General features: G+C 47.5%; 1 protein-coding gene and 1 long non-coding RNA gene across 2 annotated transcripts; both read left to right on the top strand.

The window, feature by feature from the left end:
- Positions 1–75,458: 75,458 nt before the first annotated feature.
- On the top strand, positions 75,459–131,719 carry RBM20 (RNA binding motif protein 20). Its single transcript, XM_032595154.1, has 14 exons — positions 75,459–75,532; positions 77,757–78,834; positions 80,246–80,307; positions 82,541–82,635; positions 83,221–83,318; positions 95,806–95,949; positions 98,064–98,195; positions 104,023–104,102; positions 105,872–106,541; positions 112,526–112,627; positions 113,735–114,395; positions 115,961–116,095; positions 123,916–124,037; positions 128,753–131,719. Exons 1-14 carry the CDS (start codon positions 75,459–75,461, stop codon positions 128,861–128,863), a joined length of 3,564 nt encoding a protein of 1,187 aa, XP_032451045.1. The 3' UTR covers positions 128,864–131,719.
- Positions 131,720–135,457: 3,738 nt separating this feature from the next.
- On the top strand, positions 135,458–142,790 carry LOC116738372. The gene is made up of 3 exons (XR_004344228.1): positions 135,458–135,518; positions 139,644–139,755; positions 142,562–142,790. It is a non-coding gene; the product is annotated as an uncharacterized LOC116738372 (long non-coding RNA).
- Positions 142,791–143,291: the final 501 nt, after the last annotated feature.

The following is a 143,291-nucleotide window of genomic DNA, read 5'->3' as shown; positions in this document are numbered from 1 at the left end:
TAATGTTTATTTAGTTTTTTTGAGAGAGAAAGAGACAGGCATGAGTGGGGGAGGGGCAGAGAGAGGGAGACACAAAATCGGAAGCAGGCTCCAGGCTCTGAGCTGTCAGCACAGAGCCTGATGGGGGCTTGAACCCACGAACCACAGGATCACAACCTGAGCTGAAGGTGGACACTTAACCAACTGAGCCATCTGGGCGCCCCTATTTCTCTAATTATTAATGGGGCAGGCACTATGCTGGCTTAGTCCATGGAACATGCAACTCTTGATCTTGGGGTTGTGAGTTTGAGCCCCATGTCTGGCACAGAGATTACTTAAGTAAATAACTGTTGAAGGAAGAAATAAAATACCTGTTCAAATGATTTAATAGTAACTGTCATGAGGGGCTGGGATTTCAGAAGATTTTCATTTTTTCAAGTGCATAGCTCTGAATTCAAGTGTCTGTAACAAGCAGAAATTCTTTTTGTAATTCGAGGGTGGGGGGGAAGGAACAACAAAGATGAAAAGAGCGAGCCCCTTAACTTGTAGCTTTAAGAAGAGGCGTTGCTTGTTTTGCTCAGGCAGGCGGCCCGTGGAGTTGGGGCTCTGGGGTTCCCATTCCTGTAGGGCAGTCACAGAAATGTGAAGTACAGTTCAAGATAATAGCTTGGGAGCGAGCGTGGCCCAGAGTGGGTGGCACTATTTGTGACAGAAATGCTCAGTGGGTGTTTGTAAACTTGAGGATAAGCTGGGCTTGGCATCCAGTTTTACACGAGGCACCGATGGAATCTTATTTCATTTTCGTCCTCGGCTATCAATTGTTGTGTTTCTTTGTTTTTCTTGTCTTAAAGGCTCATCTCAACTCTTCCATAGCGGGTCAGAAACGCGGCCCTTTCGGCCAAAGCTGCAGCTCGCCTTTGAACTAGGACGGGGCCGTCCTTCTTGTGATGAGGGGTCAGGTTCAGTGTGAGATAAACAGCTTCAGCCTGTAAACCCTTGTTGACATCTCTCTCCCCTCCCGTCCACTGTGGCTCCACTGAAGCCCTCGGGCTGCTTGCGAGGCAGCCAGGATTTAAATGCTGGGGTCAAGAGTAAAAGAACCAACGGGTGACCCTGGCATTTTCTTGCTGGACGACTGCCTCCAAGGGCAGCCCTGCGGGTGTGCTGGGAGCACTGGAACAGACACCCGGCCAGCGGGGGACAAGCCCCGCTCCAGCCAGCTCTGCCCTGATGGCTGGGGCTCGTCTCTTACGTTTCTGTCTGTGCTGTTGATGGGCAGAAACACTTTGAGTAAGCGCCCTGACAAGTCTTAAACATAATTCTATTTTTGTTATTATTTTATTTTAAACATGTTTTAATTAATTAATTAATTTTCGAAAGAGAGGGAGAGAGCAGAAGCCAGGAAGAGGAGCGGAGCGAGAGAGGGAGGGAGAGAATCTCAAGCAGGCTCCATACTCAATGCATGCAGCCAGACTTGGGGCTCCATCCCATGACCCTGGGATTGTGACCTGCGCCGAAATTAAGAGTTGGATGCTCAACCAACTGAGCCACCCAGGTGCCCTGTTGTTATTATTTTATTGTTATTTTTATTTTTAATATGTATTTATTTTTGAGACAGAGACAGAGTGCAAGTGGGGGAGGGGCAGAGAGAGAGGGAGACACAGAATCCGAAGCAGGTTCTAGGCTCCACGCTGTCCGCACAGAGCCCGACGCAGGGCTCGAACTCACAAACTGCGAGATCATGACCTGAGCCGAAGTTAGACACCTAACCAGCTGAGCCACACAGGCGCCCCTATTGTTATTATTATTTTAAAGAAGTTTTTTTTTTTTAAGTTTATTTATTTATTTTGAGAGACAGAGAGAGAGAGAGAGAGAGAGAGAGAGAGATCATGAGCTGAGCCAAAACTAAGAGTGGGACATTTAACTGACTGAGCCAGCCAGGCACCCCTTATTATTATTATTTTAAAATTTTATTTATTTTTATTTTAAAGAGATGTGGAGGGGCAGGGAGAGGGGCTGAGGGAGAGAGAGAGAGAGAGAGAGAGAGAGAGAGAGAGAGAGAGAGAGAGAGCAAGTGGGGGAGGGACAGAGAGAGAGAATCCCAAGCAAGTTCTGTGCTGACAGCACAGAGCCTGATGTGGGGCTTGAACTCACGAACAGTGAGATCATGACCTGAGCTGAAGTTGGATACTTAACTGACTGACCCACCCAGGTGCCCCTATTTTTTGTTTTTAGAAGAGAGAGAGAGAGAGGGAAGGAGAGAGAGCACGTGAGCAGGAGAGGGGGGGAGAGAGAGAGAGAGAGAGAGAGAGAGAGAGGGAGGGAGAGAGAATCTCAAGCAGGCTCTGTGCTCAGTGTAGAGCCCAACACGGGGCTCCATCCCACGACCCTGGGACCATGACCTGAGCCAAAATCAAGAGCAGGACGCTCAACCAACTGAGCCACCCAGCCGCCCCTATTTATTTATTTCTAAAGTTCTATTTATTTAATCTCTACACCCAACATGGAGCTCAAACTCTCAACCCTGAGATCAAAAGTCACATGCTCCACTGACATAGCCAGCCAGGCGTCCCTCGGCCGGTTTCTTTTTTAATTCGTGTCCCTCAGAGGCCCAGGGGCTGCCGCAAAGAGGGCAGGATAGGGTGAGGGTCCCCACCCCACATCTTCTGGATCTGCTTCAGTCAGCATTATATTTTAGTCTTCCGCCTAGTGTTTCATACGAAGAGAGAGTTCACTGCTAAGAAGCAGGAAATGTGAAAACCACACAGTTTGATCAGTCTCTTGCCCTGCTGCTACATCCTCTGCATCGAAGGTCTCTTAGCTGTAACATTTGTGCTGATGAGTGAAAACAGTTACCAGTAGTTGGGCTACGACCATAGTGAACATTTTGCTTTGTATGTGAGGTAATTTTTAGCAGAGGAGGTCGGTGGTTGGCTGAGCAGGGTATGCCCAGATAATCTGGAAATGCGGCCAGGAGGACTCTAACTGGTGATGACAATGCACACACTTCTGTGGCATATACTGGGTGCTCAGGATATACCGGGTGCAGGCCCTTCCTGCATGTTCGCTCAGTTAATCTTCACAATAACCCCACGGATCAGCATCGCTTATCCCCATCGGACCTCCAGTTCTGAGTTTAGAGAGCATCTGAATTTGGGGTCTGCTGCATGGGGTCTCCTGAAAGAGCCGCTTTCCACCTTCAGTTCGCAGCTTCCCAGCCAAAGCCCGGACCCCACCCCAGGTCTGCCCAATGGGGGAGAGGCTGAGGAGGGAGAGAGAAGCTCACCTTTTCTTGAAGAGAGGCTGGTCCCTCTCTCACTCTCCTGTTTTGGGGGAGAAGGGGTGGGGCTTCCTTTCCCAAAGTCTCTTGGGAATACTGGGCACCCTGGTGACTAGTTTCCCAGTTGGACCTCTGCTTGGTTAGGACCTGCTCTGGGCTCCCCACACAGGAGGAGAACTGGAGGGAGGGCCATCCCCTGGAGGACAGGTCCCGCATGAGCCCCAGGCCCTAGAATGTGGGGGAGAGCTGGCGACATGTGGGCCACAGTCTTCTGGGACTACTCTCGCTTGGGGGACAAGGAGGCTCCCGCACAGAGAGGGCTTACATGAGATGCCATTCCCGGAAGGTGGCATCCAGAGCTCCCCAGGTTCCTCAAGAGGAGGGTCTTGGGACGGATGCTCTTCTCAGTCTCCCTGAGCCCAAAGACCACAGGTGACGATGTGTGTGTGGCGGCAGCAGCAGGAGTAGTTGCCACTCTGGTCGCCATTGTAGTAGATTATCATGAACAGAGATAAGTAGTCTTAAACTAAAGGCTACTGCAATAGTCTAAGCATGGCATGAAAAGACTCTTTAGGATTTTTCAGTCTCTATTGATTAAGCCTAATGAAAACTGTCCTAGAGACTCCAGTAATTACCCTTCTGTTTTGTCATAGGTGTATACTTTATCACCTGGACCGACTATACGTTTCTGTTTGGCTGAAACCGTATTTTTTTTTTTTTTCTGTTAATTCCCCAGCACATCTATTATGCTCTCTGTAGAGTAGCTTAAAATGATCATCAGTCATTTTAGGTCATCCTCACGTTGGCTTCTGGTTTTTGAGTGTCTCTTACTTCCTCCCTGGTGGGGAAGTTCCCCTCAGTTCCCCCAGGCTACCTCCTGGAATGTTCTTTTGCTCTGCCCGCTGTTTCAGTTCTTGCTCGTCTTATAAGGGGACTCAGTGTGAGGATCTCAAAAGAGAAGTAGTTGACCTAAAAGCCTGATGACCGGGGCGGGTGCAGAGAAGTAGATTTAAGAGGTTTTTTTTTTTTTTTTTTTAAGTGTATTTATTTTTGAGAGAGAGTGCAAGTGGGGGAGAGGTAAAGAGAGAGGGGGATAGAGGATCCGAAGCAGGCTCTGTGCTGACAGCAGAGAGCCTGACATGGGGCTCGAACTCACAAACTGCGAGATCATGACCTGAGCCGAAGTCAGACACTTAACCAACTGAGCCACCCAGGTGCACCAAGAAGTAGATTTTTATATACTCATGGAAATAGTCCTGGCTATGGAGTCTGGACACTCGGGTCCCAGGCCTGGGCTACAGTCCCTCTGAGGGTCATAAGGAGGAACCATGCAGTAAGTGCTAGCTAATGTTATAGCTGTTGTTGGGTATTAGTTATTAGTTATTTGTTAGCCTCAGTTTCCCTCCGTGTCAAGTGAGGGACATGGCTTGGATGATATTCTGAGTCCTCTCTACTCTCTTTAAATGTAGCAAGATTAAATTGGATTATAACCCTTACTGGGTTTAAATCACTAGGGAGAAAAGACCAGGCCTTAAACCTTCCTGTGTCCCTCATGAGACTTTGCACACTCAAGGGACAGGGTAGTTATTTAGTAATTTGGTACTGCAATCTGAGCATTTATGGCATTGATAAGGAACTTTTTATTAATTAAATATATGCAGTTCTTGCAAATTAAGGAATAAATGCACTAATGCTACTCAGCATTAGTATAGTGCTTTAAACTGTTTTTTTTTAATGTTTATTTTGAGAGAGAGAGAAAGTGGGGAGAAGCAGAGAGTGGGGGGGACGAGGATCTGAAGCAGGCTCCACACTGTCAGCACAGAGCGCAACGTGGGGCTCAAACTCAGGAACCGTGAGATCACGACCTGAGTCGAAATCAAGAGTCAGATGCTTAACCGACTGAGCCACCCAGGCACCCTAGTGTCGTGTTTTAAAAGAGCTTTCACCTCCATTACGTTAATGTCGGTCCCACAACCATTCCCTGAGGTAGGTAGAACAGATCTGACTCCAGTTTACAGGTGAAGAAACTGAGGCTTAGGGAGGTGGTCATTTTTCCAGTGTCTCTGCTACTGAGGGGCAAGTCTGGAAGCAGAATCTGGGGCTCCTTATTCCTGTGCCAGCGTATTTTCTAGTCCACTAAGGACTGCCTTGTGGGGCTGTTAGGGAACAGCATGAAATATGTCTTTGCGAAGACTGACGATGTTTACATATATTAATCCTTAGAAGATGCATGTGCTACAGGATCATAACCCAGAAATATTATTAGGATGAAGCCTACCCATCTCCTGGGGGCAGGTCAGAGCCTGGGGTCAGGGTCACAGATGTGGTCCTGCAGATGGGATGCAAAACGGGAGCTGGGACTTCTGGCTGATGCACTGGGTAGACACTTGAGCCTCGGCACACTTAAGGATTGAGGCAGAGTAGGAGAACCTCTTAAGGGAGATAGGGTGTTCCTTGGTTCAAGAGGCTCATGAGGTCTTGGCCATGCTGGGCAGCTCTAAGTGTAACCATATCTGCAGTCCTTGGAGGGCAGTTGAAAGGTTTTATAAAGGAGGAGCTCTTTGGCATATGTCCCCAGTACCACTGCTGCCACAGAGAAGCTTGGCCTAGCGCTGTCCCCTCTGAATGGTGCTTTGCAGTGGCTGTACACATGCTGGGCTAGCCATCTGGCCATCCAGGCTGGAGGGACAGGGTACTGAGGACCCCAAGAGCTGCCAACCTGTGGCATTGGAAGATCACATCCCTTGAGAGCAGCAACTTTTGCTACTGGGATTGTTCAGTGAACTACTAATGAGAGAGCATCTGCTGGCTGCTGTCACAGGAAGCTGCTGCCCCCAGAGAGCAGCTATTCGGAGCTGTGGGTTGCCAGTGGCCCATGGAAGCCACCAGTGGGAGCAGCAGAGAGAGTGCCAGGCTGGGGAAGCCCTTCCAGGAGTCCCAGCTCTGTGGAATTCTTGAGGAGGGGCGACATGGCCCCTCTTCCAACATACTTGTCAGTGAGGAGGGAGAAGAAATGTTTTCCATTATGTGACCTGGTTGGAGACCCACCAGCTCAGGGAGGGGGCTCCAGCTGGCTTGAAGCCTCACTTGGTCTTCAGGTTCCTGGGAGGAAAGGCTCTTAGAAAAAGGATTCCCCTTGTAGGGACCTTCTCAAATGAACTTGAAAAATGTCAGTAATCCAACAGATTTTTTTTTCAATATTTATGTTGTTAATATTTATGTTTCCTCTGCTCCATCACCCTTTCCTGATTAACTCCCAAATGGAAGTGAATGTTTCCTACTCTGAGACTCTCATCTGTCTACACCATGCTTAGGTCATCCATTTATTCACTCCTTCACCATACATTGGGTGAGTACCTTTGGCAGGCTAGGCCAGTATCAGCCTTCCTTTGTTGTATTTTACTTATTTGTACACATATCTTAACCTTCTGCTAGATGAAAAACTTTTTTTACAAGTCACGATAGACTTATGCTATAACCAAATCCCAGAGGCTTAGTACAATAAAATGTATTTCTCACTCATTCCTATGTGCAAACATTGTGGGGGCTGCTCTATACAGTCCCTCAAGATGTCAGAGGCTGCACCATCTCACAGCCTCACTACCTGGAACATGTGACCCTCTTGGTCACTGAGATAGGACAAGAGATGCTCACCCAGCAATCAAGAGCTTTAGCCTGGAGGTGGCATCACGGTTCTCACAGCCTGTTGGCAAGAGTGACCTCCATGGGCCCACCTGACCAAGAGGGCTGGGAAGTGCAGTCCTCCCATGTGCTAGAAGAAAAGAACCGGGCAAGGGCAAGCACTAGAAGCGTCTACACAAGCTCCTAATTATGTTCCTGGTTCTCTCATTGGCTTGAAACAAAGTTGTCTTGGGAAGTCTCACATTCATTTGTAAAAAGGGACGTAAGTTGTGAAGGGTGAAGTGCATATAGCTAATTGTCCAGCTTGGAAAAGACTAGTAATACGTGGTTTCGGCATCTTCCGTGTGAAGGTGCCTGTCTTCTCCCTTTCCTGGTAATGGAGAGGTGAGCAGTTAGGGATGGAGACAGCTCTCTGAGCAGGCCCAGACCCCTCAATCCAAGGCAGGGTTGGACCTCATTTCCTACCGTGGGACCAGAGCTAGGACCTGCTGCTGCCACCCCACGCCTGAACACCCGAGTGCCTGGCTTCTCTTTGTCTGTGGGCTTGGGTGAAGACAGTCTTAATTATGCCGCAGCCAACGTTAACTAAGAAATGCATTGTCTGCTTTGATACATTTCACCATCATTGAAAGAATGTGGTTTGGGATTGCGGTAATCTGGTTGATTGAAATAGTAGAAAATGTAGATTATGTCCTAATTTAGAACGAGAGCACAGGAGTGGGCAGGATTTCAGAAGGCAGTGGGTATTTGAGTAAATATTGGTTGAATACATAGGTGGAGTATGGGGTAAAGGGATTAAACAATAGAGAAAATTTGAATTTATAACCGTGCCTATTATCCTTCCTGCAATTGTATTTTTATCACCTGTTGACTGAGCTTTCTTCCTTATGTGTTTGGATTCTGCATAAAGAAAAAGTAATTGGCCGTATCAGTGTCACATTTATCTTGTCTGTGTATCCCGTGACAGTCACCTGTACCAGCGTGTCCATCTTTAACTGCAGTCCTCTGAGGACACAGCTGCGGGATGTATGTCTGCTGCTCTCTTTTTACACAGCCCCTTCCACAATGCAAAACAAGGTGCCCATAAGGGATGACGTTGGTGGAGGTTAGTCTGCGGGAAGAATCCCCATCCTCATTCTCTGCATCTTTGTCCTTTCCTGTCCTTTCCAAGTCCTGTTGGAACCTATTTCCTCTTGTCCTTCATATCTCAAATACCCGTCTGTCTTCTCTTGCCCTTCACCTCCCTCCATCCAGCAAATTCTGTCTGTCCAAATTTCATTTTGTTCTAAGGATGATAATCTGGAGGGAACTTGAAGGACTGTGATGGGCTTACTGGAGTTCTTGGATGACAGGCCCGCAGCACGCCCTTCTCAGGCACAGGGCTTACTGAGATTGGTGTCCCCTGGCTGCCAAGAGTGGCACTGAGGTGACGCGGAGGGAACAATGACTTTGCAGTTTCTCACACCTGATTTGAATTCCACCTCTGCCATTGACCAGCTGTTTGACACTGGGCGGCGACTTCAGACCTTGTTCATTTCTAGTCTGTTGTGGATTGTGTGGTCCATTTGCTTGCCCTGCCGGTCACGCTTTCCCACTCCCCTTCCTCCAGTTCGGGTTTGGTTCCTTCCTCGGGGGCACTCCTCTCCCAATCCATGTGGCCCTATTGGGACTGTCAGTCGTAGACTCGGGAAGGGGGTTTCACTCACTGGAGTGGGCAGGTGGCCCGCCAGACTCCACTGTGCTGGTCCCACTCACTGTGGGAGGGAGACATACCCCTGGCCGTGTAACCCAGGGACGAACAAATGGAGGGAAATGGTTCCTTTTGCAGTAGGGCTGCTCCACAGAGAAGATGTGTGTCTTGTCATCTTTATATGATGGTTTCTTCGTCAGTTTGGGTGTCTCCCATGTGCAATGAAAAGCTTGAATACGGGGGCACCTGGGTGGCTCAGTCGGTTGAGCATCCGACTCTTAATTTCAGCTCAGGTCATGATCTCGTGGCTTGTGAGATGCACTGACAGCACAGAGCCTGCTTGGGATTCCCTGCCTCTCCCTCTCTCTGCCTCTCCCCTTCTCACACTTGCTCTCAAAAATAAGCAAACGCTTAAAAAAAAAAAAGTTGGAATACAAGTATCATTATCATCCTTTAGTTTTTAAAACACTTTCACTTCATAAGCGATATATGAGTTGATGATTATAAACATTTTAACACGTTAGTGTTTCCTTAGGAGTTCTGAGTGCTAAGTGGAGGCCTCCATTCTTTCCCATTCTGCTCATTTGAATCCTCTTTTCGAAGTCCAATGGCTGAGGGCAGTTTGGGGTATATACTTCTAGCCCTTTCCCTATGCATTTACATCCATATATATGTAGACACATGCATATAATTTGTGCTTTATTTTTTAACAGATAGAGTAACATGTTACATGTATTCTATAACTTTTCACTGTTGGGTTTTTTTTGTTTGTTTTTTTTTGAGATCTTTGATGCTGGTACATATACTTCTACTCCATTCTTATTAAAGATGCCATAGCATTTGATCGCATGGAAAATGTGCTTAAGTAATCTGTCGGCGGACAGTTAATTGTTATTGTCATGAGTATTTTTTTCTCTGTTACAACCATGCTGCAGTGAATAAGCTTGAGTACGTTTTCTTGCGTACATATGGAAGTATATCTGTAGGTGGAGTCTTCTAGTAGAATGTCTGAGTCATAGGACATACACATGAAACATTTTGATAGATTCTGCCAAATCTTGTTCCAAAAAGACCTACTGGCTTACACTCCCACCTGCTAAGTAGAATGTTTGTTTCTCACACCCTCCCCAACACCGAATGTAAATGCTTTTCTTGAAAATGTGAGGTCCTCATTTGTGAGCCTTTCTGGGAGCTGGCGAGATAAGCGAGATAAGCAACCTTTCACAGGGGTCTTGAATTTCTCCCTTGTGTTAGTTGATATGCATAGTTTTTGCCTTTTTTAAAAATGTGGTTGTTTGTATTTTTATTGACTTGGGTAAATTCTTTGTGCATTGTAGATCTCAACTCATGTTATTTATGTTGTAAATATTTTCTCTTAGGTATTGCTTTTTGTTTTGTTTATGAATGGGTTGGATTTTGTTTCTGTTTTTGTCTGTTTCTGGGGTGTATGTGTGTGCCATTTCAGCTTTCGTCTTTGTTCGTCTTTGATTAGGCAGACATTTTACATTTTTATGAATTCAAAATTTTTTTAATTTTATCTATTTTGTATTTTTTAATGGAAAAAATTTTTTAATGTTTATTTTTGAGAGACAGAGGGACAGAGTGCAAGCCCGGGAGGGGCAGAGAGAGAGAGAGACACAGAATCCGAAGCAGTCTCCAGGTCTGAGCTGTCCGCATGGAGTCCAATGCGGGACTTGAACCCACAAACTGTGAGATCATGACCTGAGCCAAAATTAAGTGTCAGATGCATAACCGACTGAGTCACCCAGGTGCCCCAGATTTCAAATTTTTCATGCTTTTTCTTTATGGTTTCTGAGTGTTGCATCTTGCTTGGGAAGACCTTTCCCATCCCAGATTAGAGTTTTTGCATGTACATTTTTTAAAAAGCCCGATATTTCATCCAGCATAGTCATCTTTATATGACGGTTTCTTCATCAGTAAATGAAGATGATCTGTATCTCCTGAGGATTTAATGAGATCCTGTGTAGAAAGGGTTCTGGCTCCCTCTGGCATGTGCCTCTCCCACCTTGCCAGTGGTGGCATGGACAAGCCTTCAGGGCTGTTGCTTTGATGCTGAGGAATTCGGGCACAATGTTTGAGAACCCTGTGTTCACCTACCCCTGGGGGGTGCTCAGGATCTCACCGAAGCACTGCTTTCCTGGAAAAGCAGAATGCTCCTCAGATCCGTGATCTTGGTCTACAGTTGGGGGCACAGCCCTGGGTCTCCAAGGTGTTCTCAGACCTGAAGCCTTAGAGGCATCCTGGCCTCTCCTCTCCCTCTCTCTCCACCTCCACCCATCAGCAGAGCCTGTTGGCTTTACCGTAAAACATACGCGAAATCCACATACCACACTCACGCCCTCCTCTGCTGCCACCTGTGTTAGGTGGGCTCTCACCCAGACATTGCGGTGTCTTGGGCCCCTCCAGTCTGCTCTCCCCCAGCAGCCGAGTGATCTTTGAAAATGCAAGTCTACTTGTTTCCCTGCTGTGCTCAGAGCCTTCCAGACCCTCCCCACCTTACTGAGAATAGAATCCAGAGGTGTCACCTGTGTGGCCTCCCTGGCCCTGACCATCGTGTCCTCTTCCTTCCTGTCCTCTCTGTGACACTCTCCCCTCTGGCTATCTTGCTCCCCCTCAGCTGTCCCCAGGGCCCTTGCTCCTGCTTCCTGGGGGCCTGTCTTTCCAGAGGCCAGCAGCATCCACGGCCTTGCTTCCCTACCCTGCCTGCAGGCCAAGCGGCAGTCCCATCTCTCTCTGCCCCCTGTTCCTTTTTCGCTTGCTCTCTTGTCCTCATCATTGCCTGGCACATGATAACATTTGTCTGGTTTTCAGTCTTCCTGTACCGGAATGCAATTTCTGCCAGAAGAGAGACTTTGTTTTGTTTCCTGCTGACTGAATCTCTGGCATCTAGATCGATGGCCGGTGTAGCCAAGTCCCTCACCTCTTCATGGGAATGTCTCACCTGGACTGTTTTCTGCAGAGGGCCCAGTCTGCTGGGAGAACCCCGGCCACTCTCTCCTCGCCAGCTCAGGGTGGACAGCGTGGCCGCCATTTCCCCAGGTCTCCTGCAGTCTCTGCCAGGCAAGAGAGGTCGCTTTGCCCATGGCTGCCCTGCTGTGTTTGGGGCCCTCCAGGCGATGTCGACCCAGCAGTGAGTCCCTGGGCACAGACCCCGCCTTTCAGGTGGTCAGAGGGCAAATGAACGGGCACTTCAGCAGCTCCCCTAATTGGCGTCCTCTTCAAAAACAACCTGTGGCTTCCGACTCTGGTTTTGCTTGTGAAAGCGTCTCCCTGCTTCTCAGGAAACATCTTAATGTGGCCATGTATTTGGATCTCCTGCACCTTCTCACTTCGCCAGGCTGTAAAATGAAGGCCTAAAAATAGGTGTGATAAGCAGATTAAGGCAATTTATTGCAGAGCCGTCCTCCCACTTCGCTTACAGCTAGAGCGTGAACACGGCCCACAGAGCAGGTGGGGGGTGCATCCCTGAGACCGCAGATGTCAGAATGAGGCCAATGGGGGCCCTCTCCCCACTGGGCACCTGCCCAGCCCCCAGCTCTTACTGCTGCGTTTTCTCTACCATTGGTTAATTTTTGGTGGGGGGATGGGGGGTGGTGCGGAAGTGGCTGTACTTCGTAATTTGGAGCAGTGAAGTTAATTGTATTAGAAATTACTGTTTCTCTTGATGACAGAATTTCCTCTGTAGGACTTCCTGGCTTTTAGTTGCTGTCAGTGTTTAAATACGGTTATTAGGCCAGATGATTTGAAATGATTAATAGAAAGATGTATTTCAAGCATAATAGCAGGCATTTTATTTTTTATTTCTTTTTTTTAAAGTTTATTTATTTTGAGAGAGAGAGGGAGAATAAGTGCAGGTGAGCAGGAGCAGAGACAGAGGGAGAGAGGAAATCCCAAACAGGGCTCTGTGGTGTTAGCACAGAGCCCGATACAGGGCTTGAACTCAAGAACATGAGATTGTCACCTGAGCTGAAATCAAGACTCAGACGCTTTACTGACAGAGCAACCCAGGCACCCCAATAGCAGACTTTTAAAAAATTAAATATATTTTTTAATGTAAGCTCTGTGCCCGGTGTGGGGCTTGAACTCGTAACCCTGAGATTAAGAATCACACCTTCCACCAACTGAGTCAGTCAGCCAGGTGCCCTTAAAAGTTCAATTTTAACTACACAAGTATCATATGAATACATTCTCCTTTAAAATATTAAAACATTGGCGCCCCTGGGTGGCTCAGTCAGTTAAGTGTCTGACTCTGGATTTCAGCTCAGGTCACAATCTCACGGTTCCTGAGTTCCAGCCCCGAGTCGGGCTCTGCGCTGACGGCATGAAGCCTGCTTGGGATTCTCTCTCTCCCTCTCTCTCTGCCCCTCCCCCCCCCAAAATGAATAAGTAAACTTGAAAACAAATATTAAAACATTACCTATAAAACGAAAGGGTCTTTTCCCCACCACCTGAAATCTCAGATCCTGCCCCAGAATCAGTCACTGTTGTCCATTTGTATCCTGCCCTTTGCTTCCCGAGGAACCATGGAGCACAGAGCAGTGATGCTAATCCCACCTCGAGTACTGTTGACAGAGGAGCCCTCGGGGTGGGATGAGGGGGCTGCACACTGCAGGCTGGTACAATCCCCCCAGCAAGCTTTCAAGCTAGGAGGAGGGTACCCTGTGGTTGAGAGCAGCTCTGTTGAGATATTTAAGTCACACACCATAAAACTCACCCTTTTAATGCATGCCATTCAGCAATTTTGGGGTATATTCACGGAATGGAACACCCATCCACTGTCTCCTTCCACAACATTTTCATACCCCAGAGGGTAGCGACACATCCACCAGCAGTCCCTCCCCATTCCTGCAGGGGAGCTGTACAAGCCCTGAAGTGGCCTTACAGCTGATCTCCACTTTTTTGTGGAAGGGAGGGGTCTCGAAGGTGCCTCCCGAGGCCTCAGACTTTTTACTGGCAGCTCTCCAGGAGAGCGTCATCAGGATTTCCTCAGTTCGGTTTCAGGGGCAGAGGAAAGGTCACTGCGTGATTGGATCGTTGGCTCGCGTAGAGCTGCGGAGAGAAAGGTCGGTTTTTCAGACTGCCCAGCGTTCTTCCCAATACCTGGTCCCTGCAGCCACCGGTATTCTGGGTCGTATTGTTGCCCTGCTGGTGGTCTGGCACTTCGAGACCGAGAGAGGGAACATTCTTTCTTTGTGGCCAAAGCAGATATTTTTGCTGCGTGTGAATCATCTGAGGAGTGATAATAATCCTCCCAGCAGGCAAGGAAGACAGGATCATCATTATCACCAAAAAGCATTTACCAAGCACCTATCGTGGGTGTGCCTGGTTTACTGTGGCCGTGTCCAGCATTCCTTCCAGGAACTTGACCTCTCGGACCCTGATCCCGCACCTAGCAGGTGCTGGGTGCTCGGGGAAGGAAGTCTAGTCTGTGTTCTCAAGAAGTTTTCAGTCTTGGGGGTGGAGGAACTACCATATTACTGCAGGGTGGACCGTGATATACATTCACTACCGCGCTGCTAATGAAGTGACAGGCACACCCTGTGAACTTGGGCCGTCAGTGCCCTTTCCCTTGTGTGGGGAACGGTGATCCTTCTTCCCCTGTTTAATTCACAGGGATGCCTTGGGAGCACGGGAAATCGAGAATGTGCTAGGAGCTCTAACATTTTGGGGTCAGAGATTCCTTTAAGGAGCTGATGAAAGCTTTGGACTTTCACCTTGGAAAAATTACTCTTGAGCACCTGATTTTGCGAACCATTTCAATGTCATGGTTTCTCATGGGCCTTCTGAAACCCATCCATGGACCCCTGCAGGGCTGTAGGATAATAGCACTGTTTCGGAGCTTATTCCTGGAAGGCTGTTTTAAAAATCCCAGATGGTAATTCACATTACTATTATTTTTTTTTTAATTTTTTTTTCCAACGTTTATTTATTTTTGGGACAGAGAGAGACAGAGCATGAACGGGGGAGGGGCAGAGAGAGAGGGAGACACAGAATGGGAAACAGGTTCCAGGCTCTGAGCCATCAGCCCAGAGCCTGACGCGGGGCTCGAACTCACGGACCGCGAGATCGTGACCTGGCTGAAGTCGGACGCTTAACCGACTGCGCCACCCAGGCGCCCCTCACATTACTATTATTAAGAATACTAAGTTTCTCAGTTATTTCTGTGTCAAAAAACGTTCTCCTTTCTCTTTTGCTAAATGTCCCTTATGAGGTATTATTTAGATTCTTGAACCCCAAGGGTAAAGCAAAAACAAGATAATCTGACCAGATTTCTCTTCTGTCCTTGTATACATGTATAAAATAAAATAGAAAACCATAGCATTGGGGCAGGCTTTTTTTTTGTTTTTAATATACAAACAAAGCACAGAAATCTCGATTTTATGTACGACCCTTCGCTTGGCTATGTATTTTGGGGGCTGCAGAGCTGACAGAACTGTGTGTAGGGGGCAGTGTTAAATCCACCACTCTTGTAAAACTAATTTTATGGCACATAGCTGGGATGGCGTGGGTGTAGGAGGCTGAGGGCATTGGCCACGCCAGGTTTCCTGAGACGCGGAGGCAGGATTGACAGGCACAGCTTGGTCCCCGGGATGGGGGGGAGGGGGAATCTGCTGTGTGTGCAGCCTCCTTCCTGCCCCTCCCCACGCTGGCAGACAGAGGTGTCGTGGCAGACAGACACATGCCATCCCGCCTGGGTGCAGATGTGCCATTGGCTGCCCCTCTGCCCCTCCTGCCCGAGTCCTCTCTCTGCACACCCCTAATGTGGCCCCTCGACTGGCCGGCCTCTCGGTGGAATGTCCTGTCCTGGGAGGCATTGCATCACTGCTGTCCGGGCTCCTGCTCCTGAGGGCTGGTATGTCTCTGACCATGAAAGGGCTGAGGTTTGGGTTTCACGGCTGCTGTGGTATCTCTGGCCTAGGTGGCCTGGCTCTGAGTTGCAACGGTAAGGTCACAGTACCACTTAGCATCTATACAGCGTGGTACTTTTCTTTTTTCGTACTCTGGCACTTTCTAAGATCTCCCTTTATCCTCTGACACCGTGAGCTGCTGTTCAGCGTCTGTCTGCAACTCCCCGGGGTAGCCTGAGATGTGGCCTGGCAGCTGGTGGCAGAACCGCTGTGTGCTCAGGTGACAGTCTAGCCAACACGGCAGCTTGCTGATTAACGCCAGGTTCCCCACCTGCTGCGATGGGATCACGGCCAAGTGATGGCCTCTTTAAGTGCTCAGTGTCCTTGTCTGTGAGATGGGAATGGACCAGCTCCTTCCCTGGGTTTATGTGGGGATTCAGTGACAGTGGAGAGGGACAGTGAAGTCCCCATGACCGTCCTCACTTCTGACACCAGCTGTGAGTTCGGGTGTTTCCAAGACCACACTCAGGTGTGATAATTCACTAGAAAGACTTGGAGAACGTGCTGGAAGCTTTCATAATCACGGTTATGGTGAAAGGATTCCAAGTCAAATAAACCGAGGGAAGAAAGTACGCAGCGCAGAGAGAGTCCAGAAGGTTCCACATGTGGAGTTTCTGATGGTCTTCTCCCAGTGGAATTAGGCAAAGCATGCCCCTTTTCCTCCAACAGTGTGTGACAGCACACGTGGGGTGTCACCCACGGGGGAAGCTCCCGTAAGCCTTGCGTCCGGACTTTTTACTGGGGCTCGGTCACATAGACACACTTGACTGCCTGTGTGGCTGACCTGTGTCTCTAGCCTTCTGGAGGAAAGGCTGCTGCCGTGTGGCCTGAGCCCCCACCATAAACCACATCAATAGGCCACCTGGTATGACCTAAGGCCTCCAGGTAAACAGACACCCACCAGCAGGACAATCTGAGGGTTTAAACATCACCTCCGCGCATCGAGGGAAAGGAAAAAGCCAGACCTTTCCTGGGGGAAGTCGATTCTTTCCTACATTGGGCAGTGCCTGGTAATGTGGTAGACTTCAGGAAATTGCTCTTAGCTCTCATTTTTATGTCCCAGGGTCAAGGTGAGGCAAAGTGTTTTCTTCTGTGCATTTTCTTTCTTTCTCCCTGGTCTTTAATGATGTATGTGGTCTTGAAAGGGTGTCACTCACCTTGCTTATTTGAAGTCAGTATTGGGGTGTACTTTTGCCAAATGATCATGCTTCTTATTCATGGAGGGCCTATCAGTCTCACATGTGCTTGCTTGAACCTCACAACCCCGGATGGGGTGGGTAGACAGGTGTCACCATCCCAATTTTCCAGGGGAGGCGGTGACCTCATAGGAGGCTCGCTCAGTCACCAGGACTCAGGACCGACCACAGCGATAAAGACGGCAGTCCTGAGTATCTTTTCACCTCCTGCTCACCCCAAGCCGTGCCGCTCTGGTTTACGTACCCAGCCTTAAACCAGGTGGACCTGGTGTTGGTTGCAGGGACCCAGGCTGCGTGATCTTGGGAAGATTCTGCCATCGCTCTCCTATCCAATAGGATTGTTGTCAGAATTCCATGAGATCAAGCATGTGAAGGGGAAGCTCATAATACTGGTCGCCAATGTGGGGCATTAGTACAGATACCAGTTCACTGTTACACTTACTGCTGCAACAAGAGCAAAGACTCATCAAGCATTTTGCCAGGTGCAGAAGAAACTCGGAATAAATTTCTTGAATACAGAGAGGACAGCTTGGGGCGGTCGTGAATGCTTCTTAGATAATTGCCGGATAGTTGCCTACCTTCCATTCCTGGCCCCTGGGCCTCTCCTCTGTGCGCATCCTGCCACCCTCTCCCCAAGGACACTGCACATCTCCTTCAAGGCCCAGCTCTTCCCTGACCCCAGCGGAGGCTCACACCGCCCATCTTACTCTTTCCTTGGAAGCATTTATCAAGTCGCACTTTCACATTTCTCTGACCGTTTGATTAATATCTCTCTTCTGCTAGGCCTTGAGCCCCACGGGAGCAGAAGCTGGGATCTTATCTCCTGGACCCAGCATGACGCTGCCAGTCTATACGGTCATAAAAGCCACGTGGGATCTCTCTGAGGCTCCAAGCGTTGATTCCCAGACGGCTCCCTCACTTTGGAGAGCACTGGCCTTGTGCTCTGGCAGCCTATAGCCACTGGTGCCCACAGCCCAGACTGTGTGCACCTGCACCCCGTACAGGGTATTGGAGTCCCGGAGAGGCACCCTGCTGACCTCCTGTCTCTCGGCAGCATTAATGTCCTATCTTTCCTTTTCAAGACTAGTCCCAAGTGCCAGATGTTTGTCTGTGCCGGCTCTTAGCTCTGCACGCTGCCTGGGAGGAACAGCTCCCTGCATGGAAGACAGCGGCAAGGTGGTTGCTTATAACACATTTAACATGGTTTCCTAGGACCTGCCTTCTCCTCATTGTGCATTAATGTAGCAGTGCTCGGGCAGAGCTTCTGTGGCATAGATTTCAGAGCAACCACATCGAGGTCCCTAATTTTTTTTTTTTTTAACATTTTTATTTATTTTTGGGACAGAGAGAGACAAAGCATGAATGGGGGAGGGGCAGAGAGAGAAGAAGACACAGAATCGGAAGCAGGTTCCAGGCTCTGAGCCATCAGCCCAGAGCCCGACGCGGGGCTCGAACTCACGGACCGTGAGATCGTGACCTGAGCTGAAGTCGGACGCTCAACCGACTGAGCCACCCAGGCGCCCCTTGAGGTCCCTAATTTTAACCTCATCAATCCTGGCTGGGAGTCCTCCCCACCTCCACCCCTTCACTGGGTATCTAACTCCAGACCCCTGCACCCCCTGCCCCGTCCTCCCCAGCCCTTCTGCAGGTCCTCTGGCAGCAGTGAACACAGCTCCGGTCCTGAGCACTCCTTCTCAAGCCTGGAAGAGGGAGACAGCATCACACGGACTTTGGATTCAGACAGGTTTCGGTCTCCTTCTGGCTATGCTGTTATCTCCGTGGCCTTGAATAATAACTTAAGATGCTAGGAGCTTCATCTGTAAAATGGGCAGAGTGCCTGTCAGCATCACCTCTTCTCAGAAGCTCTTCAGGGTAGGAGGAGTGCTCCCCCTCCAGTCCTTCTCAGAATCCTGAGCGGGAACCACGTACTCAGTCTCTGCTTCCTCTTCCCAGTGAAACAACAATGCCAGGGCAAAGTTGTGTGTGAGATGCCAGCATGTAGGGAAACAGGAGGAAAGAAGGGAGGCATCCTTTTGGATTTCTTCCTCCCTCTCCACACCCTGCTTGAGGGGCCAAACTCCCTCCCCTATTTTGCTTAGAACATGCATGTGGGGCCAGTCTCCCCAGATGTCCCAGTTAGAAACCAGTCTGCTAGACCTCTTCTCTAGTGGTGTAACTTACATGCTTTGTGTTGAGCTGTTTCTGGTAAGCCTTCCAGTGTTTCATTCAATGACTACGGTACATTGTATGTGTGAAACTGTTCTGTTTTACTCTTCCTTGGTGTGAAAGGTCATCTGGCCTTAGTTACTCTGAGGCCAGTTCTGCAATTCAGGAGCTGGTTGTTATCCTTGGGAAACAAATCAGGTCCCTTCCTCCTCCTCCCTTCCCTCTTGCCTTCCAACTCAAACAGAAAACAAGCAGGCAAGCAAAGAAGTTGCTCCTTTCTCTGCTCTTGTCCTTTCCTTGAGACGATGAAAGAGGTAACTCATTTGATTCCTTGGTTATCAATAAAAGCATGCAGTGGGTGAGGGAGAGGGAGAAATGTTTGGAATTTCACTTAGAGCAGTGATAGTCCCTCCGTATTGTCTTACGCTTGTGCCATAGGTCAAGATTTCCTCTTCCATGTCCCACGTCTTTCTGAAAAATCCAGGAATCCACGTTGTTCACTGAATCCATGAATCTGCTTCAGTTACAGCTCTATAGCTTTCTACATGGGCCTCCACCTTTCTCGATTCTTCAATTTTCAGCAGCTCTTTATCTCGTACCTTTGGAAAACAATTTCCTCCTTGTTTTGTTACTGAGGGTACTTCACCTGAGACTTTCCTGTGAAGGTGCTAATGAAAGTAGAAGTCCTGATGACAGAGTGGCTTCCAAAGGCAAAGGTGACCTTTCTTGGTCCTACTCAAATTGCCCTCCAATAGAGTTTGGACTTCTGCAGGGATTGATTCTCCTTAGTTTTACGCTCAGTGGAATGCTCTCTTTGGCGGAATTTGCAAAACGGGGGTCTGTGGTTTTTTCCTTAGTTTACAGTTGTGGTAAGATTCAAGGTGTAAATCTTGTCTTCCAGAATTCTCTCCCCTTACACTTGGCATTAGACGCCTCTTAATCACATGAAGATGGTTCCAACCTCAACCCTATGTGTGCATCATCTAGAGTCTTATCTTGTCTCCTTAATCTTCTCACCTGCTTTTTTCCTAGAAGGATCATGTATCTCAAATGGCTGCCATTTTTTATCTGAGTTAACAATCATGCTTCACTTCTGATTCTGACATTCTTTTCCCCCACTTTTTCTCCTTTTTCTTCAGGGTATTTCCTTTACTTCAGCAGCCTTCTGGGGCACCCAGCTGGCTCAGTTGGTGGAGTGACTCTTGATCTTGGGGTCGTGAGTTTGAGCCCTACGTTGGGAGTAGAGATTACTTAAAGAAATATTTCTGTATTGCAGTTTTGTTTGCTTGTCTACTTAATGGATGTTGCCTTCACATTTCCCCATTCTTCCCTCTGCTCTCTCCTGACCTTTTGTTTCCGAACTTATGTTGAACTTTCTTTCCCCGACCTTTCTTTTCCTGCTAGCTACCTTTCTCTCCAGATCCCTCTGTGTCTCTTCTACGAGAATTCTTTTTTATTTTTAAAAGATTTTATTTATTTATTTATAGATGTTTATTTATTTTGAGAGAGAGAGAGAGAAAGAGAGAATGCAAATTTTGGATGAACTGTGAGATCCTGACCTGAGCCGAAATTAAGAGTTGGAGGTTTGACTGGTTGAGCCACCCAGGTGTCCCCCCTACCCCCCATCTTATGGAATCAATTCTTACAGGTGCCTAGATCCCTGTTGGACATCCTGCTTCCACCACGATTCTTTGCTCCTTCCCTTCTTTTTTTTTTTTTTTTTAATTTTTTTTTTCAACGTTTATTTATTTTTGGGACAGAGAGAGACAGAGCATGAACGGGGGAGGGGCAGAGAGAGAGGGAGACACAGAATCGGAAACAGGCTCCAGGCTCTGAGCCATCAGCCCAGAGCCCAACGCGGGGCTCGAACTCACGGACCGCGAGATCGTGACCTGGCTGAAGTCGGACGCTTAACCGACTGCGCCACCCAGGCGCCCCTGCTCCTTCCCTTCTTGTCTGTGTCATCACCACTTAAAAATACAGTAAGAGGGAGGTTGGTGAGGCTCTGAAATGATGTCTACACCATTGACAATACTTTTGGGGAAATGGAGTTCTGTACTACCAGCTTGAAGTCTTTCTTTCTTTCTTTCTTTCTTTCTTTCTTTCTTTCTTTCTTTCTTTCTTTCTTTTTTTAATTTTATTTAAGGAATCTCTGCAGTCAACATGGGGCTTGAACTCATGATCCTGAGATCAAGGGTTGCATGCTTCTCTGACTGAGCCAGCCGGGCGCCCTAGCTTGACGTCATTCTTGAGACCCTTCCATGCTTCTAGCTTCAGAGCTGGTTGGTACATGGCATCTCAGTTCTGTCCATCCCTGTTCCACCCTGACATTTGTTTCAGGCAGATCAGTGACCCTTCCCCTACCCTTTGTCCTTTGCTGGGGATGCTTCTTGTGTAGGGATAAGCAGAACTATGAGGCACAACCACAAGGCTCAGAGCCAGGTGTATGGCTTAGAGGGTTGTTGATGTGGGTTCCAAATACCTACCGTGGTGGGGGTCTTTTAGAGAAGGCTGCCTCTGGATAAATAATCTCCTGATACATAGAGGAGGCCAACACCATGATTTGTGATTATTATGGATAGAGTTGCCCATGCAGGGCTAGCTCCTTGGTGTGTGTGCTTTGGTTATGGTTATGGCAAATCAGGGATGCAGACCCTTCCATGATCCCTGAGGATCTTGTCTGTGGTTTCTGTTTAACCTGAGAAATACTGGCTTCACTCTAGCCACACATTTCCCACTTTTGTGACTCAGCACCTTCTGGCTGCCTTTGACATCCTGATGCCCGTGACTTCACAGAGTGCCCAAGAACTGCTTGCTCAGCTACTTTCACTCACACTTTAAAGATGATCACCTCTTAAGTGAGGTGCTGGACATATTTTATCCCCAGCAATTTGGTTTGGTCTTCTGAAGTGCTCTCTCAAGAGAAGCATCTCTCATATGACTTCAACTAACCAGCTTGTGCAGGTGTGATGTGTAACCTGCCTGTCTTTTCCTTGTCTTTTCAGTGTACCGGGGAACATCTGTTAAACTATATTCACTAGATTCATTCCATCCCTTTTTTCATAAAAATGAAATCAACCCTTTCCTTTCATTGGATGAGGAGGTAATTGTCATCATGCACTGAGGGTCTGCATTGTCTTGAATTACTGATCTTTGGGCAAAAAAACTTGAAATAAGCATATGAATTCAAAAATATCTTCTTGATTGATTTGTTTTTTGTAGTGTCATAGAGTATGAGAAGGGGGTCTCATGTGTGTCCTTGGAGAGATTGATTTGTGCTTCCTTTGATGCTGATACACTTGAGATGTCGCGCAAAAGGATGGTGAGGTTGTGGGAGAAGAAGGAGGAATGGAGAAGAGATAAGAGCAAGGGAAAATCAGGTTGAGAAATACTGCCTTCTCGGTGTGGAAGTGAAGTCAAGTTGGCTCCAGGAGCAAAATATCCGTTTGTAACTTGTAACTTACTTTCAGGTATAGTTTCGAGGCTTCTTTGAACTATAAATGTCATTGGACATGATTCCCTCTGTTCAGTCTCTTCCTCCTTTAAAACTGTATTTACCTCTACATCAAATTTCATGTGCCAGCCTACCTTGTTAAATCCTGTGGAGGAACTCATATTATCCTGTAAAAGCCAAGGTGTTACTACCATTTTGGCATGGATCTATTATGAAGATTCCCTCATATTCCCATTTTGAGAGGATCCTGAGACCTAGACCCCAATCAACCAAGATGAGTGATCTGAATCTTTTTTTTTTTTTAATATGTATTTATTTCTGAGAGAGAGAGAGAGACAGAGTGTGAGCAGGGGCAGAGGAGGAGCAGAGAGAGGGAGACACAGAACCCGAAGCAGGCTCCAGGCTCCGCGCTGTCAGCACAGAGCCCGACACGGGGCTCAAACTCACGGACTATGAGATCATGACCTGAGCTGAAGTCGGACGCTTAACCTATTGAGCCACCCAGGTGCCCCATGATCTGAATCTTAATGGTGGATATTTTCTCATCTGTGAAATAGGGTTGCTGCAAGCATGAGATGAGGTTGTGTGTGGTCCCGGCACACCACTCAGGTAGCTGAATCGATAGCATCCTCGCCATAGTGGCCCCCACTCAGCCCAGCTTAGCCATGACAGTGAGGGAAGCCCAGGCCTGCTGTCTGCCGTCTGGGCTCAGGTGGCTCTTGAGGCGCATCTGTGGCTGCGCATCGTCCGGCCTGTCTCTCAAGCTGAGTGTCAGGACTGGCTCCTTGGTGAGACATGGAGGCCAGTGGTACCGTCCACTCTTCTCCAGCCCCCACAATAACACTTGGACCCTACTTGCCTACCCTACTGGAAAACTGAATGGAAAAGTGTTGGAGGCCGGTCACACCTCCACGTTCCCCATCGCTGTCCTCAGGAGCAGCTGGTTCAGGGAAGCAAAGGGGACAAACGTGATGACAACCACTCCCGACCATTCACCGAACTCTAACTTTATCCCAGTTTTCAGGGCACTGGGCTAGGCATGTTTACTTACAGGAGCTCATTTGACCTTCACAGTGGGCCCTGTGAGGAAATGTTATCGACAGAGGGCCATCTGCCTAATGATACACAGTGAGCAAATGGCGGAGCCTGGATTTTTTACCAGAGCACATCTGGCTTTAAAGGTGTGTCCTTAACTAGTCCCTGGAGAAATGTAAATTTAATGAATATAATAACGACATCAAGATACCTGAGGCCAGGAGGAAAAGTGGGTTGGGCTCTTTCACAGGTGACCAAAGATACAAAACATTTCATGGATTTATTATTGTTTTTTTTTTTTTTTTTTGTGAGGGGAGGAGAGGATGGTCTAATTGTGTCATAGCCTGCAGCCCTGCTCAGAGCCGACCAGCTCTTGGAGGCATCCCAGATGATCCAAATAATTGGATTGGATCAAGCTTTTGTTTTTATATTTCCTCACAATCTATGCTGTTGTTTGGCACATAGCTATCTGGGGACAACTTAAGTTTCTGTGTTCTAGACGTGTATTTTTCCAGTGAATAGAACAAAGTGAAATTTATTATTTGAAGAAAATGCATGCGTGTGATTGAAGCACAAATGTTGCAGAGGTGTCTATGATAACCCAGAAGCCTCCCTCCCTCCTCAGACTCACCGTACTTCTCTTATTTCCCCCTCTTCAGTCTCTTGGGTCACTTTCTAGAGACATTCTCCGCTTGCGTAAACATGTATCTGCATGTATGTCTTTCTCATGCAAGAAGGAACGTATGTACAGTTGTTAGCCACCACATTTAACTTTCTCGTAACACTGTTGTCTCTGAAGACATTGTTGCCTATGAGCACGTACAACCCCCACTCCTGCCTTTGTCTTGATCCAATAGTATTTGATTATGGTATAAATTATCGTAAGTTATGTGTGCTGTCCCATGTAATCTGGGTTGTTTCTTCCTTGTCACTATTAACCGACAGTCCTGCAGCGGCACCCTTACACATGCATCTTTGCGTGTGTTAGAAAGAAAACCACAGGCCCAGATGATATCCGTATGTATGAGGCCATTGGAAGGATCCAGTTTCTCTAAGTAGGACTGCTGGGTTGAAGGTGTCTGAATCTTTATTTTGGTAAAAATAACCACCCAGGGTAAGAGAGTGCATGTCTGACCCGTCAGTCGGCCCTCGTCTCTAGAGTCTATGCCTTCTAGTTAAACTGCTGTCACCCGTAGAACCCAGGACCCTGCCCCACGTACAAAAGGTATGTGAGCAGAGTTGCCAGTTAATACGCATCTTGGCTGGAGTTTGGGAACTTTGCCCAGGATTGCCAGTTTCATGGCGTGAACATTCAGTCCAAGGAGTGAAAGGCTTAGGAATTTAATAACAAGCTTAGACTATTCAAGGTTCTGCACAATGTGTGTGTGGTTTTCTAGCACCAGATGAATGTCCTGTAATTCAACTCAATCCTGACACATCTAGCTGGAGACAGTGTCAGATCCCACAGACAGGGGATCCCAGTGTCAGATAGTGTCAGATCCCACAGACTGAGCCACAAGACTGCTCCCCCTTGTCCCCACTTCAAATGCCAGTTGCAAACCCAGGTTGTTACCTGTACTTCTGACCAATCCACTATAGATCGGAGGTTCTAGTGGCCTGCTTCCTGGGTTCAGTTAATTTGCTAGAGCGGCTCACAGAACTCTGGAAAACACTTTACTCTTATTACTGGTTTGTTTGTTTGTTTGTTTGTTTGTTTGTTTGTTTTGAGAGAGAGTGCATGTGTGCACGCACACATAAGCGGAAAGGGGCAGAAGGAGAGGAAGAGACAATCTTAAGCAGCCTCCACACACAGTAGAGAGCCGGATAGGGGACTTGATCCCAAGACCATGAGATCATGACCTGGGCTGAAATCAAGAGTCAGATGCTTAACTGACTGAGCCATCCAGGCACCCCAGATTACTGATTTATTACAAAAGGATATAACTCAGGAACAACCAGATGGAAGAGACACTAGAACAAGGTATAGGGAAGGGGTGAGGACTTCCCATACCCTCTTCGAGTGCACCACTGTACCTGAATCTCCACGTGTTCACCAACCTAGAAGCCTCTAAACCGCCTTGTTGGATTTTTCTGAAGGCTTCATTACATAGGCACAATTGATTACATCGTTGGCCATTGGGTCCCGAGCCTCTAATCACATCATCGGACCTCCTAGCTACCAGCCACCACCCTTAGGTGTCCACCAAAAGCCAACTTATTAATATAGCAAAAGACACTTTAATTACTCTCATTACAGGAAATTCCAAGGGTTTTAGGAAAGCTCTGCACTAGAAACTTCATTAAGACCAAGCATACATATGTATTATAAATCATAATATCACAGCCATGAAGAAACACTACTCCCCACCCTTTGTCCTGACAGCTGATTAGCTGGGCAGTGGGCAAACGGTTGAACCTTCTCTGTGCCAGCTGGTCTGTCTCGGAGAGCAGAAATGCATTTGCACAAAATGTTCACACTTTCAGCCCCAGAGAGGGTGAAACTCAATCTTCAGATACTAAATAACATGCATTTAGAATTACAAAGTCACAACTTCTTTGCAGACTGGAGGGCTTGGGAAGAAGTTGCTTAAACCAAGAAACTCATAAGGCAGTTTTTACAACAATTGAAGAGAGCGAGTCCACCTTCCCAAATTACATTCTCAGTCATGTGCTTACTTCTCTGCAATGCCGTTTGCCTGAAATACACTCGGTTTGCACTGAATTCCATTACTCGTTCTCTTCCCGGACACACGCACTATGTGTTTGTCAACACTTTTACAGCTGTATGGAACAAAGGGTTTTGTTCTACTTTTTGCATTACATTTCATACATTTTTGGATTAGCTCATTCAGCAATAATCCTGTTTCTATTTTGTGTTTCTTGGGAGAGGAAGAAACAGAGAGGGACATAGTGGTTGCAAGTGCTTGTGTGTTCTGGGCAGACAAAAATGCACCAGCCTCATTGGGGGTTGTGCTCCTAAACCCCTAAAACACCCTTTTGGCCTGTTGAGATCCAGCACGTTCTTTTTTTCTTTTTTCTTTTTTTTTTAATGTTTAAGTATTTATTTTGAGAGAGAAAACACACACACACACACACACACACACACACACACACACACACACAAATGGGGGATGGGCTGAGAGAGAGAGAGAGAAAGAATCCCAAGCAGATTTCATGCTGCCAGCACACAGCCCAACACGGGGCTCAATCCCATAAGCCATGAGATCATGACCTGAGCTGAAATCGAGAGTCGGACACTCAACTGACTGAGCCACCCAGGCGCCCCGAGATCCTGCACCTTCTAATGGAGGAATTATCTTTCCTTTTTTACAGTAAGCTTTTTGCTGCAGTATAACTTACCTACAGAACTAGTAAGTGAACATTTGATGAATTTTCATACAGTGAACATATCCCTAAAACTCTGCACCAAGGTCAAGAAACAGAACATTACCAACACCCTAGGGGCCTCTTTGTCCCTTTCCAATCATTACTCCCCCTCCAAAAGTCATGATAGCTTTGACCATTCTGACCGTGGTTTACTTTGCCTGGTTTTGAATGTGGCATAATTGGAATCACATTTTATATTCTCTCTTGTGTCTAACTTTCCTTTGCTCCAGTTCATCCACATTGTTGCAAGTAATGGCCCTTTGTCAGTTTTCACTGCTATAAAGTATTCCACGAAATGGACCTACCAGCATCTACTTCTCCGTTTTGCTGTTCATGGATATTTAGGTTGTTCTTGTTTTTGATTATTACAAGTAAGGCTGTCGTGAACATTTTTGTACATGTCTCTTGGAGAACATGTGTGCACATTTCTGCCAGGGAATACACACCTGGGAATAGAATTGCTGGGTCTTTGGGTTGTCTTACCAGGGGCTCTAGGACCACATCTTGCTAATCACTCTCTGTGGTCATTCATTAGTTCATTCACTCATCCATGTGCCAGGCACTGTGCAAAACACTGGGACATGGTAATGAGCAGAGGCAGATGTGGCTTTTTCTCCAGTGCAGACACAGCAAACACCAAGACGAGGTGCTGTAATTGCAAAAGAGATAAGTGTTAAAGAGGAAAAAAGCAGGGTTCCAAGAGAGCATGTGATACAGGAAATGGATCTGAACTCAGAAAAGGAGTGGTATGTAAGGGAAGTCTTCCCTGAAAAAGTGATTCAAGCTGGGATTTGAAAGGGATGGGAGAAGCTTTCCAGGCAGTTGGAAGAGCATGCAGGGAAAATTCCTGGAGTGGAAGGAATGCTAGGGTGGCCAGAGTACAGAGCCGGGATGGGGGGATGGAGAGGGTGGTGAGGCTGACACAGGGGTGGGGCTTGCAGGCCTTCGTGGTTTTCCTGGAGCAAGGGGAGGCCATTGAGGTGTTCTAGAATGGTGTCATGTGATCTGTAAGGACCATGAGGACCTCCCTCTTTATTCTTCTGTCTGGTCCATCCTCCTTTGAAACAAGTAGAGGCTGGCCTGGTGGGACTGAATTGAAGAATGAAAGCTTCCAGAAGTGACCATCAGCCAACTGGACGATCCATCTTGGGTCAGTCTCCTTATCTGGCCTGGGCACTGGCTGATGGTCCCTTTAGGTCTGTGTGGGTTTTGTGTGTGACCCTGTGGACAAAATCGTTAACACCTGCCTCTCACCTGTCCCCTTGGTGTTTGTTTGTTTAGTTTATCACCTTTCCCAGAAAAAAGGCCCTCAATTCCCATCCCCAAACCTTCACTGCATCTGTGACGTGCAAGGCTCTTTATAGATCTTGGGGCGCCTGGGTGGCTCAGTCGGTTAAGCGTCCGACTTCAGCTCAGGTCACGGTTTTGCAGTTTGTGAGTTTGAGCCCCACATCAGGCTCTCTGCTGTCAGCACAGAGCTTGCTTCGGATCCTCTGTCCCCCCTTCTCTCTCTGCCCCTCCCCAACTCGTGTGTGTGTGTGTGTGTGTGTGTGTGTGTGTGTGTGTGCTGTCTCTCTCTCTCTCTCAAAAATAAACATTAAAAAAAAAAAAAGAGGGGCGCCTGGGTGGCGCAGTCGGTTAAGCGTCCAACTTCAGCCAGGTCACGATCTCGCGGTCTGTGAGTTCGAGCCCCGCGTCGGGCTCTGGGCTGATGGCTCAGAGCCCGGAGCCTGTTTCCGATTCTGTGTCTCCCTCTCTCTCTGCCCCTCCCCCGTTCATGCTCTGTCTCTCTCTGTCCCAAAATAAATAAACGTTGAAAAAAAAAAAATTAAAAAAAAAAAAAAAAAAAAAAAAAAAAAGCTCTTCATAGATCTCACGTTGATAAATCCCTTCCACTTCATCTGGCCCTACAAACAACACTGCAGTATTCCTGCCAAAGCAAGGCTCCTTCCTGGCCCCAGCATTCCAGAGTCTTTCTGTTTTCCTTCGCAAAGTCCCCCTTGTATCAGTGATAGTCCCGTTGTTTATCCGCTTAACCTGTTCTTCCTGTCCTCGGTGAGCTCATCTCCACAGGAAGCCTTCCCTAATTACTCCCACTCACACTTACTTGCCCCTTTCCAGTTTCTAACAACTACTATTGTTCTTGGGGAAGGAAGCAGTGTTGGAACATTTCTCTGGATGGGTGGGTAACTGAATTTCCTAAGGGAGGTTTTGAAAGAACCTAGTTAATATTTTAACATAATTTGATTATTGATTAATGAAGTCAACTTTTATAATAGAGCCTATAGGAATTAAAACCAAGCAGATGTTCCTGTCTAGTGATTCTCAGTGTCGACATCTATGTGTGGGGGATACAAGGATATGGAGGTGGAGAGTGTAGGATAGGAAAGGTGCATAATATTATTACTCGTTAGGAAATGCAAATTACAACTATATATGAGATACTACCACACACCCACCAGAATGAGTAAAGGTTTTTTTTTTAATATTTATTTTATTTTTGAGACAGAGACAGAGTGCGAGCAGGGGAGGGGCAGAGAGAGAGGGAGACCCAGAATCTGAAACAGGCTCCAGGCTCTGAGCTGTCAGCACAGAGCCCGATGCGGGGCTCGAACCCACAAACTGTGAGATCGTGACGTGAGCCGAAGTTGGACGCTTAATCAACCGAGCCACCCCGGTGCCCCAAATGAGTAAAATTTAAAAAGACTGGCAATACCGAGTGATGGCAAGGATGTGGAGCCATCCTTCACTGCCGTCATTGACTGCAGGCAAGATTGTAAAATGGCACAGCCACTTTGGAAAACAGTCTGGCAATGCCTCAAAAGGTTACTCAATAGAATTGCCATATGGCCTAGCGGTTCCACTCCTAGGTATATCCCAAGATGAATGAAAACGTACGTCCTCACAGATACTTGTACGTGAATGTTCATAGCAGCATTATTCATAGTAACCAAATACGGAAACAACTCAAATGCACGTCAGCTGATGAACTGATAAACACTGTTGTCTGTCGGTACCCTGGAGTATTATTTGGCTATAAAAAGGAATGAAATGCTTACCCATGCAACTGGACTCTGGTAGAAAGGTAAAATGGTCCAACCACTTTGGGACACAAGCCATTCCTATTAAAGTTAAATATATGTCTACCCTGTGACCATGCCAGTCTACTGCTAGTTTTGTGTCACAAGCACTGAGTATATGTAGCCACAAAAAGCCTGGTAAGAATGTTCATAGCAGCCTTATTCACGATAGTTCCAAACTGATATTGTGAGTTGGTTGTTTCCATCAGTTGGCAAATGGATAAAGAAACTGTAGCACATTTATACAATAGAATACCACTCAGAAATATAAAAGAACAAGCACACACTCAATATGCATGAGTCTCAGAGATCTGTTGAGCGAAAGAAGCCAGACACAAAATAGAACGGTACAATACCGTTCCAATGATAGGTTCAAAATCAGGCAGAACTAATACTTGATATTAGAAGTTAGGAAAGTGGTGGGGGTGCCTGGGAGTGTCCAACTCTTGATTTTGGCTCAGCTCATGATCCCAGTGTCTTGAGATCAAGCCCTGTGTCAGGCTCTGTGCTGAGTATGGAGCCTGCTTAAGATTCTTTCTCTCTCCCACTGCCCCTCTCTCCTGCTCGAGCTCTCTCTTTAAAATAATAATAATAATAACAACAACAATAATAAAAGTTAGGAAAGTAGCTACCTTGTTGGGAGGTACATATAGATCAGGGCGGGAGGTACATGAAAGAGCCTTCTAAGGTACTGGAAATATTCTGTGTATCTTGATCTGTGTATCTATGGTTAGATGGGTATATATGTATGTTAGTAAGATTAGTGCCCCTTACAGACTTTATTGTACTTCTTAAAAAAATTTTTTTGCACTTATTTATTTTTGATAGAGAGAGTCAGAACACAAGTGGGAGAGGGGCAGAGAGAGAAGAAGACACAGAATCCAAAGCAGGCTCCAGGCTCTGAGCTGTCAGCACAGAGCCCGACATGGGGCTTGAACTCACAAACCGTGAGATCATGACCTGAGCTGAAGTTGGACACTTAACTGACTGAGCCACCCAGGCACTCCTGTTGTACATTTTTAATTTCACAATAAAAATAATTTAAATTATTGTATTAAAATTCTTAATTATTTAAAATTATTTTAAAATGTATTTTTTAAGTAATTACATTTAAAACACTTTAAAGCCAATTTTAAAATTGTGTTGGTTTTCAGGGGCGCCTGGGTGGCTCAGTTGATTAAGCATCTGACTTCAGCTCAGGTCATGATCTCTCAGTTCATGGGTTTGAGCCCCTCATCAGGCTCTGTGCTGACAGCTTGGAGTCTGGAGCCTGGTTCGGATTCTGTGTCTCCTCTCTCTACCTCTCTCCTGCTCATGCTCTGTCTGTCTCTCTCTCAAAAATAAATAAATATTTTAAAAAATTTTTTTAATAAAATAAAAATAAAACTGTGTTGGTTTTCAAACTAGTTGTAAGCTCCTTGAGCCCAGGACCGTGTCTCATTCCTGTCTGGGGGCTACCCCCCACCCCCCACCCCCATGCTGATGGAAGGCCTGGCTTCTTAGCTGTGCTTTTCCTTCAGGTCAGCAGAAATAATGTGGGGCCCGGGGAGCTTGCTCCGTTTCAACAGGTCCACTGCAATTAGTCTGTTCTCCTTCTAAAGAAAATACATGGTATTGCAGGATCTTCCGGCACAGTGTCTCATAAAGGGAGTCTGGCTGAGGAGCTTTGCGAGAGCCTGTCATTCCTCAGTGGGACACAGGAGACTGTGATGGGGACAGCAGCACTGACATGGAAGGGCCCATTCTGCTGCAGAGCTAGCGGGAAGTGTTTGAGATGCTCCATGACTGCCCACAGCCCGGGGAGCTGATACCTGACTGAAAGAGGGTGTGGGGAGTTGTCAGTGTCCTTCCAGGAGGTAACTGCTGGACAGGGTAAGTCAGACAGACGTCCTTCCACTCACCGAGGGGAGCCTGGTCTCCTGAGGACTGAGGTTGAACCTGCACCTGTCTGAGTTATGCCGTGTCTTTAGTCCAGCTCAGGGCTCTTGGAACCTTGCCCTTGTTCTCTAGGAAGGGGTTTGAGTAGGAAACCATGAAAACTTTGGGGAGAATCTGCGGTCTGGAAGGGCGTTTGTTCCACAGACATTTATTGGATGCCTGACCTGTGTCAGCACGTGCCAGGCGCTGTCCCAGACATTGGACATCCAGCAGTGAACAGAACAGACAGAATCTCAGCTTCGTGATGTCACCCTCATCCATAGTCTTCTCTCAGAATAATACGAGTGTTTGGTTGAGCTGCCTGATCTCTTGACACCTCAGAAAATTTAACGTGACAAACAAGTGCTTGTGTGTAGGCGTAAGGAAAAAAGAAAGTAGGAAGAAATGTCAAGAACTTTCCAGATACAACTTTATTTAAGGACTGACCGGGAGAGGAGCAGAGTAGATAGAGCCTGAAAGAGCATCAGCATCAGTTTGAATCCAAGCTGGGTGACTTCCTGGGCATGTGGCTTTGGGCCCCTTTGATCTGCAAAACTTTGATCTGTAAGACGTAAAATAATCCCCACCAGCGGGATTGTTGTGACGGCGAATGAAGAATCACTGAACTGACATCATGTAGGTCAAGCCTCTTGGCTACTGGGGCGTGAGGATTCCCAGATACTCCCCACACAGCGGTGAAAAAAACCTCACCCAGTGCCCTCTGGTTCTGGGTGTTCTCAGCCCCAGCCGTGCGGCCTCCCTCTCGTTCCTGCCCCAGTGCCCAGACCTGTTCTGGCCTCCTCTGATCCTCAGCAATGCAGACTTGTCTGGGAACTTGGGTGCTAAGGCAGCTTGGCATTTCCGGCCAACTGCTGAGTTGAGACAGGTTCATGGTCAAAGCTGGGCCAAGGAAGGAAGTCTGGTCGGAGGCCCCAGGGCCACAAACCCCAGAGTTTTGGAAAGAAGGCAGTTTAGAATTTTGTAAGTCTGTTGTTTTGGTATGTGTTTCATGGCCTTGGCTGTGGTTTGGGGTGGAGGAATGTTGACCTTGGAAAGTTAGGATGCTTTTGTTTCTGATGGGATCACACAAGGTAGGTTGCCAGGCTTGGGTATTAGAAAACTAAATTTTTTTTTTTTTTCTGAGGTTGGGTGTTTTCAAGTGAGCCAGACCTGAATGGGCTGGGGAGACCTGGGCCCCTGAGTTAGTACCAGGTGAATGTGAGTGTTCCATGGGATCTGGGAAGAGAAAGTTGGCCAAGATCCAGCTAGAGAGGGAGGCCGCGGGAGAGGTTGTGGGAGCCCAGTGTGGGGAGCTGCCTTTCTGCAGAGAAGGATCTGCCAGCGATGTGGAGCCCACATTCCCTCCTGTGTACTCCTACAGGTTCCTCACCCGTGACGGTTGGTGGGAGGTGTGTGTGTGTGTGTGTGTGTGTGTGTGTGAGGGGGCAATCTGTGGCCACCTTGATCTCCATTGGTAATAGACTGGCGACCCTTTCCTGGGCTAAGGTGACCTGGCTTTTTCTTACCTTCATTTATCTCCTTACTCAGGAGGACATCAGCAAATATTACATCATTATTTGTGTGAAAACATGGAAACGTATTTGCTCCAAGGGCAGGGCTCAACAGATGCATAGCCCATCCATGTTAGCTCCTGTGAATTCAGAGATCCAGCGTGGGAGAAATATCCCTAGCAATTCCCGGTGCTATGGATACTTCTGTCCAGGGTGACATGGCTCTCATTATCCGGGGTTCAGATCCTTCTCTACGTTACAGACTGCATTTGCCTTTTCCTTTGATTCTGTGGCATTCAGCTGGGCCCTCCTTAACTTCCTGACCTTCCAAGACGGCAGCCCTCATCTCTGGTTCAGCTATGCATCCTTCAGCGTTTCCCCAGCACTTCTTTCAGTTTATCTTGCTTCTCCAGTGTCTCCTGTCCCCACCAGCACATTCTTTATCCTTGTCTTCTGCACCACCGTGTCCCTGGTGGGGGTCCAGGGAGAGGAAAAGCCTTTACCTTTCATTAGCTTCCTGAGCCATTCCGTCCTTAGCTTTCAGCCTGGATGTCCTTCCTCAAGTCCCTCCTGTGCAAATCTCCTCATGTCCAAAGACAAGAAGACAGAGGACTTGGGCAGTGTTACTGTTTGAGCCTCTGAAATCTCTGGAACCTTAGGTACATGGACTCCTGCACCTTGGTCTGGAGGCTGGGGCTTGGGCAAGTTCCTTTGCAGTGTGTTCATCGGGACTCTTTCTGGGGCTGTTTTTAAAGGAAAGAAGATCAGCTAAACATTTTTTTTTTTAATTCACCCACAACATTTTTTTCCATTTTTTTTTCTTTACCCACAAACTTGCTTGTACAGAAGTTCTATTTTCTCATAAGATGATTTCTTTCTTTTATGATAGACATATTAAAAGAAAAAAGAACCCAAACTTTACACACCAGTTCAAGTAAATCCTGCTTAACTCTTCATGTACAGCTGGCCCGGTACCTGTATTTTAATAACTCTTAGCATTTTCTATCTTAAAAACATCTGGATAGCAGCTGAGAGTATCTGTTAATGTTTTTAAACCTCCAAAGCAGAAAGCAGAGACGCTTCTGGTTCCTTAGTACAGGGCTGATGCCAGAAACACGAAAAGTTCATTTCCATCTTCTTCGGCCACGTTCCTTACTTCAGCTCCCCCTGTGGTGGAAGGTCTGCTTTTCGGTGAGCTTGGATCCTGGAAAGACGAGTTAGCTGGGCACAGGCCTTGGGCTGTCACACCAGTGCTGGACGTTTCCTTGCTATGATGCAAGCCATCAACTCTCCGAGCAGCTCAGGCCTGAGAGGGTTCCGAGAACCTCCCGGTTTAATCGCTACCTTGTTTGTGGAGCTAGACAAACTGTTTTCAAAAAGTATTTCTGAATGGTTTGTGCTAAAATGGTGAATTTTATGTTGCATGAATTTTAGCAGAAACTTTTTTTTAGAAGCCTTATGAGATAAATAGAAACTTTCCTATACATGATCTCAATTCTCTCAACTCCAGTGGGGAAAAAGAAGATGGATTTTACAGATTATTAAACCAAGGCTCGGAGAAGTTAAATGGCTTGTGTTCATGAACTGACTGGGTCAGCTTTACTCCAGAACGCATCTTCCCACCTTTCCACAGCCTGCTGAGCTGTAGTTTACACACAGACTCACTCACTCACTCACTCACTCACATTCAACGCCTGCATTGCCCCTTTGTTTTACCTTTATTAGGTTTTCCTTCTTGGAAGGAATCAGTTTCTCTTCACCAGAGAGATTTGTCAGTGTGATCCCTGGCAGGAGCTCCAGAGCCCTTTTCATTAGGAGGAAATAGAGCAGAATGATTAAGGACACAGAAGTAGGATTTCCTGGGTTTGAAATCCAGCTACTCCACTTGCTAGCTGTGTGACTTTGGGCAAGTTACTTCACCTCTCGGAGCCTCAGAAACCTCACCCATGAAGAGGAAATGCAAGTCGAAGTCGACGGCGATAAATGAAGTGGTACCTGTCAGCCCTTTAGGACAGTGCCTGGCACACAGTAGGCTTGCAGGTTGCCCATGGTCCTAATGCGCCTCACTTGGGGCCTCAGGATGGCATCTGAGACCCTCAGAATTTGGAGGGGGATGTGCTGGGAGGCTGTAGTTTCACCAGCACTTAGCTGATGCTTATTATTGGGTTGGTGGGGATGGCTACCAGGGTGGCGAGAAGATAAGGGTGACTGGATCTATAAAGTAAAAGGACTTGGAGGAAAGTTATTACCTTAGGACGAGTGTGGTCCTAGACCAGCAGCAGCGTCACCTGGGAACTCGAGAGAATGCAAATTCTTGACCTTACTCCTCCAGACTTATTGAATCGGAAACCTGGGGGGGGGGGGGCCTAGATGCTAGGCGTTTTGTGTTTAACTCACCCTCCTGGTGATCTGCATACTGAAGTTTGAGAATCAAGCCTTAGAATTAAAGAGCCAGTGCCTAGGGGCGCCTGGGTGGCTCAGTCGGTTAAGTGTCTGACTTCAGCTCAGGTCATGATCTCCTGGTTTTGGAGTTCGAGCCCTGCATCAGGCTCTGTGCTGACAGCTCAGAGCTTGGAGCCTGCTTCGGATTCTGTGTCACCATCTCTCTCCGCCCCTGCCCTGCTTGTGCTCTCTCTCTCTCTCTCAAAAATAAATAAACTTAAAAACAAATGTTAAAAAAAAAAAGGAGCCAGTGCTTTATTTCCTATCAGATAAGTTTAGAGGTACATGTAGCAATTGGAGAAGAAATCTAAAGACCCATTCCCTGTGCCAAGAAGGGAAAAGAAAGGAATCCGTGGATATGGGGGCTCAGTTATATTTCTAGCAAAGGCAGTGAGTCCATCCTGGTCCTTTGCTTGTCCTGTGGTGAGCCAGCATGTGGACCAGAGGAGCGGATGGCCAGGGCGCTCTGCACGGTGGTCTCCACCCCACCTTTCCCTAGCGCCAGCAGGAGCCCAGGGTGAGATGTTCTTTCTGCTCCTTGAGAGCTCCCATGCCCCCTCCCGACTGGACCAGCATCCTTCTCCCTCACCCTCTCTCTCATCCTTGTTTTTTGGGTCAATGTTGTGAGCACACACTTGAAAGCCTCCTTGTCCTTGCTTCTCTGGACAAGCCCAACTGGTGACTGCAGAACATCTCAAAATAGAGTCACATTTTTCTGACAGGGTCCCGCACCCAGTTTGGCATCCAGTGGCAATAACCCCATCTAGTGGCAGTGGAGCCACCAGACTGCCCACGAGTGTAGCTTCTAGTGGGTGGGATCAGCTGCTGTTTCTGTTACGGAACAAACATCACAGTGCTTCCTATGGAAGATTAAGACCCTTCTAACACAGGACCAGCAGGAAAGGGGCAATAAAGGAAAGGAACGTTATTTACTTTAGCTCCGTATAAATTATTTCAGCTTCTTCCTGCTTCCCTGAAGCTATCACATCACCTTTTTTTTTTTTTTTTTTTTTTTTCTTTTGTGGGGTATCATGGTATCTTACCTATTGTTTTCTTCTTCTTCCAATGTTCGTACCCGCCCCCGCCCCCAAATTTCTGGACAGAGATTTTTTTTTCCTGAGATTTTCACTTCTACTTTTTTTAAGGCTGAATATTTATTTCTTCCTTTTTTTTTTGTACCTTCTCCCTCTCTCAGAAAGCCTCTCTGTCCTTTGCCCCCTTACCCCATTTGAGATATTCTCAGACTCCTTTGGAATGTGAGAGAACATCTTATCTTGAGCAGGTAGGGGTTTACCTGCAGCCTGGGAAGGGGTTAGCTCTGAGGTTATCTGGGCGGCAGGGCCAGTATCAGCCGTCTGTGGACTGGCTGGGTGAACCCCAAACCACTGACAGTTGGTGTTGGAACTCAAAGCCTTGGGTGTCCTCAGATTCTGGTTCATCCCAAATGAGCAGTTGGTGATAGGTGAAAATGTTCCTTTTTCAAACTCATTCCTTAAGGCTGTAAAAATAGCAATAGAGTTCCTGTTTATGGAGGGTCCGTTAGGTTCTAGCTAGATGATTGGTTCTCAGACTTTTATCAGGCATCAGAGCCCCTAGAGGGGCTTGTTCAGACACAGATTTCTGGGTTTGCCTTAGAGTTTCTGACTCAGTAAATATGGGGTGAAGCCCCAGAAGTTTCTATCCTACCAGGTTTTCAGGGGCTGCTGATGCTCCTGGTCCGGGAACCCCACTCTGAGGGGCCCTGTCATAGATCATCCAGCAGGTGCTCAAGGGGTTAACTTCATTCTCACAACAACCCTGCAAATTAGGGATGATTACCCCGTTTTACTGACAAGGAGACAAAGGCTATGAGAGAGAACAACTTCGTGCAAGTCTTGCATAGCAAGAACAGAACTGGGATTTGACTCTAAGCCCTGTAGCCACTGCCCATCATCAGCCGCGGTGTCCTCCAGATCTCCTATGTTACATGGGCTGAAGAGGTGCTCCAGGCACTTTTCCAGGCTTGTCTAAATGTGAGACTGGAGGAGCCATTGCTCCCTTAGCCCATGATCACTGATTTTCTTACTGTTTAGGGTGGGGGGCCGGGCGGTGGTTCCTCTGGCTGAGATCTAGACTCACAAGCAAGTGCTCTGTCTACTGCCCCACATAACCTAATCCTCCTATTCAAATGTTTGAGATTCTCCTTTGAGAAGGACCTTGATACTGCTCTGGGGTGGGGGAGGGGGAAGGAGGCCGTGGCAGAGAACTGTATGGATGGCATAAAACAGCCCACAACACCCCATGGCAGTCCTAACTAATCCTGTTTGCTGTCGTCCTTCCCTCACTGTGTTCCCAGAGTGCTATGCTAATGCTTGCAGGCTGCATCACCTAGGCTCCTTCTGGGTTTGACCAATGCAAAGCACTGTGGGAGATTGGAGGGGGAGAAAAGGAAACGCCAGGGTATTTCTGCCCCTCATTCTCCTTGGCTGGTGGTGTCTTTGGCGGTAGCTGACCTTCTTCCAGGGTTCTGCCCACCCCCTCTTCCCCCCCACCATGTTTTGTTTGCCTTCTCACCTATATAGCAAACTCCCTGGATTAAATTCTTTTTGTTCTGAATACTTGGATTGTTTTCTCTTTTCTTAATTGGGTCTTGACTAATAGTGCTCCCCTTCCCCCCACACGCGGGTAGTCACTACTCTGTTCTAACATAACATACGCCACTCTTTGTTATGATCTATTTGCACATGGTCTTCAGTAGCTGGGACCTCTCAAGAGTAGGTGTCATAATCCCATTCAGTCCCAAGTCCCGAGAGCCTCCCCAGTAGCTATCACTTGTGACACGCTTAGTTAGTGTTTGATGAATGAATGAAGGAGGAGATGTGGCAGGGTCTGAACACGCATGAGAAAATCAGAGTGTGCCACATTCAAAATTTGTGCAACAGTCAAGATTCACCACGTGGAAATGGTGATGTATGCTGTCCCTCCCTCCAATTTAAAAGAGTAATAATAAGCCTCGTGTTTATAGGCCAGAAGACAGATTTTTTTTTAATTTTTTAAAGATTGTATTTTTAAATAATCTCTACACCCAGTGTGGGGCTCAAACTTAACAAGCCCAAGATCAAGAGTCACATGCTCTACCGACTGAGCCAACCGGGCGCCCCTGGAGTACAGATTTTTAAAACCTAAATTTGAGGCTGTGCATCGGTTATTTACTGCTGTGTTTGCCGCTGTGTCACAGGCCTCCCAGAATTTAGTGGCTTACAAGAACTCATGGTTCTATGGGCTAGTATTCGGGTTGGCTTTAGCAGGTCTAACCGGGCTCACTCATCGCTGCATTTGACAGTGGTTCCACTGTGACTGCCTGGTCCTGGATGGCCTCACTCACTTGTCTAGGGCCTCAGAAGAAGTGGCTGACACAGCAGGTCCTTTCTTCCGCTCTTCACGTGGAGTCCCATCCTCAAGGAGGCCTGCCTGGGCTTGTTTGAAAGGCAGCAGTGTTCTGAGAGGGAGAGGAGGGAAACTCAGGCCTCTTGACGTGAAGGCTTGGAAATTATGCAGCATCACTTCCTGTGCCTTCTGTTCCAAAGCGAGTCACTGACTCAGCCCAGATTCAAGAGATAGGGAAATAACTCCACCTCTTAATGGGAGGGGCTTGAGAGAATTTGTGGCCATGTTTAATCTACCACACAGTAGTCTTAGTAGAAAACATCCTTTATGAGAATATTCAGTACAAATGCACCTTAAGTAGCCTCCTGGAGTAGATTTAAAAGGTGACCCAACAACTCAAGCCCACTAACAGAACTACGCATGATCACTGATTTTCTTAGTTCTTTGTGTGACCACCAGATGGCGGCATTGCTCAGTGGACCTGGAGCATTTCGAGGCCGGCACCAAATTCTGCCTGGAGATGCTCTTAAGGCGGAGCAAATTCAGTGATTTTTGCCTCCCTGGATCAGGGCTGGGCAGCGCTGACTGTAGGGGAGGACTGAGATGAGGCCTGCGATGGGTGTTGGCTGCCCCTCTGGAAAAGAGAACAACAGTCCTTTCTCTGTTATTCTTATAAAAGGAGGATCAGTGAAGCCCCTTCACCTCCTGGAATTGGAATTGGAGTCAGATGCTATAAATGTCATCCCATCACAATGGACACAATCACAAAGAGACATTGTAATAAAGCAACCTTTGCAGGCTCATGAACTGCCTGTCAAAATCAGGGTGTATTGATTTTATTACATTGTTGCAAATAATTTTTTAATGTTTGTTTTTATTTATTTTGAGAGAGTGGGAGAGAGCAGGGGAACGGGCAGAGAGAGAACCCCAAGGTTTGACACCGCCAGCACAGAGCCCAATGCAGGGCTTGAACTCACAAACTGTGAGATTATGACCTGCACCAAATCAAGAGTCAGATGCTTAATCAACTGGCCCACCCACACTCCCCTGCAAATAATTCTCTACCTTCTGCTCCATTGGAGTTGTTTGTAAATTTACTTATTCATTCTTTTAAAATGTTTATTCATTTTTGAGAGACAGAAGGTGAGTGGGGGAGGGGCAGAGAGAGAGGGAGACAGAGAGTCAGAAGCAGAGTCAGAAGTCGAATGCTTAACCGACTGAGCCACCCAGGTGCCCTGAGTTGTTTGTAAACTTAAAAATGAGAGCATAGGGGCGCCTGGGTGGCGCAGTCGGTTAAGCGTCCGACTTCAGCCAGGTCACGATCTCGCGGTCCGGGAGTTCGAGCCCCGCGTCGGGCTCTGGGCTGATGGCTCGGAGCCTGGAGCCTGTTTCCGATTCTGTGTCTCCCTCTCTCTCTGCCCCTCCCCCGTTCATGCTCTGTCTCTCTCTGTCCCAAAAATAAATAAACGTTGGAAAAAAAAATTAAAAAAAAAAAAATGAGAGCATATGCAAACACTGATGACGTCTGATTGAGCTCTGTAGTCTAGCTCATCATGTTGTGCTGTCAGGTCCCAGTTTTGACAAGGTAATACAGTTACATAAGTTGGCTGAGTCTGCACATATACAATATGTAGACGCAGATCACCTGCTAGACCAGCTGATTAGCTGTGCAGAGGACAGTGCATTGACGTCCCTCCTTCCCCTCTGGACTCAGAGACCTATTGCCCCAGATGCCTGACATTCCAGACTCTGTCTTCACCGAGCTCTTCCCATTTGGTATCTCAGTGGTGTCTCCCATCCCTTCTCTCTAGCTCATGGGAAGGCACTTTTTATTCCCATTTTGTGGATAAGAGAACTGCCTCTGAGGAGTCAAGGGATTTGGCCAAGGTCATAAGTAAGTGGTGGACCCAATGCTAGCCTTGACTTTCAGCCTTGGTCTCCCTTGCTGGTTCCTAAATATACCAAAAATTAAAAAAAAAAAAAATTTTTTTTTCAAGTGAAGTAATAAAACGTGTTTTTTAGTTGCCACGTGTGAACTCTAAGCCATTATGTCACATGTTTTCGTTTATTGGCTTGCTCTATTAAATTGCAGCCTATAATATTCATGCAGCATTCGAGGGAAAGAAATGAAACTTTCTCTCATGAGTGAGTGGATAAAGTGGTGTTAACTTTCTCCCCATCAATGAGAAAACAGTAGGTACCGGTTGGCTTTGTAGTTCTGTGACAGAAAGGCATTTCCTGAGATTGAATCCATGCCAAAAGGAGACGTTTTGCTGAGCCAAACAATGTGGGAACTTTTCAGCCAAGATGCAAGTTAAAACTGTGAAAAATATAACCAGGATTCAGCACGCCTTTCAGTTTCCACCACACCAGTGGAGGCAGTAAGCCCCAGGGGAAGGAGCCCCAGGCGAAGGAGCTCCAAGGGAAGAAGGCTGGACGACAGGACCTGCCAACCTCAGAGAGCTCGCAGTCCAGCTGCCAAGGCAAAGACCAGAATGCAGGAGGCCACCAGAGAACAACACAGGACACGCATGATTTTATGCCGGGCTGTGCGCCATGGACGTTTCTGGAACCAAGGGCTACCAAGGCCTGGATCACTCAGTGGAGGCATCAGGGAGAATGCACGGGACTTGGGCTGGTTGTAGAGATGGAGAGGGATAGCTCTCCATTTTTTAAAATGTTAATTTATTTTGAGAGGGGTGTGGGGGGGAGAGAGAGAGAGAGAATGAGTGGTGGCAGGGAGAGAGAATCCCAAGCAGTCTCCACGCCATCAGTGCAGAGACCGATGTGGGGCTTGATCCCACGAACCATGAGATCATGCGCTGGGCCAAAATCAAGAGTTAGACGCTCAACCGACTGAGCCACCCAAGCGCCCCAACTCTGTGTTGACTCTTAACATTGCAGTGAAACACTGGGCTCTTACAATCAACTCTTATAATCACTTACTAGCGGTGTGGTCTGGAATAATTATTTGTATCTTCTCAGCCTCAGTTTGTGTATGTGGTGTGGTAAAATACCCAGAGCATAACACTTACCATTTTATTTATTTTTATTTATTATTTGAAAAAAAATTTTTAATGTTTGTTTATTTTTGAGAGAGAGAGACACAGTGCAAGTGGGGGAGGGGCAGAGAGAGAGGGAGACACAGAATCCGAATGAAGCAGGCTCCAGGCTCTGAGCTGTCAGCACAGAGCCCTGTGTGGGGCTCACGAACCGTGAGATCATGACCTGAGCCGAAGTCAGATGCTCAACCAACAGAGCCACCCAGGCGCCCCACCACTTACCATTTTAAAGTACACAGTTCAGTGTCATCAGGTACATTACGAAGGTCATGCCCCGTCACCACTCTCTAGTTCCAGAACACTTTTGTTGCCCACACAGAAGACCCCGTGCCCACTGAGCACTTGCTCCTTCCTCCCCCAGTCCCTGATCTGCTTTCTGTCCTGATAAGTTTGTCCATTATGGATATTTCATCTGCCTGGAATCATCAGTATGTGGCTTTCTGTGTCTGGCTTCTTTTTCTCCACACAGAGTTTGTTTTCAAGGGTCATACCTGTTGCTTAGCCTCAGTGTTGCTTCCTGGAAACTTCCTATGTTAAAGGCACTGTGGGCCGTGGCTAGAAGAATAAAACTTTGTTCATGCCGGATACAGAAAAGAGCACCCAAGCCCAGGGGCGAAAGGCGCGTGGTGTTCTTGGGGAAATGCAGGTGGTCCGTGGCTGACGGGTGAGGCCTGTAGGGAGACAGGCTGGGAGATGAACCCAGCTCTGGCAGATGCCTTTCTGAGAAGTCTGGATGCAGTGACAGGTCATTGAAGGTTTTGAGCAGAGGACGGAAGTGCCCCACCTGCTGTTCAGGAAGCCACTCTGTGGAATTCTGGAGCTTTATTTGGGGTGGGGAGTGATGCAAGGGGTAGAAGAATAATTGAGGCAAAAGTGCTGACTGGGGCATCGGCAGTGGGAATAGCAGAGTGGATGAATTTGCCCTTGCCCTTCAAAGTGGAGACAGACTCAAAAGACTGAGGTCCTGTATGGATGGGGGCTGTGGGGGGGGGGGTGCTGCAGGAGAGGCGGAGGGGAAGATGGGCCCAGAGGGATCCAGTCCAGCCGTCCTGTTCAGCCTGTCTCCTCTCTGCTTTGTTCTGCATTGGGCTGGTTGTATCTTGAGCGGCTGCTAAGCAGTAAAGCCAATCTAATGACACTGTAAGGGACAGCTTTGTGGGTCTCCCTGTCAGAGCCCAGCTAACAGCTTATTCCCAGTCTTCTCAGCTTGCCCTGGTCCTTCACGCCATCCATTCAGGGATGTTTCTGTCTCCAGCCTTTGTGCAGACTTCCTTCAGGAGCTTTGGACATTTCAGAGACTAAGCAGACTGTCCCTTATCCCTGGTCCACGCTGCAACAGGACTTGAGACCATTGTGCCTGTTTACATTTTGCAAATGAGCTACTTAGAGCCCGAAAGGTTGCCTGTGATGATACTGCAAGTAAATGGTGGGGCTGAGACTTGAATGCAGGTCCTCTGCTTCAAGAGAAGCAGCATCTTCTCTCACTGACTATGCGTGTTCCCGCCTTTGCGCTTCCTGCTGCTGAGGAGTGGGTCACTGCCTGCAGTCATCCCCGATGCACACTACCCAGTTTTACTCCTTTCTGACAGTTTGCTCAGACAAGGCTGAGGAGGGTTGGGGTGGGGCGACCATCATCCTCAGAGGGTCGCATTCCTCGGTGTACCTCAGGCAAGTGAGCTAAGAGGTGGGGAAATGACTCAGGAGTGCGGCTAATGGCCCCTCCAGTGGCCAAGGGAGAAGTAGCTTGAGCCCAAGAAGGAATCGTGGGCCGCAGTTCTGTTTGTCTCTTCCTCACCACCAGCGTTTTCTTGTCAGGACCGAACGGAGCTCCTGGTGGTTTTGTGTGTGCAGCTATGGGGGGCTGTGCTGGCCACATTCCCAGGAATTGCATTCTTGCTGAGAAGCCAGAATGTGTGTGGCATCACTCCAACTGAGCTGTGTGAGCAGCCCCCTCCCCCCCGGAGTTGCTGCTCTGCACAAAGGAATAGGTCCTTTTGTTTCTGGAAAAGTCAGTGGGCCATTAAGGGGCCAGTTAATCTCCAAAAAAATCCTCGTTCACACGGGGTGAACAAGGAGGGAGAAGACAAATAGTTTTCAGAGGGTAGTCAAGTCCCAAATCCCTGACAGAACTCACTTGAATAAAAAATGGGTTTTTAAATTTATTTTTGAGAGGGTGGGGAGGGGCAGAGAGAGACAATCCTAAGCAGGCTCTGCACTGTCAGCCCAGAACCTCATGCAGGGCTTGAACTCATGAACCGTGAGATCATGACCTGAGCCGAAACCAAGAGTTGAATGCTTAACCAACTGAGCCATCCAGGTGCCCCCAGAATTCACTTTTTAATCACCAGACTCCTTTGATTTCTTCATGAACTCTCAGAACATTACTACATGAGCCATCATATCTGTAAAGTCAAGTACGTACACATATGCACATGCACATGCATTGCCAATTAGATCAGAAATAAGAAAAAGGATACTAGATATCACCACTGCTGTTCAACATTGTGCTGGTGGACCAAGCCAATGCAACAAGATAAGAAAAACAAATGAAAGGTGAGGATGGAAAATAAGAGACAAAGCTCTTGTTATATGAAGATTATATGATGGTATACCTTCAAAACTCAAGAATTTTCTGAAGTATTATATATAACAAAAGAGGTAAACATAGTTGCAGGGTACAGCATCAACATACAAAAAACAATAGCATTTCTGTGTAACAACAGTAACCTATAGAAAAAAAGATATTGTTCATAATAGCAACTAAACTGTATGGTACTTAGGAATAAATGAAATAAAACATAGATAAGGCTTGGATGGAGAAATTCATAAAATGTTATTAGAGTATATAATAAATGGGCAATGATGTGTTCACAGATGGGAGAGCTTATTAGCATAAAAGCATCTCACTGAATACAATTCTAATCAAAATTCCAATAGGATTTCTCTTGAAACTACCCCAACCATTTCTGAAATTCATTTGGAACAGTAGGGCACATAAATATATCTGATACTTTTGGCAAAATAATTTTAAGAAGAACAAGGAGATCAATAAAACAAATTAGAGAGCAGAAAAACAGACCTAAGACACCCCGTGAACTTTTGGCATGGGTAGTGGTGTTTTATACACCACTGCAAAAGGCTGAGTCCTCAGTGACTCATGCCAAGACAGTTGGCTTTCCATAGAAAAATATTAGATCCTTATCTCGTAGCCTAAATAAAGATAAATTTCAGCTAGCCCTAAATGTGAAAATCAAAACTTTGACACTATTAGAAGATAATTCAGGAGAATATCTTTTGACCCTTGGGGTTAAAAAGAATTCTTTAGAAAAGATACTTCCCCCCCAAAACCCCAATAACTCAGAAGGTTGACAAATTTGAAAAGGCTGGCCAATCTATGTTAAAGTACTATGATTTATGGATCTGTAGTGTGAGAATATGGCTTAGAAGTACACACGTAGATGTTGCTTCTGGACGGAATGGGAGGGTGGAGGATGAGACATTGATCTTCAGTGTTAAAATGGAGGAAATGTTAACATTGGTTAATTCTAGATGGTGGGAATATGACAGATTGCTACATTTATGCATATTTTTGTATTTAAATTTTTTTTCTCCAAGAAAACACAAAGAATGCTCGCTTCAGCAGCACGTGTATACTACGAAAAGAAAGCACAGAGCAACTACCAACCCAGGTCAGCATGCAGGGTGGAAGCTACAGTTGTATCCAGGAAATTGCCTGGCCTCAAAAGTCTGATTCTGGTCCTGGCAGTGGCATCACCAAGCTGTGTCCATGGGTGAGAACCTTCCCTCTTGGGGGCTTTTCACTCTGGAAAACAAGAGGATTGAACGGATTGTCAGCTGAGGTCTTCTCTCTTGGTAGCTCTCACATTTTCTTCTCTCTCCGTGGGAGAGGTTACTGTGGCTGGAGGAGCAAAGAAAGAATGCATGGGGAAGAGCCCTCACATAAGCATAAATTCCATACGAGTGCATGGAAGTGATTATTATTACATTCAGTTTGTGCTTGCCCGACCTCTTGGCTCCTAGACCCTGCCTGATGTCTGTAAAGCCCTAGACTTTTCTGTTTTCCTTGGCAGAGGATGGATCTGGGTGCCCTGATAAGTGTGCTCCCTGCCAAGTGGCAGAGATCTTAATTAGCTGGGACTGAGTAGGAGCGGCATCCTGCTGACGTTCATGTACTTGCTTAATTGGTCTCCATTATTCTCCATTATTGCTCCGAAGTCATAGCCTGAAAAGGAGCCAAGAAATATACCCTGTATGGTATGGTGGGGGGTGGGGAGGGGGGAGGAAGTGTGTCCGGGGTGTTTAGGGAGATACCAGTGTCTTGGTCAAGATGGTTGTCTGTGGGCTGGTAGTTTAGAAACAGGAGCCTTGGAATCCTGCCTCACCTATGGATAATGCAGGCCTGTCCTGCCTGAGTTTCCTCATCTGTGAAATGGGTCGACCTGATGAGACCAGAGTGATGTAGAGGATCATTTCCTTTTTGTCTGCAGAGAGAGGGCTTTGAAACAAAAAGAAGGGAGGTGGTGCTGCAGTTTTTCACCATTTGTAATTACAGTTATCGCTGCTCTCAATCCAAGCAGGGAGTGCAACCAAGACCTCAGTCAGTCTTAAATAATGTGTGCGTGTGTACAGATGCTTCAGACTTTACATGATATCCCTGTAAAACAGGTCTGGGTGCTAAAGGACAAGAAAATCAGAGTTGAAAGGCAGGAAACCCTTTCATGGCCCCTCTTTGCCATAGGGATGAATTTTAAGACTCGACTGAGTATTTAAGTTGAGAGGCAGTTGCAACACACACACTCCCTCTGTTCTTCGTGGACACACACACACTCCCTCTGTTCCTCGTGGACGCACACACACTCCCTCTGTTCCTCTTGGCCTTCCCACCGCATGTACTAAAGACATTTTCTTTCTACTGCAGCCTAACTCCTATCTTTTCCTCTCTCTTCTCTGTTTCTCCCCCTCTTCCTTACATCTGAGCATGTCCTCTTTGCATCTTCTGGGTTCTTTCCCGGCAAGGTGGTTTGAGAAATAAGGGGCCTTCAGAGGCTCCATTCTGTGGTCACCATAGTGGTTTTTAGGTTATGCCCGAAGACGAATCCACGAAGGCTCTCTGTGACCTGAACCATTCCCATGAAAGCAGCCAAGCTTTTTGAAGTGCACGGTTCCCAAAGTTACTGGCTGGGATTTGACTGTGCAACTTTTAAACGCTATCACGAGCTTGCTGGCATCCAGGAAGAGAGTGTTCTCATGTAAGAGCGTTCGCTGAAGTGACGGTGTTTGCATAGCAAAGTTGAGAGTGAGAGGGATCGGGGAAGAGCAGACAGTGCCCGGAGGCAAATGTGACGTTCCTGTTTTCAGTGACTAGTGTTGAAAATCTTATGCTTTATGGCAGTTGTTTTTATCTGCTAGATGATTGTATAAAGGATTAGCAGTAAATGAAATTTCTCTCTAAATATTTATTTGTATTGAGATGAAATTGGTTTCTTTAAAACTGTGCAGGGGCACAGAGTTAAGCATCTAGTTTCAGCTCAAGTCATGATCTCATGGTTTGTGGGTTCGAGCCCCATGTCAGACTCTGTGCTGACAGCGTGGAGCCTGCGTGGGATTCTCCCTCTCTCTCTCTCTCTCTCTCTCTCTCTCTCTCTCTGTCCCTTCCCTGCTTGTGCTCTCTCTCTTACTCTCTCTCTCAAAATAAGTAAATAAACTTTTTTTAAAAATACCAAAAACTCTGTGCAGGTTTATTTCTTAAGCTGCTGCTGCTGTCTGTGCTTCTCCGTCTTTACTGTCTCTGCCCATCCCCCCCAGGTTGGGTGATGCTTCCTCCCGATTTCCTTGGTCTGGGGCCATGGCTGCTCCCCCCATGTGTTGCCGTTTCCCAAAGCGTGATGCATGATTTGTGGTTTAGCGGCATTGTTTTTGGCGAGCATCTCATCGGGAAGCCACCCTCAAGTCCAGGCTTGATTATGTGTCCTGTTTTTCTAATCCCTGCTCTTGCGCCATCTGAACTGTATCATGGCATCAATATTAAGGGAGAGACTTGAAAAAGCCCTGTTAATTACAGGCACCCACACTTTTCTGGCCACCAGCGTGTCCTTCTGAAATAGGCAGAATAGTTAGGTCCAGGGCATGCAGACTGAGTTCTGGGGCTATCTCCGTGCAACAGACAACACTGGGAAATCTTCCAGATGAATTTGTGACATATGGAGGGAGTGTATGGGGAGAAGTGAGTTATAAATAGAATTTGCTTTTTTTTTTTTTGAAAAGTCAAAGTAAAAATAATTTGCTGGATGAAATCACTATGGCCTTGGATAAATCAATCAACTTCATTAGACTTTAGCTGCTTCATCCATAAACTGGGTATAGTAAGAATTTACTTGTCTGTAAACAGAAGGCTGCATGAGATGGTCTCTGGAGAACTCATTCATGGGTTTTTGATTTGCTGAACATTGAGCTGAGGTAGAAAGGTCTGGACATGAAGTGTCAGTGAACAGGAGAAGTATGTGATTGTTGTTATTTTTTCAATCATTTCCCATTGTAAAATATTGCACACACACACCCCCACACAAGTGTTAAAACATGTATACAGAGTTTAGCAAATAAGGCAAACACTTGTGTAACTATCATGGGTCAATAAATGGGATCCCCCTGGCTCCCAGAAGCCTCTGAATGTCCCTGATGCAGCCCAGCCTCCTTCCTCACACTATGATGATGACTTCCTTGCTTTTGTCTGTAGCTTTACCACCTCTGTTTCCCTCTATTAGGAAAGTCACACACTCTTCCTACTCTAAGAATTACAGTATTTGTACTTAAAGTTTGTCCAAACTTTCATTTCCCACGGGGTAATACCAGGTCTTTGGAACACTCTAAGAACACTTACCCCTCCGACCTTGTTTTCTCTCGTTACTGTGTGTCTTAATTCTGTGTATCTTAAGGAACATCAAATAGTTTGTCCTACCCAGTCAACATTTGTTGATTGAGTTCATGCATTCCTCACTGTCCTTACTCTTCGTTCCTTTTCGTGTTGCGAGTTTTCCGTCTGGGATCACTTTCCACCTGCCTGACAGACAACCTGTAGAATTTCTTTTGCTGGTCGGGAGCCCTCTCAGGTTCTGTATGCTCGGGAGGTCCTGAAAACGCCATCATTGTGGAAGGATGGTTTTGGCAGTTGTATTTGTTTCCTGTGGCTGCTGCAACGAACTTGGTGACTTAAAATAACACACATTTATTCTCACACAGTCCTGGAGGCCAGAAGCTCGAAATTCGCTTCCCTGGGCTAACATCCAAGTGTCAGCAGAGCTTTGAACCCCCACCCCCACCCCTCACCCCCGCTCGAGTCTCTAGGGGAGTGTCATTTCCTTGCCTTTCCAGCCTCCAGAGCCACATTTCTTGCCTACCTTGGTTCACGGCTCCTTCCTCCATCTTCAAAGCCAGCACTGTAATATCTTCACATTCTGTCTTCTTCTCTCACATCACCTTCTCCTCTGTGTCACGTCTTCCTCTGCCTCTCTCTTGTGATGACACTTGTGGCTGCCCTTCAGGCCCACCCACGTAATGCAGGATAATCTGCCCAACTGGAGATCCTTAACTTAATCATGCTACAAAGGCTTTTTTGCCATATAAGGTAACATTACAGGTTCTGGGAATGATGTCCCGGCTATCTTTGGGGGCCATTATTTATCTCTGCATGGGAATATATGACATTATAGGCTGGTCATTATTTTGTTTCAGCATATTAAATATATGATCCAACTGTCTTTTGGCTTCCATTTTTGATGCTGAGACATCATTTCTCAGCCTTACCATCGTTTGTTTTAAGGTAATCTATATTATTTCTTTAAGATTATACTCTTGCCTCTCTCTCAAAATAAGTAAGTACACTTAAAAAAAAAAAGATTTTACTCTTACTTTTGATCACTGTGATGTGTCTAGGTGTGCATTCCTTTATACTTATTCTTTTTAGTCTTTTCCGGGTCTTTCGAATTCGTGGTGTTTTTCAGTAGCTCTGGAAAAATCCTCAGTTTATCTCCTCAGTATTATCTCAGTCCTGTCCTAACTCTCCTCCTCTTCAGAGACCCCCTTCAGCCCCCCACCCCGTGAAATGTGTGTTGGACCTTTTTACTGTGTCTTCCACATCGTAAATCCACTCTCCTGCGCTGTCCACATCTTTGCTTTTCTGTGCTGTATTCAGGAAAGATTCCTCTGATCTAACCTCTGGTTTCTGATTCTCTCTTCTATTGTTTTTAACCTGCTGCCAGGCACTTCTATGGAGGTTTTAATTTGTTACTGAGTTTTTCCTCTCTAGAAGTTCCATTTGATTCTCTTCCAGATCTCCTGGGTCATTTTTTACTGTTTTTTTTTTTTTCTTTTTTCTATTTTTTTTTTCATTTTTTTAAACATTTGTTCATTTATGAGAGACAGAGAGCACAAGCAGGGTAGAGGCAGAGCGAGAGGGAGACACAGAATCCGAAGCAGGCTCCAGGCTCGGTGAGCTGTGAGATCATGACCTGAGCCGAAGTCAGACGCTTAACCGACTGAGCCACCCAGGCGCCCCAATTTTTTACATTTTTTTTCCCTTCCCTGCTGATATTTACAAACTTGTCATTTCCTTTTTGCATGTGGTAAGCATGTATAAACTTAATAAGTCTGTACTTGAAGCCTGTCCAGGTATGTTTCTGTGCTCAGTTATTTATACTGGTTCCTCCTCATGCTGCTTATTCCCTATGCATCTGGTTATCTTTAACTGTTTGGCTGGTTATTGCCCTTAAAAAAAGTATTTGTGGAGATTCCTTGAGGCTTGGAAGATAAATGTACTTTCCGCCTTCTGGCTGCCTTTTAGGGGCACAAGTTGGGGACCACTTTAAACCAGACTCATTTCTGCTGTATGTTCCTGGGGTGAACTGTGCGTGAGGGTGGGTCTGTGGTCACATCTTCTCAAGAGTATTTTGTCTCCCTTACTTTTCCTTCTGCTCTGCTGAGGTACAGAGCAGCCTTCTTCCTGGGCCCGTGGGGTTGGAGAGGAACAGGAGGTGTGACGGATTAGTTCTGGTCCGTCTGGTTCCCCTGAGACTGCAGCCCTTCAGAGCCCAGCTTACTTCGGGCAAAGGTATCCTGTAAGTCTTTACATTGAATGTGCTCCGCACCTCGTCTTCGGTCACCTGTACCCCTCCAGCGTCTTCAAGGCAAAAACAACCGTGGCGCCCAAATAATCGTCTGGCCTCTTTGGGTTCAAACTCCTTTCCAGAATTGACCTGGCAGGACTGCGCTGTCCTTTCAACTCCTCATCGCTCTTCAGGTGATTTATCCAGAGTTGTTTTCAGCCAGAGGATTTATCCGAATAACCCACTACCTAACCTGCCTCGTGAGAAACAGTTCTTACACTTTTACTCTATAGAACTACGCATTCGTGTTTCACAGCTACGATATTTGCCTGTAGGAACTTTACAGTGCAAAAAAAAAAAATCAAGGGAATATAGGCCCACAAGTTTTTATTTGTTCTAATAGATTAGTAGTAACCATTTGGAAGACTGATCTGGTGTAGACTTTGGGGGTAAAAAGGTGTGAGACTTTTTTTTTTAATATTTATTTATTTTGAGAAAGCACATGTGAGCATGCCAGCGGTGGGAAGGGCAGAGAGAGGGAGAGAGAGAATCCCAAGCAGGCTCTGTACTAGCAGTGGGGAACCCTGTGCGGGGCTTGAACCCATGACCTGTGAAATCATGACCTGAACCAAACTCCGACGCTTAACGACTAAGCCACCCAGGTGCCCCCAGGGTGTGAGACTTGCGATGGATGAAACTCAAGAGCCCATCTTGCTTGATGCGCCACTGTCCCTTCCTCAAAAGGGGTAATAACTTCAGTTGGTTGGCTAATGACTTGTATCCTTGCCTTGAAAAAATAACCACCAAAGGAAAACCACTCTTAGCTGGTTTCCCAACCACCTTAGCCGGGTCCTGGGCTGCCCTGTGGTGGCCAAGGTCCAGCCGCTTCAAGTTAGGGCCAGCTGTGAGGGCAGCTGGCTTTGATTCAGACGGTAAGACAGCATTAGTCAGCAGCCTCTTCTCTCATGGCCTGAGGCTATAGCACGCCAATGTGTGTCTGTGACGATGAAGGCAGATTCCTGACTCTGGCCATGGATAAGTGGGTGCACTTGGGCCAGGTTTGTGAGTCCAGTCTTTGGCCCACCCTCACCATCACGATTTGACTAGTTGGCCTTGGATCCAGTTTTTAAAACTTTAGATCCTGAATATCAAGAATGAGTTTTTGATCCCTTGGTTCTTCTCTCCCAAATATGGATAGAAACCTCTGAAATTATAACCAGCATGAGGAAAACCGTGTAAGTCGTTTGTTGATTCGGAAAACATTTAATGGACTTCTACTCTGTGGAATGCACTGTGCTGGTTATTGTAGAGTCCTTGCCATCAGAATGATTATAATCTTGTCCTGTGCAGGCAGAGCTCAAGGACCTAAGAGAGAAACTGAGATTTAGAGGGGCCCCGGGGCTGTGAACTGTGGTGTTTGTCATTCCATTGATTTGGCTGATCTGCCTGGTGTTCTTTTCCCTCCATATACCTCAGTGAGTGTCCCTCCCAGATCTGGACTTACATCAGTGAGAGCGACCTTCCCACCTCGGGGAGGACCACCTTTTGGTCAGGATACAAAGGTGGCTGTGCTTCTCTGTTTAAGACTCGGCAAAAGACAAGGAGGAGAAAGCCTGAAGTTGGGAACCAGGCCTGCTGCTTATCACGAGGCTTCATGCAGTCATGGCCAAAGAAACAAAACTTAATTCATGATTTATACATCAGAGTAGATATAATTTCCTATAAATCATTTCAGAATGGACATTGGAGTTTCGTTAATAAAACGTGGCTGTTCTCCTTGCCAGTTCTCTCAAAACTCATTGTCCTGTAATGTTCCTACATAAGCGAGGTTGGTGCATTTATTTTATTTTATTTTTTTAATGATTATGTATTTTTGAGAGAGAGACAGAGACAGAGCGCGAGTGGGGGAGGGGCAGAGAGCGAGGGAGACACAGAATCCAAAGCAGGCTTGAACCCATGAACCATGAGATCATGACCTGAGCCAAAGTCAGACGCTTAACTGACCGAGCCACCCAGGCGCCCCAAGGTTGGTGCGTTTATTAACTAATGGCACTAAGAGAGCAGTTCGAGTTTTAGCAAACAATTGCCACGTGTGCCTTGAAGAGGAAACCAGCTTAAAATCGCGTTTGTTTCCTTAGCAGGAATTGGAGGCTATACTGCTGAAGTTTCTTCTCCAAGCTGCCCTCTCTTCTTTGGCAAGCTTCCAACCGCCTTGACTCTGGGAAGTCTTTCTTAGTTTGATTCTGAGCAAGTTCTACCTGCTCCTATTTTTGCTTTCTATTTGCTTACTATTTTCTTGTCATTGTGAATGCTCTTTTTCCATGCTCAGCTCCTCTGATAGGGCGACTTTTGTACTCAGCTTGTAATGACAGTTCAATAACGTGTGACAGGTGGTATGTTTTCCAATTTTTATACCTTTATGCTCTTCTGGTGTTCAGCCATGGGGATCATGTTTTGCTGAACGTAATACTCTTGTCATTCACATTGTAATTGAAGTTAATAGCAAAACAAAGTTGTGGCAGACTGGTTCCTCCCCCTCCTCCTCCCATTCCAGGGATGGCATCAGAAAGCACTCACAGAGTATGCAGAGTATTAAAATACCAACAACTGTTTAAACTTAAGATCCCATCCTATCATTTACTTTTGTATATGCATGTGGAGGAAAAATGATCATGTGTTGGAGAGGGTCTAATGTTATGTGTGAGAGTATTTTGATCTTTTGCAAAAGCAGAGGACAAGGACAGTGTAAGAGCTGGGCCCAGCCCTGTTGACAGACTGATGGAGGTGATGAAAGGCAACTGGTGTTCTGGGAAGAGAATCAGGACCAAGTTGGGTTTCCACTGCCCTGCTTCTACCTACATGCTTCCACAACACCCAGAATCCCAAATGCCCTAAATGGGACACAGGCTTACATATCGTCTTGGTCCGTGGGAAGATACATTGCAGCTATCTTGAGTAGCTGGTGTCCTCTGATCCCAAAGTGATGGAGTAGACTCTACCATAAGTCGTTTATTGAACAATATTGACTTGAGCTTCTGTTTGTACCAGATACTGTTTTAGGTGTTGGATGTACAACAATAAAAGAGGCAGACAAGCTCTTTGCTCTCATGGAGCTTATATTCCAGGGGTGGGGCAGGCAATAAAGCATGAGACAAACAAGGTAATTTCAGGTAGTGATAAAGGTAGGATCAGGGGACAGGGAGTCACCATATGTTCTTTAGGTTCCTATGGGTCTATGGTGACCTTGTTGGGAGGGTGACAGTAGCACAGAGACCTGAGGTTGAGAAGGTGTCAGTCACTGAAAATCTGAAGCAATGCTATTTGGTAGAACTTTCTGAATGCTGGAGATACTGAGTACTGTGCTATCCAGTAGGGTAGCCGTTGGTCCCATATAATTATTAAATACTTGAAATGTGGCTAGTATGACTAAGGAATTAGTTTTTGAATTGCATTTAATATTAATAACTTAAATTGAAAAGGTACGGATGGCTAATAGCTACCCTGTTGCACAGTGCAAGTCTGGAGGAAGGACTTTCAGGCAGAGGGAACAGATTGTGCAGAGGTCCTGAGGATACAGTCACCCTGAGAACCCAGCATGGAATTTATGTCTGGAAGATATGTTCAGTCTCTAAAGAGCAAATCTGGGAAACTTAAAAATACTTCCTGCTTCTGTTTTGGTGGCCCCTGGAGGACCTACCAAGGAACAACAGTTACCCAGAAGGGAATTAAAACCCCTGCTCAACAAAGAACCAGCTTCCTTTTCTAGGAAGGGCTCATTCCCACATTGTGTGACTCACAACTCTTGACTGGTTTCCTCTGCTAACGGGTTGTGGCTGGCCTTTGTCTATGCAGGATATAGCCATTACTAGGCCAAGCTTGTTCTTTCTGGGAACGAATCCTGTCTTTGTTCTCTCCTTGCATCTTACTGTGACAAGAGACTGAAACCTCTACTGTTGCTCTATCAAGGGGTCACTCACTGCCTTCCATCCCTCTGAGAGGCCTGAAACCCCCTTTATTTCTGGCTTAACTTTTCTTTGCACACCCCCCCCCCCCCGCCATTGCTAAAGATGGCATAGACAGCCCTGGTTATAAGGGGAAAGTGGTGGTTGAAAGATAGTTTCAGCGCATCCGGTGTGGGCAGAGATTGGCTCCCGCAAGATTCGCAGCTGAGAAACACAGATGAGGTGGCCACTGTTGGCTCAGTGTCCTGAAGGTCAGAGGAGGCCCAGCTACACAGCCTGTAATCCTGGGCCAACCCGGACTGTTCATTGGTTAGCACTCGTCTTGAATTTGCATATCCAAAAGACAACACAATTACTTAGCACTGCTCTGAAAAGTATATAAAACTGAGCCACGGAGATGGAAATGTTAGAGACCAAAGCCCACTTCTGGGGTTGTTCAGTGACCCTGCCTTTTCCCCTCTGTCCACCTGACGACAGGTAACTCAGCTCCTCCTCCCCGCCCCCAGACCGGCAGCGGTTTGGGGGGCAGGCAAGGGAAGTGTAGAGGCTGTTGACTTTGAACTGTGATGTGCACCAAAAAACTGGCTTGATGTTAATGACTTTGATCTCTCTGGTGAGAAGTCTGAGGTCATAGCTTTGTTTATCCCTGAACAACATGCTGGCGTCTTCTGCCTGCTTTGTACATGGTGCCTTCCTGGAATACAGGTGTGAAAACCCATCTGAGTCATGTGCTTTGGCTTTCACAAGAGGATGAACATGGCCCTGCCTTGCGTAGATGCCTCATTTCCCATATATCTTGCCTTTACTTTTGGCATATGGCTCTCCAGGAGAGACGTGCCTGCTGTGGCAAAGGGGCTGTGTTAACAGCAACAAAAGGGGCCTCGTTTGAAGGTCCTTATAAGCTAGATGGGGCATCATCAGCCCAACTGAATTCATTTTTCCCTAAAAAAATTACTTCTAAACAATAAACATGTTTGTTAAAGAAATACTGGAACATTTACAAAAGGAGAAACAAGTTACCCAGGTTTTGCTATCTAAACACGACTGTCCCTGTTAACATTAAAAATAAATTTTTTTTTTAATGTTTATTTAGCTTTGAGAGAGACACAGTCGAGCAAGGGGGGAGCAGAGAGAGGGAGTCACAGAATCTGAAGCAGGCTCCAGGCTCCCAGCTGTCAGCACAGAGCCTGATGCGGGGCTTGAACTCACAAACTGTGAGATCATGATCTGGGCTGAAGTCAGACGCTCAACCAACTGAGCCACCCAGGTGCCCCATTTTGATGTGCTCTGTAATCGTGGTTTGTTTTGTGTTTTTCTACCTAAGGGTTATTTTGCCTTTTACATGTTTGTAACCATAATATAGAAACAATTTTGTGTGCTGGTTTTTAATTTAACATTAGAGAGTAAGTGAATAGTAAGCATCACATTTAATGGCCACCTGGCATACCCTTAAGTTCCTGCGTACTTGGCCCTGGAGTGTTTTGAACCACCAGGACTTGGTGACTGGCTGGAGGTGACACAGGGAGCTGGTGAGGAAGCCAGGCGCAGACCCCACGCTTCCAGTTCCAGCTGAGTGTTCCTTATACTCACTGGTTCTTAACCTTTCTCTGCCCTCATTCCTCACACATCAGCTGGCTATGTATCCCTGCCTCTTGGGTCTCTTGCTATGTTATTGTGTATGACTTCCTCCCCACCTTCCACTGAAGATCACTCTGCCACCTGCTTTGGGGCATCTCCCCAGGGCTGGAGGCCAAATGATCCCTTTCCATCATGTCACTTCAAGAAACAGTATCATAAGGAATAGTTTTATTTATTTGGGCCAGATTTGCCTCCTGCTTCTTCCAGCCCAAGTTCCACTCTGGCCCCTTCCCATGACCTTGCATTGATACTAGCTCTGTAGCAGGAGAAAGAATGGCCAAAGGAAACAGGGACAGGTTTGGGTGTCCAGCAGATGGTCCTGGGCTGTGGTGCTCTGCTGCTGTCACTGCGGACGGGTGACGTGGCTCCCACCCCCTGCCCCCTACTTCTCAGAGTTCTTCCTTCCCTTTCAGGACTGGCTACACAGGCACGTGTTCACATGAGGGCCCTTTTATTAGAAGGGTTCTACACTTAATTTAATGCTCTGCTGTTGCCATCTTGAAATTCTTAATAATTTTTGAACGGTGACACTGCATTTTCATTTCGCACTAGGCCCCACGTATTTGTAGCCAGTCCTGCTCTTATTAGACGTGAACACACACTTACCTGCAGCACTCATCTTATTTCACTCTGTTGTGTACACTGACTCACTTCATACCCTGGGGGATATTTCAGTGGAAGGACCAGCCTTTGGAATCCAGTAGATTGTTTCAAATGACCACATATTGACTTTGGGACATTGGGTTAGTGACCCATTTGGAGCCTCATTGTTCTCGTCTGTAAAGTTGGCATAGCGATCTTAAGCTTTTAAGACTTCTGATGATCCAGGGGCGCCTGGGGGGCTCAGTCGGTTGGGCGTCCGACTTCAGCTCAGGTCATGATCTCACAGTCTGTGAGTTCGAGCCCCGTATCGGGCTCTGTGCTGACAGCTCGGAGCCTGGAGCCTGCTTCAGATTCTGTGTCTCCCTCTCTCTCTCTGCCCCTCCCCTGCTCATGCTCTGTCTCTGTCTCAAAAATAAATAAAAACATTGAAAAAAATTAAAAAGAAAAAGACTGCTGATGATCCAGAGAGTATGTGGGATGGGTAGCACAGTACCTTGTGCATCCACAGTCAGTATCAACTTATGTTCCTCCCTCCCTCCTCGTCTGGCAGTGTTGGTATACAGTAAGTGCTCACCATGCACCTATTACATTGCAGTTTGTGATGGTCATTTTGTGCCTCTTCATTTCCAAATGGGGCCAGGCTTTGTGTCCTAATCTCTGGGTAATCACACAATTAGAAGGGCTCATCCTAAGTACTGACTTTTCTCCTCCTTAGGTTTGGGGAGATGTGCATAGTGGAGTGGTTTTCAGTAAACTCTTTTGTTTTGTTTTTTTTAACGTTTATTTGTTTTGAGAGAGAGCATGAGCAGGGAAGGTGCAGAGAGAGAGGGAGAGAGAATCCCAAGCAGGCTCCATGCTGTCAGTGCAGAGCCTGACGTGGGGCTTGAACTCACAAACTGTGAGATCGTGACCTGAGCCTAAATCAAGAGTTGGACCCTTAACCGACTGAGTTCCTATCCTAAGAAAGTCCTGAGCATAGTGAGGTAAGACAGAGACGGAGGAAGGGGCAAAAATGTGCAGTTGCTGATTGGAGTTGAGCCTCTGCCTTGCAGAAACCTGGTGTATCATGGGAGGGACCCACAGCCGGAGCAGAAATGCAGCTGCGGCCAGGCTGGCTGGTTCCTGTAGGTCAGGATCTGGGACTGGCGCCTTTGGGTGTCTGTGACTGAGTCAGCGGCAGAGAGCCAGGCAAGCTTAGGGCAGCCTGTGGGCTTTGGCTATATTAGGAAGAAAGAACCCTTGGGCTCTCCCCGGAGCTCGCTGGGCAGGTGGGCAGTGGACAGGCCTCTGGTGGGCAGCTGGAAATGGGCTGTGTGGACAGACATGACCGGCTTTCACTTCGACTTTTGAGCGGGCTGCAGGAAGGTCACGCACTGAAGTCCTAGCAGAGAGAAGCTTTCCTGATGCCAGTGACCCCTCCCCCCCGCCCCCGCCCCTATGAGTCAAAGTAAAATAGGAGACCCCAGTGAGCTTTAGTCCTTCATTCTTCTGTAAGCTCTTTGGGGGAGGTTTTACCTTGTAAAAAGCGCCCTCTCCTGAATAGTTTTAAGAGGAGATTAGGTTGGATACTGGGTGTCACAGATGAACAGCAGACCATCCAGACAGGACAAACTGGGGCGATGGCTGCTTTACATGCCATGGCAGCGAGGTCTTCATGGACAGCTGGTCTTGATTCAGAAACTCACCAAAGGTTTAGTTTTCCTTTGATTGTTTAGTATTACAGCATGAGATTTGGAAACAGAAGAGGAAACAATGTGGCAGGAGAATGGTGGCTTCTGAGGAGAAAAGGGAACAAGCTCCTGAGCCCCGCATCGGGCTCTGTGCTGACGGCTCGGAGCCTGGAGCCTGCTTCAGGTTCTGTGTCTCCCTCTGTCTCTGCCCCTCCCCTGCTCACACTCTGTCTACCTCTCTCAAAAATAAATAAACATTTTTTTTTAAGTCCATTTTTCCACTGAAAAGCATTATTGCAGTTACCACTGGGCGAGTGATACGATGGGTCACCTCTCTCCATCTCCTGCTCCATAAAAATAAAAGCAAGAAGGGCAAGCTGTTCAGGAGGTTGGCTGGCCAGGAGTCAGTGTGCAGTGCTGTCTGATGTGGCTGCATTGCTAAATGTCCTTTTGGGCACCTTGAGGACCAGACCATTGCCTGTGAAAACCCAGAGTAAAAAAAGAAGCAAACAAACAAACCAACCACCATCACTCCCACCACCACCAGGGAACCATAGGAAAGGAAACCGGGACAGGAGGGAGGCTTTGGAATTTTATTTAAAATGGCTGCACAATTTGCACAAGACCCCCTCCTTCCGAGGTGCTCTCAGGAGGCCTGTCTGTGCAGAGCTGGCTTGGGTGTTATGTGAAGAGGCTGAGAACATGTGGCATAAACATCGACTGATATTGTTTGCCATTTAGCTCGGCATGTGTAATGCAGCAGGAATGGCTCCTGGCGGCATGTGACTCCCCTGCCAGCCGGGTGTGCACCGGGGCCACTCTCTCTCTGTCGCTTGCTCCCTCGCCTGCATTCCCCCTCCTCTGCCCCTTCCCAGACTCGTGAGAGTTTAAGTGGACGCTTGTCATGATTGGCAAGCAGAAAGCCGGTAGAATGTCACTGGAATTTTCTAGGGAGGCACATGCGCGACGCCCAAAATGACTCCCAGCTTCCGTGGCCTCAGGTGAGAGTTCGATGCCAGGCGCCTGGGTCTTTTTCAGAAAGGTAAGGTTGCATGACATCATCCTACCTTTCCCCCCAGCACAAGAAGGAAATCGAGGGTTTTCTTTTTACTCTCTAGTCCGGGCGGCACTTCTGACCATGTTCTTGGCGCTAAGCATCTGTGCATGAGTATGCGATTTGTCTGTATCCCCACCCCCTCCTGTTAAAAAAAAAAAAAAAAAAAAAGAATTGTAATAAATGATTCACAGCGGCAGGGTAACATGTGACCTAAAACAGCTCCCCATGACCCCAGCGAAATCAGCGATCCCAACGTCAGCAAGTCTAGATGCTCTTTTTACTCTGGTTACTAAACTCTTATAAAGAAAAGTTGAGTGGCCACCGGGGAAACAGATCGCGTTATCATCAGACCTGAGGGAGCGGGCATTTTCGGAATCCCGAAATCTTATGAATGATGGGGTGTGTGTGTGGGGGGGGGGGTCTCGTAAGGCGGAGGTGTTTGGTGTTGATTGCTGGAATTTGTCAGCGATGGAAAATGAACGTTCGAAATGTCTTGTGTCTGCCGAGTGCCGTCAGGCTCATGACCCGGGAGGGGAGCACGGTCTTAGGATTCGGAAGCACGGGACATTTTGCCAAGAAAGAATGCTTGAAAGTTGCTTCTAAGCACCTCTGAAGGACCCGCAATACGTGTTTCAGCAACTATTAGGTTAAGTAAAGTTAAATTTCAAAACAAAACTATTTTCATAGTCCCCAAGCAAGCAAGCAAGTGTATAAACATCTGTCGTGAGGTTCAGGGAGCACATTTGGACATGACTGTGCTGATCTGTGAGTAGGCTCATGCACAACCAAACATGACTCACCTCGTTTCTCTGTCTGATGCAATTAAAAGTCTCCTCGACACGTTTGGGACAGGAGCACTGGTTTTCTTCTGGCAAGTGTGGAAAAGCAAACCCATACTCGTAAAATGGCGTGTAAAATAGTGTGTGTGATGGATCCTACCTCATGGGAATTTTTTAACCTTCAAAAAAATGCATCATGTAGCTTTCATTGGTTTCTGCCTTATATGTGTTGGAATCTTTTTTCTTCTTCTATGTTGCACGTTCTTTGCAAAGATGTCAGAAAACTGAAGGGTAGATATTTTCACACACTTGCCCCTCCCCCACATGCATCCACTAACAGCTGCCACGTATGATTTTGTGGAATTTGATATTTTGAACGAAATGACTTCCTTCTTTTCCATAGTAATATAATAATCAATTTTACCATAGAGGACTGTGTACATGTCCAGCGTTGACTGCTCCTAATTAGCAATGCATGGGGTAGCAGAGGAAAGTGCCGGAGAGCAGTTTGGAGTGAAAGAAGAGTCAGCCATCGAATTTTAACCGTTCTTTCTTGCCTCAGCCAAGGCAGTCCTCAGTCTCCGTGGATCTTAGCCGCAGGTTTAGTTTGTGGTGAACTGAGAAAATACTAGAACGGCACGTGCAGACGTAACCAAGATGGCTGCATCTAACGGCTGCTGCTTTTTATCTTCTATCTTTTCCCTTCGGTAGCTTTCCTATGGCCACAGCTGTGTTAAATAGAGACAAAAGCCAGAAGTAACCTACAGATAATATTCTCTGCCTTGGGTGGCACCTGTGATTTGTTGTCTGTAGTCAGAAAGGTATGTGTCTTAAGGCACCAGAAACTTCATCAACATTGGGAAATGGAAGCTTTCTCAAATAAATAGTTCCATGGTGTATTTATAACGTTCCAACCTTAATATTCTCATTTGCTCTAAGGAATTTAACAGAATTAAATAGTGCATGATCCCAACACACATAGGAAATGTATGCCTCATACTTCACAATGAAACGCTGAGCATACACGTCCAAGACCTCCGTTCCCATATGCTTAGAGGCGGTCATAAATTCAAGTGAGTTGAATAAGTATTTGTTTAGTGCCTCTAATTTGCCCGGCACGGAGCCAGGCAGACACTCAGGAATTTGAAAGATTTTAGGGCGTGGATGAGGTCTTCAAGGTGTTTAAAATTTAGAAAGCTAGGGTCACCCGTGGCAATCATCATCTGGCTGTCTACAGCAGAAACTATATGTGTACTGTGGAGAAAGTCTTGCCACAAAAAATATTTATCAAACCATGTGAGAGATGCTTCAGTGTATAGCTAAGAAAAATCGGTTGATTGCCCACTGTGTTTGTGGGCTTATAAAAAGTTCAGTGTTTATTCTTAAGTATAATTGAAAACAAATGGTCATGCTGCTTGTGGTGACAAAAATGGCTTGTGTGGCTCAAAGTAATGAAGAACAGATTGATTCTATTCCTTTATAGACTGGCAAGCCTCAGACTTTGCTTCACAATAGTTCTCCTGGGGAGCTATTAAAAATCCCAGTGTCAGGGCACCTGGGTGACTCAGTTGGTTCATTGTCCGACTTTGGTTCAGGTCATGATCTCGGGGTTTGTGGGTTTGAGCCCCACGTTTGGGCTCTGTGCTGTCAGCCTGTCAGTGTAGACCCTGCTTCAGATCCTCTGTCCCCCTCTCTTTGCCCCCACCTCTGCTTGTGCTCTCTCAAAAGTAAACATTAAAAAAAATCCCAATGTCTAGGGTGAATCAGAATCTATGGAGATATGATCCAAGCATTAGTGTTTTAAAAACACCCCAAGTGATTTCAGTGCCACCACATTTGAAGTTTAACAATAAAGATGATTTGTCAAACACTTTTTGTTAGCATAGGGTGAGTTTGGAAGGTGGACTTTCTCCTGATATTTCTCATAATGTTGCTTGACTGAAGAATTTTTGACATTCTGGAGTCTCATCCTTCTGTTTTCTGCATTGGTGAACTCAGAGTGAATGGAGCTTGCTTTTTTCCTATTCAGCAACCGATAACGTGACGCTAAGCCAGTCAACGAACTAATTAGATTGCCGGAGGTTTTATGAACCCAGAGTGTTTTGATTCCAGGAGGCCAAATATTGTTGAACATGTCGACTGACTATCTTAAAGGAAGGTAGGTAGAGTAGTGGCAAGTGCCCTGGATGTTACTCTTGCAGTGTCTGAAACCCCTGTGAAAAAGGGGGCCCCTTGTTGGTGTATTGGGTGCCTAGGAGATAGAAGAGGCTTGTTGTTTTTTTTAATTTTTTTTCTTAATGTTTGATTCATTTTTGACAGCAAGAGAGACAGAGCACGAGCGGGGGAGGGGCAGAGAGGGAGACACAGAATCCCAAACAGGCTCCAAGCTCTGAGCTGTCAGCACAGAGCCTGATGCAGGGCTCAAACTCACAGACTGCGAGATCATGACCTGAGCCAAAGTCAGACGCTTAACCGACCGAGCCACCCAGGCGCCCCAGGTGTGGCTTGTTAAAAATACAGTTGTTACCGAATGCTTTGTAACTCACCATTGATTCTTGGAGTTGTAAGGTGGATTCAAGATAGTCTAGTCCAGTGGTTCTCAAAGTACAGCATCAGTATCGCTTGAACTTGTTAGAAATGTAGGGGCGCCTGGGTGGCTCAGTCGGTTGAGCGTCCGACTTCAGCTCAGGTCACGATCTCGCGGTCTGTGAGTTCGAGCGCCGCGTCGGGCTCTGGGCTGATGGCTCAGAGCCTGGAGCCTGCTTCCGATTCTGTGTCTCCCTCTCTCTCTGTCCCTCCCCCATTCATGCTCTGTCTCTCTCTGTCTCAAAAATAAATAAACGTTAAAAAAAAAAATTAAAAAAAAAAATTAAAAAAAAAAAAAAAAAAAAAGAAAAGTAAGTAAATTCTCAGGCCCCTGCCTGGACCTCCTGAGACAGCAGCTGGGGGTGAGTCCAGCATCTGTGTTAGAAGAAGCTCTCCCAGGGGCGCCTGGGTGGCGCAGTCGGTTAAGCGTCCGACTTCAGCCAGGTCACGATCTCGCGGTCCGTGAGTTCGAGCCCTGCGTCAGGCTCTGGGCTGATGGCTCAGAGCCTGGAGCCTGTTTCCGATTCTGTGTCTCCCTCTCTCTCTCTGCCCCTCCCCCGTTCATGCTCTGTCTCTCTCTGTCCCAAAAATAAATAAACGTTGAAAAAAAAAATTTAAAAAAAAAAGAAGAAGCTCTCCCAGTGCCCACCTAACTCTTGAAAACTACTGCCCTCATTTCACCTTGTCATTTTACAGACAGGTTTGTTTAGTGCAGATTAAATGCCTCTCTCTGAAGTCACCCAGAGCTGGGGGAGGGGGAAAGGCTAGAAACTCTGATCTCCCAGGACAGAAATCTATCACTGTACCATGACCAGATGAATTTGACTTTTCCTTGTGCTATCAATGACAGCTTTAAGAAAACACCCACCATCCTAAAATCATAAGGCATAAAGGGACCTTAAAAATGTTTCATCTGACCCTCCCATTTCACAGATGAGAAAACTAAGGTCTACAGGGTGAAATGACCACAATCAGATGTACAGTTATTGGGGGCAAAGCCTGTTTAAGCAGTAGGTCTACTTACGAGCCAAACAGTGCTACCCCACCCAAACTACTCCACACTGCCTCTTCAGCTTCGTATAGACTTCTAGTATTTGGTTTAAGTCACATTGGTTAAAATGTCCAGGCTAATAGTCAGACAACTCTGGGAAGAGAACAGCTGTATTGATTGAGAATTTTAATTTTTAAAAATTATTCTGAAATTTTACCTTGATTTAAAATTGCCTTGGGTGGGTGGCGCCTGGGCGGCTCAGTCACGTTACACCTCTGACTCTGTCTCAGCTCAGGTCTTGATCTCAGGGTTGTGAATTCAAGTTCCGGGTTGAGCTCCATGCCGGGCATGAAACCTATTTAAAAAAATTATAACAATAAAATAAATAGAATAAAATTGGCTTGCATTTTATAATCATCCTTGTACATTTACCAGAAAAATCTCAGTGATATAAATTACCGAAAATAAAGTTAGGAGAACATAGGGGCCATTCCCAGAGCATGTGTTTTATCTCAGAATCATGTAGATTAGACACTTACATCTTCTCAGATCACACACTAAAATCGCATTTTCTTCAGGTTCAGTTAAAAGGAAACACTGTCTATTTGTTGAATATTTTAGAATTTTGTACTCTGTGTGGTTGTGGTATTTACATAATTCTGATGGTGGTCAGAGACTGAATCTAATCCATATTGTCCACAGAGCTTCATCTTTAAAGCCTTGTAGCAACGCATATATGAAACATTTAGCCAGGAAGCCAAATTGAGAATATGATACACAACTACTAAGTCCACACACATACGCATGGAACAGTTGTGTACTTGTACAGAAGTGTTTAATGGTTCCACACACCAACCATGTACCAGGTACTGTGACATGAAATAGAACACATAATTCCTGCCTTCAAAATAATCACGGGGCAGTGAGGACATCAGATGAGCCATTGAATGGACGATTATGAGAGAGGGTGGTAGGAGCTAGAAGAGAGTATAGTTGAGGCTACCGGAGCAGCTAGGCATTCTGGGGAATCACAGAAGGGACATCAGCACACACTGGATGGGGGCAGGAGTCAGAGAAGGCTGCCTGGAGGAGGCGCCATCTGAGCAGCATGTTGAAGGACCCTGAGGGGGAATAGGCAGAGGTTTTCCAGGGAGAGAGAACAATATATGCAAAGGCATTCATGTTTGTTTGCATGTTGTCCTTCAGGAGGGCAATTTTGGCCTATAAACCCCTAAATACTTCATTTGCATGTATAAACGTTAACATTTGGTGCCTTGGGGAACTTGTATAGCAGTTTTTAAATATACATTTCAAACAGCTTTTTCCATCTCAAAAGACTGTTTTTCCATCTCAAAAGACTGAGGTTCTCCAGAAAAGTTTGTTGGTTGAGAGGTTACCCTATTTTATGTTACTGAGAAAACAAAGATCTCTCTTAACCCCAGAAGTCAATCCAACTCCCTTAATTTTAGCCTGCACAAAACCAGTGAAATTCTGCCCAACATGAATTTTCTGAAAAATTGTGTCTCAGGCAAACCCAACTCCAGCCCTGAAAGAGATTTGAGCTGAATTTCACTGTAAAAGGCTCCTTTGGTCTGTGGAATGCCTTTGTAGAGAACATCTTATAATGAGGCACTTTTGGTACTTGGATCACTGAATCTTCATGGACAGAGTCAAGAGAGCCTCTTCTTGTGCTAAACTGCCCAGGAGAACAGGGATGGAAGAAATTAAGTTATTTCATGCTGATTGGCCTGCAACACATATTATCTGAGCCACGTATATGACAATAGTTTCTTAAAAGGTATTTCTGGTAGCTTATAATCGCTTAATTTGTGAGACGTAACAATAATAAATTATAAATTGTAGTATTTTGCATTTATTGTATATCAATTACATACTATATGATATTACTAACATCATATAGTATATACAAATAACGATCTATTATTAAATAGTGTTTATTTATAATATTTATGATATTATGATTTAATATTATTTGATTCTGTCATCAGCATCAGCTTGCTTTACAGAGTGCTTGCATATCATGTTTGTTCTTTATAGCAACTTAGCAGGGCAGAATTATTATCTTGACAGATGAGGAAATTAAACCTGAGAGTTCTCAGATTTCAAAGGTGGAGGAGATCTTGCAGGTCCTTTCATCCAGCTTTTCTCATTCTACATAAAAAGGGAAACTGACTGGCCTCCAGTCCCACAGGGAGCAAGCAGCCGCTGTGGTACCTGGGTCTTCCAATTTCCAGTTCAGCAATTTCTTTTTTTTTTTTTTTTTTACTTCACCATACACCGCCTGCAGGCCCTACTGTGTTAAAAGAAACTTGAGAGAATGTGCATTTCTTTCTTTAGGAGAAATACTGCTGAACCCCGTCCTACATGCTGGTTTATGAGCACACACAGGTATAGATAAGTCTCTTATTTTTATACTTTATTCTATGTTTAGAGAGAGACAGACAGATCAATAAATAGATGCACCACACGTGGATGTCACTAGGGAGGTAGAGGTGGAATTAGACTGGGCAGAGTCTCAAAGGGGACTTCCACTTTATCTGTATAGTTTTGGGTTTTTTTTAAATAAAAAGTATCTGAGGGGGAAAAAAAATTACCATCATCATAGCATTTGTTAATTTGAGGTGATGGGCAGGCAGTGAACTTGTAAAGATGATAAAGATTTGTTATATTCTTCATATTTTTAAGGTTTTAAAGTTGAAAACAAAGCCAAATGTGAATATTGAAAATAAGTTACGACCTACAGGACTATCATTTTATAAAGGGTATTTTAGGGGTGCCTGGGTGGCTCAGTCGGTTAAACCTCCGAGTTCAGCTCAGGTCACGATCTCACGGTCCGTGAGTTCGAGCCCTGCGTCGGGCTCTGGGCTGATGGCTCAGAGCCTGGAGCCTGCTTCCGAGTCTGTGTCTCCCTCTCTCTCTCTCTGCCCCTCCCCCGTTCATGCTCTGTCTCTGTCTCAAAAACAAATAAACGTTAAAAAAAAAAATTTAAAAAGAAAAGGGTATTTTATTTTACTTATTTATTTTAAGGTTTTTTGTTTGTTTGTTTTTGAGAGAGAGTGAGAGCAGGGAGGGGCAGAGAGAGAGGAAGACAGAGGATCCGAAGCAGCCTCTGTGCTGACAGCAGTGAGCCCGATGTGGGGCTCGAACTCACGAACCGTGAGATCGTGACCTGAGCCGAAGTGGGATGCTCAACCGACTGAGCCACCCAGGTGCCCCAAGGATATTTTAAAGACAGAAAACTGGCACAGAAGAAGGAACAGAAAAAGAAACGAATACATGGTTCTTGGTGGATAAGTTGACATTAATTCTGTCTCTGCTCTAAGTCTTTCCTGTTATGACTTTAGCAGAATATTTCTTCTTTGCTCTGCATTTGCTACATCATCGGTTCCCTTGTGCACATTTTGAGCACTTCTAGTAACTCCAGCAGGAAAGTCAGGCCTCTCTTGTGAGTTATGGAACCGCTAGCGGCCCCTTGGTGACTGCACATCCCTGGTTCTGAGAATCTTCTGATGAAAGTGGAACAGAGTACAATGGTACAGAAAACTGTTCATTTAATAACACCAAATGTGTTATTTAAAATAAAATCGTAAATCATTAACCAAACTTACTGTGGCAGTCATTTTGCATATCTGCATTTGTCGTACCATTATTTGTACACCTTAAACTTACACAATGTTAATATCAATAAAGCTGGTGGGGCACCTGACTGGCTCAGTCAAAAGGGCATGGGACTCTTTATCTCAAGGTTGCGAGTTTGAGCTCCACACCGGGTGCAGAGATTACTTGACTAAAAAACTTAAAATTATATATCGATAAAGCCGGAAAAAATAAAATAAAATACTGTGACACATTGGGAGAAAAACCACAGAATAGAGGAAAATTCTTTGTATTTTAGTACCTTTAAACAAACAAACCAAAACCCCTGTAAAACAAACCACATCCAAAGAAATAGAGCCAGGAATGTGGTTTTAGAAGCGCCCTTTAATGAATGTGTAGGCAGAGGGTAGAATCCTGGCCTGAAGTAATACCCTGCTCCGCATCCCTTATTTGCTGGATGCCTTCGGGCATTCCGGAAGACCTTTTTTGGTCTCAGTCTTTGTAATGGAAACCAGAAATGGTCAAATCTGAGTTTCCTTCCCATTTGGTCATCCTGGAAATCAGATAGCTAATGAGGTGAAAGAAAACACTGATTAACAACCTAACTAAAAAAACATGGAACAGGAGAGAGATGGTAGGATTATCGTCGCAGTTACGAATGCCTCCAAGAGGCGCCACGCTGTTACAGATCGCTCTATGGTACTGTCATGGCTAAAGCCCACACGTGGGATAACGCCAGCATTGACCCAGTAATCTTGATATTACTCACAGAGGCCTCGCTAAGTGATAATCCAGTAGTTCTGTCGTTACCAGGAAGAGCGCTATCAAAAAATGTATGACCTCCTTCTTCTCACAAAGGAGAAGACTAGAAGCCACATTAGCCCTGAGGAATGAGGAGACACGGGGTCCAGTCCCGCTCTTCTCTAGCCAGCTCTGGGACTTGGGGTGATCACATATCACACCAACTTCACTGGGTTTCACTTCTTTCCTCTGTAGGATGAGTGCATTAAACAGAAACGGTCTCTAAGGCCTTTCTTGCTCTTAACATTTGTGACAGTCAGCTAGAGTTTGAACCTTAGCTCCAATATTACCTGGTATCATCATTTTTGTCTTTGTAACCTGGCCTTTAGGGACTGTTCCCGGTGGTTCACATCCTGACCTAGCTTGTAAGTGTTACAATAGAGTCAAGAATTTAGGATTTGAAGTTCGGCTCCCAGGAGACAATGGAAGGGCAGGACTCAGCAGTGCCCCAGCCCTAAGCATTGCCCTTTATTTGATTTGGCCACACAGTGAAGGTGTGACCAAACCTGGAAAACATTCTCTCACCTGGTCATGAGCTCTCTTGCCTGGATTCTATTTTATATCTTAGCACATGAGAAGAAACGACACATTCATTGCTTGGCCTGGAAAGGGAACTGTGTTGAAGTGGAAATGAATTTAAATCCCTGCTGGGTTATCTTGGAAGATACTGTGCTTAACTGAAAATGTGTCCATTCAGGTTGGCTTAGGCACTGCTGTGCTCTGGGCTGTGTGGTTCCTGGCTTCTGCTTCCGGGTGGCTGAACATTACCGGGGCAAAGCTCGCTGTGAGTCCACACACATCTGTATGGCTGAACTTCAGTTGCGTCCGTCTTTGTTTTTAATCCACAGCCCTTTCCGTCCGTTGCTGACTACTTACCAGTTCACCCAGCAGCTGTTGTTAGCTCTCTCTGTTCTCCCCAAGTCCCAATCCACACTCCTGCTTCTTCTCTTGTTTTTACTTCCCTCCTCTCCATATTTACATCTCTCTGTGTTTTCCTCTTCCATCTCTATCTGTCTGCCCTGGCAGAGCTCACCTGCCATGTGCACTGATGATACCGGTGTTGGCAACGGTGATGGAGATAGTATTAGTGATGTAATGGCAATCATAATGGTGATGGTAATGGCGATACCAATAGAGACGATAATGCTGATGGAGTGACATGGGTGATGATAATAGAGTGACAATAGTAATGGTGGTGGTAAAGGTGATGGTAACGGTGATGATAACGGTGATGGTAATGGTGATGGTAATATTGATAATGGTGATGGTAATGGTGACGACAGTAGGGGGTCGTAATGGTGACGGCAATGGCAGCAGTGACAGTGATGGTAATAGTGATGCTCAGGGCTATGACGATGGTAGAAAGACTAGTAGCAGTAACGGTCACTGATACGTTGTTTCGTGAATGCTTACTGTATGCTAGGAACTACGAAGAACAATTTAGGCACAACTCTCGGGACAAGCCCGTTGCTCAGGCGTAGCCATCCCAGCTTTAACGATGAGGACCTTGAGGGTGAGAGAGGATTAAGTATTTGCCCCCAGCCCCCAGCTTACAAGTCGCAAACTGGAATTCAAACCCATTTTGACACAAACTCTGAAACCTGTGCCCTCAGCCTCTGGGCAGTGCTCCTTCCCATCCCTGCCTCCGTCCAGAATGCAGAGCACAATCATATGGGTATGGCTGCCACTCCATAAATATGGCTGAACTGATTTTAACTCATCCCACCCCGAATCCTAGCGGCAATGAGATGATCTGCAAGGACCTGAGTGACAATATTACTTCCTCTGTAGAGGAATGTTTTCAGAAAGGGAAGGGTGGGTTGTGATCACACAGAGAATGTTCTCTTTCCAATAATGTTCTGGACATCTGTACAGCACCTAACAGTTTGCAGAGGGGTCTGGCAACTCTTTACTTAATCCCATGTCAATCCTCGTAACGTAAACAAGAAAAGATTGTGACTTCTCTTTTTAGAGTTGAGGAAACCGAGGCTGGAGTCTGTTGTCCACTGTGACCCAGCTGACAAGCCTCACGTTATGTCTAGAACTCACGATGCCTGATTCCTACCCCCGTGTCCTACAAGGCAGTCCACAGCCCAGTTGGCACTCACTCTATACCCTCCTTTGCTCCACATGAATGAAGACTAAGAACCATTGTATTTTTAATAATGATTCTTTTCTCCTAACAGGATAATTAATGCCTTTTATAAAGCCAGCTCTTAGTGTAGCAGAAATGGCCCATTAGGTACTGGGAAACAAAATGGTGTTTCAGTCAGCTAGAAACTGTCCCCTGGTGAGGGTCACGGCATTATATCCCCTGCTCACAGGAGCACCTGTGTGGCCAGAGCTGGATCTGTGTACCTGTAAAAGGTTGTTGTGTATCCCGTGCCCTTGTGGGGACCTTACTCGTGCACCCCATTCACACCCTGGCCTACTGACCATGGTACAGACTCCTATTCCACCAAGAAGGGAGGAGCATTCTGTGTCTCAAACTTCCAAGAAGCAGGTGTCTCTGGTCGGCAGATAATCCCACCAAAGTGGCTGCCCAAGTTTCCCCTGCAGTGACCCTGGAGCTCCAGCTGCTGGGGCCTTATGGTCAGTCCACTGTGTAGAGGAACCTGGAGAGTGACAGGGAACTCTTGAGTCAACGCGGTGCCATGGAGGGGAACCATCTGGATTAAACACAGACGTTCAGGTAGGTTGGCTTTCTTATTACATTATTTTTATTGAGCAAATAAAGGAAATGCATTGATTCTTGTACAGAAATGGCCAAGCAGATGCAGGGGATACTGGCTCCAAGTATCCCTATGAGGTCATTCAGGAGCTGCCCGTGCCGCTGTTCCCGGGCCAGTGTCTTTGGGTCGCCTTTATTCTCAGGCAGGTTTTCCTTAAGTGGTGCCTTAAATTTAACCAGTATAGCAACTCAGTCATGGCAGGACCAAAGAGTGCCTGTCTTCCAGAAGTTCCAACAAAATGTCAGGGAGTGTCCATCCTTGAGCCAGTCATTATGGCCAGGGGCTCTGATTGTCCAGGTTTGTGTCACATTGGGTGGAGATTACCGTCCCGTTTTGTAGATGAGAAAATTCTGAGTGTCAGAAAAATTGAGCGGTGTTCCCCCATCATACAACCCATACAACCAGTAAGAGGCAGCTGGAAGCCTGAGTCTCCGACCACAGTTCACCCTACAGCTACCTTTCACCAACAGTGGATGCATCTTTGCATCTGTAGCTAGATCAGTTAGTCCAGAATGTTTGTCTTTGTTCAGAGTTCGGGGACAGCCCTTGAGACAGCCTTTTCTTTCACTTTACTACATTTTTCTAAGACGTCTGAGGCTTGAACCACTTCCTCTTGTGCCTTACTGTTTTTGTGCTTAGGCAGTTTCAGAATACTCAACACCCTCTGTGTTGCTCTGTCTCCCCTGCGATCTCAGGAACGTCGTCTTTGTTCATCTCTGGATCTCCACCACCTAGCTTCATTGCCTGGCACATAACAGACACTCCATCCATGTGGGCTGTATGAACAAACACATAAATGCCCCATTGGCCCCTTTGAAGGACTCTTTCTGAGCAGAGGCCCAACAGCCCCTTGCCCGCGTCTTGGTTGCTCTCCCTTACTTTCAGAACCGGATGGATTATGTCACAAAAATCTTGCTGAATTTTCAGGACCGTCCCTGACTTGAACCGAGGAACGGCCCTGCCTCACTCCTTGTGCACAAATACTAACCCATCATTGCATCCTGCTTGGGACTCAGAATAACATATGAAAGAGCTTTGGGACAAATAATGAGCATTTTCAAACCGAGACAGCTGTTTTGCTCTCCCAGTGAACACAATATGTTGCCCATCCTTTCAACACTACGGAATTAAACCATTAGAAACAGTTTTCATCTGGTTCTCCTAAATATCCTGGCATTTAAAGGCAACTAGTTTTCCTTTATGTTGTATTTTATTTTTACAACTCTTGAGAGAAATGCTGCTTTAATTTAAAAAAGCTGTCAAGTGAGCCTGGAGCCCAAGTTTTTGATGTAATTATGCACCGAGAATTCTTCCTAACAGTGAATGGCTCAGAAAGGCAACCTCGTCCCTGGGGGCAGTTAGCCTTGCAGAGGCCTGGGTGAGTCACAGTGGCTGTGCTGAGTGATAGGCGGTTCCAGCTCTGTGCCAGATGCCCAGGCTACATAACTCCCCGTGCGGCACTCCCTGCTCCCTGGTCCGTGGTTCAACTCCTTGGCTGCAAACTGTATCACTGTACAGGTTTAGGGGAAGAAATGTGGCAGATGCAGAGAACCTTGCCCCCACCCCCTCCCCTGCTATCCCCTGTGCAGGGCTTGTGGGGGTTCTAGAAGGGGCCTGTAGCTTTATGTCTCCCTGGTGCTCAGGGAGTGCCTTGCATATCAAAGGTAGTCAGTATCTCTCTGAACAGGGCAGGGAGATAAACATGGGTGGAGATGATAATTTGGTGAAATAGATAGTTCTGGGACTTATTTAGGCCTTTCAGAGGTAAGGCTTTTCTGTCAAGCACTAGAAGCTGGTTTGGATGATCTGGGTTCTCACTAAGGTCTTACTGCTACCCAGCTAGTTGGCTTTGGGCAGATCACTTTCTGTCTTTGTTCTGGGGGTGAGAGGATGATTTGATCCTTAAGAGTCTGCAATTCAAAGCTTAACGCAACTGGGTAAAGAAAGCTGACTTTGAAAAGGAAGAGATCTCTGGGCTTTTCTGGCTCCCGGCAAGAATTGCCACAGGGTCTTGGGATGGACACCTAGTCAGATGATCTGTGCTTCCTAGGACCCCGGGGGAGGTGGTCACGAGTTTGTTCATTACCAGTAAGATCCAGCCAATACCCCCCACCCCCACCACTGCCTCTCTGAGTGGAAGCTTCTCTTACATCTAATTTTCCTGCTGGATTATATTAGTTTCCTGTTGCTTCTATAACATATTACCACACATTTAGTGGCTTACAGCAACACAACTTTCATATCTTACAGTCCTGGAGGTCAGAAATCCAAAGTCGGTCTCACTGGGCCAAAGTTAAGGTATCAGTAAGGCTGGTTCCTTCTGGAGGCTTTAGGGGAAATTCATTTCCTTGCCTTATGGCCCCTTCCTCCATCTTCAGAGCCAGCAGTGTGGCATCTTCTTTGGTCTCTCACCTCTGCTTCTGTCCTCGTATCTTCTCTCCCAGACTCTGATCCCCCTGCCTCCATTTTATAAGGACTCTTGTGATTACATTGGGCCCAGGATAATCTCTCCGTCTCATCACCCTTAACTTAATCACATCTGCAAAGTCCACTTTACCATGTAAGGTGCTGGCCGTGGGGCTTGATCCTATGACCTTGGGATCGTGACCTGAGTGAATTCGGAAGTCTGAGGCTCAACTGACTGAGCCACGCAAACACCCCCATAAGCAATTATTTTTAACAGGAAGCCGGGTGTGCTAAGTGATGTAACAGTGATAGACTCAGATAGCAGGAATATAAGAAAGTGACATTAGTTCCAGCCATCACATGGCCCAATTTTCGGCTTAGAAATATGATTGATATATGTACCTGAATTTTAGGTTATTAACTTTTGTAGGCTAAGGATTTTAGGGCTTTATTTTCTGCTTTCTTTTAATTTTTTTTAATGTTTATTTATTTTTGACAGACAGAGACAAGAGCGCAAGCAGGATGGAGGCAGAGAGAGAGGGACAGACAGAATCTGAAGCAAACTCCAGGCTCTGAGCTGTCAGCACAGAGCCAGACGTGGGTCTCGAACTCACTAACTGTGAGATCATGACCTGAGCCGAAGTCAGAAGCTTAACCGACTGAGCCACCCAGGCGCCCCTCTTTCTTTCTTTTAAATAGGATGGTGTGTCTTTTCCTTTTTAAGCCTCTTTAGTTCAAAAGAGGTATCTGGCTCTGATGATTCATGCGAAATCGCTTTTGCTTAAGGCTGGTTAAGGTTGGAGACAATCTGAATTTGCTAGACACAGCAGATGTTGGGAAGAAAATCAAGTGAGACTTCTCATTCCATGCTGCATCTGAATGGGTAACTCTGTAACCTGGGCCATACTACAGAAGAGCACTTGTTTCTTGTGGCTGACCTACAAATACCCAGCAAGGTTGGCTTTCCTGGTTGGAAAGACCATTCTTCCTTGTGTGTTCTTTCCGAGGCAAAGGGGCATCTCCTGTGAGAACTCCCTGCGGCCCAGAACACAGTTTTAGAAAATACAGCTGACTTCTCTGGGAAAAACAAAACCAACCTTGTCTTACCCTGGTCATGGAAACTAAGTTGGCACCTCATTATCGCCTTGTTAGCAGGGACTGGCTATGTTGTGGACAAACCTGGTAGGAACGGTTGGCCCTGTGTGGGCAGGGTTTTGAGTTAAGCTTAATTGCTCTTCTAAAGCTCAGCTACTTAATACGACACAAGTAGAAATCTATCATCAGACTCTTGACCACCCTCCTTTCCCTTCAGAGTCTCACCTACGCAGACAATTAGCACCTCCCCACCTCTGCGGCTGCCATGATTTGTGCCTGGGCCACACTGGGGCCATCAAGGCTTGGCTGCACCCAGCACAACTACCCAGAGGAGGAAAGGTCTGTAATCACCTTTAACCGTGACTCCCCCAGGCCTCCAATATCTTCAAATGCAGTCAACCTGTTCTGTCCTGGGAGCACAGTAGGGCTGCCAGCTGGGTGAAGATGACGTCTCCTTAATGACTTATAGAGGTTCTCGATTTCTCACAGAATGGGAAAGAGTAATCCAGAATCATTTTTATCTGGCTCTGACATGTATTTTGCACTTGTATTTGAATGTTGGTGTGCCTGATGTTCTGAGAACTCACTTCAGACAGAACCATGGAGCAGCCCATGAGGAGAGGGTGTCCTCAGGGATAGCTGAAGAACTGCATCCCTAACCACGTCTGCCCCTTCTCTTCTTTTCAAAGCCTGGCTGGGGTTTGAATCCCACGCCTGTATTCACCAACAGTTGAGTGTTCACAGGAAGGTCACCTAATCTCTCTTGGCTTTAGATTGTTGCTTTGCAAATTTGGGGTGAACATTTTCTACCCCGGAGGACTGATGGAGATATCAAATGGGATGACAGGCTGAGCATTGATCACACAGGAGTATTGCGTGCAGTAAATGTTAGGCTCTCTCCTGCTCCCTTTCCTCCCTACCACCTCCACACCTCCTCCCTGCGCCCCACCTTTCTCTCAGAGCAGTGCAAAGTGCTGGCCTTAGCAGAAGCTCTCTTTCCTCACAATGTCTCCAAAGTGGGAGGGTTGTGACATGACACACACTTTTCACATCTCCCCTTTTTTCCTCACCGTTCCCACTCCCAGACTCTTTTCTTTGTTCCATCAGACTTCTGTACAGAACCTATGACAGGGCGGACCTTGTCTGAAGTGTCCCTGCCTTGCAGTTTCTTCCCCATACTGAATGTATGACTGGGTTCTCCATGGTAATCCCAGTTTCAAATGCACAGTCCTGTTCTTCCCATTTTAACAAGTCCTGGGAATTCTAGTTCATCCACATCCCAAACACATTTCCCTGATTACCCACTACCCAGAAGGGGAGCTGAAGACGCAGAAAATGTGGTTTTACAAAAGAGCCCTGACAATGGTAACCACACATCCAATCTTATATTGGTCAAGAAAACACCATAACCAACCAACAGAGTTCCCATAACCAACCAATAGAGTTCCCATGAGAGGCACATGTCAGACAGAGCACCCCCACAGTAAGCTTCTGTGAGAGCCTGCCACTGCTGACGACTTCAAATTCAGATTCTTCACTTGCAATTTTTGTGTTATTCCTCATGCCAGTTGGGTTTGAGAGTGGGTTGAAGGGACCTTGATTCTTGTTTTTGGATGTGAAATGAGGATCAGGATGAAAATGTGTTTGGCACAAAAATGCACATGATATACTCTGGATGCAAGTTTGTAGCCTGCTTTTTCTTTCACTTCACATATAGACTATATGGATTTACTCCTGTCGCTAATTTTTTGTTGTTGTTGTAAACAGTGACTTGACCAAGTTCACAACCGTGTCTACCGTTGGCAAGATGGTGTGGGGCTTGAACGGAGAGAACAGATACCAAGGGGGATTTAGTGGGCTGGAATGTTTTCTATTTTAACCTTGGTGTTGGGTGTACTTTTTTGAATGGTCTTAAATATTACAGAGTAAAGTAGAAATTTACGATAGTAAATGGTTCCTTAACATCTTGTTATATAGGTATATCATAATGTACTTTGTTTAAACCCTCCCATCACCCCCATTATCAGATATTTGTAATTTTCAACTTTGGACTCTTGAATAATGTAGTATTATTAAACATCTTTGGGCATCAAGTTATGTCTGCATTTTAGCTCATTTTCTTAGGATAGTTTTACAGAATTGAATTATTGGGTCAAAGAGTATGTTGTAATGAGTAGATATTACCAGACTATCTTTTAACAAAGTCACACAAATCTAGATTATCAATACCATTGTGTCCACTCCGCCTTATCTTACCAGTCCTGAATGCTGTTACTAAAAAAAAAAAAAAATGCTATTTTTCTAGGCAAAAATTTTTTTTCTGATGGTGATAGCTTGTATCTCTGATTAGCAGTGAGGTTGACCATTCTGTCATAAAATAATTTTTCCATCCGAGTTTTTAAAACGTTGACATGTATGCATGAGTACAGGCTTTTTGCAGACTCATATATAGGTGGGCCCTGGGTTTTATATGAGACGGGGGGACCACAGATGAGCAAAGAAAGAGCCCCTTGCTCCCTGGGTGAAAACTAGCTGTGCATCTAGACTTTTTGTGTTTCTGCAGTGCCGCCAAGCTCCTGGACAAGAACCCGTTCTCGGTCAGTAACCCGAACCCTCTGCTTCCTTCGCCTGCCAGTCTCCAGCTGGCCCAGCTACAAGCCCAGCTCACCCTCCACCGGCTGAAGCTGGCACAGACAGCTGTCACCAACAATACTGCAGCCGCCACGGTCCTGAACCAAGTCCTCTCCAAAGTGGCCATGTCCCAGCCTCTCTTCAACCAGCTCAGGCATCCGTCTGTGATCAGCGCCCCCCAGAGCCATACGGGGGTGCCTCAACATGCTGCGGCCATGCCCAGCGCCCGGTTTCCCTCGAATGCCATTGCCTTCTCACCCCCCGGCCAGACGCGAGGCCCGGTACCCTCTGTGAGCCAACCCCCCAATGCCGTGGTGATGCATCCTTTCACTGGAGTCCTGCCTCAGACCCCTGCCCAGCCAGCAGTCATCCTGGGCATTGGCAAGACTGGGCCTGCCCCTGCTGCGGCGGGATTCTATGAGTATGGCAAAGCCAACTCCAGCCAGGCATATGGCTCGGAAACAGACAGTCAGCCCAGCTTCCTGCCAGCCACGGCCTCTACCACGGGCAATGTGACCTATGAAGGGCACTACAGCCACTCAGGGCAAGATGGCCAAGCTGCCTTTCCCAAGGACTTCTACGGACCCAACTCCCAAGGGTCGCATGTGGCAGGTGGATTTGCGGCCGAGCAGGCCGGGGGCATGAAAGGCGAGGTAGGTCCGCTGCTGCAGGGTCCAAACAGCCAATGGGAGACCCCCCACGGATTCTCTGGCCAAAGCAAGCCCGATCTTACAGCAGGCCCTAGCCTGTGGCCTCCACCCCCCAGCCAGCCCTATGAGCTCTATGACCCCGAGGAGCCCACCCCAGACAGGACCCCTCCTTCTTTTGGGGGTCGGCTAAACAACAGCAAACAGGGTTTCAGCGGTGCCCGGAGGCGGGCCAAGGAGGAGCAGGCGATGCTGTCCGTGCGGCCCCTGCAGGCTCATGAGCTGAATGACTTTCACGGTGTGGCTCCCCTTCACCTCCCACACATCTGTAGCATCTGCGACAAGAAGGTGTTTGATTTGAAGGTGAGTCCTGCGAGATAGCCTGGGAGCCACCGCTGGAGCCTGGGGGTGCTCCCCGCCACAACCCTGCTCTTTGCTACTCAAGAGCGAGGAACTGTCACCTTCGGGGACTAGGTAGCAGCATTTTGCCATCAGTTCCCTTGATTAAAATTATAGGGGTTAGAACCAAAGTTCATTTCAGAAATGTATCAGGGCCAGTCCCTTGCTTTAAGGCAAGGAAGAGATTCTTTCCCATGTTTATGGATGAAAAAGCTGTGGCTGAGTCGGGGATCAGGTGACCCCACCTGGGTGGCAGAGAAGGGACTCAAGGCCTGGTCTCCTGCCTCCTTGAGGAGGACTCTTCCTGCGAGGTATGCCCAGAGTACATTGTACTGAGTATGGAAGGGGAGGAAAACGCTGGAAGAATTTTGGATGAGGGCAAGAGAGCACCTCTCAGGTGAGATCTGGACACATTTTGTAGAGTGCCTCAGCTTCTCATTTGCAAGACGGAGGTGGGGCCTCATCGTACCTTCCCAGTGGTTGTAATACGCTTTGGGCCCCTTAAGCAAAGGTTCATTATAGTATAAATCCACGCCCCCACCCCCCGCCAAAACGTGTTAGTGATGCAGTGGAATACTCCAGAGCAATAATGATTCAGACAGCTAACATATATTAAATCCTTTCCATATGTCAACAGTAATCCTGGGAGGTAGATACTATTATTATTCTCATGTTGCAGATGAGAAAACCGAGGCCCAGAGAGAGGAAAGGACTTGCCCAGGGCCCCATAGCTAGAGAGTGGCAGAGTGGAGATTCCAACGTGGGTCTGGCTCTCCCAGAATCAGTGCCACTTGAGCACTGAGCTGTGCTGCCTCTCTTCTCTCATCCCATCTGCAGAGCATAGTGATCCCCATGTAATGGAAGTCACACCACAGTGTGTCCTTCACTTCTGCTTGGGTAACGTTGTGCAGGTGCATCCCTATCACCCACGGGGAGGGGGCTGGCTGACACTGGGAGGCGATGGCGGATTTCATCTCATAAGCCTTTCTTAAGGCTTTGCAGCCCAGATTTTCCCAACCAGACGTAGAAATGGGTGGGGTCTCTCTGGGGGAGGAGGGAGGGAGTGGGAGGTGGGAGGTGCCATGGGACTAAGGGTGCCCGGAGAGAGGAGGAGAGAACCCGACTTGGGATTCCGGGCTTCTGTCCACGATGAGCGAGGGATATGCGGGTCTGGCCGATGGAGTGAGGGCTAGATGGGAAGGCAGGTGTGGAGAGGAGCCAGGAGGGAGAGGAGGAGCGGAGGGAGACGTGTTTGCAGGGTTGGTCCAGTTTCTGGGCTCTGAGCCTCCTGCCTGATGGGGAAGCCTGCACTCATCCCTTACCTTCTCATGGACTCAGTTCTGCTTCAGTCATTTTTCCTTTCCTTCCGGTCTAGGACTGGGAGCTGCATGTGAAAGGGAAACTACACGCTCAGAAATGCCTGGTCTTCTCTGAAAAGTAAGTGCTGGCCGAGAGAACAGGTCCGTGCGTGTGTTCAGCAGGTAATCACTGAGCACCTACTGTGTGTCACATTCTGTTTTAGGTGCTGGGGAAACAGAGAACAAAACAGGAAAATGACCCTGTCCTCAAGGAGCCTATACTTAACGGTGGGGGTTGGGGGACGGGAAGCAGATGATAAAGAAAATAAGCAAGTGAATTATATAGCATCCCTGGTGGTAAATCCTAAGCAGAAAACAGCGTCAGGGCAGGGGCAGGAAGCATGTGTGTATACACGTGTGCACTTGCAGGGGCTGGTCCTTGCATTTTATTTTATTGCTTTTTTTAAAAGTTTATTTATTTTGAGAGAGAGAGGAGGGCCGGGGCAGAGAGAGAGGGAGAGAATCCCAAGCAGGCTCCCCGCTGTCAGTGCGGGGCTTGATCCCACGAACCATGAGATCATGACCTGAGCTGAGATCAAGAGTCGGACGCTTAACCAGCTGAGCCACCCAGGAGCCCCTGGTCTTTAAATAGGGTGGCCGAGGAAAGGCCTCAGTGAGGACACCTCAGGAGGTGGGGAATGAGCCCCTGGCTGTCTGGCGGACATGTACCCCCAGCAGAGGGAACAGCAAGTTGGAAACTTGATGTGGCTTTGGGATGCTCAGGCAGCAGCAGTGTGACCAGAGCAGAGTACTGGAGTGAGGAGCCAGAGACGTGCCAGGGCCTGGTCCTGAGATCCTGGGCTTGTTGTCAGGACTTTTGTTTTGCTTTGAGAGTGAGGGCTGAACGAAGGAGTGGTGCCCTCTGGCTCCACTGAGCGGGGCCTTGGCTGCTGGGCTGAGAATAGACAGGAGCGGGTTGTGGGCAGACCAGTAAGCAGGGGGCTGTGGTAACGCGGGCAGAGAAGAGGTCACATGACCTAGGGTGTGACCAGCCGGCTGGAGTGAAGTGATCTGAAATGAGCACATTCCAAAGGCTCCCCTTTCTTATTCACAATAACCAGTGGGTGGAAGTAACCCAAATGTCCACCGACAGATGAATAGGTAAACAATGTGTTATATCCCTACGCGGGAATATCATTCAGCCTGAGGAAAGGGACTTCTGACACATGAAGCGACACATGGCTGAACCTTGAGGACATTGTGGTCCATGAGGTAAGCCAGTCACAAACAGACACGTACTGGATGATTCCGCTTACAGGAGGAGCTGCAAGAGTCAGAAAGTAGAATGGTGGCATCCAGGGGCTCAGGCAGGGGAAGAGGGGTGTTTGTTTTCTAGTGGGGGCAGTTTCCGGTTTGCAAGACAAAGAATCCTGGACTTGGACGGTGGGGATGGCTGCACAACAGTATGAATGTGCTTCATGCCCCTGAACTGTACGCTTAGAAATGGTTACGATGGCAAATTTTATATATATTTGATCGCAACTCAAAAACTAATTTCATAAGGGTCTCCCTTTTCCGGCTCCCTCTTTTTTTGTTGCGGTAAAGGTCACGTAAGACTCACCATTTTAACCAACTTAGGGTACAGTTCAGTGGTATTTAGCAGAGTCACAAGGTTGTGCAGATATCACCACTGTGTGGTTCCTGAACATTTTCATTACCCCCGAACCCCATACCCGTTAAGTGCTCATTCCCTTTCCCCCTCCCTTGTAGACTGGCAACCACTAATCTGCTTTCTGTCCCTATGGATTTGCCTCTTCTGCACACTTTGTGGAGATGGAACCATTTAATAGTATGGCCTTTGATTGCTGGCTTTTTTCACTTAGCAAAATATTTTCAGGGTTCATCTATGTTGTGGTATTTACCACATTTTTATGGCTGAATAATATCCCATTATATGTATATTACCACACTGTGGTTATCCATTCATCTTTTGATCTATATTTAGGTTGTTTTTTCACCTTTTGGCTATTGTGAATAGTGCTAATATGAACATTTGTGTACAAGTGTTTGAACATTTTTTTTAAGTTCATTTATTTTGAGAGAGAGAGAGAAAGAGAGAGCATGGGAAGGGCAGAGAGAGAGAGAAGAAGAGGATTCTAAGCCACTGAAGGGCTTGATCTCATGAACTGTGAGATCATGACCTGACCAGAGATCAGGAGTCAGATGCTTAACCGACTGAGCCACCCAGGTGCCCCTGAACATTTATTTTTAACTATTTTGGGCCTTTGGCTGGGAGTGGAATTTCTGGGTCCTATGGTAATTCTTCGTTTAGCTTATTGAGTTACTGGTTCCCCTTTTCCACCTCTCTCCAGTGCTGGCATCCGGTGTATACTCGGTTCAGCAGAGGGAACGCTGGGTGCCTCTCCCAACAGCACAGCCGTTTATAATCCTGCTGGGAACTCTGAAGGTGAGTAAGGCCCTTCAGGTCAGCCACTTGAAGCAGAAACCAGCTTCCCAAATGCTTACTATGTCACATCCTTAATAGCCAAACTTCCCTGATGTGCCGTGTGTGTGTGTGTGTGTGTGTGTGTGTGTGTATAGCAGACAGATCCCAAGACACTAAAATGTATTGGCCTACGCTCTAGGCTCTTAGAGACATAAAGCTTTGTTGGTTTCCAACATGCCCAGGGGTAAAATCACACCAATCACTAATCAATGTATGGAGAGGAAATTTTAATTTTTTTCTTCCAATTTACATCCTAACCATGACTTTTTTTAAAAAAATAAAGTTTATTTATTTTGAGAGAGAGAGAGAGAGAGAGAGAGAGAGAGTACAAGTATGGGAGAGGGAGAGAGAGAGAGGATCCCAAGCAGAGTCTGCACTAACAGGGTGGGGCTTGAACTCAAGAACCACAAGATCGTGACCTGAGCCGAAACCAAGAGTCGGATGCTTAACCAACTGAGCCACCCAGGTGCCCCCATCTTAATCATGATTTTTGAAGGTAAAGCAAATGACTAGGATTTCACACACTTGGTGTAATTTATCATTTAGATTATGCCTCAAACCTTGGATCGTCGTATGCGGCCATTCCAGCAAGGTCATTTGCTCAGTCAAATCCTGCATTTCCTTCGGCTTCCCCGGGGACAAACGTGAGTACAGAAGCATGTTCTCCACTGTCATAGTCATCATCAAAGCATTTGTGTCACCCGCTATTCCTGGGTGTAGAGGTGCAAAGGATGCTGGGATGAAGTTGGCACAGATGTGGCTTTGTGTAGGGCAGGAAACTGTGTCCTGTGGGCAGAGGTCAATGGGTGTTTTCTTCAGTCCAGCTAGCATTGAAACACACACACACAAAACTGACATGCGTTGTTAAAATCGGAAGCACACATAGACTTTCTAGCATTCAGCATTGGTCTAAGGGGGAAAAAAGGTTTGAGCTTTTGTATGTATGTGTGTGTGTAAGACTTTTTGCTATTTTATTCATGTGGATTATTTCCTATGATGGGTGATTCTGGAAGTTGAACCAGAAAGAGAAAATGTGTTTGAAAGTAAGGACCATGCAGTGATGGGATTTGTTGGCCCCTTGGGGAAATAGTTGCTTCTGTGAAATCCTTGTTTTTAGTGGTGTTTTCATTTCTTTCTGTCTACAACATGCTCTCCAGTCCCTCAAAACTCAAAAGCTTCATTCCCCCTTTGCCTACTTATTGTGATAATTTCCCTTTCCTCTTGGTTTTTCTGTTTGGTCACCACATGTAGCCTCTTCCCCCAGAAGCTTCTACTCCAGCACATGTGGAGGGAGGTGGGAGAGGCAGAACCAGAACTGACTGTGCAACAAAATGTGTGGCCCAGCCCTGCCAGAGGGCGCGTGTCTGTGTGTTCGTGGCCATGCCTGGATTTCTTTCAGTTTGTGGTGAGCAGTTGTAGCCTCTTTCTCCTCATGCAACGAGTGAGCACGAGCTCGAGTGCCATCCCCTCCATGTGTGGGGGTGTTCATGCAGAGCTTCGGAAGGGCAGGCTGAGAAGCGTAGGCGTTAGGCCCCCCCGGGGATGAGTGAGTGGGGAGGCCTGCCTGGGCGGAGATTTCTGTTTGCGTGTGTCTGGCTGTGTGTGATGTTTAACGGGATAAGCGCCCTGAGACAGAGCTCTGAGCTGGAAGCCCACGCACGTTTTGGTGAAAGAGAATTTTGTGGTTTCCCTCTCTGCGCTCACCGCGCTGAGGGCCACGCCCAATCGGTGCAGCTTTGGGTCAGTCCCGGGAGGGTAGTAAGGCCTGTCATTTGTCTTTGACCTTGTGTCTGGACAGGGGTGTGGGCAGCTCCAGCACCACCCCCACCCCGGCATCTGTTTCCCACTGTGGTGTGTCTGTGCCCAAAACCCTGCTCTGAGATCTTAGCAGGGAGGGGAAGGGGACTGTGACCAGATGGGCAGGCAGTGAGAGGTGGGCCAGGGATCTGGGCAGGGAAAGAGAGCCGATGTCCACTGAGCCCCTTTGTAAAGGGGAAGGGACTGAGCGGCAGAGGAGAAGTGAGAGCAGGACGACTCCCCTGCGTGTGTCCCGTGCCGCAACCCCACCCTCCGGCACTGACCAGGGAACAAGAAGCCCTTTCTTGCGGATGTGGAGCCAAGAGACCTGAGTTCAAACCCTACTCTGGAGCACACAGGCTCACTGGCTGCGGGCAAGTCACTTCATTACGCTGAGGCTCCCTTTCAAATGGGGACAATAACTCCCCTAATAAAGACTTTTGAAAGTAAAGCAAACAGCTGCGTTCTTACCAGACTTGTGTAATTGACCGTTTTGATGATGCCTCAAATCTCGGAACACTCACACCATCCGAGCAGAGCCTCCTGATGGGTGTTCAGAGCCCAAAGGTGGGAGCGAGGCTGAGGGCAGACCAAAGCGGTCACGAGGACTGAACGTGACACGGATGGACAGTGACGTGCTAGCCGCACAGTGTGTAAGAAGCACCGATGGCTGTTACTAAGCAGCAAATCCTTTTAACCGCTTGTGGGAACCTATCCTGTCCCAGGCCACGTCGTCACGTGACTGCCCCACAGCCATGGCCGGCCCAGGGGAGAACTCCTGTGACCTCGGGCAAGTCTCAGTATGTGGTGTTTCTCCTGCACAGATCTGTCTGGTGATTCCTGTGGTCATGTCTGCTTCCTCTAGAGACATGGCCAGGCTCCCGTGGAAGCACTCTTCTTCCTCATGCCACAGGCACAAGCGATCTGATGATGTGTGTTGATAATGATTCACGATAATTCGTGTTAATACTCGGAAGCTCTGAGTGCAGCTTCCTCCAAACGCCTGGAGATGGGAGCTCATCCGGCTTGAGCCTGAGGAGGAGCAACACAAGGAACACTTTGCTTTCTGCACCGGCAGCCAGCAGGAGATGGGGACCTCAGGGCATTGTAGGCTGATGCTGATGACGATGGCTAACATTTATACAGTGCTTCCTAATTTCTTTTTTTTTTTTTTTTAATTTTTTTTTTCAACGTTTATTTATTTTTGGGACAGAGAGAGACAGAGCATGAACGGGGGAGGGGCAGAGAGAGAGGGAGACACAGAATCGGAAGCAGGCTCCAGGCTCCGAGCCATCAGCCCAGAGCCCGACGCGGGGCTCGAACTCACGGACCGCGAGATTGTGACCTGGCTGAAGTCGGACGCTTAACTGACTGCGCCACCCAGGCGCCCCAATGCTTCCTAATTTCTTAGCATCTTCGTTTGTATTTTCTCATTTAATCCAGACAGCCCTGTGAGGTGGGGAAACCAAGGCACAGAGAGACTAAGTGCTTTGCTTAAAGTCTTATAGCTGATGGCTTTAATGGAAGTGCTGGGATTTGAACCCAGGTGACCTGACTCTAGATGCCTCCCTTGTAACCATCAAGCCCTGCTGCTGCCTTTTGAGGGTTTCTGAGTTTCCTTCCTTGCTATGAGTCTCTCTTTAGTGAGCCCACTCCTCTCCCCTCTATCCACTTCCACTCTACACGCTGCTCAGCGGGATCTGAATCTGCCTTGAGGATGGCAGTGACTTCTCGGGCCTCAGCTAGACATCAGCCATGGAGCAAGGCAAGGAGACCAGTGAGACCTGGCACCCGAATTCTGTACTGTGACAGTGTCCCCCAAGATGAGCTGTTTGGAGACATTTTCTACAGATCCAGTGAAGGGGAGAGTCGTCACCTGACTGGTCTTATAAGTTCTGTGAGGTCTTGTTCGTCACATGAGCCTTCCCCAGGACACCTAGGGGACAAGAACAATGGCTGCCCCAACCAGTCCCTGTATCATCAGTGCCTGGATGGGCACATTCTTCTACCTGATTCTGGTCCGTCGAATGCACTTGTGTCTGTCTTTAGGAGAACTGGAAATACACGAATACTGACATTTGAAGAGAAGCTGAGAAGTGAAGAGCTGATTAATTGGCTACAGAAAGATACTTTGCAAGGCTCGGTTAAGTAGCAGGGGAGTCCTTCGGAGAAATTATTGATTCTTTTTTCTGCCTACAAGTCCCGACCTCCAAAGATAAACGAATACATCAAAGGGTAATTACTCTGTTACCAAAAGACACTTTGTGAGGCTGGAGGAGTGGCCAGTGGGCTCCTTTTGCATATACATCTCTACTCTTTTTTCTGCTTGCATAATTCATACTCTTTGTGAAAATTCAAATGGATAAGAAATATTTCATGAGGACAGGGAAAATTCCTCCATTATCCGCCTCCCAGCCCTCATACAAAACCCATAAAAGCTTTGATGCATTTTTCCTCCAGAAATGTGTTCTGGTTCTGTGCCGGGCTTTTTCGGTCCCATTCTACTTACAGACATCTTTTCAGAAACGCATTTGGTTGAGTAAAGCCAGAACCAGCCAGGACTCCACCATTATAATATTTGTAGAGCAAAGAGCAGTTGCTGTCTCTAAAGCTCCCTGTTTTCAAGCAGGAAAACAAATCGACCCAGGGCTTTGGGAATGAGCTTTTAGAAGGTCTCTGCACTGCTACAAAATCTAAAAGCACCCAAAAACCCATCGACCACCTCCATCAACCCTAGGCTTGGCTGAATGTATGCTTCCATCAGCTCCGTGGGGAGTGTGAGCCTTTCATTTCCGTGTTTATTGTTGACAGAGATGGGGCACTAAACTGACAGTTGTATGCTGGGGGGAGGGGGGGACTTGTGTCTGTCCCTGCCACCCCAGGGTCCCCAGAGAGTGGTTTTCACTTTCACTTACGCTTTGCCATTTGACAGAGCAGAGGCACTTTATCCTTGGCTGCCTGAGTCGTCATAAACAGAGTAATCAGGTTTCTGGAAGGGGCCACTGGGGCCTTCTCAGGCTGTAAATAGTTTTCTCGTGCTTGCCCAAGATGCACTTTGCTTGCTGACTGTCCACATAAAATGGCATTGCCATTTTCACAGCCACCTTGGAGTTTATTTAGTGCTGGTGCTACAGATGGGCTTCCCTAGCCTAGGAGGACAGACATCATTTTCATGTTTTCTTTCTCACTGGGATCCTGAACACTAGAAAACTTGTATAAATCAGGAAACTGAGGCACAGGGAAACATAAATGTTTGTGGAAGGCCAGAGGTTTAAGTCATAGGTTGCCCCTCAGATGGCTGGATGTTTCTAGAACTTCTCTCTGTCTATCCATTCTGGCCTTCCTGGTCCATGGCTCAGATCACTGTTGTCTCCTGACTTCCATCCAGAGAAACATGAAGAGCAGTAATTGATGTGGCAAATGATACCGGCCCTTCCCCCACGATTCCAGCTCTGTCATTGCTCTCCTCCCCTTGTGCATTTTCAAAGAGCAAAGAGCGAGAGGGAAACAGGACACCTGAATGGGTTTTGTTTTCTGGGTTTGTTTCCTTTTCTTTTTACAAATCTTAAGTATTTTTCTTGTTGCAAAAGTAGTACAAACATGGTATAAGAAATCCAAACAATAACAGAAATATTTAAAAAATGGAAAATCTTAGGGGCGCCTGGGTGGCTCAGTTGGTTAAGCGTCCGACTTCGGCTCAGGTCATGATATCGCAGTGTGAGTTCGAGCCCCGCGTCAGGCTCTGTGCTGACAGCTCAGAGCCTGGAGCCTGCTTCAGATGATATGTCTCCCTCTCTCTCTGCCCCTCCCCTGCTCATGCTCTGTCTCTCTCTCTGTCAAAAATAAATAAACATTAAAAAAACTTTTCTTAAAAAAATGGAAAATCTAGCCATATAGAGAGAATTGACCGTCTTATACTATTTATCTCTAGCTGTTGTACGTCCATGTTTAATTTTTAAAAGTATAGGGGCACCTGGGTGACTCAGTCAGTTAAGTGTTCCAATTCTTTTTTTTTTTTTTAAGTTTATTTATTTTGAGAGAAGAGAGAACACAAGCAGGGGAGGGGCAGAGAGAGGGAGCGAGAGAATCCCAAGCAGGCTCTGTGCTATCAGCTTGGAGCCCGATGTGGGGCTTGATCCCATGAACCATGAGATCATCACCTGAGCCGAAATCAAGAGTCAGACGCTCCAGGTCCCCCCGGGGTCTCACTCTTGATTTTGACTCAGGTCATAATCTCACGGTTGGTGAGGCCTGAGTTAGACTCTGCACTGGCAGCAAGGAGCCTGCTTAGAATTCTCTCTCTTTCCCTCTCTGTCTGCTCCTCATCTGCTCACGCTGTCTCTGTCTCTCTCAAAATAAATAAACTTAAAAACGTGTTTTAAGAAGTATTTTTGTAAAAATCATTTAATGCCACATAATGTTGTGCAACTTGGTTCTTTTTATTTAAACAAGCTCTCAATACATATTTTAATTGATATCTCTATCTCTTTCCATTTCTAAACGTAAAACTCTCTCTTATGCTGTAACATTACTACTGTATACACTTACCTTGATTTATCAAGTCTACTATTGATCGATTTTTCTGCGGGACCAGAGTTGTAATCACAAATCTGCCACTATTTAGTTGCCTACAGTTCGAGCGCCTTAGCTTCTCCTGAGCATCATAGGGTAGGATTCTGTGACTTTAAAGTTTACAGGGACATTGAAGTTACCTGGCAGGTGCACCACCCAAAGCCTGTAGGCAAGTCTGGCACCAGTAAAAGTAGCTAGATGTACTTCAAGTCAAAGCTGGTATGCTTTATGAAATATATGAAAGTGTCAATAAAGACATCAGTGTCTACCCTCCCAAATTAAGCCAAGATCCATAGCTATTCAGCCCATGTCCATTTACTATCTGCATAACATGTTCAAAATCAGTACCGTGAGGAATAAATATTTGCCCTGTGACTGTCTTTAGGTGTGTTTAGCACAAAACCAGAGACTGTGTGCCAGGTGAAATTAGGTCACACCTGAAAGGGATCACGCTGGACCACAGAAATTGTTTATTGAAGATCCAATCTACACTTCGTTGCCCTAGGAGGAACTTTGAGAGACTACTCTCACCCGAAGGCCAGTTTCCCTAAGCCACATTTTCATTGCAACTTTGTGAGTTATTTGAACTGAGTCTCCTCTTTGAACTCATCTACAAAGCCTGTTCCCACCTGCACCAGAGGGTATTGAAAGGTCTCAGAATGTTCCTATACAAACTGTTTGCTGCTTTCACCTTCCCATCTGTTTATAAAAGATTGAGTGAGTTGGGAGGCCTGGGACCCAGCCGCATGAACCATTAGAAGCAGCATCTGGTTTTAAATAAGTGGCCCCAGCAAGTGAAAATGTACAGCCCAGTCCCCTGATTGCACATGGGGGCATTCCAGGTCTGTGCCAGCCTGCATGCTAACTGAAATGTCCCCCCAGCCTGGGAAAGGATTACTGTCCCTTTGGGTTAGTTGTTAGGACTTTGGTTACAACCCCCGACACCTTAGCTCTCTTGGAGATTCTACTCTAGGCTGGAAAGTTTCAAATGCACCTGTCACATACGTGCCTCCCAGGCAGAACAGTGAGTGGGATGTCAACAGAGCCCATCAACACCTCACATCAAAAATTCAAGTTGGCCAGGTCTTAAACGATATTCTCTAAACCCATCTACTCTTCTGTCCCATAGCACAGCTTTTAAAATACATTTTTTGTAACTTTTAATAGAGTTCAGATTTACAGAAAAGTTGCAAGAGAGGTATACCTTTTGCCCAGATCCACTATTCCTTTACTTTTGGAATATGTAAAGTATGCCCTTTACATTTATTCTGTTTCTGTCTCTCTCTGTTGTCCTTATGTTCACCCATCTTTTTCTGTCCGTCCATCCATCCGTCCATCCATCCATCTAATCAACGATGTGTTTTTCCTGAACCATTGGAGACAGTGTACCTCTTCATGCCTAACTATGTCAGCATGAATTTCAACACAGACTTTCTCTTACATAATGACAGTATAGTTGCATTTTTTTTTCTCAGTCTAGGAGCATTGTAGCACATCCTTTCACTGTTGAGGGAAACAAAGAGACATATGTTTTAAGGAACCTGCTGGAGGCCAGGCATTGCACCAAGGCAGTTTGCTTACATTGTGTGCCATTTTTGTCTTCTAAAGGGTCCTGTGGAATCAATTTTTATTTTCCCTGCTTGATAGATAAGCAAACTCAGGCTTGGAAAAATTCACTTACTTGCTCAGGGTTAGTCACTGGGCAACAGACACAGATCCAGGTCTGTCTGAGGCTCTCACTGCCATGGTACTGGTGCCAAGAGCCTTAAGGCTCAGACTCGCTGTGTGTCTGTCCTCATAGAGGCACCAGGCCTGCATCTTTAGTTCATCTCAATATATCATCTCAGCTCTTCTAGGAGCTGCAAACACAGAGACATTCAGGGAGCGGGAGGGCTTATCAGCAAGGTACTCACTGCTTGGAGCTGATCTTGAGCTCTATAAAGTTGAGACCACCCCCCAACACAGGCATGTTTTTAAGATGAACATGGTTGTGAACGTATGCATGCTGAACAGCCGATCACATAGAGAAGGAAGACAAAAACATTATATTCACTGGGACAGGGAGTGGGGAAGACACAGGTTTTCTGCTTATGCCCATCACAGTTGGGGAAGGTTATCATTATCCTAGGTCCTAGGCAAGCCTTTGGCAAGGCTTCTGGGAGGAGTGAAATTGTAGAACTTAGAGCCACACAAACGTGGATATTTCACATCCGGAAAGGACTCTAGACATATAGGCTGCCTCCCTCATTCCAGACCCTGGGAAATAAGTTTGTCCCTGTCATGCACCCAACCAGTGGCCAAGCTGGGACTCGAATCCAGGTCTTCCGTCTCCCACTACATCAGGAAGCCGCAAGCTTTTTACAGCCCATCCCCTTCATCATTGACTCCTACCTACCTCAAGCAGCCACTGCCCTGCATTCCGTGTCTGGAAAAGTACTGTATCTGCCAAAGAAAGTACTTATATTAATGAGTAATTAACTCATTAACTCATTTTTATTAATCAAAACCACAGACATACCAATCAGACTTTCTCATCAGCTTAAGATCTAACCAGGATTACCATATTGATAGGAGAAAGAGACTCAACTCAGGTTTTTTAAATGTCAAAAATCATAACCCTCCCCCCCCACCGCCCCCACTGAAATATTGTTACCCTCAAAGACCCTTAGGGAAGTATTAGAGAGGGGGCGCCTGGGTGGCTCAATCGGTTAAGCGTCCAACTTCGGCTCAGGTCATGATCTCGCGGTCCGTGAGTTCGAGCCCCGCGTCGGGTTCTGTGCTGACAGCTCAGAGCCTGGAGCCTGTTTCAGATTCTGTGTCTCCCTCTCTCTGACCCTCCCCTGTTCATGCTCTGTCTCTCTCTGTCTCAAAAATAAATAAACGTTAAAAAAAAAATTAAAAAAAAAAAAAAAAAGGAAGTGTTAGAGAACCCAGGCTGGAAATCAATGTACAGCATCGTGCTGCATGCTCAAAGGCACTCAGGGTCATCCGTGCCCCCAGTGGACAAATTTTGCTCTAACTGTCCACCTGAAGACCTCATTCTCCTTTATACTCCTCTCCCCACTCCTCTCCCTCCCTCCTTTTCTGCCTCATCATTCAGATCTGCCATAGGGCATAAGGCAAATAATAGCCACGTTTATGTAAACAATCCCAAGAATAGATTAGAATGATTATACAAGTAACTGGACACCTTTTGTGAATCAAACATGATTTTGAACCTAATTGAGTTTAACAAAAAAGTATTTTAGATCAATGACAGAGAAGAACGTAGACCAAACTATCCTAAATCAAATATTTGTGAAAGAATATAACACATAAATGTTTCTTTTTCTGGCTGGATAGGGTCTTTCACCCGCCCTGAAGCCAGACACCACGGAAACAATTAACATAGTTTCAAGATTTTCATTTCATGGGTCGCTTAGAAAGTGATAAACGTAAGTAATCTGGTTGAAATGAAGAAGCTGCTGGTGGTCTTTGGAGGCACTTGGCCTCTACCCTGAGCCAGCATTTTGCGAACCTATGACCCATGTACGCATCGCCAGTTGAGAAGCTCCTAATTAGTATAATTAACTGTGAGGATACAAAAAGTCTCATGGTTCTTTGATATTAAGTGACAGCCAGGGAATTAATAAAATCCAGCTTCTATGTCTGATTAAAAATCTTGGGAGAAGAAAGTGCTCATGAAACGTACTTTTAAGATTTAAATGTAGGGGCACCTGGGGGGCTCAGTCAGTTAAGCATCAGACTCTTGGTTTCGGCTCAGGTCATGATCTCATGGTTCGTGATATTGAGCCCTGCGTCAGGCTCTGTGCTATCAGGGCAGAGCCTGCTTCGGATTCTCTCTTTCCTCTCTCTGCCCCTCCCCTGCTCACATGGTCTCTCTCTCAAAACAAATAAACATTAAACATTTTTAAATAAATAAAGCTAAAATAAAATTGAAGTGTAAGCCTTTTTTTTTTAAATAAAGATCTTGTCTTTACATGATCATCTCTACACCCAACATGGAGCCCGAACTCACAACCCAGAGATCAAGAGTCACTTGCTCCACCACCTGAGCCTGCCAGGCACCCCGTGTGTAAACCTTCATTTGAGACCCATTCATTTAGGACCTAACAACGTCTGCAGCATGAATTCCTCTTGAGCTTTATCATTGCCCTGGATCTTGGGGGTTAGCTTTGGCAAGGCTTCTGGGAGGAGTGAAGAGGGTGAGAGGGTGCTTACTTTGCAGGAGGCATGTTCCACCACCCAGCAGCTCGGATACAAGCCTCTTGAATTGCTCCTTCAGGCTGCAGGAGATAGTGAGAGAGGTGCTGGCCTCTGTGATGGTCACTAAGCAACTGGACAGGCAAGGAGAGGGCACAGCCCAGAATGGCCCTGTGGTTCTGTGTGTCTCCCCTGTCGGTCAAGCACGACTTGGCCCAGGCCGATCACAGCAAAGTCACATGAGGCAGAAACGTGCTCAGCCGGCCTGTTGATAAATTCAGATGACCAGCCCCTTGGCCCTGCTTCAGAGCTCGGCTGGGTCTGTGTCTTTGTGTAGACCACTCACCCTAATGAGAGGCAAAGATCCTCCTGTCATCCCTGGAGAAGGGGTCAGTCCCCAGGAGCCAGGCTCAGGCTCAAAGTCTGACATCTTACGGGGAGTTCTGTCTGCACTCCGTGGAGGCCCAGGGCTGATCTGGGAACTGCCTGGGCCACACACCAAATCCCGTTCCTCTTTGGGAAAGCGCCTGACCTCTGGACACCACAGAGGGGCAGGTCTGCAAGGGGCACTTGGGTTTCTCCAATGCAACGTTGAGCCATGAAAGGAAATTCTTATTGACTCTAATTGTCCTCAGCCCAGATGAGACAAATGACAGCTTCTTGCGAAAGAATTACCCAAGTATTAGCCTTGCTAGGGATGAGACCCACATCAAATGTAATTACATGTTGAAGTTCACTTTATGTTAGAAAATGGTGATCATGCAGTTGTAGGCTATGCTATTAGAATATGTTTCAGGTTTGGAAAATTGCATCCTTCTCTTCCACACTGGATTGGCTTATGGTTACTAATTCTTGAACCTCCTGGAGACTTCCAGTCTGATTAAGGTTTGCACAGACCAAACAGACATACTTCCTCCCTCCCAGAGCTTTGATTTGGCCCAGGTCATGGCTTCCAAACTGTGTTCTTTAGGACTGCTGGCTGGTGGTAGTGGCAGGGTGCCGGAACCCAGAGTTTGTCTACAGCAGCTGCTCTTATTTGTGAAATATATTGGGCTGCTGGAGGAAAGGATCCCATGGCTAACAAAGTTGTGAGAGCCACTGCCCTGAATCACAGGTTGTTGTCATGAATGTCTATAGATAAGGTCCCCAAAATGCTTGCTGTGCTCCTTTTTCTCTAGTCAAACAACATGAGGTATATAAAAAAGTGTTAAAAACATCTTTCCCCATATTCCCTTCCAGTTCTGTTCTTTGAAGACAACTAGTGTTGACAGGTTGATATGTATCCTGCCCGGCCTGCCTTTCTCTGTCTGTGCTGATATCCTTAACAAATTTTTCATTGTGAAAAATTTCAAACATACAGAACAATAGACACTAGAATAATTTATCCCTTGTATATTCCTTCCCCGACTCCAATAATTATTAAAACTTTATAACACTTGTCTTATCTATCTCTTTCTCATATATTCTGATTTTTTGTTTTGTTTTAAAAAAAAATGGCATTGTACTGCGCGTGCTGCCTGGCAGCTTGTTTTTTACTTAATCATTTTTTTTAACGTTTATTTGTTTTTGAGAGAGAGAGAGAAAGCGTAAGTGGGAGAGAGCCAGAAAGAGGGAGACAGAGGATCTGCAGCAGGATGTGGGGCTCGAACTCACGACCCGTGAGATCATGACCTGAGCTAAAATCAAGAGTTGGTGCTTAACCGATTGAGCCCTCCAGGCACCCCACTTACTTAACCATTTTTAAAATTATTCCTTATCGGTTCATTTACCTCTGCCTTTCAGTGGCTCTGTAGTTTTCCGGTACTTGAACCATCATTTACTCAAACACTCCCCTAGTCTTGGACATCCAGGCTGTCTCCAGAATGTTTTGCCACCTTATAAGTAACAGCAATATCCTTGTGCATAGGTTTTTATATATTGGTGCATTTATTTCTGTAGGATAGATTTCCCAAAAGTGGGATGGCAAGATCATGGGCTATCTATACTTTAAGTTCCATTAAATATTGCTAAAGTGTATTCTCAAGAGATCATAGCTGAACAGCTTCCCCACAGTGACACATGGATAAGCCCATGTCTTCATATCTTTGACGGCCCTGGAAGTGATTGCTCATTAAACTGTTGCAAATCTTGGGGCACCTAAGGTGGCTCAGTTGGTTGAGCATCTGACTTCAGCTCAGGTCACGATCTCACGGTTTGTGGGTCCGAGCCCTGCGTTGGGGCCTGTGCTGACCACTTGCTTGGAGCCTGGAGCCTGCTTCAAATTCTGTGTCTCCTTCTCTCTCTGCCCATCCCCCGCTGGTGCTCTGTCTCACTCGGTCTCTCAAAAATAAACAAATGTAAAAAAAAAAAATTAAACTGTTGCAAATCTTTTCTATAAAGGGGTGGCATAAAATTGATATTTTGTATGTGTCTGTCAGTGGGTTCTTTTTCTGCATTAATTTCGGAAATTATATCCCTGCAATCATTATTTGGGGGAAGATGGCCATTAGGAACATCCGGAATAGAGGGCCAGAGAGAAGTGTCTTTTGAAGACCAGCCTCTGCTCTTTGTTCCCATCAGTTTGCACAGCGGAAAACGGGTGCTGGCCGCGTGGTGCACATCTGCAATCTCCCTGAAGGAAGCTGCACGGAAAATGATGTCATTAACCTGGGGCTGCCTTTTGGAAAGGTCACTAATTACATCCTCATGAAATCTACTAATCAGGTAGGTCTGGGCAATTTCACATTGGTATGTACCAGACAGACCCCCACATGGGTGGAGGGGAACTATATAATTTTTTTTTAAAGAAGCTGTTCTTAAAGAGGTAATACACAGCTGGCCTCTTGCTGGGACAGCACAGAGGTTTTTGGTGGTGGTGGTGTTTTGTCTACACTTGTCTCATTTTACTCTTCTTGTGATGGGTACAGGCCTTTGTGAGTTGCTTAGAGGTAAGGCGGTACTTCAGAGTGAGGTACTCCTTAACACAGAAAAGCTAACTGGCCCCCAAAATAGAAATCCATGGACATGAGTCTTTTCACTGTTATGAACCCCTTGAGCTAATGCTAGAAGCTTCTGATATCTGAGGGCCTGTATTTGGAGTGAGCCAACAGCTAACTGGGAACAGGTTTTTTTCACCGATCTTTGGTGTTAACACCAGAGGCCCTTGGGTCTCATAGCAGGAGAGTGGGTGGGAATTGATGGGTGCCTGGTAAGTCTCAAGGACAAAGAACCCTTAACCTGTGGGGATTGACTGAGAACTTGAGGGTTAATATGGTTGTCTTCACTTCTAAAGTTAAAGGAGGAGTTTATACCGAGAAATGGTCAGAAATAAGAATTTTTAAAAAATATTTTATCTTTTGTTAATAAATATTTTTATTTTATGAACGAGAGGAACAGACATAGAAGTCCTTTTCTTGATTAAGGCATGAACTTTAGAGACTCAGAGCCACATCAGATCATCAGTGGTCTTTCTCCATCAACGTGGGCTTAGACTACTCACTTAGTCTCTTTGTTCTGACTATTTTGGGTAAATGTACAAAATTCAGCTTGCAACACTAATGCAGTGGGAGTCACTGAATTAGTATTATTCCCATTTGACAGTTGAGAGCTGGAGGTGCTAAAATGTTTGCATCAAGAAAGAGGCACTTAGAAAACTGGGTGGAAGAATCTGAAATAAAACGCTAAAGAATCTTGACTTGTTCATCTCCCACACATCTGCCATAGACTGTGACAGCAGGGAAAAGCATCTCTGAAATTCAAAAACAAATGTGGGTGAAGGATGGAGAACCAGCTTGGTTAACCCACTCAGATCAAGGAATCAGGAGTATAGGGGCTCACAGAGAGGGCTCTCTTGTCACAGACCACTTTTCCTTTCCAACATCAAGGGACCAGATCAGTGCACCAATCAGTTTAGTACAAATGAAACGAATCTAAGAAACGATAATGACAGTGAACCGCTGCAGCAGCTATTGGGGGTAAACCAGCAGGTCAGTCAAAACAGTCTATTTAGAAGCTCTCTGGAGACACTGATTGAATGCCAAAGCCTGGTTCTTTGTGTTTTATCAGAACAGTTAAATAAAGAGGAAAAATGCTGTGGAGATATAACTGAGGGTTTTCTTCTCTCTGTAATTCAAAAAGGCATGGCCTTCTTTCAAGCCTCGGGAGCCCCTGAGTTGTTTACTATTTTTCTTTCTTTGCAAAGAAAGTGAGAGTTCAAATACCCATGGCTGTGTCTCTGTCTTCTGCCATCATCACGACAAAATAGCACATTTTGCAGGGGTCAGCCCAAGGTCACTTGTACAACAGACCCACTGTCCCCCCTATTACTCCTAAGGGTACTGTGGGTTAATGGACCCTCCCATCCCAGGGGGACTCCTGTGGCATGATATAGCACAGGATGGACATACATAATTTAAGAATCATTGGTAACCATGGGGATCCGGGGAGGCGCCATCCTATAATGAACCTTTGGGTGAGGTTAATAAATAGGTCTCTTTGAACAGATGGGATCAAAGAGAGCTCTTTTTTCTTTTTATTGAGGTATAAAGTATATATTCTAAAGTATACTCAAGTGTATTACTTTTCTACATGTGTACCCCTACGTAATTACCACACAGGTCAAGATAGAGAACATTTCCAGAACCTCAGAAGGTTTCCTCATGCTCCTCCCAGTCAGCACCTCACCCCCGCCCCAGAGGGGAGCTCAGCCCCAGCTTCTATCAGCATTGATTCGTTTTGCCTATTCTTGAACTTCGTAGACACAGAATTATACCTGGTACTGAATTTTGTTGAAGACCATACAAGTCAACTTGAGTATATGTCCTTCCATTTTTCCCTAGGCCTTTTTAGAGATGGCTTACACAGAAGCTGCCCAGGCCATGGTCCAGTATTACCAAGAAAAATCTGCCATGATCAATGGTGAGAAGTTGCTCATTCGGATGTCCAAGAGATACAAGGAATTGCAGCTGAAGGTAAAGCATTTTCTGACTGTTCAGTCATTCAGCAAGCATCAGCCGAGCATCTCCTTGTCGGGCACTGGCCTAAGTGCTGGCGGGAAGGAGAGGACAAAGAAAGGTCCTCAAATTGCCCATTGCCTTTGGGGATATCACGTGGGAAGTCCAGCCATTATAATGTGGAATGCTTATTGAGGTGAGTACAAAATGCAAAGGGATTTTAGGGACAGGATGACTAGCTACCTGGGACCCAAGGAGGATTCTGCAGGGGAAGTCTTGAAGGATGAAACAAGAAAGGGAAGGTGGTTGCATTTCAGAGGTGGGAGCTCTGAGTATAACCTCCTGAATAGGACTCCCTTTTCTGTACTGAACTATGGGTCTTCAGTAATTTTCACTTCCTCTCTCACTACTGCCCTGCCTTGATCTCTTATTCTCTCCTCCATCCTCTATAATTATATCTTAAGCCCCGTAGAAATCCTCCTAAGCAACACATGACTGAATTGGCCACTGTCAGAATGACTATCAGGGATGAATTCAGATAATTCCAAACAGGGCTTTTGCTTGTTTGTTTTAGCTTATTCTACATTTCTCTTTTCTCTTTCCTTTCCTTTCCTTTCCTTTCCCTTTCCTTTCCCTTTCCTTTTCTTTTCCCTTTTCCTTTCTTCTTGCTCTATTGTGAAGTATAACATATATTCAGAAAAATGACTAATTATGTATTGTATAGTTTTAAAAGTAGTAATGATTGAAATCCCATAAATCCCATAAAACCACCCCCAAAGTCAAGAAATAAGACACCGGCGGCACCCAGAAGCCCCTCTGAGTCCCTCCTCAAGCTTTACCCCTCCCTCTCCACTCTCCTGACTTGGAGGATGACCATTTCTTTGCTTTTCCTTACAGCTCTACAACCCACTTATGCCTCCCTTAAGGTGATTGTTTAGTTTTGCCTATTTTTGAACTTTACATGAATGGAATTATACTCTTTGTGTTCTTTCATTCAACATCTGCCATCCATGCTGGGTGTGTCTATTTATTTTCATCGTTATGTAAATTTCCATTGTCCGACTATAAATTTATCTATATGTTCCACTGTCTGTGGACATTTGGGCTGTTTCCAGTGTTAGGGTATTAGGGACAAGGTTACCGTGAACACTCTTGAACACGGTATCCTGGTACACGGGTACACGAGCATATAACTAGGGGCACGTACATAACTGGGAGTGGAATTGCTGGATCTCAAGGCATGCTTACCCTGAACTTTGCTAGGTAATAGTAGCAAGCTCTTTTCAAAATTAGTTGTCCTAGATTTACATTCCTCCTAGTGTCAGGGTGTTCAGTGGCCTGCATTCTTGCTAACATTTCGTTATCTGGCATTTTAAGTTTTGCCTGTCTTGGGAGAGTATAATGGTTTATCATGGTTTTATTTTTTATTTTCCGGATTACTAATTGAGGTTGAGCCCCTTTTCCTATGTTCGTTGGCTATTCCATTTGGGTCTTCTGTGGTGGAAAGTTTCTTCTAGGGTCATTTGCCCATGCTTGTCTTTAGATTGTGTCTTCTTAATGGTTTCCAGGAAGGAGTTCACTTAACTGGAGCACTTAGTCCCTTTGGATTTATTGTAACTATTGCTATGTATGTATTTTTTTTTTAATTTTAGAGAGAAAGAGAGAATGTGAGTGGAGGAGAGGGACAGAGGGAGAGAGACAGAGAATCTTAAGCAGGCTCTGTGCTCAGCACAGAGCCTGATGTGGGGCTCAGTCCCACAGCCCTGGGGTCATGACCTGAGGGAAATCAAGAATCCAATGCCAACCAACTGAACCACCCATGCGCCTCATATTTATATTTCAATCTACTTGTCATTTTGTGCTTTCTACTGTCCCATTTTAATAGGGGTCTTCCAGTTTGCTTCAGCTTATTCCATATTTACATAGGGTCCAGTTGGTTAAGACCCACAGCCCATAATCAGCCTTCAAGGTTGAAGGCAGAAGACAGGGGCTCAGTGGTTGTTGCTAGGATCTGACAAGTCCACGTACGTACATGGTAATGTGTCAGCCTGTTGTCAGTTGCCAGTCTTGATTCAGCTTTGCTTGCAATTATTGCTTCTGAAGATCCTTCACCAACAACTCTAGCAGAACCTGGTTTTTGTTTGTTTGGTTGGTTGGGTTTTTTTTTTGTTTTTTTTTTTTCTGGCGAATGCAAGCATGTTGCTTTTCTCAACAAATCAAAGGTCCTATCCCATTATGTACCCAGCCAAAGTTTCTGTTCTCCTGGATTCTCCCCTGGAGGCTAAAATTGAATTTCTGCACTGAATTCCCAGTGGATCTTTGGTGTCTAAATGAGATGTGGTTGTAAGAATCTAATTCGGATGAACAGCACTACTCAGCTTTTTAATTAAGGTACTGAGGCACTGCCGTACTTACTGAGGGAAATAGTTCAGGATGGTGCAAACACCATGTGTTAAAGAGATCACGTGGTCAAGGTCTGCATTCAGCAGATGTTCACTGCGTGCCCACTGGACCAGGCACCATGGTTATAGACATAGCAAGCTTGTGGAGGAGCTCACAGAGTGGTGTGAGGAAGAAAGGGAAAACCATTGACAACCATGTGACCTATTTCAGACTGGAGGGTGGTGGTGCAGCCTAGATTTTACCCCTTCCTGCTTTGAGGAGCTTGAACAAGGTGCTTTACATCTGTGAACCTTAGGTGCCGGATCAGTAAAGGACTCCACCTTGAGTTCTTCGGTTTTAAGCACTTTTTTTTTTCCATGTATTATCTCTTTGAGTCTTGCAATCACCTTCCCCTATGAGGTGTGTAGGGTGGATAATAGCAGTAACTATAACAGTACAACAATAATAACAAGAATAACATACCTTTATTCGAGTCCTGGTACTCTGGGTCAAGTCACGTGCCCAACACCTTATATACGTTATCTTCTGTAATCCTGACATCAGTCCTGTCAGACAGGTATTATCTCGGTTTTATAGGTAAGGAAACCGAGGCTCATAGAAGTTCAGTAACTTGCACAAGATCATAGCTGCTGGAAGATCCATGATTAAAACCTAGGACTGTTTTGGTTTTGCACAATATCTACACTTCTATATTGTGTTAGTAGGGTCTCCATTGTCCATGTGAGAAATCAGGTAATTTGCTTATGGTCACCCAGCTAGTAAGCAGCAGGTAGTATTCTAACAGGGCTTCTCAAACTTTAATGTGCATACAAGTCACTTACAGGTCTTGTTAAGATTTCTGATTCAGTAGATCTGGGGCAGGGCTGTGATTCTGCCTTTCCAACAAGCTCCCAGGAGATGTTGCAATGTGTCTAGAACACATTAACTACCCTTTAGGAAGGATTTTCTGCTCCCAAACTGTCACAATGCCTCTAATAGAAAGCATATCAAAACCTACTTTAACTACATAGCAATGCATGCATCATGGCCCTTAGGTTGACATAAGCCAGCTAGGACTTTCTCTGTAGGTGACAGAAATTTGTCTCATGTAAGCTCATCAACTAAAGTAAGGAAAGAAATTTATTGGCTCATGTAAATGAAAAGTCCAGGAGTAACCCTGGCTGCGGCTGCGGGCACAGCTGCATTTAGGGCCTAAGTGATATCATTAGGACTTGGCTTTTCTGCACTCTGCCTTCTGTTCACTTTGCGTTATTTTGGGGTCCCCCTGGATGGCCCCCGGCTCCAGCCTCTAGGTGGCGTGGTGGCTTCATTGACTTCAGCAGCTCTGGCCTCCTGTTTCCTTCAACAACAGAGCCAGAGTTTTTCCTAGTAGCTTCCTCGTAAGTGCTGAGAGGCCTTGTCTGTGCTCGAGCTAGTTTGGGACACATGTCCTTACCTGAACCAATCTCTGTGGCCAGGGAAGGCCTTGCTGTGACTGGCCAGGCCTGTGTCACCCCAGAGCAGAGGTGGAAAAGGGGAAATGGCCTTCTAGGGAGGTAGACAGCAAAACACTGTATCCATATGTGTCTCTGGGCCCAAGGGGCCACCGCTTGAGGTCCCACCAGGGTTTGCAGAGGTGGGGGGAAATTTTGATTGGTCTTTTTCCTCTAACTTTACCTTTTGCTCACCAGGCAAAGTGCAGGGAGAGAAAAGAGAGATTTAAGGTATCTCTCATCTCCTGTCTTGAATATTTCCTCATGCTGATAATCATGTCTCTCTATACACTCTTTGCGGCAAAGGCTCTATTCCTCAGGGCATTTGGGTAAGAACCTTTCACATAACGTGTATCCAGCAAATGCATGGAATGAATGAGGAAGAGTAAATCTGAAGGAACAATAAAAAGTGAGTTTTCCTTCCTGCAGACCCAGACAAGAAGGATGAGCTATTTTCTGGGTTGTTCCATAGAGACTTCTCCAGAATCATAGTGTCTCATATGCAGAAGGGAACTTAGGATAGTTTAAACCCGTGTCTCCCAGTCGTCAGGGGAGTTTTTAGGTTCTCTGGAGCAGAGGTTTCCCTCTACTGAGGTTTCCCATCAGTAGATTCAGGGTGGGATTGAGGGTCCCAGGCAGTTTGGTGGCAGAGGGCTTGGTTTCAGGGCCACTGGTCTTGCCAGCTTCCCTGCCACAGAGGGGGTCTCTGGCCCTGAGAAGCAGTTGTGTGTGTTCCTGTGGTGCTCACAGGAAGATTAAATCAGCAGACGGTGACTGATTTCATGTAAGATATGGTGCTGAGAGCTACAGCTGATAGGAGGCTTGGTCCTCACTTGGGGAGAATTTGCTGTGTAACCGAAGAGGCAAATTATTCTTGTGGAAATTATACAAGACTTAAGCGAGTGCATCAGTTTGGGAGCTCCTAGAAGTTCAGTGGCAAAAGCCAGTATGACTTGGTTGTATAAAGAAGGGAAAGATTACTGAGCAGGTCCTTCAAGGATGAGGAGAGTCAGATAAACTGAGAGGGTGTCCAGGCAAAAGGAGTCAGGTGAGGACGGAAGCAGACCCTGGAAAGCACAGTAATGTTGAAAACTGTCAGGGCTGCTGGGACAGGGTCTGGCAATGACAAGTTAAGGGCTCATCTGGAAAGTTTCAGCATCTTCACAGGACTCTTGAGGCATGGCCTAGAAAACAGCCACAGAGGGTTCAGAGGGTGTGAAATCCTCCAACACCTCCTTTTATGTCGGCCCAGTACCTGTGGCTTTTATCAGCCTAGTCTGCTGTGCCCTGAGGCTATTGGTGGATGCCAGATGGGCCTCATTATCTGAACTTTATAGGTGGAGAAAGGGAGCCTCCCACAGACAACGAGCCTTGACCCCAGATCACTCAGGCAGCTAGAGGCCAAGCAGAGCTGTTCTTCCTGGGTTGAGATTCTCAAGGTGAGGTGCATCCCCTTGAGTATGCCAGCACTTCCCTGGAACAGCATGGGGCTTGGCCTCTCACCCTTGTCTTAAACAGAGCAAGATGTGTTGACCAGAAGCACCATGGATGGTTCCCTATGGTGTTATTGAGCCATATCAGTGTCCTCATAGAATGGATGAGAAGATATTATGTCTGAGATCTGCTTCAGAATATTCTATGGGGTGGGGAAAGGGTTCGGGTACAGATGAACTAGGTTGGTCAGAATTGTTGACAATGGAAATGGAGTCATGGGGGTTCAACATACCATTCTGTGTGCTTTTGCATATATTTAAAATGTTCTACAATAAAGAGGTACCCAAAATGTCGGGGCCCCTCCATTCAGCATTATGCTCACACTCCTCATTCCCTGGATTAAACTTCTTCTTCCTCTAAAAAGGTATTTTTTCCCCCTTGGGTGGACCGGGCAATGGACCCAAGTCCTCTCTGTTTCCCTTTGGTATTTGCATGGCTGTCTCTGGTCTGATGATGACCTCTCTGACTTTGCCTAGAAACCCGGGAAAACAGTGGCTGCCATCATCCAGGACATGCATTCCCAGAGGGAGAGGGACATGTTCCGGGAAGCAGACAGGTGAGGCCCCAGCTCTGGGCATCATGGAGGATTCTGGGCAGCTGGGACACTCTCTTGTCTCTCATTCTTACGGGTATTGAGTCACACTGTGCCCTGCCCTTGCCCCGTCCATCAGCCTTTCTGGGCCCTACTTTTCCACATGCCGGATGCCGTCCAGAACTGCTACTCAGGTTAAGCCTCAGGAAAATGCAAGATGGTAGGCTTCCTCTCATCTGCACCTCCTTGTTAGAAAGGAATATAGAAGGGATTCTGTTGATATTTGGCCCTTTGGGGCAAGGCTACACTCTGCTAAAAAACCTTAAAGTCAGTGTGTGTGTGTGTGTGTGTGTGTGTGTGTGTGTGTGTGTTCTATTTAGAGCCAGCTGTTGGCTTTTCATGAGCTGAATGTAGATATAGGAACAGAAATGTAGGTGAACCCCCCAAAGGTAGTGACTTGCCCAGTCACCTACTCTGAACATTGAATGCATTCAGTTTTCCAACTCCTTTCTTCCGACTGAAATTGGGACCGTGTCAAGTTGGGGGTACAAGTTTCCCCCTGTCGCTGCCCTACGAAAACAGCCCTTGTGGAGAGCCAAGGTGGAGACCACAGGAGCCAGCACTTGGCCTGCACTTTCCATGGTTCTACCTGGGGCTGCCACAGATAGTGCTCTCACCAGGCTGGGTCCAGGCTGTTTCCCCATTGATGGTCAAGGCAGCCTGGTCCTAGGGAGCCACCTCTGGGTGTCCCCTGGTAAGTGAGGGCTGTCTGGTTTTTCTGTATTTGGAAACCAAACGAAAATTGCCCATTCTTTTAGAATAATGGGTACATGATTAACTAGATCTGCTTAATCACCAAACAATCCCCAGAGAGAGAGGCTGGGGATTGTGTGTGTGTGTGTGTGTGTCTTTGTATGTACCTAGCTGCTTAGGTTTGGGATCCCCATTTATTTGTTTGGGTTTTTTTTAAATGGTTGGTTGGCGTTTTTTTAAAGATGCATTTAAAGGCGGATCATGCTTCCCACAGTTCTTCAGCGGAGCGTCTGAAAGAACTAGGTCTTGCTCTGAATCTTAGGCAGATTGAGAATCCCTTTTCTGGGATTCAGTCCCCTCATCTGAAACACAAGCAGGTCAGAGCTCTAAGGTTCCCTCCAGCCCTAAAGTTCCCTCCTAGTTCTTTGGTTTTGGAATCTCTGAGCCTGCCCTCCTCACTCTTGTCCCCCCAGTAATTAGCATCCTTCTACTATGCCCAAGACCTGAACAAACTGAGATGAGAAACAAACAAGAAAAATGGAGGCCAAGAGGTTGCCTTCATTACGGTAAAAGTCAGGTGGAGTTGTGGCTTTGGTCTTGTAGTCGAGACGCTGGCTAATTGAACCCCAGGGTCAGGCAGCCTTGCCTACCAGGCTAGACCAGGGCAACCACCGCCTTCCCCCCCACCACACACACACACATCCAGAGGGAGAGTTGCCTGTCCCCTGAGCTTAGCTTCCTTCCAAGAGGAAGAAAGATGGAGTTGAGCCTAACCAGTCCAGTTATTTATCCCAGTTCCCAGAAGCAGAATGAGTAAAAGGGCAGAGACAGCCAGGACTGTACTCTGGGAAAATCCTCCTCCTTAGAAGCCAGAGGGGAGGAAAAGCTTTCTCCTGCACCACTCTCTGTGCTGGCTGTGCGGTTGTGGTGAAGAGTGTATGGCCACATGGGGTTAGTGCACAGTATGTCCACTGGGCATATCTGTGCATGGGGGCAGGGGACGTGCAGATCATAAAACACACTCCTTGGCTCCTTCACAGATACGGCCCAGAAAGGCCACGGTCTCGCAGTCCGGTGAGCCGGTCACTGTCCCCGAGGTCCCACACGCCGAGCTTCACCTCCTGCAGCTCTTCCCACAGCCCTCTGGGCCCCACCCGCACCGACTGGGGCAACAGCCGGGACTTGTGGGAGCACTCGCCCTATGCCAGAAGGGAGGAAGAGCGAGATTCGAGCCCCTGGAGGGAGAATGGAGAGGACAAGAGGGACAGGGCAGACGCGTGGCCACATGATCGCAAACACTACCCCTGGCAACTGGACAAAGCGGAGTTAGATGAGCGGCTGGAAGGAGGGAGGGGCCACCGAGAAAAGCACCCAAGGCCCGGGTCCCCCAGCCCGCTGCACTCCGCCTCGGGCTACAAAAGCCGAGAAGACAGCTACTACCGGAAGGAGCCCAAAGGCAAATCGGACAAGTATGTAAAGCAGCAGCAGGAAGCTCCCGGGAGGTCCAGGAGGAAAGAGGAGGCCAGGCTGCGGGAGAGCAGACACCCCCACCCCGAGGACTCAGGCAAGGAAGACGGGCTGGAGCCGAAGGTCACTAGGGCCCCTGAGAGCGTCAAGTCTAAGCAGAGTGAGAAAAACAGAACCAAGAGACCTGATAGAGACCAAGAAGGAGCTGATGATAGAAAAGAAAGCAGAATGGCGGGGAATGAGGTAACGATGCAATCTCTTCCCCAGGTAAGGAGAGGCAGGTTCCCGAGGACAGTAATATTAATATGATGGTGATGAACATTTATTTATTGAATGAATGGAACACTCATTGGATGTTTACTCTGTGCCAGGCACTGTACTAAACACTTTGTCTCAGTCAAGTTATTTAATCTTGCCAGCAACTGTATGAGGTAATAATGGTAATAATACTATTATTGCTATAGATAAGGAAACTGAGGCACAGAGAGCTTAAGGGAGTTGTCCAAGGACACACGGTCAGGAAATGACAGAGCGATCGGGCTCCAAATCCCTTGGCGCATGGCTACCTTTACTACAAGTTAGGCAGCGACATGACATGATGCAAAGGCCGTCTGTGGACCCGTGTGCCCGGAGTGGAGGCGCCCTGCGGTGTCGCGGACTCTGCTCAGGGAGATTAGGTCTTTGGTCTGCTCCATTCTTTCTCCTGCCAAAAGCATCTGCCGACCCTGGGGCTTCAATGAGAGGTGGTAAAGGAGAAGCAGCCACCACCCACTACGTGACACTGGGTGCCCAGGGCTTGGAGTGCCTCCCTAGACACTGTCCAGTGTTTTACTTCCACTGTAATAAAAAGGCTCGGCAGTTGGCTGGCACCTTTCATCCAAGTGTCTGGAAGGGCTTATAACCTGCTATATAACTTCGGTTCACACAGTGAGCCGCGAGGACTCTGGGTACAAAATTTACATCCTGACTTGGTTTATACTTCCTCCTTTCCCAAAACCACCTACATTTAAGTAGGAGTGGGATCGTGGAGGTCGGGGAGGGGGTGCTTCATAAGGAACTCAATTTAAAAAACCCTACGTGCCTGTCTGCTAGTTTGATTCAGGAGTTAGTGACAGTGACTAAGTTGAAATAAGGAGCCCAGTTCTCAAGGCCATGGTCGCTGAAGAGTCACACTTTTGTTCACTACTGCATTCACTCCTATATGCATTGGTGGGAGGCCACTTTGACAGGTAGCGTGCCAGGCACAGGGGGTCCAAAGGTGAAGGGGACATGGTCCAGGCTGTAGTGGAGACCAAGGTCTAATGGTAGAAGGAGAGCTACCAAAAGTGATTTACGGTCAGTGGGACCCATACTGGAGCGGAGTAGCGGATGGGCTGTTCTGTGGGCGTTACTTCTGCACCAGGAGAGGAGGAAAGCAGCACAGAGGAGGTGACATTTGGCCAGGCATGGAAAGTGGGGACAAAAGCAATTTGGGAAGCAGTGAAGGCAAAAGTGAGAAAAGAAGACTGTTTTCAAGAACCTAGAGATACTCAGCATGGCGGTGTCTTTAGGGCATATTAAAGAATAATGTTTTTAAACAGTAAAACCCTGGCTCTTGTGCAAACATAAAATGAATACATGTCAAAGATGTTATTTAACCCACTAATTAACGAGGGATCCATAAGATGTAAAAGCTGGGTCAAAGGAGAAGCCAAAGAACAGGCAACTTGGAAAGGCAATTGAGAACGCTGAAATGAATTTGCTAAGAGACGTAAAGCCTTTTCCATGGGAAGCCAGCTGCATCTCCAGCAGCTAACATTGCATCTCTAGGAACAAGAATCATTTGCACTACGACCCGTCTTCTGTAGTTTGCAGGGTTATAAAATAGTTCCAGATAACAAAAGGCCCCAACTCCTAAGGATGGGACACCCCGGAAAGGGTGTGCTGGACAGCTAACTGCCCAGCGGTCCGTGGAAAGAACACCCTGTTGTCTTTTTGCCCATCTCAAAGTCAGCCACGGTTTTTCCTGACTGGCACAGCAGGGGTTGCTCAGGAGGTGAGATTAGGGACCTGGGTGTGGTGGGTCCACAGAGGCCTTTGTGTGCCTTGCTGAGGACTTGAACTGGATCCCGAGGACCTGTGAACCAGAGGGTGTTTTTAAGAAGTGTGTCTACACCTGGAGGTACCTAAGGGGCTGGTGATGGGTCAGTGCCTCCAAAGAGTCACAGAGGGACAGAGAGCAGCAGCCCCTTGAGCCAAGGGCTCAAGCCTGGGCCTCATACACACGCCAGCAGCCCAGCCCCCTGTGTCCCCATGGCAAAGTGATGGAGCTGCCCCTTCACAAGCCTACCCACATTTCTGAGACTCTTCTTCAGTCTCGGTATTGTTCCTACTATTTCACCCACCTGCTTTCATCGGTTTGCCCATTTAAGCTGACACATGCTATGGGTCATCCCCAGAGCCCTGTTGCAAAAAAAAAGATGCCCAGAAAGCCCCATGGGTTTCCACAAATTCTGTCTCTTTAATTGGTTCTGCCTCTAATAGCCCTAGAGTGGAGTTGGTGGGGACTTGGGGTCCCCAATGGATTGTTTCTGTGGGTTTGGGAGCCAGGAAGCCCCAAACCCTTTTTTTGATGGAATATCAGTAGCATAGACTTTCCCTCACTGATCTCCAAGTGTATATAACAATCTTGAAAACGACCCAAATCCTCCAGGGCTGCCCCAGGAGTCAGATAACAGGCAGTGACTGAACTTGGAGACGGAAGACAGCTTGGCTGAGGACGGTGTCGTTGCCTTCTTCTAACATACCAGACACCTCCCACCACAGGGTCTTTACACATGTTCACCTGCCTGAGACCCCTCCCCTGCCAAAGTCACGTGGCTCCTTCCTCCCCACCTTTCACTTGTTGTTCTGCTCCCCCCCCCCCCAAGTTTATTCCTGGAGACAAATCCCACAACATAAAACCACAGTGTCCCAACTCACTTGTCTTCCTTCCCTGCCAAACTCTCCTAGGTCCAACCTGTCCCCTGGTCTGTCTTTATTTTATTTAGTGTCTGTCTCCTACAGCCTCCAAACATAACCTCCACAAGGGCAGGAATTTTTGTCTGCTGTGCTCACTGCTATGTCCCCAGTCCCGAAATCAGGGCTTGACACAGAGTGGGTGCCCAGTAAGTATTTGCTGAAGGAAGAAAGGAATGACTGACCCAGACTCTGGAAACAAAGGCCTGGCTTCTGAGAACCAGGTCACTCCCTGTTCTTCTGGGCCTCAATTTTCTCATTGGTGAGATGGGTGTGATCACAGGGCTATCATAGGGCTTTAATGAGCTTGTGCTCATTCAAAACCTCTAAGATGTCTGGAGAAAGTGCCCATGCTGGAGAGGCCAGTGTGTGTGCTGTTCAGTGTTTGTAAGTGGCCAAGTCCACACCTGAGACTCAACCTTGACCACAAGGCCATAGAAAGAAGGAAAGAGATCAAGTCACTGAGTAGGGTGAACATGGGTAGGAAACATTCCTCCACTTGACTGGAAGGGCGATCAAGGGTTATAGACCCAGATGCCTGGAGAAAGGAAGCCAGGAAGGGGACACAGACCTGGTAATAAGGGTGAAACCAACGTGGAAAGAAGTAATCATGGCAGACCAAGGAGGGGGTACCTGTCTACTGGGGGCAGTTAGCCACTCCTCAGCTCTGTTCTATGGTTGCCATTCAGGAATGCAAGCCGGGTGCTATTAGATTCCCCATTTTTTAAAGAGCAGCACCAAAATCCACGTATCTCTGAAATTTTTCCACATTTTAGAAACTGTATAGACTAGAACATGTCTGTAGGCCAGATGGAGCCCAAGGTTCCCTAGAATGCAGCCCCCAGTATAGGCAGTCCATAGAAGGGAGAAACAGAAAAACTACTTATGCTCAGTTCAGAGCCTAGACAGAGAGACCTAAGCATGCCAGAGGCAGGTGTGAGCTAGTTAACCACTCCACCCCCTCCTTCCAGTCTCCATCCTTGTATTGACTAATATCCACAGAGCACCTAGCACTGGGACTACAGTTCTGAGTGAAAACTGAAATGACCCTTGATCTCAGGAGCTCATGGTCTAATGGAAAGACACACTAATCAAATAATTCCTCAGATGAGTAGAAGAGCATGAGTTAAGTGCTAAGAAGGAGATGGAGGTATATACTACTGTTAAGGTGGCAACGAATTAGAGGCTTCCCTGGGTTAAGATGCGACTGTTGAGATTTGAAGGAATGGTGGGTTTCACTGAGTGAAAGGAAGGAGAACAGACAGAACAGCATGTGCAAAGGCCTTGTGGCTGAGGGTCAGTGTTGCAGGAACAGAGACAGCCAGGGTTAGAATGCTGAGACGTAGGTCTGGTTTGTCAATGGGCCTTATCATGCAAGGTTGTAGGCAGGTTACGGATTTGTGTCTTTATCCCGAATGCAAAGGGAAACAAATGAAATATTTAAGCAAGAAGGTGTGGTGAGGTTAGGACAGTTTTTGCCTTGTGGAGTCATCATTCTTGATCGCCTTGGGGAGAATAGACTTGGGAGGAGGCTACAGGGCAGAAGGGGGAGACCAGTTAGGAGGTGGTTTAACCGTAGGCCTAGCTCTGTGGAGGCAGAGCTCTGCTTGCAACAGTTGGGGCCCAATATCTTAGTCTGTGAGCTGGCGCGGGCAGCTGGGTGCACTGATTGCATTTCTTGGCTTCCCTTAAACTGCTGCTCTCACTTGAAGTGATCCCAGGGCGAGGGGCACACTGAAGGCACTGCTCTTCCTTTGCCTGCGGGAAGAAACGCCTAGATGCAAATGGTGAGGTGCTTACGTCGGGCCAGGCTGCCCCTGCCTCTCCCAACTGGAATTGGAGGGGGCTCTATTGTGTCCACCTAGGAGTGTGGCTGGAGGAATTTGCTTGGGGAGGATAAGCGTTACTTACTCGGACAAGGGAGAGCCATAGGTAGTTTATTCAGGGAGATAACAATAAAAGACCTCTCCTTTTGGTGGAAGCTATGGATTCTGATGGCTAAAAAGGCATTTGGAGCTGCTTTGCACTTAGGCTAGCTTGGAAGACCAGAGCAGAGCTTGGAATCTTCCGCTCCAAATACCAGAAAGAGCGAGGACCTGAGGATGTTAGCTCTCTTCCCCTGTCTGGTAATAACTGGTTAAACCAGTCAGCTCTGAGCTCCTGCCCCAGCTGGTTCTGTGTCAGCGCCAGAGGGGTGTGTCCGGTTGTAAGGAATCAGAACCAGAGTCACTTACTCAGAGCCAACCTCAGCCAGAATCGTCGGGAAGATGCAGCTGGCCCCTGAGAAAGTCCAGGAAGAGTCACTGATCTGGTGGCCAAAGTTTAAGTCAGGGGAGAGTATCCTCCAAAAACTTCTAAAATGAGGTTTGGCAAACTTGTTCTACAAAGCACCAGACAGCAAACGTTTTAGGCTACGTGGGCCAAGAGGCCAACGTGAAGATATTATGTAGGCACTTATGTAATCGTTTAAAAAGCAACTATTTAAAAATGTGAAAAGTCTTGTTAATTCACAGATTGTGTAAAAGGAGCTCAGATTTGACCTGAGGACGAGTGTTCGCTGACCCTGTTTTCAAGGCTGCTCAGAGGCTAATTCTCCAACCGAACACCTGCTTCTAGCTGTTCGCTCTCTCAGACATGAGCACTGTCTGTCATGAGGGACTGAATTTGAGGGAAGGAATAGAAGGAAGGAAGAAGGGAGGGGATTGCTAGTTTGGACTGTAGCTCTAGGAAAGAGAGAGGACAAACGAGGGGTGAGAGGACGCTGGTCGGCTGACCGCCCCCTTCCTACTCATAAGTGCCCTGGATGGGACTTCTATGGCCGCAGCAGATCTTTGGGGGAGATGTCACCATGATGTTTGTTAACCCCAGGGCCAGTTCACCCTTGGTCCCTTTACTTCTCCTGTCTGTAGATTTCATAACAGCGAAAAGCACCCAGTTTGCCAGGGATTTCTGCCCCACTAAAGACATCAGTTCAGCCATTAAGACATTTCTGTGCCTCCTTTGTCTGTGTGACTTTGAGCAAGTTACTTAACCTCTCTGAGCCTTAGTTTCCTCATCTGTAAAATGAAGATCATAGCACCTGCCTCCGAGGGGTTTTTGTGAGGATAAAGGAAATGGTGTCTGTGAAAACACACTTAGTGACTGTTAGCTGTGCTCAGCATCATTTTCTCCCTCTTTTCTCTGCCACTGCTCACTGTTGATTTGGTTTGTTCTGTTCTTCCTTTGGTAAGGCTGGAAAAGAGGAGCAGGAGGGCATGGAAGAAAGCACCGCATCAGTGGGCAGGCAGGAGAAAGAAACAGAATCCTCTGATGCAGAGGACACAAGGACAAAGGTAAAGTTTGCGTAGAGCCACATGTGCATGATGGCGATTGGGCACCACGTCTCTGGAGTCCCCATCCTGCCCTGTGATGCCCCGCTCGCTGCACGGATGTGTCCAACACCCCACCTGTGATTCCACGAATGAAGCCAGAATGGTTTTGGGAGAATGGTTTTCCCTGGGATCTTTGCACAGTCTTTACTAAGGAGCTCTTTACCATACGCCTGGGCTCTGCCTCAGTCTCCAACGACTTGGCTGTGCTCATAAGAGAAAACATGTGCCCAAAAAAGACTCAGGCTTCAGAGCCAGGCTCCCAAAATAGGTCCCTTGGGAGGGGCTGGGGGAAGAGGGGAGCTTTGGATGCACAGGCTGGGGCCCTGACTTCAGCATGCCCAGACCCTGGGACTAACAAAACATCTACTGTGCTCGCAAAGATTATTTGACTTAATTAAAGTAAAACATCCACTTACAGTGTTGGGGCTGCCTCAGCAAAAAGAAATGTGTTTGGAACGTGGCCAGCTTTGTGTCTTTCTGGTCAGGAGAGGTAGAGAGATGGGTATCACTGGCAAGGAAGTTGATCTCCGAAATCTGGCTGCTGGGGACGTGAAGAGAAGTTTCAGGAGGGGCTGAATATGAGCCATGGCTGCGTAGGTTGCACCCTTGCTGGGAAAGGGACCTTGGGGGAATTTAGCGTGGGGGTGGGGTGGGGGGACTTTGCTACTGTTACATTCAGTGATGGCCTACATGCAAGGAAATAGCTCCAGCAAGTTGATTTATTTAGAGATTGTAAGTTTGTCATTCACTCATTTAAAAACTGATTATTGAGCACCTATTACGTACCAGGACTTGAAATTCTGTGTGCCGTTTTAAACATGGTAGATGAAGCATTGAGGGCTTATTCCAAATGCTGTTTTGAGCCCCAACCTAGAGATGAATCAGTGATGTGGGACTTGAGTGGGTTACAGCTCCTCATTAGCCAGCAAATGTTCCCAGGCAGAAGTAAGAGTGCTCAGGATCTTCCTGGTTTTTAGGGGTCCTGTGGTCAAGGTTTGTGCGCTCTGGTTGAATACTATGACCTGCTTCTCAGTCACTCTCTGACCCTTATTCTGCATTTTTGTTCAGGAGCAAGACTGGGAGAGTGGAAGTGAGGCAGAAGGGGAGAGCTGGTATCCCACTAACATGGAGGAGCTGGTTACAGTGGACGAGGTTGGGGAGGAGGAAGATTTTATTATGGAACCAGACATCCCAGAACTGGAAGAAATTGTGCCCATTGAGCAGAAGGACAAAATCTGCCCAGAAACATGTCCCTGTGTGACGTCCACCTTAGACCTGGACGTAACCAAGGATTTCACCAACGAGTGTGTGAAGCCCGTAGGTAACGGGGCTACGGAACTCAGCCTCAAGTCACCCAAAGATCTGCCTTCTGCTTCCACGAGCTGTCCCAGTGACATGGACGTAGAAATGCCTGGCCTAAATCTGGACGCTGAGCGGAAGCCAGCTGAACGTAAGACAGACCTCTCACTGGAGGGTTCAGATTGCTACGAGAAGCAGGCAAAGGGAGGGGAGAGCTCCGATGTTCATCCGGCCCCTCCACTCCAGCAAATGTCTTCCCCCAAGCCAGCAGAGGAGGGGGCCCGGCAGCCTAGCCCACCTCTCGATGACTGCAAGGCCGGGGGGCCCCCCGAAGATGGGGCATGTGAAGGCGGTCCCCTGGAGGGGAAAGCCAGCCCCCGCACCGAAACTGACCTCCAAAGCCAGGCTTGCCAAGGAGTGTCCACCCAGGGTAACTACCTCCCTTTTCTCCTGTGCGCTTGGGTTGATGGGACCACTGCTCACCTAGGGAGGTGTGTGGGCATGTGCAGGCTGGAATGAACATGACTAAGGTTTCAGCCAGCATTAAAGTCGGTGCAGAGAGCCAGCTTCTAAAGGCCTGGTTAAACGGTTAGCGCTTTTAGGCAAACGGTGTAAAGGAAATCAGATAGGAGGCCACATGTTTTCTGAGAAGCAAACTCAGATAGGGCAGACTTCTCTGAATTTACGGGAGCCCAGGTGGACTCTGGCAACTAAAACCTAGCAAAAGCTTTGAGTTATCAGGCCAAGGGGCTTCGGGTCCTCCGGTCAGCAAGCAGCCTGTCATGGCTGCACAACGGTGGACCACCCAGGCTGTTATTTCTGTGAGGCCCGAGTGAGGGGGCGGGAAAAGCAGCCAGGGAGGCAAGAAAGCAGCCAGGAGCGGGCGGAGGTTAGGATCAAGGTGCTGCTGAGGGGTATGGCCGCTTCCCCTTGCTACCACCGCAGACCCCCTTTTCTCCACAGCCTGGTGGTGAAACAAGGCTTGTCCCAGACTGTCCTCCGCCTCCATTGCAGGTGATGTTGTATCTGTGCCCGGCGCTATGACATCATGAGAGACGGAGTTTAAAATAGGCTAAGCCCTGTCTTCTCTGCCAAGTGGAAACAAAGATCCATCAAGGGCCACGGCGGGAGGGAGGGGGGGCAGAGGAGGAGGAGCCCTCAGTGTTCTCCACATGGAAATAACTAGAGCTCCATTTCGCAGAAAGCCTGCGGCACTTGGAAGGTTGAAGTAGGGGGGCCGAGAGTCGGGGACAGAAGCCGTTGAGTAAAGGCTTGAAAAGAGACATTTCCATCCAGCGCCCTGCGGCCGGCATGAGCCTGTCAGGGAGCTGGAGGCTCCGGCTTTCCTCCCTGTCAGGCTGACCTGAGCTGTTTTCCACCTGCGAGTCTCCATGGAAACTGCCACGCGCTGCCTTCTTGTTGCCAGAGAAACACTGAGGCCCGGGCTGTGTCTACAGAAGGCAGGAGTAAAGAAAGAGCAAACTGTTCACCTTGCCCTGATTGAACCCCTTTAGTTTGCCGGATAGGCCTCAACATGCACTGGTGTTAATGGCTTATTAGCTTACCCAGTGTTTGGAGTTCATATTTAATAACACTGCTCTAGCAGCTTGGGGTGGAAACGGCACTGCCTCTTCTGTCAGCCTCTGCCCCTACAGACGTCAGCACAATTTTTGCCCTTCTGCCTGCAGGGATGGAGTGATTTGTGAGTTGGGGGGCAAGGTAGGGATCCTCCCAGCCCAAAGGGGCAACAGCCCATCCCCCACAGACCCAATGCAAAGGTTTGCCAAGGGTCCGTGGGTGTGGCATTCTTTTTGGCAGTGGGGCAAACTCTTAATTACAGCATTTTGGACCTAATTAGCAGTCCTTGCCCTAGCTTCGTGTTATTAAGCCGTGCAAGGGACCATTCCTGATCACACAGTGCAAGAATAGAATTGCAGGGAATCTTTGAGGTCTGTTGTGCTTCATTAGTTCTCTGCCTTGGCTCATGTCTTGCAGAAAACTCCAGGTACATGGAAGTAAAATCTTTGGATGTGAGGTCACCGGAATACACGGAAGTGGAGCTGAAACAGCCCCTCTCTTTGCCTTCCTGGGAGCCCGAGGATGTGTTCAGTGAACTTAGCATTCCCCTAGGTAGGTGAAATACAGTCCTTCCTGAGAATTCAGCTCCAGGAAATGATCGTTCCATGGACACACCTAGGAGCTCCAGGGGGCCTTTTGTCATTTTGTTGTTGTGTTTAATGTCTGATGTAATGACCGAGGCACGCAAGGTGCGTATCTTTAAAGTTTCTTGCAATTTCATTCTCCCATGATAGACCACATACCTCATGGTATCAGGCCTTGAGCAGCATTGCCCTGGGAGCCAGAGCAAAGACTTGATTTCCCTATTTGGGAATGCTTTGTTTCTGACCATACGGCTTTATTCAGGCAGGGCTCAGAGGCCCCAGTGGCTGCCCAAAGTCAGCAGAAATGAACTTCTTCAGCTACTGGCTTCCCTATCCCAACCCTTCCCAAAACATTTGTTTGTTCTTTGAAGGACGAGCTTCTGTGAGGCAGTGATGCTGAAGAGACTGCATTTGGGGCAGATACAATATAGTTGACGGAAGGAGCATTGAACAGAGAGAGACGTGGTCCCCTTTCCTTCCTATTCTACTTATTGGATGACTGCGTAATCTCAGACAACCCATCCCCAGGATGTATTTTGATTTTTTTTTTTCCCAGTCACTACAAGTCCTTTATTAACAAGTCAATAAAAGAAAGAGAGAAAGATTGGGAGGTAAAACTACTTTTCTTGGAGGCCCTTGGAGTGGAAGGTACTGTCAGAACCCACCTGGCAGTCAACCCAGCCACAGGCAGAATGGAGATTGGGGATCCAGGGGACCAGATGGTAGGGGGCATTGAGAAGGGGGTGGCTCGGGCCTCGGGCAGGGAATGTGCAAATGCAGAGGCCTGACAGGGAATGATAGGTTGGGGTTCCTGAGCCTTAGTGTTTTCACCTATAATATGGGATTGACTTGGATCACTGGTGTTTTAATGGTGGAAGTGTTGGAGGGGGATGGGAAGGGAGGTTAATAATAAATCAGGGGCGCCTGGGTGGCTCAGTTGGGTAAGCGTCCGACTTCAGCTCAGGTCATGATCTCACGGACCATGAATTCGAGCCCCGCGTCGGGCTCTGTGCTGACAGCTCAGAGCCTGGAGCTTGCCTCGGATTCTGTGTCTCCCTCTCTCTCTCTGCCCCTCCCCTGCTCATGCTCTGTCTCTCTCTGTCTCAAAAAAAAAAAAATTTAAAAAAATAATAATAAATCAACTAGGACACATTTTCAAAGGGGACAGTTAACTAAAGTCTCAGGGCAGAGTGAGGGCACCTGGGAGCTTCTGACACTATTGCTAACCCAGTGACTCCCACTCCACATCATCTTTGAGTCTTTGCTTTCACTTTGAGAGGTTGGAAAGCAACGAGACAAAGGAGAAGTAGCAGCTGCTTGAGAGAGCGCTTAGGCGGGTGTCATTTGGGAAAGCGTCACAAGGAAGCACGAGAAGAATGGGTTATGTGATGACCAATGACCACATGTCTGCTTATTCAGGGAGGGGCTGGTCAGTACAGATGCTCACCCTTTCCATCAGGTTTCTCTTTTTGTTTTCATCTCCTTTTAAACATTTCTTACTGCTTTTGTCCTCCAAATGCTCCATTTTCATAGAGTACTCCTTGGTACTGAGCAGCGCTTACTAGATAACATGGCACCATGCAGAGCACTCTGGGCCAGTTGAGAAATGGAACACAAGTCTCCAAGAACTTGGAATCTGTATGACCCACACAAGCAAAAATTAAGAATAAATTCTGCTACCTTGTAATTCATGTCTCTTTTATTATTTTTCATTCCCAAAAGTGTGAAAGATTATTATGACAAATTTAAAAAATAAGAGCCATATAGGGGCACCTGGGTGGCTCGGTCGGTTAAGCGTCCGACTTAGCTCAGGTCATGATCTCACAGTCCGTGAGCTCGAGCCCCGTGTCAGGCTGTGTGCTGTCAGCTCAGAGCCTGGAGCCTGCTTTGGATTCTGTGTCTCCTTCTCTCTCTGCCCTTCCCCCACTCGTGCTCTGTCTCTCTATCAAAAAGTGAATAAACGTTAAAAAAACTTTTTTTAAATAAGAGCCATATAAAGTATATGTTAAATGTTGTGTTTCTTCCCTCCAGTTTTCTCCCCAGCTCCAGAGGTAGCCATGGTCATACCCATGGGCTAGATCACACTATACACAGAATGTTCTACAGTTTGCTTTTTTTTTTTAATTGTTAATGTTTATTTATTTTTGAGAGATGGAGTGTGAGCAGGGAAGGGGCAGAGAGGGAGACACGGAATCTGAAGCAGGCTCCAGGCTCCGAGCTGTCAGCACAGAGCCTGACATGGGGCTTGAACTCAAGAACTGGGAGATCATGACCTGAGTCAAAGCCAGACGTTTAACCAACTGAGCCATCCAGGCACCCCCACCCCCTTTATTTTAATTAAAAAAAATTTTTTTTTATGAGAGAGAGTGAGAGAGTGCAAGCGGGGGAAAGGGGCAAAGGGAGAAAGAATCTTATTAAGCAGGCTCCACATTCAACACAGAACCCAACACGGGGCTCGATCCCACGACCCCGGGGCCATGACTTGAGCAGAAATCAAGAGTCGGACACTCAACCAACTGAGCCACCCAAGCGCCCTTCCAATTTGCTTTTTTAACTTAACAGTGGATCTTAGAGATCTCTTCACATCAGTACACAGAGAATGCATTCTTCTGAACCAGCACACATATTCCATCCTAAAAGATGTACACCATAAATTACTTATCCATTTCTCTCCTGGTGAACACTTAGGATGTTGTCAGTTTCTTTTCCCATTATTAAAGGGCTATAATAGTTAAGCTTTTATTTTTATGATTTACCATGCAGGCACCATTGCTAGTGCTTACCTCATGTAACTCTCTCAAAACACCTATGAGGTACGTAATATTTTTATCCTTATTTTATAGGCTAGGAATCTCAGATGCAGAATTACAAAGGTGATGATTAGCAAAGATTGGAGCCAGGATTCAAATCCTAGTAGTTTGACTCATGGGGCCCTGCCGCCTCTATGCTCTGCTGCCTTCCAGACATGCTCTTACATTTGTGTGCATGCCTGGGTTTCTGTAGGACAGCGTCCTAGACCATGGGATTGCAAGGCGGGGGGCGGGGGGGGTTGGGGGGGGGGCATCAGATATATTTGCATTTCACATTTTCATAATTGCTGCTAAATTGCACTCCATAAAGATTATACCAGTTTTCACTGCCGGAGTGAGGATTCTCATTCTCCGCTTCCTTACCAACATTGGATGTCATCAGTTTTTAATCTTTACCAACCTGTTAGGAAAATGGGATCTCATTCTGTTTTTAAAAACAGCTCTAATGAAGTATAATTGACGTTAATGAAGTGCACATATGTAAGGCGTACAGTTGATCAGTTTTGACATATACGTACATCTGTGAGACCATTACCACAATTAGAGAGCGAACGTATTCATCACTTCTTAAATTTGCTGGTGCTCCTTTGTAATTCCTCCCTCCCCACACCTCAGTCCCCAGGTAACTACTGATCTGCTTTCTGTCACTAAATATTAGTTTGCATTTTAGAATTTCATAGAAAGGGAATCATATGGGATACATTGTTTTTGCCTGACTTCTTTCACCCAGCATAATTATTTTGAGATTCATTGATAATTGTGGGGTGGATCAATGGTTGGCTTCTTTGTATTGTTGAGGAGTATTGCATTGTGGATACAGGTAAACCACATTTTGTTGATTCATTTGTCTCTTGACGGGCATTTGGGTTGCTTCCAGTTTGGGCCTTTTACAGATTGTACTTTCGTCTTGAATGTAGTCTTCGGTTAGCTTTGAGACCCATTATCTTATCTCAGGGGGTCGGGGTATGGTACTATTTTCCGCATTTGACAGGAGAGGAAATGGAAGCCCAGATGCTTACCCAAGAACACACATCAAGTTCAGGTCAGAACTCGGGGCTTCTAATCTGAGACCACTCTGCCATTCTGGTTCCTCTGGCACAGGAAGCGCAATGTAGGAAAGGCAATTTTTGTGCAGTGGTTAAGAGCACAAACTGTGGAAAATGACTCCCCAGGTTCAAATCCCAGCTGGCTAGGAGACAATGAGCAACCTCTTTGACTCTTTTCATTGATTTATTGACTTTCTTCATCAATAAGTAAGGGTAGTAACATAGAAGCCTACTGTGTTCAGTTACTTTGAGGATGAAACGCATGAGTACTTGTAAGGTCTTAGTATCTTCCAGTAGGAGGTACTGAAGGGTTGTCTGTTGTTATTACTCGTTCATGAGGTAGTAATGGAGACCTACTGTTTCCTCTCACTCAGGTTGCATAACCCTCACCCTCCAGAATCAGTCACTACTGCAGAGACTTCTAGGGAGGCAGGGAACGACTTTCAGGCTTTGTCCCTACGGAGAGCAGGGAGGCAAAGGGGAAATGCCAGGATCCAGAGTAAAAGGGAGGTGAAGTGCCATTGCTCAGGGACTGGGGTGAGCATGGCTGGCAGGGAGAGGGCACTGCCCATGTGTTTCAGGCCAGCTTTGGGTGACCCTAGCCAGCCTGCGCCTGCCAGGGCCTGTGCTTACCAGTACCAAAGGGCATTGTCTGCAAAAACGCAAGGTCCCCCTGCACCCATCGCAGGCTTTGCTAGGATGACCGAGTTAGAATTGCCTGGGCCAGGAGCTATTATTAGAAAGCAAATGCAGCTTTAATCGTCGTTCCCTTAGTAGAGGCTGAAAAATGGGAGGACCACGTGGCTCCAGACTGGTTGGGGAGCTCACAGTTTTCTCGACGCGGTAGCGTCACTTGTGGCCCTCACATTCCAGAGGCATCCAAGACGGTGTTGGCATGTAGTGCCCGGGGCAACTCCCAGTTACTCAGGGGGGAGTCGCCAGGCATTCGGGGATCCTCCTCAGGCTTCTCCTCCCTCAGCGCGGTCTTTTCACCACCTGGTACCGCCTGTCCAGCTGCTGGGCCCCAGGCAGGGGCAGGGAAGTGTTGCTGCCAACCTTTGGAGTCTGGGTTCTCCAGGCGGCCCTGGTGAAAGGTTAGAGGGCAAGAAGGCCTCTGTGGAGAAATGTGTCTGGAAACTCTCCGTTTCTGAGCACCAGGCAAAATGAGAGGTGCTACCCATAATACCCTTCGTGGGGGTATCATTTCTGTTTTACAGAGGAGGAAGCTAATCTCAGAGAGTTTAAATAATGTACCTGAGGTTACACAGTGTAAGTCAAGGAGCTAGATCTGTCTGACTCTAAATTCTATTTTCCCTCCATTATTCCATGGCTTCCAAGCTTGTTTTTGGTTTTTGGTTTTGCGTTTTGTGTTTCTGTGTTTTTTTTGGCAGTGGGAGCCTTTGTTCAAGTGCAGTCTCACCCAGAACCAGCCCCCCCCCCACACGGTAGCTGTGCTTCTTGTGTTGAAAGGGGCCACAGCTGCCAGCTTGGGCCCAGCTTTACACTCTGGTGGCTTCTGAGGCAGCGAAGCTCCTTCTGGGGGACCCAGGGCAGCGGTTAGAAGGTCTCTGGGGAAACTTGAAGGATGCTGAAGGCCTTAACCCCGGGGCCTGCAGTGAGACCCCAGGTTTCTGTGCTGGGACCACCCAGCTGGCCCAACCAGCGTCTGGGACAGGACAGAGGAAGGAGCGGCTCTGATCCCAGGCCTGTGTCTGCTCCGCATGGTCTCCGGGTAGTGCTTCTTCCTTCCCAATTGCCTTTATCTCCCTGTTCTGCAGCAGCAAGGGGGGAGCCGTTCTGTGGGAACAGGGGATGAAGGCGGGCCTTGCTTCATTTATGCTCCTTCGCCACCAGCCTGTTTGTGGGGTGGAGGGGGGAGCTGGCCACCCACAGGCAGGGCAGGGGCCGCTTTTCTGTCCCTTGCAGTGAGGGCGGGAGGAAGGTGAGGAAGGGAAGGACACAGCCTCCCTCTGGGCAGAGGGCCGAGGGAGGCCCCCTCCCTGCTGGCGACTGCTGGAGGCAGGGCAGCGCTCTGCGTGGCAGTTAGAGAAAACTGGCTGAGGAGGCTGCCAAAACCAGGCCCCAAACCACAGAGGAGCAATCAGTCAAGGCAGGCCTGGGGCAGGCCTCCCGGGCTCCCCACTCCCTCCAGGCCCCCTGCTGCACACTGATAAGTGGCTCTTTTGACACGGAAAAAAAAATTGTAATTACAAGTCTAAGCTGCTGCTCTATGACAGGGTCTCCTGTGCGCGTAGGTCTGTCTCCGCTCTGGGAGGCCGAGGCAGGAAAGCGAAGGAAGCCCGGACTCGTGGTCACACACAGCGCCTCGGTGGGGACCTGGCCTGTCTCCCTCTGTGCAAGAAGAAGCGGCCGTTCCCCTGGTGGGCTGCTCCCAGCCCCTCTCTCCCTTCCCCGCCCCCCCCCCCCCCCCCGACTCCCGTGCGGGCAGCTCTCCGACCACTGCCGCCCCCAGCAGGGCAGCGGGTGCTAACCAGATGGGCGGCAGCAAAGCCCAGCCGAGTGCCAGGCGCACACACCAGCGGCCCCGGTCTGGAAGCAGGATCTGGGCATTCGGAGCCGCCAGCCCCGTTCCTTTAGTTCCATCACGGGTCCTGCTTTTTCACAGCCCTTATACCTGCTCTTCTGCTGGCATGTCACAATCAGGCACCTGAAGAAACTGAGGCCCCGGCCAACGGTGGCATTCAGCTGACTCTCCCCGGGTTCCACAGGTTCTTGGAGTCTGGTCTGCGCCCTCTCAGACCTGGGCTCTTTCCACTCTGCTGACCGTGGCTTCAAGAGGAGAACCATGGGGTGCCTGGGCAGCTCAGTCAGTTGAGTGTCCGACTTCGGCTCAGGTCATGATCCCACGGTTCGCGGGGGTCCATCCCTCCATCAGGCTCTCTGCTGTCAGCCTAGAGCCTGCTTTGGATCCTCTGTCTCCCTCTCCCTCTGCCCTTCCCCTGCTCATGCTCTCTCTCTCCCTCTCTCAGAAATAAACACTTTTTAAAAAGTAAAAAAATAAACTCAGCAATGGGGCTAGTAATTTACAAAAAGAAAGAGAGAGAGAGAGAGGGAGGAGAACCGTGGCCCTCAGAACACCGTGGTGAAGGCTGGAGCTTCTGCCCTCTCTTTCAGGTGAATCCTCTGGGCTGGGACACTGCCACTTAACTTCCCTGGCTATTGGGCCGCTCTTTTCTTTCCTTTAAATCAAAAGGCCTCCCAGAATCCTGTGACCTCTGTTTAGCAAATCCCAAATAAAATGCTGTTGGTTAATGGCTCAGAGGTAAAGACTGGAGAAGGGTGGGAGAATGTTTATGATTTTACGTAACTGTTACGTGGAAAAGGGAGGAGACAGAATTGCATTTAGGGCACAGTTAAAACGGCCCCCCTGCACCCCCCACCAAAAGAAAATATTTTGATTGAAGGACTGAGTGATTTTTCCTCATTTCTGTGTATTTTTACAATTTTCTTTAATGAATATAATTCTAAAACAAACAAAAATGAGAGCATTCTTTCAGAGTCCTGGCCACAGCAGCTACAGAGAGGGGTACAGCATAGAGAAATGAAAGCCAAGCAGTGAAATGCGAGAAACCTCCTTCCTCCTCCTCTCCCTGCAAGCAGGCTGATGGTCGGAGGGCTTCGGTCTGCAGAGGCAGCCGCAGAGCGTAGAGTTGCTGAGCGTTCCAGCACGCTTGAGGGAGTTCATCCCTTCCTTCAACAACCACCTGTGAACGGAGTCGGCACTGTTTTCCTCATGCCTGCTCTGCAGATGGGGAAACTAGGCTTGGAGAAGCTGGCCAGCCAGCCAGAGTCCACGGCAAGCGAGGGACGGAGCTCGCTGCTCCCGTTTCCACTGACGGCTGGCAAGGCCACAGGGGTCTCACGTCGCCTTCCTAACCCCTGCCTGTCCATCATCCCCTGTCCTTCTGCAGGGGTGGAGTTCGTGGTGCCCAGGACTGGGTTTTACTGCAAGCTGTGTGGGCTGTTCTACACCAGCGAGGAGATGGCGAAGATAAGCCACTGTCGCAGTGCTGTTCACTACAGGAACTTACAGGTAACCAGCGCCTTCCTTGCCGAGCAACCGGGGACTCCCTGGTCTCTGTGTCTGGGAGTTTCCATTTCCTTCCACCACATGGAGAACTGCTCTTTCCTCAGGCTTGACTCCGCCAGGCTGCCGCACATGGTGGCTGCCTCCCCTGAGCTCTCGGGGCATCTGTCTCTCCTGGAGTACTCACAAGACATTCTGTTCGGGCCTGGATTTGGGGGTATCTGCCTCTCTCTCTCTCTGGCCTGAGTAATTCAAGCTAGCCATCACCTGGCCCATGGGTGAGGCTGAGTCCTGTTCACAAGACTTGGATGTTCCAGAGGCAGAGATTTCTCTAGGTTTCTGTTCCCCCATGCAGTATCCCTGTTTGCTAGAATAAAATTATCACTGTTTTGTCCTATTTAAATCTATCCTGCAGCTCTAAATTGCAGGCATACTAGGTACAGACGCTGCTCTAGGCACTGGAGATAAAACAGCGACGACGACAACAAATCAGACAAAAATCCCTGCCCTCCTGGAGCTTCCATTCTAGTGTAGGAGATAAGCGCTAACTAAAATAAGAGTTAAAGTATAGTAACAGGGAACATATTAAAAATACTCTACATACCAGGTTTCATCCAACGTAAGGTGCTGTCGGTTGTAAGACACGCTCCCATTTCTCGGAGACCAACAAGAAAAAAAAAATGTTGCAATGGTGAGACTCCATCAATTGTAAAATACATCTCAATTTCAGAGATGTGAATATGTGGGGAAAAAAACCCTCATCTTAAAATCAGAGAATTACAGGAATATGTTCTATAACTAATACCCCTAATATGTAGCGTGTTGGAACAGCTGGGGTTTAGTAACTTAATAGAAAGCATGGTATATCAGATGCCCGGGAGAAATAGTTCATGGCACCTCATGTTTTTACTACAAGGAGTCAGACTGGTGTTTTGACACAGGAGGCCTCAACTAGGACAGACCCTCATGGTGGCAGCATGCCCTAATTCCTGAGCAGGCATTACTGTCACAATTAAATTGTTGGAGGAGCTGATCTAGCATTTCTTAGCCAGAGATGTGAAATAGAATCACCTGGACAGTGTTTTGAAAGTATATATATACTAGGTTAGATACTTGGTAGAATTTGGGGGCAGGGGTCCAGGAATACATAATTTCAGAAAGTTCTCCATATGAGTCTAATGTGCATTCCTAGTTAAGAAATGCAGATATGGGTCAACTCTTTTGTTTTATGGCTAAGGGAAACTGAGACCCGGAGAAGCTATGTGATTTATCCAAAGCCGTGCAGATGGTGAGTTACTAGGCTTGGGAACAGATTGCCTGATTCTTTTTTTTTTTTTTTTTTAAGTTTTTTAATGTTTATTCATTTTTGGGAGACAGAGACAGAGCATGAGTGGGGAAGGAGCAGAGAGAGGGAGACACAGAATCTGAAGCAGGCTCCAGGCTCCGAGCTGTCAGCATAGAACCCGATGCGGGGCTCGAACTCACGAACTGTGAGATCATGACCTGAGCCGAAGTCGGACTCTCAACCGACTGAGCCACCCAGGCGCCCCCTTTTTTTTCTTTTTTAAGTTGATTTATTTATATTGAGAGAGAGCAGGTAAGAGGCAGAGAGAGAGGGAGGGAGAGAATCCCAAGCAGGCTCCATGTAATCAGCACAGGGCTCAATGTGGGGCTCGAACTCACAAACCTCAAGATCATGACCTGAGCCCAAGTCAAACATTTAACCGACTGAGCCACCAAGGTGCCCCCAGGTTGCCTGATTGTTAATCACTTTCCTTTTTTTTACTCTATTAAGCTGATCTTGCACACCGAGGCCCATAATAGCATAGCCTGTGTCACCATCTGTCATTGGCCGTGCCCAAACTCATGTCATTTAAACCTCTTGATTTCCCTCTGGGAGCAGCTGCTCTGTGGACAAGGAAGCTATGGAGCCTGGGGCCCAAATCCTGCCCTCTCCTGGGGGAGCTCGGTGAAGGCCTGACCTGGCCAGACCAAGGATTCAGACTGGGCTCCACAGGGCCAGTTGAGGGCAGCCATCTACTCTGAAGACATCCTCCTCTTCCACTCCAACAAGATAAAATTTATAGAATGGCAGGGCTGAATGGGGTCTTGGAAATCATCTGGTCCTGATTTCCCCAAACTATGGTCCCCATACCAGCTAGCATCTTTTAAAAATGCAGCTTCCTGGACCCACCCTACTCCTGCTTATTCATTCTTTCCAGGGCTGGCCCTGAGAATACTCATTTAAAAAATCTTTCCAGCAAGTTCTGATACCTCGACTTGAGAACTTTTGACCTCATGTGGCATTCTCAGCTGGATTATGTAGCTCTCAAGGAGGCCACACAGCTCAAGGTCATTCAGGAAGTTAGGATAAGTATAGGCTTGCCAGGGCCTCTGATGCTAAATCCTGGATTCTTTTCCAGGGCAGTGGACTATACTATGTTCCGGGCCTATGGGCCAATCCCCAGGCCACCTTACCTCCCCACAGCAGGCCAGAGCCATTCCTGCGGTCCCCAGGCACGTCAGGACCAGACATGGGCTAAGCCTTTTAGGCCTGCCAACTGCGGATCAGGTTTCCCTGGTACACCTGTTGGGGAGCTGGGAGCCTCCACCGCGGGCTTCCCAGATAAAGTTTCTGTCAATGGCCTTGACAGAATGTCTCTTGTCCACACAGCCTCGCCCACCCCACACTACCCCGAGTTACACGTGGGAAAAGTGAAGAATTGAGACCCGATCAGCAGTGCTGCTCACACCTGAGTCAGGCAACTTGTAAACTTAGCAGCACCAGGAAGCCTTGAGGTGGGGGTGAAGGATTACTCTTTGAGGTAGGAGGCAGCCTCCATTCTCTCTGTGCATTCTCTCACAGCTACTGCTGTGCCCCCACCGCTGGTCACAGCCCTGAGATAACCCACCCCGAGTGGCCTGGAACAACAGGTGCGGTCAAGTGCTTGAGAGGAAAACTAGGGGCGCCTAGGTGGCTCGGTCGGTTGAGCATCCAAGTCTTGATTTTGGCTTGGGTCATGATCCCAGGGTCATGGGATTGAGCCCCAAGTAGGGCTCCATGCCGAATGTGGAGCCTACTTGGGATATTCTCTCTCTCTCTCTCTCTCTCTCTCTCTCTCTCTCTCTCAAAAAAAAAAAAAAAAAAGAGAGAGAGAGAGAGAGAGAGAGAGAAAGATAAGCTAGGTGCCTGCCTGGTTGCAGGTCCAGAGCTCACAAGCAGTGCATCACCCACTTGCCTTCCTGAGATGAGGTGGAGGGCAAACCAGGCCTCCATCAGCAGCCTGGCCCACAGGGACCCTTGGTCTGTCTGCCGCCCTTGCCATCGGGCTCACCCACCTCTCAGAGCCAACCAGTCTGTTCTAGAGAGAGCAGGTGGTCTTACGCACATCCCCTCATCTGACCCTCAGAATCACCCTGAGAGGAGGGAAGGCACTGTTTCTCCCACTGACCAGGTTAGCAGAGCCGAGAGCAGATGAGGGAATCAGATGCCTGATGCAACTCATGATAAAGGGCAACATTACAGAGCATTTATTCTGTGCCAGGCACTATGCTAAGTGCTTTACGGTACTTTCCCTGGACCTCGTAGCAACCTTACGTGGTAGATACTGTTACTACCCACACTTTACAGATGTCAGAGACCTTGGGTCACTTGCCTGCTGAGAGCTAGGATTTGAACCCAGGTCATCTGATGGCAGAGCCCACACACTTGACCACTGCGCTGGACCAAACCCTGCTGACTCCTCACCCAGTGCTCTTTGCACTGCCCCCTGCTGCCCTGGCAATCAGAGGACCCAGCTGGGTCCTCCCTAGGCCTTTCTACTTGTGTCTCACTGCGTGGAATCTAGAATCCCAAGCGTGGCCTGACGTTTGGCTGGGGGCCAGTGATAGTGGTGAGTGTTTGGGGGCCGTGTGAGCAGCTCCGACTATAGAACAGGAATCCAGCAAAGGACCTCCAGGGCACTCAGTCTGCCACCCGCCCACCAGGAGACAGGTTGTTAGGAGAGGCTGCAGTGTGTCCTTCACAATCCTTGGACAATCCAAGGACATTGCTTCTCTCCTCCCGGAGGCCCGTTGGTCTAGCGGGCTTCTTCTCCCTCCACCTGTCATACACACAGCCCCTGGGTGCTGAAGCTCTCCTGGAAAACAAGTAGTCTTTGTAATTCAATGAGGTATGGGTTCTTTTATGTTTATTTATTTATTTTGAGAGAGAGAGAGAGCATGTGAGTGTGAGCAGGGGTGACACAGAGAGCAAGAGAGAGAAAGAAAAAAATCCCAAGCAGGCCCCATGCTGTCAGTGCAGAGCCTGACATGGAGCTCGATCTCACGAACCGTGAGATCATGACCTGAGCTGAAATCAAGAGTCGGACACTTAACCGACGGAGAGACCCAGGCGCCCCTAAATGAGTTTCTATAAGAAAAACAGAGCAGTGCTTGCACTGGATAGGGCTTTGGAATTGTTTGCTGTTGTTAGGATCTGTGTTTTAGATGTCTTCTGCAAGAATCATGCATTACTTGTAAACTAACACAAAGAGTTAGGGTGGGGTTGCTTAGCATGGGTCCGGTAGCCTCAGAAGGATCTGGGGAGGGTAGGGAGGGGGTCCCACCCACTGGGAGACAAGATAGGAGAAGAGGCTAAGATACCTCCCTTTTCTCGCATTTCCTTTCTGGCCAGGTCACCGCTAACCCTCTCCCTTCCCTTCCCTGTCTTCCTGCTGCAGAAGTACTTGTCCCAGCTGGCCGAGGAGGGCCTCAAGGAGACCGAAGGGGCAGGCAGCCCAAGGCCCGAGGACAGCGGAATCGTGCCACACTTTGAGAGGAAGAAGCTCTAGGTCCCTGCAGCGGCTTCAGCCGGGAGAGGACGGCCTTCTGAGGCAGGGCCTTCCTGACATCCTGGACAGGAGCTAAAGCCTGGGAGGAAGGCAAACCAGGCTTTTTCTCGGAGACTCATGAAATCGCCCCTCAAGTGTCTCCCTGGTGAGAGCTGTCACCTCGTGTGTCCAGCGGCCAAGCGCTACCCTCTCTCTCCCCGTTGATTCTTGTTTCCTTCAATTTGCTTCTCTTCTTTCCCCTCCTCCTCTCACCTTCTGTGCCAAGGGTCATTTATTTTTCATAAAACCCAACTTCTCAGGGATTTTCACAGTGTCCAAATTCTTGGTGGCCAGCCGGATCAACCAAGGAAGAGATCTCACAGAAACCCCTGGGTCAAGAACCACTTCAGGGAGCCTGGAGCATTTTCCCTGCCTGGCGTTCTGAGCAGGGGAGCCGAGTCAGGCCCTGCAGTCCCGGAGAGGGGGGCACCCTAGACCATCCGTTGGCAGAAGCTGGGAGTTTCTCCAGCGGGACCACTTTTGCGAAAAGCCCCCATTTTTAATAACTCTTTCATCCTCTCAACTATTCTAGAAGCCCATCAGATTCATGCCTTAAAATAAAGTTAATGAATTTCACAGAGGAGGAAAACCACTCTTCATTTTGGAACCTCTGTTAAGTCCCCCCCCCCACCGCCCACCGCCCCACAAAGTTAGTTCTGTCCTCAGGATTTCAGGAGGTACCAGGGTTGGTTCTGTTCCAGACAATGAATTTGGTGTAGATTCACTTCAATAAAAAATTAAAACAGTAGTGTCTTTTCCCTTCAGCTGAGACCGTAGTTGGTGTGGGCTTGGGTCAGATGCTGGCCTCCCAGCCATGGGTCATATTGCTTGAGAGACACGTAATAAGGAAATGGTATCTGTCTTTGACTCGCTCTTGGTGCCTGCACTCTGGGCCCCAGCAGCCTCTCAGTGGGATGGTTTCTAAAATGGTCTTTGCGGGTGGGGGGCGGTGGAGAAGCTAAGGAAAGAGCAAGGCTGCAGGACTGAAGAGCAGCATTTCGGGATTGCCAAGTATTTATAGGTGGGCAGGAGGTCAAGGGCATTTCAGAGGACCCCATGTGCAGACTTTGATGTGGAGTGTTATGAAGAACAGAACTTTTCTTCCTGCATGGTTTTCTGATTCTAGAGGTCAGTGCCTTCAGGCCCGAGACTAGAGGGTCTGATATTCCATCGGGAGCGTTTGGGACAGAGGTGTTAAGCTTGGCCACAGCTGTAGGGAAGACCTCAAGAAGGTAAGAGGGGAGCCTTGTGCTGTTTCCACAAGCTAATAAGCTACTTTCCTGGCTCAGCCCCTAGAAGATGGTTCCTATGTTTCTATTCCTGACCACAGAGAGAGAGAGAGACCAGGAAGGGATTGTTTGTTTTCTATTATTTTTTGCAATTTTTATAGTAGGTGAGATTTTTTGATGGTAGATACCTATACTGCACATTCTGTCCTCTGCACTAAGGGTGAAAGAATAGAAAAATTATCTGAGTTTGACACTGACATTTTGTCAGTAAGTCTGAGGCACGGAGAAGAAAGAAATGTAGAATATAAAATGTATTAAATGATCCTGCGTAAACCTTGGGGCACATGGTCACTGGTGAGAAGAGTTGCGGGGAACCTGTCAAAGAGAACAGTGAAGGCAAGTACCCGAGGCAGACCAGCCAGCCCCTGGGCATGAGCAGTGAGAGGCTGGAGGAAGCAGGAAGCCTGACCTTGGCATTAGGCCATCTGGGGGCCTCGGAAAGGTTGGTGTCTCCAAGAGAGTGGGCTCTGAAAATGGTGGCTCAGCTCTAGCTGCCTCCACAGGTTTTTACCTGGTGTTCTGGAGACCAGCCTCCTCCACTTCTGGGAAAATCTCTGGCCCTATTTGTCTTTCCTCCCACCTGGGGGATGTCTAGGATCAGCTCCCTGGCCTCCTCGGGAACCTTGCTGGGAAAAGCCTACCACCTCCATCAGAGGCTGGAACTGAGCATTTTCAGAGAAGCTGGCAGTCTTTTCTCCCAGCAAAGTGGAAGCTGACCCCACCGGCTCATCCCCGCAGCACTGTTTCCATGGAAACCAGGATAGCTGTTCAAACAGCCTCATTCCCAAGTAGCGCAATGGCTCCCTTGCTGATAGACTGACCTTCTCCATATTGCAAATCTGGCAAGAGCCCCTGGGAGGGAGAGAGGAGAGGCTCTCTGCGTTCAATCAGAACCTTCAGTTTAAAAATCATCTAAGATTCTGTACTGGTGTATATATATATATATACATATATATTTATTTCTATTTATTTTTATACAATTCCATTGGCATGGTCCTTTACCCACTCTATAATTTGCACTCCTTGTTCCTACATGTGTCATACACAAGGCAGTATTAAAGAAAACCAGGAAAATACTGATCTATTTTTTAAAGCTTTTCTTCAGTGTTTGTCAAACATTTCAAAGTGTCTCCCCAAAAAGCTTGTTTGAGAGCAGCTGCTACATTGAGCAACAGATTCATTTGTACCCTGGGTTAAGATACCAAAAGGCCGATGTACTTTTCATTGTAAACACCCAAAATAAAGTATATCCAGATGTTATTCCCAAAGAATTTGGTAGATTTGATGTTGGTGTGAGAACAGCCATTACTATCCGGGTTTCCCTTTCTTGGACAAGTGTAAGGCTGTGATCTGTTAGAATGTACTTGAACTGGACCAGAGTTTGTTTTTTGAGCTTATGAGAAAAAGAAAAAGAAAAACACTAGTTAAGCTTGAACTTGTAAAGTATTGGAATTTGTTGAGTGTCTTATAAATTGTCATCGCTTTTCCTGATCTGTATAATTGACCGCCATGTTTGTTTTTACAAAAAGGAAAAAAAAGATTTTTAATAAAGAGAATTTGAAAGCTTGTGGGGTAGCTGTCGGTCATGCAGGGATCCTTTGACATGTGGCTGGGGGAAGCTCATTGAGCACAGAGATTGGTATCTGGTCCCTCTCCGAATCTAGAATGTCTCTAAAGCGTTGAGCAGAAAAGATACAACAGCTTCTACTTGGAGCTCGGGAATCAGAGATTCTTAGGGGTAGACCTCCAGAAGAGAAGCCTGGGAGAGTGGGGAGCTGCTGTCCCTTTTGAAGTATCAGGTAGGAAAATCTCCTGGCCTCTCATAAGCCCCTCATTCCTACTGCCCGGTGCCCCGACTCTTCTAGTGGGCTGAACAACATTGTCCTGCACCAGGACAAGTCGGTTCGTTTCTGGCCATTCCTTCAGCTGATGGTTGATGCCCAGCCCGGGCACCTGTTAACCCTGTGACTTCCTAAGTCCTGAGTTCTCAGGCATAAAGGGGGATTATAGTATAAATCGCCTCTGGGTTGTTTCAGGTGTAAGGTAATTGCTGGTGAAAACACGTGGTTCGCTGCGTAGCCCTGAACCTTGTTTCCTTTTGGAATGTTAAGCTCTTCCTCAGCCATGTCTTCTAGCAAAACAAGGCCAGTCTCCTGGGCCCAGTTGGCCAGTTCTTTGAATGGCCTGGAACCTTGTGTCGGGCCCTTCCCTCCTGTTGGCAGTGTTCCCAAGTCAGCCGGGAGGGGCTGGACAGTCTGGCCCTAGAGGGCAAAGTGAGTGGGGCCGCCTGTAATTAGCTAGAGCACATTGTAGATCTGAGGAAAGTTCCTGTCAAGCCTGTTGCTGCTCCCAAGCCCCACCCTCAGCCTATTGTGGCCATCTGGGAGCTGAGCTCAGGCCTCCACTTCCCAACCAGGAGGGGTGGAGAAGCATCCTTCCCTGCAACTGCTGGCTGTGCCCCAGCTGGCCAAAGCAGTGAATGGGCCTGGAGCTTGTCCTCTGCCCCAAGTTCGGGATCCAGGATGTCTGGTTATGTCCCTGGTGCCAGGCCCAGCATGTCGCTCCACGAGGCATAGCTCTTGGGGAGGGGGGGGTGGGGGGGGGAACTTGCACACTGTATTCTGTAAGATGGCCCTCCCTGGAGCTGTGCAGCGGAGATGTCCTGCCGGGAACTCTGTGAATTGCAGTCTTCCTGCCCTTGCCTGAGTGTTCCCATTTTCTCTCTGATATTCTTAAAGGCCCTAGAACCTGGTTCTGAGCCAGTCTACCAAGCTGGAGCCCTGATATTCAGACCCACTCTCCGTGCTTACTTCTCTTCCAAGGATCAATGCCAGACTGCCCCTGGTTCAACTCTGCCATGGCCTAGACGTTGAGGTTGCTTCTCATAGTCCCTGACTAGGCCAGGCCACTTGGGATACTGGTCTTGCCCACCCCCCCACCCCCCCACCTTGGAACATCATTAGCAAGCAACTGTTGACTGTCCTCAGAGGCAGTAGGACATCTGGACTCACCCCCAACAGCCCTTCATTCTCCTTTCCCACTACAAAGGAGCCTATCCCAACCGGATTTCCAAGCAGGTCAGAACAGGAGGGACACAGCGACTGTCAAGTCCTGGTCCTTCTTTTCGCAGGTAAGAAAACTCAGGCCCAGAGAGGAGAAGTGATTTGCCTAAGGGGACACAGCTTAGATCAAGGCGAGCATCCAGATGACCCGGGTGGTCCTGCTGAGGACACCCAGGGATCTAGGTTGTTTCAGTTAGATTCTTCGAGAATTTTCCAGGCCCAGCCCTAGCTTGGACTTGGGCTCTCAGGGAGAACTCAAGACAAATCACTGTGTTTTATGCTTTGGGTGTATCCAAATCACCTGGGGAACTTGTTGGAAATACAGATTCCTGGCCCATCTATGGAGACTCTGTCTCCTTAGGTCGTAGGAGCACGTGGATGCTTGCATTTAAGCAAGGCTGTGGGTGGTTCAATGCAGGCGGAGTCCTCTGCTCACACTTTGAAAACACTTCCCTCGAAGTCAACCAGGGACTTCCCCAGCAGCGCCTGGAATAGAAGGGGCATTTATTTTGCTGGGGGAAGGGCAGGCAAGATGTGAATGGAGATCATTCAAGGTAGAAGAGACACCAGCGCGAAAGAGGCTTGAAGGAGGATTCTCATGGCCACGGCAGACGGAGATGGTGGCAGCTGGTGGTGGAAGGGGTGGTCACCAGACTGGGTTTGGGGCACGTGTCAGGATTTTTTCAGTTGGATTTATACCGCCTGTGCTCAGGCAAAAGTCCGTTTTCCAATGGTCTCTTTGTCCTTATTAATGGCTGAGGATACTGGTTAGTAAGAAGACTCCCTGAAGGGCGCCTGGGTGGCCCAGTCGGGTGAGCGTCCGACTTCGGCCCAGGTCATGATCTCGCCGCTTGTGAGCTCGAGCCCCGCGTCAGGCTCCGTGCTGACAGCTGGGAGCCCGGAACCTGCTTCGGATTCCGTGTCTCCCTCTCTCTCTCTGCCCCTCTCCTGCTCACACTCTGTCTCTCTCTGTCTCAAAAGTACATAAACATTGAAAAAAAATTAAAAGGAAAAAAAGAAGAAGACTCCCTGAGATCTGCTGATAGCTCTGCCCCTCTGGGCAGAGAGCTGTGCACAGTCAGCAGGCCTTTTGGGGGACTGGAGTCCCACAGGACAGGGGCATCCCCCAGGGCCATGTCACTACCAGCGAGGTACCGTGAGGCTCGCACACTCTTTGTCCCACCATGAGAGCCACCACTAACACCAACATTAGCCCCGGAGACTAGCGAGCAGGTCTACGTGCCACACTCAGTTGTGCCCTCTTGGCCCGGTCATTGTCATTCTCCCATTTCACGGATGGGGCAAATGAAGCTCAGGGACCCAAAGTGGTTTGTCCTGGGGGTCAGAGAGCCAGTAAACGACGAGTTGGGGCTCAAACCCAGGTCCGTGTGACTCTCAAACCATGCTTTTAATGACTCTTCTCCACTGGCTGTCTCAGGGCTGGAGTCTTCTGTTCCCACATCTCCCTAAAGCCTCTAGAGCAGGCCCACCAGGAACAGCGGGCACGGGATGATGGGAGAGCCCGATTTAGCTGTCCTCAGGTCTTATGACTGACACCTGGGTTGCTAAATTCCTGAAACTGATCTCAACACCTGCCCTCCTTAGAAAGTAACTAAAGGCAGGCCCCACTGGCCCCCCTGCAGAAAACAGACCGGAAGGCCCCACGCACGGAAGGAGCAGTTTCTTCCTGTCCCCAGGCAGCGGAGCTTGCCAGGGGAGCTGGATCTAGGGGTGAGAGGGGGAGCAGGGCCCAGGGGTGGGGGGCGGCTCCAGTTCCTCCTGCTTCAGGGAGGGGAGGAGAGCACCGTGGTCTCCGTTTTCGGGTAATTTGGGGGTACAAGGGTGTGATCAAAAGGGGATTTCCCATGACCCCAGCATGCCGGCCTGCCTTTGCCCTTTCAACCTCTCTTTCCTGAGTGAAACTTCATTGTTTATTTACCCACCACCTCTTGCCAACAAGGAGCTGAGATGATATACAACCCAGGCCACGTGTGACCGGATTGAACCAACAGAAAAAAACATTTTTTTTTTAATATTTGTTTTTGAGAGAGAGAGAGAGACAGAGCATGAGCAGGGGAGGGGCAGAGAGAGGGAGACACAGAACCCGAAGCGGGCTCCAAGCTCTGCGCTGTCCGCACAAAATCTGATGCGGGGCTCGAACTCAGGAACTGTGAGATCACGACCTGAGCCGAAGTCTGACTGAGCCACCCAGGCGCCCCTACCAACAGAAAAATTTTAGGTGAGGGCTGAGAAAAGTTGAAGGCGGTAAGTACGTGAGTTGTAAGGGCTGATGGAGCCATGGTGAACGCACATGAGATTTGACTGGGAGCCTCCTGGGAGCCAAGGCAAAAGGAGGAAGCAGTGTCCAGTACTTGGCTTTCCCTATTAGAAGGAGTGTTCCAGTTGATTTGGGGAAATTGTTCTACTCGACTCTGTATTCTAGAATTCTCTTACGGGACTGTATACGATGTGGACAGAGACACTGAGAGCCTTGGAGAAGATCCTTAGGTAGCTGGCAGCCGTACACAGGAGAACAGACCAGTGGATGATTTCTAGTCTGTGTGAACGGGTTCCTCATGTCAGGGTGACACTTCCCAGTGTCAAAAGACCTGATCTTTCCACATGCCTGCCTAGCCCACCTGAGCCACTTGTGCTGGCTCAAATTTGTGGGTTTTTTTTTTTTTTCCAAACCGTTTTTTCAAATTTCTCCTGGTACCTAGCTGATCTTCCAGGAGCCAAGTCCGTAGGACAAGGAGGAGGCTGCTGCTGTCATCCCTGTCACCTGCCACCCCAGCGTTCTGGGTGGGGATCCTGCTGGTCTGGGTTCTGGGAACACCTCGCAGACATTTACTCTTTGGGGTTCTCCGCTGGGTCTGACACCACCAGGAGGAAGCCCAGCCTGACTGGGAAGTGCTGACTCCTTCAGGCTGATCCTTGGGCCGCCGCAGACCTGTCTGATGAGGACTGACCCTGGGAGGAGGGGTTCACAGGGCACCTCTGGTTTGCAAGACAAGAAGGGAGAGAACTTTCCAGTTCAGAGGCAGGTCCCTAGGCTGAGAATCGGGACCCTTGGGTCCCTGTGTCAGAGCCGCAGTGAATTCACTCAGGCTTGGGCAAATGTCTACCTCCTGCCACCTCCATCTGCCCCTCTGCCCATTTGACCTGTGTCTTGTGCTTCCCTGAGGTTGTTGGAGCCAAAGCGAGACACGGAGGGCTGGGGGAAACGGCTCCCCGTCGGTCACAAGGGGCGGTGGTCTGTCTGTCCCAGTACTTCCCACAGCGCCAGTGCGACAGGCCCCCGGCCTGTCTGGAGATAGGGTGCTGTTCCCGTGCGCCCCCCCCATGCCCCCCGCCCGGCTGGGGCTGCATCTGTGGGTGCTTCCTCACTCGCCACCCCGGTCTCTGCGTTCTGCCCCTTGGGTGCCTCCACCGGGCACCTCACCTCCTAATGCCTGCATCATCTCCGCCCACTTCCCGCCCCCACAGCCACCGTTCTGGTTCGGCCCTGCTCCATGCCTCATCCTCCCCAAACAGGCCCTTCTCAGCTCCTTGTTTTTACACGTGGTCTTCCCCCTGGCTGGAACACCCTTCCCCCCGCTTGGAAACTATGACTTTCTTTAACATGCTAGGTGAGTGTTACCTTCTTTACGAAGCCTTCCTTGACTCTCTTTGACCTCCTTACAGGTGTTACGGCTCCCCTGCTGTGTCCCAGGACACGGTCCCTCTTTCACAGGTTGTCCTTGGGATCAGTTTATGGGTGGGGTCTACATTAGCCGGTGAGTCTCCAAGGGCAGGGAGTGTGTCCCACCCACTCTGCGCCTGCCACAGAATAGGTATCGGTGACTGTTAGTTGAAGGACTAAGCAGCCCCCTTGTCCATCCTCGTCTCTGAGCCCCTGGTCTCTGTTCAGTTACCAGCTGGCTGTTGGAGCAAGATGCGTCCTTGGAGTGGTACCAGGGGGCACCTGCCCCCTGCCCTTGGCTTTGTCCATCCTGCCCTCCAGGGTTCCCACCCACCCGGGACTGGGAGGCAGCTCTGGCTGTTGGAGACACAAGCCTGGCTTAGATTGCCCGAAGTTTGGCCTTTCAACAGTTGGATTCTTCTATAGCCACAGAGCTGGGCTTCCTACGCCAGCTTCATCCCTCCGTGTCCCCAGGGGTGTCCCCCCTCCAAACCTATCTGTCCTCACTGTGCGTCCCCACCTAGCCAGGCCCACCCAGTTCTCAGGGACCTTCCGCAGGCAGGGCCGGGAACAAAGCACGGTTTATGACAGTTGTGTCAACACTGGGGGGATGGCCTGGGTTCACCCTGCTCCTTGGAAACCACGCCTGCCTGCCTAGTGCCCGCACCTAATCAGTGCCTCCTGAAGACGCAGGGGCTGCAGGGAACCTCCCCACCCCCTTCTCTCCTAGCATCTAGAAAACCCTACAGGCTTAGCCCAGTGAGTGGGGATTTCACAGCCCTGGAAGAGAGAGACCTTGGTCTAGATTGGTCAGACTAGCCAGATGATTAATAATTAAACCTGATCTGTTCCCAGCCACACACACACACACACACACACACCCTGCAGCCAGGAGTCACCCGAGAACAGGGGCTGAGAAGGAAGCCGGGAAGCTCAGTATGGGCGTTTGGGTGGCTCCCAACGCCCTGAGGGTGAACATAGCCTTTTAAGAGTCTCAAGGCTCCTCCTTCCCACCTGCCAGAGGTCCTACGAGTCCACTGCCCAACTAAAGCCTTCCTGACTTTTCCCACAGGCTCTGAGCAGGCCTTGGGCAATTCCTAGGGTGCAGCCGGCTTTGATGGCTCTGCCCTGGGGTGGGATTTACAGATCAGATTGGACTTGGGCTCCACCTGTGTTGACGCTAGATTTCCTCAGCTCCATTGTGAGTTCCTCCTGAGTGGCCTCTCCCCTTTCTTATTTATGTTCCCACTGCCCAGTGCTCTGCAAAGGGCCAGGCACACCCAGCAGGCCCAGCACCAGCTTTTCGTCTGACCTGGGCACGGGGGCAGCGTTCAGCTCAGAGAGGGGGGATCTAGTCAGCCAGATGCATTCCACCCTCACATCAGGGACCCCCTAAGTTCTCTGAATGTCCTTCCCCAGCCACGAGAACTCTGAGAATCCGGGTAGCTGCTGGACAACTTGGAAGCGGAGAACCCCAACACCAGAACTCAGCCAGGCAGCCAGATTCTCCACTCTGCAGATTCATCGTTTTGGCTTCTCCCTTACTTGTCCCAAGGCCCTAGGGAAGCATTATCTCCTCCCTAAAGGCCACCTTCCCAAGCCACATCTCCCCAGAGCTAAGAGGCAGCCCCATCCAGTGGCAGCCATTCTTTTAGCATATTGACCAGCCTGCTGTGGTTAGTTCTGTTTGGGTAGGTGGGGAGGAGAGGGGTCTCCAGTCTCTGTGGTGTCCTAGCCTCAGGCCAGCCAGCCTGGCCCCCCTCCCTGGGCCTCTCCCATCCCAGAAAAGCAGGCCATCACCCTGGCCCTGCCTTCTCCCCTCCTGGTGATATGGGAGAGAGGACAGAAAGGCCTTGGCTAATTGTTTAAACACAGGTACATATGTGCGCATGTGTTTGCACCTGCGTGCATGGGTGCATGCGTGTGTACATGCATGTGAAGCTTCTGGAAAACAATGGTCACAGATGCAGGTTCAAAATCTGAGCCTTCCCCAGGATGCTCTATCATATTTACACTCCAATCCTGCCCCTTGCCGCTTGGTACACCCATCTCTGTCTAGACCCACACTGTGATCTGCCTGTTCTCTCACTCCTGGCCCAAGAGTTATTCCTCTGGGACTATTCAGAGCCTCTCTCCTTCCTTGCTGAAGAAAACTCTACCTGCCAGACATTTGCCCCTTCTTTTCTTATTAGAGCAGGGCTGGGGGAGAATCAGAGGAGTGTGGCTAGTGTGTGTGTTCTTTATAGATGGCCGAGATTGATTCCCACAGAGAAGAAGGAAGGAGGGAGAGGGAAAGGGAATGCATTCTCTGTGGGGAAGACGTCAGGGAGGCTCTGTCTTACCCTGGTGGAGAGTAGAGATTCCAAGATGGAGAGACAAAGAGGCTTCTAGCCGGCTGTACAGTATTAGAAAGTTAGAAACCAAAAGAAATGGGAGCAGGGATTTAAGGGCATGTTACTACAGATTACATATTTGATCTCACTGTCCTTTGAGTGACCCAAATAACATATTTCGTTTAACCTAAGACAGGATCCGTTGTAAATTTCATCTTTATTTCTTGTTCAAAAAGAAGGAAAAAACACCTGCCAATTCAGTTCTAACAAAGTATTCTTAGCTAATTATTTGTTAGATGCAGCCTGACTTCAGGAATGTCAAAACGTGAAAAATTGCAAGTGTTTAAATATATGAATATGGTACTTTTACTTTAGAGTCCTCAAAATTCCACGACCTGCTGGGATTTATTCTGACTGCAGTCGCGTATGTGCTTGTCCCCAGCTCCACCCCCACCTGTTCCAGGGAAGGACATTGACTCTCGTCCTGGTAAGTAAGCTTCACTACATGCGCCTGGCACATCGTAGGGACACATTTACTCAATTAAATTTTATGGAGCAACCGCATATTCTCAGGGGCGCTGCAGTCAGAGCCTCTCCAAATGTCTTCGTAAATATTTTCACTTAAATGGCAATCTGAAAGATGGCTAGACAGGGGTGCACCCACACAGGCACGCACCGCAGTCTGGAAATCTGGATTGCCAGATGACCTGACTTCAGTCCTCCTGTGTGTGTGTGTGTGTGTGTGTGTGTGTGTGTGTGTTTATGAGGGCCTTGGTGTCAGTGTACCAATTATTCCCATTATCTCAGGCTCTTGGGGAAAGCCTAGATGGGGACTCCATACACAACACGTGTTTGTGCATGCTGCAAGGAGAAGGGGGAGGTTTTGCAGTGGTTTTAAGAAAGAAACGCTCTCAAGGCACCCGGGTGGCTCAGTCAGTTAAGGGTCCAACTCTTGATTTCAGCTCACGTCATGATCTCACGGTTCATGAGTTCAAGTCCTGCATCAGGCTTCATGCTGACAGTGTGGAGCCTGCTTGGGATTTTCTCTCTCTCTGTCTCTCAAAATAAATAAACAAAGACAAAAAAATGCTCTCAAGTAATTGAGAGCATGGGGACAGATCAGATTGCCTACTGAGAAGAAGGGAGGTTTTATGACAGCATCCCCGAAGACTGCCATCATTTAAGGATGCGCAAAGGAGTCTAAGAAAAAGCAGGCAGAGGGGCACCTGGGTGGCTCGGTCGGTTGAGCGTCGGACTTCGGCTCAGGTCATGATCTCACAGTCTGTGAGTTTGAGCCCCACATCCAGCTCTGTGCTGACAGCTCAGAGCCTGGAGTCTGCTTCACATTCTGTGTCTCCCTCTCTCTCTGACCTTCCCCCGTTCATGCTCTCTCTCTGTCTCAAAAATAAATAAACATTGAAGAAAATTTTTAAAAATAAAAAGCAGCCTGAGAATCTCCCAGGAGGAAACCTGGGAGAATATGCCATTGAGCAGACCCACGAAAGAGGGAAGAGGTGGCCATCGAAGGTGAATAGTTGAGCTGATTATCTATAATCCTGTTAGATAGATGATTGATAGATAGATGATAGATAGATTCAGTCATTCTGAGAATAAACATGTAGAACATGCAGGGTATTCAGTGGTAAATGTGGAGAAGTCTGGACAGGTAGAATTGCCTTTGAACCAATGCCATTTTAAAACTGCAATGACTTGTGTGCCATAATCTCCGTCGATTTGTGGATAGTGTAGACAGTTGTCCTCCATCCCCAGCTTCTGACGCGTGGATCCCCTCTGCCTTGCTCCACCCCTTACCCCTGGGGGCCCACTAGGTTCCATTTCCTGAGTCAAGCCTGACCAAGATAGGAAACATAAACAGTCACACTCCACTGTTGTTGAAGGGGGCCACAGTAGAATACCGCCCCTGTAAACACACACACACACACACACACACACACACACACACACACACAGAGTTTGATCCAACCCAAGCTTACATGGTCCTGCCTGCTGGGCTGAATTAATGTGCTTCCAAACTGTCTGCAGGTCCTGGTGTCCTCAGGGGCTAGGCTCTTGCATGGGTGCCTTCTCCTCAGCTGTGATCCATTTTCCTGCCTGACCCTGGCCTCAGGCTCCCTCAGGAATAGGACTGTCCCGTAGCCCAGACATTTATTGTCAAACTTCTTTTACCCTATTGAACTGTACAAGGTTGTTTTGCCTGTGTAGTATCCCTTCCCTCCTCTGCAGGTGAGGGAACCGCTCCTTGTGAGACCCCATTGGCTGTGATTTGGGTGGGCTGATCTGTCCCATCCTTCTCAGGGTAAAGGGATTTTTTTTTTCCAATTTAATACATTATTTACTTTGAGGGTAAAGGGATTTTTTGGGGTATAATCTCCCTGCATGATCTATGAATCGGAATCCAGCAGCTCCTTTTCCTGCCATCTTTCCTACAAACCTTTACATATGGGAATTAATATCTTTTCTGTGACTTTTGCCAGAACCGTCCAAAACAAACAAACAACAACAGCAACCGCAAAATAGGAAAACAAAATGAAACCCAAACCCACCATACTCCAATTCTGGGATTGCTATCTGTAAGTCTGTGGTTCTGTAGATCCCTGAGGGTCCAGAGATCATTTCAATGGATTCATAAGGTCAAAACTGTTTTTATAATAATATTGAGCTTTCATGTGCCTTTTTCTCCAAGTTGACATTTTCACCAAGAGTGCAAACACAGTGTTAGACAAAATTACTGGTATGTTGGCCTGAATCAATGTAGTGGCACCAAAGTGAACTTGTAGCCATTGTATCCTTCATTGCCACACATGTGCAGGGAAAACAAAGCCAGTTTCACTTAAGAAATCTCTTGATGAAGCAGTAAAAATGATTAACTTTATTAAGCCTTAACCCTTGCGTACACACGTTTCTAATATTGTGATGTGATGAAATGGAAAGTACCCATAAAGCTTGGGGGAGCCATGAAGATAACACCACTCAGACCTCCCGCTAGGGGAGCATCTGCTGTTCTCTGAATCCACCGCCGTGTTCTTGCCACGGCCACGCTTCTCTCCGTCTGCTCCCAGCCAATGATCACGCATCAACACAAGTTCATTCTTGACATGGGATTCCAACACCGGGTGACTTTGGCTTGAAGACCCTTCATTGGCCTGACTGAATCTTTGTTGAACTCTACACTGCAATCTGAGACGTTTCTTCTCTCCTTTCCCCGGGTTAGACCAGTATGGTGGCCAAAGAGTCTCCTTGCTTCTCTAGCTCTTGCTCTTTTTCCTTCACAGGTGATCTCCCCATCATGCCCATCCAAGCTCTCCTTGGGATCTGTTCCTGAGAAATCCTACATGTACATAAAGCTCTTCTACTGCATAACAAAATACTACGATTGTCTCATGAAAACCACCCATGTGATTGTTTGCACCGTGAGTTGAGCCAGTGACTTTTTTCATAGAATACCATTTTGACTGAAAAGAATGACTGACTGGCAGACTGTGGTTATTCAGACTTGGTATGGGGCAGACGTTTCCTCAGAAATGAACGAAGTGAGCTTGCCATTTCAAGGAAAACAAATGGCAGTTTTGTTGTCAACAATCAAATTTGAGCTCTGAAGCACAAATTGGAATTTTGAAAAGTCCTATATCTTCACCATGAGCTCAACGGTTTCCCAATGCTCACAGGCTTTTCTGGTGAGGTAGGGGGTGATCCTAAATGATGGGATATTGTGTAATGAGATGGGTCAACATTGGAAGATTTGCAAAACTCTGTGAACCAATACTTTTCAAATAACCCATCTGTGATGTTTTAAAAATCATTCACGGGTAGAAGTCTTATTAAAGTGAAGGACAGATCAATGGATTTTATTTTATTTTACTTTTTTTTTTAGATTTTTTTTATTTTTAAGTAATCTCTTCACCCTACATGGGGCTTGAACTCACAACCCCAGGATCAAGGGTCGTGTGCTCCACTGACCCAGCCAGCCAGGCACCCCAGATCAATGAATTTTAATGTAACAGA

Source organism: Lynx canadensis, chromosome D2 (assembly GCF_007474595.2).
Source record: "Lynx canadensis isolate LIC74 chromosome D2, mLynCan4.pri.v2, whole genome shotgun sequence".
NCBI lineage: Eukaryota > Metazoa > Chordata > Mammalia > Carnivora > Felidae > Lynx > Lynx canadensis.
This window is presented reverse-complemented; position numbering and strand designations above follow the sequence as displayed.

Bases quoted from the DNA above. Each gene is read 5' to 3' on its own strand.
- RBM20 (XM_032595154.1), top strand. From the start codon at position 75,459: ATGATTTGTGCCTGGGCCACACTGGGGCCATCAAGGCTTGGCTGCACC. The intron at 98,196-104,022 runs GTAAAGCATTTT...GACTTTGCCTAG, and splicing joins ACAAGGAATTGCAGCTGAAG to AAACCCGGGAAAACAGTGGC. The intron at 104,103-105,871 runs GTGAGGCCCCAG...GCTCCTTCACAG, and splicing joins ATGTTCCGGGAAGCAGACAG to ATACGGCCCAGAAAGGCCAC.